This window comes from Tiliqua scincoides, chromosome 3, assembly GCF_035046505.1.
Source record: "Tiliqua scincoides isolate rTilSci1 chromosome 3, rTilSci1.hap2, whole genome shotgun sequence".
In the NCBI taxonomy this organism is placed as follows: Eukaryota; Metazoa; Chordata; class Lepidosauria; order Squamata; family Scincidae; genus Tiliqua; species Tiliqua scincoides.
The window spans coordinates 147,910,342-148,054,520 of NC_089823.1; the positions used below are offsets into that span (position 1 = coordinate 147,910,342).

At 43.6% G+C, this 144,179-nt stretch overlaps 1 protein-coding gene and 2 pseudogenes across 1 annotated transcript; all 3 read left to right on the forward strand.

Moving 5' to 3' along the window:
* The first annotated feature begins 34,418 nt into the window (after positions 1-34,418).
* Positions 34,419-34,535, forward strand: LOC136646629 (5S ribosomal RNA; annotated as a pseudogene).
* A 78-nt stretch (positions 34,536-34,613) lies between these two features.
* On the forward strand, positions 34,614-104,159 carry CABCOCO1 (ciliary associated calcium binding coiled-coil 1). The gene is made up of 8 exons (XM_066621395.1): positions 34,614-34,670; positions 39,159-39,268; positions 40,400-40,569; positions 41,825-41,969; positions 49,402-49,474; positions 96,964-97,086; positions 100,005-100,139; positions 104,085-104,159. Exons 1-8 carry the CDS (start codon positions 34,614-34,616, stop codon positions 104,157-104,159), a joined length of 888 nt encoding a protein of 295 aa, XP_066477492.1.
* On the forward strand, positions 66,974-67,090 carry LOC136646306 (5S ribosomal RNA; annotated as a pseudogene).
* Positions 104,160-144,179: the final 40,020 nt, after the last annotated feature.

Sequence of the window (144,179 nt, forward strand, 5' to 3'; positions counted from 1 at the left end):
ATCCAGACACTTCTATAGTGTTACTTTATCACATTACCTGCTCTGGTCTCTTACTGCTCAATTCTTCACTGGTTATCCTGTAATCCCCTCCTTTGACCAGAGCTTGGTGGTGGTATTTAGGCTGAGTCTCTATGAGGCCAGGTTGAGCACTAGCCGAGGGCACATGCCTATGAGAGGGTCCACCCATCCAGGCTGACCCCTGCATCCTCACTATTCGTAGCAGTGGCCATGCCCTACGTGCCATCAGGAGGCAGTTAGGGGGGATCCATGGGAGAGCCAGTGCAGGCATTTGCCATTGGACCTCCAGCAAGCTGCCACTGGTGCTGCCTTGCTGTTATTCCTCAGGCCATAATTTCAGGTTTTACTGTGGGCTTGAGTTCTTTCGCACTCTGAAAAGGGTATTCATATTCCACAGAAAGAGGCAATAAGATAAGAAAATGGTATTTTGCTGGTGCAGGATATACCTGTATTACTAACCCAACATTTTCCACAAAGATTAATATTTTGATTCTGCACCCCTAGGAGGCAGTGGCCTTGTTACTACTAGATGCAATCCAAAATGCCATGGAGTTCCAGTGTAAGCAAAGGCAGCCTCATTCCAGTAAACAATGAATAATGCAATGCTTCAAGCATGCATCTTCATTGCACACTGTGAGTTTTCTCCACATTCTATTTTCTATTAATATTCTATTTAACATTGCTGTTTCTGTTTGCATGAAGAAACAGTATGTACACTCAAGCCTCTGCATCCTGATCAGATCTGCTGGATTGTGTTGAGTGAGTTCATTTTTAAGCCTCGGAGTTCAAATCCATGAGTATTCCTCCTCCCAAATATTCATTTGTTTATTACATAAAATCAGGGATTTTCATGTTTTCAATTATTTTTAATATAGTAACTCTTGCTAAAATAGCAGATACTACATCATTTTAACAATCCTAGCCTGGGACACTGTGTGGTTTTGTCTCTTATAGAAAAATTCAAACCAAAGAAATGCAATTCAATAAATGGAGCTGCAAAGCTATGGCTCTTGCTAAGTTTATGGCAAGAGAAAATTATGTCTTTTGTATAATACAAAATCCTCAAGCAATTCTGCTGCCAATTTTCTTTGATCCCAAAGATATTTTGTTCTGAAAAGTTTCAGAGCTTAGAGAAAAGGGGAAAATTGCTCCCTTTAAAAACTCAAAATCTAAATGGAGCATATGCTTCTCAACAGATTCATTTCTGTTCCTCTGTGGAAAACAGTGGGGTATTACTCATTTCAGGATATTGTGTATGAGTGAATCACACAGCAAAACAGCCGTTTCATAATACATTAAATTGTCATTATGGTGTAATATTTCTTGTCCAAATTTAAACAGAAATGATAGAAGAACTCCCCAAAGATCTGGAGAGTATAATTGCATGACCACTTCCTATCTGGAGCTTTCGATTTTGAAGGTTTTTATACATTTGCAAAATTGGGGGCTTACTTTTTGAACTGTTTCAAACCCAAGGCTGGGATATAGTGTATTACTGCACGTCCAGAAGCCTGGGCACACTCAGTGACTTTTGATCTTTGAATGATGGGCTCCCATGTTGCTTTGGAAATTCCCCTCAGGATGAAAAGTGCTTTGCCCTGCAGCATGGGGAACCTGGGCACAAATTTCAAGTCCCCTTTGGCCTGTGGAACGAGAAACATGGTTCTTTGGACCCTGGCTAATTACCAATGTTCTGACAGAGCTCTACGCATATAGTCCTAGCTTGATCAAGGGAGACACTGCATACATATGTATTTGCATGTAAAATTCCTCATTCAGCCAGGAATATCTGAGGAGAAATCTGACTTAGCTACATATTTTAAGGAGTATGTATGTGCCTATCTCTTCACTAAGGTCAGCTGGATGCCTTGCTTCACATTTCTTAATGAGCAGGGTCTTCTTTGTTGTGGCACACATTCTCTGGATCACCCAGCTTCCTCCTTAAACAAATTTCACATTGCCAAACAATTTGAAGAGGCAGGTCTGATAAGTATACTGGCTTCTATACTTTAGTTTGACTTTATTATAAGAGATTTTAGATTTTGGCCCAATCCTATTGCCTCATTGCGCTGGCAGAACACGCATTCCGTTGGCACATGCTGTCACAAAAGCACTGTAAAGCACTTTGTGACAGCACTTTTAACCAGCAGATCTCAGATCCCACTCTGCCAAAGATCTCCAGCAGTTCATGCATCGTTTTAGCAAGGCCTGCCAAGATTTTGGACTGACGATCAGCCTGAAGAAAACACAGGTCATGGTTCAGGATGTGGACTCACCTCCCTGCATTACAATCTCTGCGCATGAACTGGAGGTTGTCCATGACTTTGTGTACCTTGGCTCAACGATCTCCGACACTCTTTCTCTCGATACCGAGCTAAACAAACGCATCGGTAAAGCAGCTACCACGTTTTCCAGACTCACAAAGAGAGTCTGGTCCAACAAGAAGCTGACGGAACATACCAAGATCCAGGTCTAAAGAGCTTTCGTCCTGAGTACACTTCTGTACTGCAGCAAGTCATGGACTCTTCGCTCACAACAGGAGAGGAAACTGAACGCATTCCACATGCGCTGCCTCCGACGCATCACCTGGCAGGACAAAGTTCCAAACAACACAAGTCCTGGAACGAGCTGGAATCCCTAGCATGTATGCACTGCTGAAACAGAGATGCCTGCGTTGGCTCGGTCATGTTGTGAGAATGGATGATGGCTGGATCCCAAAGGATCTCCTCTATGGAGAACTCGTGCAAGGAAAGCGCCCTACAGGTAGACCACAGCTGCGATACAAGGACATCTGCGAGAGGGATCTGAAGGCCTTAGGAGTGGACCTCAACAGGTGGGAAACCCTGGCCTCTGAGCGGCCCGCTTGGAGGCAGGCTGTGCAGCATGGCCTTTCCCAGTTTGAAGAGACACTTGGCCAACAGTCTGAGGCAAAGAGGCAAAGAAGGAAGGCCCATAGCCAGAGAGACAGACAAGGGACACACTACACTTGCTCCCAGTGTGGAAGGGATTGTCACTCCCGAATTGGCCTTTTCAGCCACACTAGACGCTGTGCCAGAACCACCATCCAGAGCGCGATACCATAGTCTTTCGAGACTGAAGGTTGCCAACATAGGTTTAACCAGCATGCCAGTGGGAAGGCCAAAGCCTTCTCACACACGCTGGCAGGTTGCAGGGATGCCTGCTAGATCAGGTAAGTCTGGTGCAGTGGTAGTGGGAGGATATGGAGGGGAGGAACTGGGCCAGGGAGAGGGCAGCAACAGGGGCAGGGTGGGCGGATCAGGACCAGGAGGTTGCAAGATTGGTGGCACCAGTGTATACCAAATCCTATCCCCCTTCCCTGGTCCAAACTGCAATATTTGGAAAATCCAGTGCGGCTTGATTTAAGTCCAGAGTGATCAGATGTCATAACCGCAAAAGAGGACAAGACACCCCAAAATGTAGGACATCCCAAAAAATATAGGACATGACAAAATAAAAGCTAAGAGCACTCATCTATTGAGTTCATGTGGTTAATTTAAACACCATATTATTTATTATTACATTTAAAACTCTATTACATGTAATTTATTAAATATAATTTATTAATTCCAAGAAGGCTGTGCCTGCAGGGGCCCACTCACAAGGAAGAGGAGGACATTTAAGTTCTTTTCCAGGACAGGAGGCTAAAAAACACATCCTGGAAAAAAGGACGTCTGGTTACCCTACTCAAGTCAAGTCACTGAGTCACTGCCCCCTGCAACTCGACTTGAAAAAGAGTCCTAACGGGGCACTTTCCGAGTCTCCAAGTCACCCTTTAGTGACTCGAGTTGAGCTGCCCCCCCCCTTTAAAAAGCCCACCGTGGAAAAAATGGGGCTACTGCCAGGATCCATGTGTGTTTCGGAGCTCTCTTTGAACACTCCCGTGATGTCCCCACCCATCTATAAGGGCGGGAGGGGTGGGAGGGACTGTGAGAGAGCGGAGAAGGAAGCGGCAAGAGGGAGGACGGTCACAAGGAGCAGCTGAGAAGATTACCAAGACGACCCAATCCTTCAGCTCTACTCAGAAGTGGTCCCACTATAGCCAGTCATTCAATGAGGGTTGCTCCCCCAAGTAACAACAGAGTCAAGAAGCCATGAAGTTGGAAAGCAGAATCAAGCAAAAGAGTCTTCTCCTGCCTCCCTGGGCTTCTGCAGCCAATCGTAAAGCAAAAATCCCCTTGGGCTCTGCTTCCTATCCTCTCTCAGCCAATGAAAATATTAGAACTCCAGTCCTTTCTCCAATGATCTTTGGATCATTGTTCCAATGTTCCTTCCTTCCTATCAGAGATGGGGAAAAAGAGCTCACTCCTGCCTCCCCCCTCCAGCCTGATTCATTAACCCTTTCCTGCCTCCCAAGTGGAACTCCCTCCTGCTCGCTGGTCAGAATGCTGGCCCCATGGTTTTTATGCCATGAAAACAGTAAGCAAGCACCCCCAGACACAGGCAGACTCAAGTCAGCATGCATGGGAACAAGTGCCAAGTCAGGGGGGCCCTGACCCAAGTCTTTTTCAGAGTCTTCCACACGTGCCAAGTCGCTGAGTCACCAAAAAATGCACATTTTCACGAGTCCCAGTCACTTGACTCAAGTTCCCAACACGAGGTCCCAAGGTCCCAAGAAGACCTTCAGCAGCCAAAACTTCCCTGTGGGATGTAGTGTAGCCTGTGCCAGCATCACTGTGCAGGAATTTAGTTAGGATTGGTATGTTTGATTGTAGGTTATTATGAGTTGCTAGCCTGCTGGAAAAGTGACTGAAAAATAAAGAGCTGGATACAGTTCATAGGGGGCCTACTTTTGCACTGGCGCTGGCCCCCTTTGCTACTCTTTTTCTGGGGGGAAGACTATTGGGGAAGACTATTGGGTGTTCATTTGGCTAAAATTGGCTAAAATTGGGAGGGGGTTGTGAGGGGTCTTGTGGATTTTCACTTTCATCATGATAGAGAGCTTCCCTGTCATCCCTCCCATAATTCAAGCATTGCAACAGTGTTTAAAATGCACACCACATATTTGTTGCTTGCCCCATATAACATTTTAAAATAGATTTATGACACCAAATATGATCCTAGTGTTAATGTTTTTTTTATTCTGTGTACCGGTTAATCCTGAGGAGAGAGTAGTGGCATAGAAATGGGGGCACATTACATATTCAGTTGAGAATTATATTGCATTGAATGTGGTGTCTGATTCAGAATATATTAAAATCTACAGGAAGCAGGTAATGTGAGGGTGGGAGGACTGTGAGAATAAATCCTCTGCCAGCCTTTGCTTGCTATTCTCATAGCAAGTGTATCGTTCCCCTTCAGAAGCTTATATGGACATAAATATTTCACATTAATTTTTCAGAATTCATTGACTTTTGAATCGCATTGATGATTGAAAAGGACCATGTTCTGTTCGTAGCTGGAGTTGCATTTTAATCTCTGTGGCCTCCGTCCAGCATAGCCACACAAAGACCACTGGAATCAATTGCAATTTGGTGGGTTTATTAACTTACAATACAATTTTTAATATAACATTTTAAAAAGAGGTAATTAAACACTGATTTTTAATATCTTCCCTCATTTGCAGAAACAATTTATCATAATTAAACTTACTTCCATCAGCTTGTATACATGCTCCTCTTTCATCATGTCAAAACCCTTTTTAGTAGTCATTATGAAACATGATTGTTAAGCATGTTCCCGTATATTGGTTAGAACCCCATTATATAATCTTGATGAGCATGATTTGGAGTCTGCTGCTTGATTCCAAAGAAATTTATTATTATTACCATTTGTAAAGCACAAACACATGATCTGCTGCATAGATCTTGCCCTTCCAAATATGCACGCCACTATTGTTCCTCCTACAAACTGGGAGGAAGTGGGAAATCAGGCTGTCAGCCCAATCCTAACCAGCTTTCCACCACCAATGTAGCTGTGCCAGTGGGGTGCACAATGAATGCTGCTGTAGGGGATCAATCAAAGAGGCTTCCCTTACAAGGATTCCCTTACCTCAGGACTACACTGTGGCTGCATCAGTGCTGGAAAGTTGGCTAGGAGCTCTGCTCCTGGACTCCATGTTGGACCTTCCAGCCTGACATGGAGTTTCTCAAGTCTGCGCAGGCGAAGTAGCTGGTGCAGACTTGAGAAGCCCCATTGCAGGGCTTGGGGCTTTCCCCTGAGGAGACTTCCAGCAGCTTCCATGGTGCCACAGGATGCAGCAGCAGTAGCCCTTTGGCACTGCTGCACCCGGCAGCAGTGCCACGTTTACGACTGGCCTGCGTGTGGGGGATTTGAGGAAACCTCAGCTGCCCTGAAAACCTCAGCTGATCAGAATATTCTTACTGTTTGGGAAAACAGAAAGTGGAAATCAGTCTCTTTCAGTAAATATACAATAAAGATGTTAAACAGTAGATTTAATATTATAGTATAAAAACACTTGTAGTAAGGGCTCCATCAGTTTCCCCCCATTATTTTTCCTTTTATTATGTAAATAGTTTCGGTGTTAAACTTAGATCAAGTTGTAAAACTGTTGAAATAGTGTTACACATGCAAGCATGAAATGGAAAACTCTGACCCATTAAATAGAGAATCTGCTGTTCAGAAAATATTTGGATCATTTAAAACTCGATGCCTGAATCATATTGGCAAGTTGAGGACATGTCATCCTAAAGTCACTAGAATGCTGCTGCATAGTTCCACGCAGAATCAACACACCTACAGGTAGTTCTAAAAGGAATGATATCCCTCTGTTATAGAAGGTAGACTATGAAATTGTTTTATTGAACTGTGCTCACAAATAAATGATGAAAGAGAAAAAGATTCCTTTAGGAAATACCTTGTTATGACTGAACAGTTTTCTGGTTATATTTGGGATAATTCATTCTGTACAGACCATACTTGCAAAAATACCTGTGAATACCAAAGAAGGATATATCATTCTCAACATATATATTTGTTCAACACTTTTTTTCTTATTATTCTATCAAGAAATAGGCAGATCTATATTACACTATTTAATGGTCTGGAAAGAGATTACAGTTGCATAGGAATGTTACCTCTGGCCACATAATTTTGAATTATTTGGGTTGAGGCTTTTGCTTTGCATACAATTGTGTTGTGTTGTGTTCCTGGTCTTGCTGCCAGGTGTCAGGTGTCCAGGGGTTCAATGAGTACGACTAGACACCACCTCAAGTACAACTGGTGGTACCCGCACCACTGATTGAGAAACACTGGTGTAGACACTTGCCACATGGTACTGCAGACTCAAGTGGGCAATGGATTCAAATATGCCTGGGAACACATGAAGCCCCAACTCCACAGAAGCACTTTTAATCATTATTCAGTGTGAAGCGTGTAAGGGCATTAAGGGTTTAAAGCGCATTTGTAAAGTAAATGTTCATGGAAATGTGACTTCCATCCAGTTAAGTATCTGAATGACATTACTGATGTTTAGTGTTTAAAAAAAAAAAAAAACCAAGCTGTTCACTTCATTAGAACTTACTATGTGTCAGAAGCTAGGAGAGATGCTTGAAGTAATGGCCCTGATCACGAAAATGGCTTGCTTTGCTTCAATGATGGACAGTTTGCCTTAGAGACACAGTAATTCACATTCAACAATAGCTGTATATTATATGATGGGCTGTCTGGTATTATCAAATAAATAATATTAATATGGCATTGGAAGTACAGCATTGTACTTACAGCAGTGATGACTCTGTCCAGGCAGCTCTTTCTGACAAACCTTCTCGAACCATTTTTGTCACACACAAGCTTCTTTGGCACAGAAATGATGTGTTCTAAAATAACCATGGAATATCTCAATTGGACTCAGTGTTCTTATCCTGGAAATGAATTTGATCCTATAGCAGCAGAATACTAAATCAGAAGCCACATGAGGCAGCTGACTGCGACAAGGAAAAGAACTTGAACTAATTGATAATGACATCATTCCACTCCAGATCAAAATTATTGCTTCTAGCTTCATTTTATAGCTGGTTTTCTTCCTCCTGCAGTCACTGTTGTTCCTTTATGAACTGTCTTCACTAATGCTCCATCAAGGAAAATTTCAATGAGAGCATCACATGGCTTTTCAGTTTGGCAAATGCTGTCATTTTCGTAAAACTCCACTTTTTGCAACTTTTTTTATTTTTCATGTTCATATTTTTTGTGTATTTGTTTAAGAGCCTTCGCCATTATTTTTCCTCTGGAAGTAGATGTGTGCTTATTAACATCATATGCCACTTTTCAGTCAATAAGTTGAGTCATAGTTAAAAAAGGAAAAACAGCAGTAAACTATAGGCCATCTCAATATGCAAACAAGCACTTGACACCCTGTAGTGGAGGTGACTTTAGTCCCCTTCCCCCAGATAAGGCGAGTAGCCCCACAATGGGGCTACTCGATTCTATGACTGAGGCACGGTGACCCTTGACCCTAGACCAGGGGTGTCCAAAGTTTTTGGCAGGAGGGCCACATCATCTCTCTGACACTGTGTCAGGGGCCATGGGAAAAAAATAATTAATTTACATTTAAAATTTGAATAAATTTACATAAGTTTAGATAAATGAATATAATAAAGATGAACTTATATGAATGAATGAAGGTCTTGCAATAGCTCAAGGTCTATAAAAGGCCTTGCACAAAGCAAGGCTGGCCTTTCCTTTGCTGCCGCTACTGCATCACAGATGTGAAACAACAAGCAGTGGAGGGAGCCCTCATCCCACAGCTCATGAGAGAGGTCAAACAGTCACCTTCACACTGAGAGCAGTTGCGTTGGGCCAGTGTGGGCTCCAACAAATCTCCAGAGGGCCAGAGGCTCATTGGAGACTGGGGGTTCCCTGAGGGCCGCATTGAGAGGCCTCAAGGGCCGCATGTGGCCCCAGGGCCAGAGTTTGGGCGCCCCTGCCCTAGACTGTAAATTCACTGGATAGCCCAGTATAAGCAAAGAAAGAATCATTTTAAAAGTCTGACTAAAGCATGGAAACACACAGAATGGTAAAGAGCTGCTTGATTTTAAAGATGCTTGGGCCTCAGAGTCTGGAATGTAACTCAAATAAGCAAATACCAGTTTCGGGCAGACGACCTTGGCAGAGATAGAGATGTCTTGGCAAAAAACATTCACTCACTAATTAAATGCCTGTATCCCTGTAGCTTTTACTGTAATGCTTTAGGAGCAAAAGTATACATATGGAGACCAAGTGACCCTTGATACCAAACCAAAGTACGTACCCAAACTAAAAGATCACAATAGTTATATAGAATTAAGATATAGTAGTCATTAGAAGTAGGTCTTAAGGAAACAAAGGGTTGCTTGATTTTAGAAAAGTCTTAAGAAAAGACAAAGAAGCTTTAGTTTTGCAGAGAGGCTTCACAGGTGTTTAATGTTTGGATTAACACAGAAGAAAGGTAAAATAAGAGGACTGTATCAAGATGCACTAACGAGATGGGCGTGAAGTCCTGCCAAGAAACGGGTCTGAAGATCTGCCAAATGTTGGTCTTCATACCTGTCTTTGAGCATTGTGTCATCTCTTTTAATGAGGGTAGTCTAAACCTTGTCAAAACCATTTTTAATTGAAATGATGGATGTGAAAAAGGGTCAACAATAGGTCAACACTGGATAGATGATGTTATAGCACACTCTACTGGTTTTTGAAAACTTTGTAATTCAATATGTTTAATTGTTTAATTTTACCTTTTATGGAAACCTATCAGCTGTCTCTAAAGTTATCTACAGCCTATTAGGAGTTTGCCCCATCTATGATGTTAAACTTCAGCCAATGGGAAATTCAGATTTTCAAACAAAGGACCCAGAATGGTATAAAAGCTCCAGTTAATATTGAGAAATTGTTCTCAATGCTTTGGACATGAGTCCCTTGAGATGCCCATTGCTTGCAATGAAATAAAGTTTGCAAACTTTCACTCCTGAGTACTGAGATTTCTTGAGTTGCCTTCCTTCTACCCTGCAACATGACGGCCCAAAGGTCGGTGTAGAAGTAGGAACCTCTGTGTCAGGCAAGCGGCCCAACACAGAGGCTCAGGATATGGTGGAGTGAAGCTTCACCGGTCCTGCCTCCCTTCTGCCCAGTTCCCTCCCCCATCACACCTCCTCCCCACCCTCTCCCCCATCCCTCTGTCTCCCCTGCCCCAGGGAGACACTTCCTCCCTGCCTCCTCCCACGCCTCCACCTACCTCTCCACTGCCCAGCAGTCTGCGCAACCGCTGAGCGGCAGAGCTCCAGTGCTCCACTGGTGTTAGGGCCTGCAAACGTGCTTTACGGCACATTTGTGAGTGTGCGCCGGCGGTAAGCCAGCGTGCACTCTTTAGGATCGGGCCCTCAGTCTTCACATTTCTCAGTCCTTCAAATGATGGTTTGGAGGAGAATCAAGAATGAGCAAAGGGTTCAAGTGCTCCTTTCTCCCATATTGTACGTGACAACAGAATATTTCCTGGTTTCCTCAAACTGCAGTCTTCCATACCTGAACCAGCAAACTTATCAGTAGAGCTGTCCCTCCAACTCAAGAATTGCAAACTAGGGTAAACCATGTTGCTACTAAGTCCCAGCCTGACTGTATGTGTAAGCATAGCAGCTTAGGTAGGCATTCTCCCCTGGCCCTATGCCTTCCTTTCAGAGCCTCCTCACCTCTTTCTACAGAGCTGGTGCAGGTCTGAGGAGACCCACTGTGGAGCAGGAGGCTTACAAAGGGGTAGAAGGAAATAATTTCCCTTTCCTCTCCAAAGCTCTCCCATCTGTGCTCCAGTCCCCAAATACAGAATGCTCCTTTTTGGCATGATTGCAATGAAATAAAGCCTGCAAACTTTCACTCCTGAGTACCGAGATTTCTTGAGTTGCCTTCTTTCTACCCTAGAGTGGATAGGGAGATGCTCTTTACACTCTCACATAACACCAGAACCAGGGGACATCCGCTAAAATTGAGTGTTGGGAGAGTTAGAACAGACAAAAGAAAATATTTCTTTACTCGGCGTGTGGTTGGTCTGTGGAACTCCTTGCCACAGGATGTGGTGATGGCGACTGGCCTGGACGCCTTTAAAAGGGGATTGGACGCCTTTAAAAGGGGAAGTTTCTGGAGGAAAAATCCATTACAGGGTACAAGCCATGATGTGTATGCGCAACCTCCTGATTTTAGAAATGGGCTATGTCAGAATGCCAGATGCAAGGGAGGGCACCAGGATGAGGTCTCTTGTTATCTGGTGTGCTCCCTGGGGCATTTGGTGGGCCGCTGTGAGATGCAGGAAGCTGGACTAGATGGGCCTATGGCCTGATCCAGTGGGGCTGTTCTTATGTTCTTAACTACAATTCCCAGGATGCCTTGCACGTCCCTTGTTATCTGGTGTGCTCCCTGGGGCATTTGGTGGGCTGCTGTGAGATACAGGAAGCTGGACTAGATGGGCCTATGGCCTGATCCAGTGGGGCTGTTCTTATGTTCTTATGCAACACTGGAGGGAGGGAAGGGTAGGATTGGGCTCAAAGGTTCCTACATGAGCCTGGTGCTTGGGAACCTCTTCAGCACTGCTTCTTCCCATGCCACTGAGATAAAACGAGAAGCCCAGGACCATGTGGAAGAAGCCCATGCAGAAATACGTTCTCCCCTCAGCATCACCCCCCCCCCCCCCCCAAAAAAAAAGCTGGCAATGCTGTGATGGGAAACACCCATGACCATGGAGGCACAGGAAGGAACAGCCACGGTAGCAACCTGAGTGGTGACAAGATAACATGAGTACTGGGCTTAAAGTGTCATATCTTAGCACTGTATATGTGGGAAGAGTTGTATATGACATCTGTTAATAATAAGCACTGCCACGAAAACTTGGCTTCAAATTTGATTCTGAAAATATTAGAGCTACATCATGAAGAGCAAAGGCTGACAAGATTAATGTTGCGCAACAGCCAAACGTTGTCAGTGTAATATCGTATTACTAATATTTTCCGTTCCATTAGCATTACATGACGGCTCAGTTCAAGTTTGTTCAACCCAGCACAGAAAGAACCATGTGTCTTTTACTTTAAGAATACAACTGAAACAAAAAATGAGTTGGAAACTCCAAGAAATGTATGTGCGTGCAAAACTTGCCCATTGAGATCAACAGAACTAACAGTACAAGCCTAAATTCAGTGGGAATGAGCACAGTGGAACTTCCTTCCAGATTCATGGCTGCAATCCTTTGCAGACTTCTTATTTCAGCAAATTTCATAAGTTTTAACTGGAATTCCAGTAGCTGTGCGACTCTTAAAATTATGTCCATCTCAAATTGGTGAGAACTGCTGGTCTTTTAAAAATGTATGAGCTTACAATACCTGTTTATTGATTTGTGCCCTTTTGAAGAAATAAGGAAAGGAAATGAACTGATATTGGCAGCATGTGACCATTGTATCTGTGAGCACAATCCATTTATTTGTTTGTTTATTTATTCAACTAAGGGTACAATCCTACCCTGCGCTGGAACAGGAAAGCCAAGAGGCTTGTATTGAATCCAGCACAGGATAGGGCCCACAATTGGCTCAGGCAGAGGCAAGGGGAAGGAAACTTTTCCCCTTACCCCTGGGTAAGGCGCCCTGGCCCCAATGGGTCTCCTCAGACCTGCGCCACCTTCTGAGGTGGCACAAGTCTGAGGAGAGCAAAGTGGCTTGAAGCTGCTCCGACCTCCCCAAGAACAGGGATTGGGATCTGGCTAACTGCCGGGTCCCAGCCCCGCCTCCAACTCCCCACTCACCTGCTCCCAGGGCCGCCCACCACCTGCCCTCCCCCTGCTCAGGAATGCCTTCCTCCTGCCTCCTACCCGCCTCCTCCCTGCCCATCCCAGAGCCTTGCATCGGCCCAACTGGGCTGACGAAATGCTCAGTCCCTCCATCAGCATGGAGGCATGTGTCAGCCTCCATGGGCCAGGGCACCTCTGCGCACCAGTCTTGCCGACTCCCAAGGAGGTACAGATGTGCCTTACGGCACATTTGCGACCCTTCTAGGCCGGCACAAATCCCTTGCACTGGCCCAGGTGTGTCACAAACATGCTGTAAAGCATGACTGCGCCTCCTCATGTATCGGCTGGACCCGTACAGGGATGCGGGCCGGCCCACAGAGGCTGCATCCATGCTGATGTGAAGAGGTAAGGCTGCATCGGCTGAGCTCAGCCAACACAGGAGTCTGGGGAGGGCAGGGAGGAGACAGGAAGGAGGTGTTCTGGGGCAGGGGAGGGTGGGGGGAGGGCGTTCCAGGGGGCGGAGAGCAGGAGGCAGGGCTAGGATCCAGCAGTTATGCTGGATCCCAACCCCGTCCCCCAAGCAGCGTGGAGCAGCTCCAAGTTGCTCCGTTCTCCTTGGATTTCCATCACCTCCTGAGGTGGCACAGGTCTAAAAAGACCCATTGGGGCTGTGGTGGCATACCCGGGGGTAAGGGGAAGAGTTTTCCCTTGCCTCCGGCTGAGCTGATTCTGGCCCCAGTCTTGTTCTGGATACAGCGCAGGCCTCCTCGCCTGCCTGTTCCAGCACAAGATAGTATTGCGATGCACGTATCATATATCTGAAACAGTCTCTTACGTATTTCTTAAAAAAAACTTTCTTAAATTATTCTAAAAAAATTTTATTGCGCTCTTTATCAATTCTTTAATTTATTCTCAACAAAAGATTTTATCTCTGCATCAATTATCTACTCGTCAGAGCCATAATTCATTGCACCAATTTTCTCCTTCATGTACAGGAAGTCCATGAATGGTTTCCAATTATCCATAAAAGTCTTTACCGACTTCCCTATAAGAAAAATTGTAAGTTTATCCATTTCAGCTAAGTCCAAAATCTTTACCCACCATTCTTTACCCTTAGTTGGAGGGTACTTCTGGAACCTTTCAGTATTTAGCATACAATAACCTTGCTGCAGTTATCATGTGCAAAAATAAACTTTCAAAACCTTTCTGTATTGCATCATTGAGTATTCCCAACAAAAAAAGCTTCTGTTTTCACTTGCAGATTTACCTTGCGGATCAGTTGCATCTACTGGTGTATCAGAGTCCAATATTTTTCACTTTGGTACATGTTCACCACATATGAGAGAACGAACCTTCTTGTTTGTTTCATTTTCAGAGTCTATTAGGTATATTTTCGTACATTTTTGTTAATATAGTTGGTGTTGTATACCATCTATACAACATTTATAAAAAATTTCTTTAAGATTTACGTTTAATGTAAATTTCAGCCTTTTGGTCCACAAATTTTTCCATTGTTCCACTAAAATCACATGACCAACATATCTAGCCCATTGTATCATAAATTCCTTAATCTGTTCCGCTTCTGTCTCATATTTTAACAATAACCTATACATTTTTTTAAAGACATGCTCTTCTGAACAGAGTTGACTTTCTAATAAAGACGTTTGATCTTCAAAGCCATATATTTTATTATCCATTTTAAATCTTTCCAAAAGCTGTATATATTAAAACCTTTTGATTTCATCCTATATTCCCCTTGTGTAAAGATTATTAAATTACTATTCTGAAGATGCGCTTGGGGCCTGGGAGTGTCACAAACATGCTGTAAAGCAAGATCACAACTACTCCAGAGTCAGAGAGGCTGGCACAAGGATAGAGAGGCACAAGTCAGAGAGGCTGGCCCAGCAGGGGACGATTGGCACAGGGAGTTGGAGAAGGTGGTGAGAGGGAGGATCAGGGCATTTTTGGGTGGGGAGTGTTTGGGGGGCGTGGGACCGGGCTTGGTGACTTAGGCTGGACCCTCCCAGCCATCCCGGCATTATACCATGTGTTATGTATGCAAGTTATGCAGGATCGAAATCCTGCATAACTGATTGGCTCAGACTTATTGCTGGCCAATCGGGTGAGGGATCGAAATCCTACCATCCAATTGGCCCTCTAATGTTAATGTTTCAACTGCACCAATCATGGGAAGTCTGGGTGGAGCTAAAGGGTACAAAAGCCAGGGGTGTTTGCCTTGTGTCAGCTTCATTCAGATTCATTGCCAGGTCCTGTTCTGAAGATGGAATAAACCTATTGAGCTGTTATCTCTATGCCTTCCTTTATTCGCATGGAACCACTATATAACACCATGCTGCTTAGATTTTTGCCAGCGATTCGCTGGCACTGATCCAAGAAGCCCCGTAGGAGTGGTTGGGGCATTATTCAGGATAAGGATATAAGAATAAGATTGCAATTCTGAGAGTGCCTGTTGCTAGTGTGAAAGTGCCATAAAACATTTTTGTGCCACCTTCGGAGGAGGGAGGTCGGCGCACATCTGATGCCAGCCCAAACCCTGTTGGCAGAGGAAGTAAGCCCAGCAGAGGAGTCAGGCCGGCGCAGGAATATGGGGTGGCATGGGAAGGGCATGCAGGAGGAATTTCAGGGCGGGGAGAGGGCAGGTGGCAGATGATGAGGGCGGGGCAAGGCAGCCCTGGTTCCAGGCAGCTCAGGGCAGCTCTGATCTGTGTCACCTCTTTAGGTGACTCAGATTTGAGTAGCACCTTTGAGGCTGCTGCAGCTTTACCCAGGGTAAGGGGAAGGAATTCCCCTTGCCCTGGACTGAGCCGCTTTCAGTCCCAACCCAGCGTTGGATATGGGGCAAGCCAGCTGGCCTCCCCGTTCCAGCAGAGATTAGGATTGGGCTGCCCAGAGCATTACTCAGCATATCCCCTTACTCTGAGTTGTGTGGCAGCCGCCTCCTACCCTGTGCTGGATACAGTGCAAACCAACTGGACTCAAATTTTAAGGGGAAAAAATAGACAAAAGAAAATATTTCTTTTCCCCATGTGCAATTCAACTGTAGTCCTCCTTGCCACAGAATGTGGTGATGGCACCTGGCCTAGATTCCTTTAAAAGAGGATTGGACAGATTTACGAGGAAGAATCCATCACAGGTTATGTCATGATGACTGTATGCAGTCTTAGAGTTTTAGATATAGCCTATCTCTAAATACCACGTGCAAAGGAATGGCCACAAGCTATAGGCATTTGATTGTCTTAAGTGCTTCTGGAGCATCTGGTGAGCCACTGTGAGAAACAGGAAGCTGGACTAGATCGGCCCTTGGCCTGATTTAGCAAGGCACTTTGTCCTTATATTGGAACTTTGTTGTTACGCAAGACAGTAACTGCAAATGTTGAAAAATATTTTTATTGATTGATTAATAGTGCAATTCTATGCACATTTATTTGGGAATAAGTCTAATTGAATATGATGGAATTTACAATGATACAATAGATTGTATTAGAAAAACATATTTGCCTCACCTTCCAATTTATACAAATACTTCCAACGTGACTTAGACTTAAAACATAAACAATGTTAAAGCAATTTTTTTTAAAATATAGAACAATGCTGAACCAGCTGTACAGATTCAGAGTAATAAAATCGGTGAATAGCAGCAACAGAATAAATTATTAATTATGCAATCCCAAGTGCATGTACCAGGAAGTAAGTCCCATTGAGTTCAATGGAATCTTACTTCTGAGGAAACATGATTACGCTTGCCCTGTTAGATATTCTTAAAAGGTTTTTAAAAGATTTGGGTAAAAACAAAAGTTTTGTCCAGCACCATTAATCCATCAATAAAAATGGCACCTTGACAAAATGTGTTCTTTTTCAAAATTTTCAGTTATCGTCTATAGTTTTGTATAACAATAAAGCCTTCTGCATGCTGGATAAGATCTATTAGTAGAGGTGTTTTAAAACAGTGTTATTTACCTCACTCAGAAGTAAGCCCATCGTGTTCATTAAGGCTTTGGCTGTAATCCTATCTTATTCACCGGAAACAAACACTTCTATCTATTGGGATCTTTGAGACTCTTTTAGTAGTTGCAGTTATTTCTGATTCTAAACTGTTGGTCGTATCCTGAAGGCTATCAGCAGAGGCTCTTTCCAGGGCAAAATTCTCAGGACTAGGTGCAGTCCACAATTTAGGCCACAACAAATGAGCAAAAGTCATTACCTTTCCAGTGAAGGCTGTGATTTATGGTTTGAGAATTGCTGGATGCGCGTTGTATCATAGCTTTAGTGGCTCCAGAGCCTCTTTGACCTCCCTACATACATATCCACCAATCAGATTTGCCAAAAAAGAAGTTGCCTGCCAGAACAGGAGAGAGGGTACTAGATCCTGTGGTGTTTTGTAGAATTAGTCACAGCATTTTGGAGAACTGTTTAGATTGCGCAGATGAAACCCCATGAATTTCTATATAAATTTCCTGCAATGCTTTGCAGCTGACACTGGCATCGCTGCAGTTACTTCCTCCACAACTAAATACATATATATTATTGTCAATTAAAGATACTATTTTGAGCCACAGACACAGCTTGCTGTAAGGCTGAAGAAAAATGTGGAGAATTAAGTGTGACTGTTGGGAGGATCTTCCAATGTTATCTGAATTTTTTTTTCCCCAGCTAAATATACAGTATGAGTATGATCAAGCATCTCAGATGCAAGTTTGTTGATGGTGTCCTATGAGCATATATTTGAGATTATTTATGCAGATAAATGGTCCTGAAAGCATTTCAGCTACCCTTTCATGAAATCAGGCTGCTTATATGTAAAAGATAACAACCAAAGATTATAATTATTCTGAATTAATTAGTAATCACAAAGGATGATAGTTATTCTAGGTTAATTAAAAGAGTGTGATTGTGTGGACATTATGAATATTAGGTTGATGCGCCTTGGAGAAAGGCATTCACCATTTAGCCACCCTGACAGTTACATTCAGGATGCCTACCAGTGTAAGATGGTTTATCTTTTCCTTTTCAATCTATGCTTGTGGTGAGCATGGTTAATCAATGGTAGTGTCCTTCAACCTTGAGGATGGGACCCTAACGGGGTCGTGAAACCTCAGTTGTGGAGTCGCAGCAAGTTACAGAAATGAAAAGGGGTGAAGACTGCTGGACTAGAGCACCACCAGGTAAAAGGGGAGGTATCATTGCGTGGTTGGCAATGTTCAGTCTTGAAAGACTATGGTATAAGCCTACAGCACCTGGTATTCCCAGGCGATCTCCCATCCAAGTACTAACCAGGTCTCACCCTACTTAGCTTCCAAAATCAGAGAAGATCAGGCATGTGCAGGGTAACAGCTGCTACCCCTTTAGGTACCAGGAGACTGTTTCCCAGTCCTGTTCAGATTCTTAGCAATTGTGCTCAAATAGCTGTTGCTGGTACCAGGCTTCATGGTAACTTTTCTGCTCTAATAAGAATATCTGGTTGCAGTGAACAGTGCTGGGGGGGGGGGAGAGCAGGGAGTGGGGAGTGATGGGAGTGGGTGGAAAGGGTCCTGGGAGGAGACAGGATTGACAGTGGTTCCCCAGTCTCATACTTTGTTTGTTTATTTGGGCCATGGCATGAAAAAGGTTAAAGACCACTGATCTATGGCAATGACTGTGTGTATAGACTAGGGGTTATTTTCATCCACAACAGGGGTGTGCTTTATGTGCTACCACATCCCAGATCAGCAATTTTCAACCTTTTTCATCTCATGGCAAACTGACAAGACACTAAAATTGTCAAGGCACACCATCAGGTTTTGGACAATTGACAAGGCACACTGCACTGCTGGTGGGGAGCCTCACATAACCCAGTGACCCTACTAAAAAGGTGCTCCTCCAAATTCCTGCCACACACCTGGAGACCATTTGTGGCACACCAATGTGTCACTGCACACTGGTTGAAAATCAATGCCCTACAGGGGCAGAGTTATTGAATTTAGGGCGCAATCCTAACCAACTTTCCAGCACTGTCATAACTGTGCCAATGTGGCGTGCACTGCATCCTGCAGTGGGGAGGCAGTCAAGGGGGCCTCCTCAAGGTAAGGGCATGTTTTTTTTACCTTACCATGGGGCTGCATTGCGGCTAGGCCAGTGCTGGAAAGTTGGTTACGATTGTGCCCTGGCAGCCCAATCCAAGGCATGTCTACTCAGAAGTAAGTCCCACTAAAGTCAATGGGGCTTACTATCCAGGAAAGTGTGGACAGCATTGGACTGTTAGAATGCTATATAAGAGCAAGGAATCAAGATCCCCTTGTGGTGTGTGTAGCTGCCACAGGGCAAACCTGACAGACTGTGGGTTTTCTTTCCTGATTCGATTCACATCCCCTCTTTCTTCCATCATGGAACTCAGAGCCTCATGTAGGATCTCCAAGCGCTGGCTAGACCTAGACCTTCAGCCAAAGGGCTGAAGCTTCACTCCTCAGCCTCTGCCCTGAGGCACAGGTGTGAGCGTACACCTGGATTCTCAAGATTCATGCCCAACAAGCAAAAAGGCAATGTTGTGGCTGGGAAGGGCAGCCAGCTTTGCAATGCGTCACACTCAGAGTCTTACACCTGCCAACGTCACAGGTGGCAACTGTGACGTCACAGTAGGAGAACACCTTTATTGGGAGACACCAAGGAAGCGGCGCCTCTTGGAGAGGGCTGCCCCAAGTAGAGCAAAGTTCCCAAAGGCTGAAGGCGCGCGTAGCTCTGCCTGGGAGGGGGCTTCAGTGAGGTCCAGCTGTGCCCAGTCCAAGGCAGCGCTGACGGGCAGCTGCTATCAGGAGCAGGGAAGCCCAAGCCCAGCTGCCTCGCCCCGGGCTCCCACTTCTTCTCAGGGGACGCTCCTGCTCGCCCTCCCGCTCCAAGCCTGGGCAGCTCTGCTCAGGGACAAGCAGCGCGCCGCCAGCCTGGGCTCCCTCGCCCTCCTTCCTCCCCCCGCAGCTTGACTGGGCTCTGGCCCCGCCCAGGCTGCTGCTTCCCTAGGCAACGGCAGGACGCTCAGGCCGGCCGCCTGCATGGCGACGAAGTGGAAGGAGAAGGAGAAAGAGCGGGAGAGAGAGCGAGAAAGGCGGGAGAGTGCAGCCCTGCAGGTAGGAGGCGCGCCTGCGTCCTGGGCGCGCACAGGCACCCAGCGTGGGGAGCAGTACTGGGGTGCTGCTGGAACTGGCCCCCTGGCACTCACTCCTCCTCCTGTGCCCAGGCTTGGCTTCAGGGCCTCTTGCTGCATGCCCAGTGCCCAGCTCCCTTCCATTGGCTCAACAAACCCTCTGTCTTTCCAAACGTTGTCTTTGCATTATCTTGTCATGCTTATATTCCTATGAAGCAGGGACATGTGGTGGGTGGGGAGGCAGGTGAGGCAGAGCCTCCCCACTGGAGTCCTTCGAGTGCTTGGGTGGCTCCCACGGTGGCAGTGCTTTTCGAAGGACTCCAGTGTGGAGGCTCTGCCTCACCTGCCTCCCCACCCACCACATGTCCCTGGTTGAGAGTGCTTGGGTGCCTCCCACGGCGGCAGTGCTTTTCAAAGAACTCCGTTGGGGAGGCTCTGCCTCACCTGCCTCCCCACCCACCACATGTCCCTGCTACAAAGTGCATCAATATCCAGCGCTTGGTTAGAAGGGGACCTGCCCCCCATACCTTTACCAATTTTTTTCAAGAGTGGAGATTTTGTCCAAACTTGGGTGGGGGTAAGAGTAAACACACAGGATTTGTGGGGATTAGTGTCCTCCCTGCCTTTCACCAGGTCCTTCAAGCACTGCAGTTATCACTGTATTCTAAGGGCCTCATTCTATGAAACTTTCCAGCATAGATGCAGCTGCAATGCGGCCGTTAGATAAGGAAACAAATGTTCCCTTACCTTGAGGAGCCCTTTATGACTGCCTCCCCACCACAGTATGCAGTGCATGTGTCATTGGCATGGTTGCACTGGTGCTGGAAAATTGGATAGAATTTGACCTTCAGTCCCCAGGTTACATACTTGTTTGGTTCTGAAGGTTTGTCTGGAAGTTGAAATGTGTGTAGGTCAAAAAAAACCCAGCTCTTGCTAGTTCAGCGCTATCTTGTCTATCCAAAAACACTACAGTGGACAGTCTGGGCCTGTGTGAAAGTGTCAACACAGCAGTCTGTAACTTGGGGACCCAGTGATAATGTGAATGTGATAACAGTGAGAGAGAGTGACTTGTCTAATGCCACCATCCACCGCAGAGACAGAATCTGCCTTTCAGGCTTGGTGCTGTGTAGCTTACAGCAGGAGCCTAAACATATTTACACTGAAATCAGTTGCCCTGAGTTTCTTTGGATCAAGAGCCCAATCCTATGCATGTCTATTCAGAAGAAAATCCCTTTATAGTCAATGGTGCTTACTCCCAGGTAAGTGTGGATAGGATTGTCGCTTCACAGCCCTATCCAACTTTCCAGCTCCAGTGCAACCGCAATGCAGCCCCGGGGTAAGGGAACATATGTTCCCATACCTTAAGGAGGCCTCTGTGACTGCAGCCCCAACATAGGAAGCAAGGCATACCCCATAGGCACAGCAGCACTGGCACTGGAAAATTGGATAGGATTGGGCCCTCACTCTCCGGTGAGTACTTAAGGATAGTATCAGCTTGGTCATTATGTCTGGAATACACCAAGAACATTTAACAAAAGCTAGTTATCTCCTTTGTTTAAATCAATATTTTATTATATCAAATTAGTCAAAAACAATAACACAAACATAGCTTCAAAAAAATTCTGTTCCCTTATAATTACAGTATGCTAAGAAATATGGATCTATTTGCAAAGGTTAGAGTAAAGGTTTCTTTTCCCACCTCTCTTTTCAGTGCATTTTCATGGGTGAATTGGGAATTTCAACCCTCAGAATGGATTGTGAGTATGTAACAACAGGGTTTCTTTACTCTGCAGTAATTAACTCTGGCTACAATAGCATAGGTCTTAACCGTACAACAGACAGACATGCGCCAGATACAGGTGCGACCTCAGTATCCACTGATTTGGCATCCACTGTTTTAACTCAAAACTGATACAGAAGTCCACCTTTAAAGGCCTTGTAACAAGGAAGAAAGCACCACAATCCAATTTTCTACCTTTGTTCTGTTAAATAATAATTTCTTTTCATTAGATTCCATTATTCGCACCATCTAGTGGCTGAAAGCGGTATATTGTCTATACCCGAGGTTTTCAGACTGGGGCATCACAACACCCCAACCTAAGGGCCCTGGCCTCTTTGCCCTTAAGGCCCGGGGGCAGCCAGGAGGCAGGGAGGAGACAGCGGCGCGATCCCCAGGATCGCACCGCTCAGGGGGCTGCAGGGGCTTGGCTGAACTTACCACAGCCTCCTGCAGCCTCCTGGGGATGCAGGGAGCCCTGTGCGAGCGTCTGCAGGGCTCCCCAAGGCTTCCAAAGTGAAAGTGAGGTGATCACGCCCTGCCTCCACTAAACCGGAAGCGGAGTGTGATTGCTCCACTTTCACTTCTGACGGGGCTGCAGGGACTGGGGTGCATCCACTAGTCCCTGCAGCAGCTGCGCAAGCCTCTGCAGGGCTCCCCAGGTCAGCAGCAGTGAAAGTGGAGTGCTAACGCTCCACTTCCGGTTTTGCGGAAGCAGAGCGCGATCGCTCACTTTCACTGCTGCTGACCTGGGGAGCCCTGCAGAGGTTTGTGTAGTGCACCCCGCACTCAGGGACGGCTACTGCAGGGACTGGTGAGTGCATCCTAGTCCCTGCAGCCCTCTTGAGCAGCGCAATCCTGGGGATCACGTTGCTGCCTTCCCCTGCCCCCACTGCCTCCCCCCTTGCCCCTGCAAGGACTTACTGCAGGTTTCAAACTCCAGGAGAGTTTGAAAATTGCAGGTCTATATCAATGCATTCTGGGGTGACAACAGAGGAGCAAGAAACCTGGAAATGGATCTTTAAAGCTGTTTTTCCACTGATTGGTATCCACTGATTTTTTTTAATCCACTGGATGTTCTGGAACAGAACCATTGTGGATAATGAGGCATGACGTTTATAGTTTTCCCATCACTTATTTGCTTTAATAACTTCATAATAGTGAGTTAAGGTTTGCGCATCATTTAACTTCAATGATGGGAAAAGCTTCAGCTGTAGATTTTCAGTGTTGTGAAGCTATTATCCTGTCCATATAATTATAGTACAAAATATGAATACTAGGTTGCATTTTTCTTTCCAGCAGGGCTCCTGTGCCATAGCTCCATAACAAATAGGAATTCAACAAGTGACTCCTCATTATGAGAGGAAATTATACTGCATTATGGTGTCAAATGAAACTGCCATCCCTTTGCTAGCAAGGCTCCTGGGCTTTTAACTGTTGCATGTGTATATGGCATGTGCCCCTAACCTAAAAGGAAATTAATGCCTCCTCTGTATTACAACCATAAAAACCTTTGCAGGGCTGTAAAAGAGATGTTGGAGTCCCAAGTGCCACAAAATGTAGACTTGTTTCAAGCATGCTAGGAGTTGCTGGGGCTGCAGCACCAGTGGTAGGGCAGCCTAGTATTGGTCTTTGAGTATCTTCTGGTGTTACATAGTCCTTAAAGCTACAATCCTATAAACAACTTCCTAGGAGCGCAGTGGAACTTACTTCTGAGTAGACATGCATAGGACTGTGCTGAAACACATATTTGTTTAGCCAAGATTTTCCCAATTCACCCTCCTTTATATTGACTTTCCTTTTCTCTATAATTGGTTTTGTGTTTAAGAGCATATGCTTTTTGTACAGCGCCTAGTGATTTTATTTATTATTTATTTAAAAGATTTATATCCTACTTTCCTAAAAGATCAAAGCAGCTTATAATTATTAAAAATACATAAAACATAGCATAAAAATATCAGTTACAAGCACAATGATAACTAATAGCAGCAGCTAACACAGTTAATATAGTCAAAATTCATTATAAAAGCAGAACATACAGCTTAGTTAAAAAGTACCGCACATTAAGCAGAAGTAAATGGCAGCAACACCGTAACAACACAGCCCAAACTACCCCCACAGGTCTCCAAAAGCAAGTCAAGAAATAAAAAATGTCTTATGGTAAGTCCTTGCCGGAACCAAGAACGGCATAATGCTAAAGAGAGGGATTTTATGTGCTTTATAAATAAATATTTAAATAACTAATGTTAAAATCACAACTGTTTAACTTCATCTAAAATCCTATGCACTTGAGAGTGTGCCCCACTGAAGTCTCTCAAACTTACTTCCCACTGAACATGTACAGCATTCAGCCATCAGCTTTATAAATCATTACAGTAGAACCTCCAAAGTTGACCACCTCTCTATATTTACCACCTCCTTAAGTTGACCTAATTTTCACAGTATGGACAGACTCTGCATATACACTATGGGAGACCAACCTCTCTATATTGACCACCTCCGTAAGTTGTATCTTGACCACTTTGACCATTGCACAGAGTATTAATTTACCCTCCATAAGTTGCCCACTGAACACTAACAAGGAAGCAAGACCACAGTTAGCAACATCAAAAAACATAAAGATGAGTACTTTGAGAGATACAGTAAGGAAAACAGAGGCCTACAGTGGAAAAGAAAAAAACTTTGCTTGATGAAGTAAATGAAGCTACTTTATGCTTGTTCAAACAAATGAGGGCAGTGAACACCAGAATCTCAGGGCCAATGGTCCAAGAAATTGCTAAGAAGTTTGCGCAGGAATTGGGGGTAGAAGATTTCCAAGCATCAAGGTTTGAAAAATTTAAACTGCAACACGAGATCTCCCAGAAGGTCTTGTGTGGTGAGTCAAATGAAGTTCCGGCAGAAGTTGTTGAAGAATTCATTACTAAGTTCTTTGACTTTGCAAGAGGCTTCAAAGATTATGACATTTTTTATGCTGATGAGTGCGGACTCTTTTTCAAAGCAATGCCTGATAGAAGCCTCATCATGAAAGATGACAAATGTAAGAACGGAACCTGCAATGAACCTGATCCGGAAACATTCCAAGCAATATTGTCCGAAGTACAGCCCAGCAGAGAAGTGAAGGATGCACCCAGGGAAGAAGAAAGTGAGGACGACATGGACGCAGAGATTCCAAAGGAAGGGGATGTTGGGCATCTGATAAAAGAGTTGGTCGTATGCCGTGAATAAATGTCCAGGCATGTTGAATGGGATAGCCAGCATTGATAGTGCATTCTCTTCTTATCTTGACACAAAAAAGAAGCAAACCAGGACTGATTGACTCTTTTTAAAAGAAAAGAATAATAATTAACACACAGTGTATGTACTGTATGTATGTAATTCTGAATGCATTTTTTCTATATCTTCACTGTATATATTTAGGTATGATATCTGTAATAAAGACTTTAAAAATATTATAAGTACAGTACAGTACTATACTACATATTTTTCCGTATGTTGACCATCTCCCTATGTTGACCAATTCCTCCAGTCCCTTGGGTGGTCAACTTAAATAGGTTCTACTGTGTTTCTAAATCACTGAGCAAAAAGACATGATTCAAATCATTGATTTTGATCAGGTCATTAGTACATCAGGGTTATGTTTTTTTAAAACAAAAATATCGTCCTAAAACCACTAAAACATGTTGATTTACAGCTCTACGTTATTTTACATTTTATTGTACATTCTTTCAACAACTGCAGCAATGCTCTATAATTTATCTTAATTCCTTTGAGCAATTACATCTTACTTTCAAGAGTTTGCTCCAAATTGTACACATTTTCCTCATTCCACATGTACTGCTTAAAGAACTTTTCAGCTGTTCTTGGTCTGCATTTATGTAAGACAGAAATGCAGTTTTAAATGTGGTTGTATCTGATTTTTAAATCTACTGATGGTCATGAAGATGGATTTTCATTCATTTCTTTGTTGTCTCTAAACAGATTTGTCCGAGTTGAAGTGCTTTTGTAGTTCTTCACCCATAATTTTTTTCTTTTCTTTCATATATTTGTGAATGGGTTTTCCACATTTTTAAAAATATGTTTATTCTCCTACCCATATGGGCATGTGTCTGTAGTCAGTAGGCACAGCATGGCTACTTTTCCTGATTCCTATGCTTCTCCACTGTTGACCATGAGCCTCTGCTGCAAGACCATCTCCTTCACCTTCCCAACTGATATTCAGTACATTTGGGTGAAATTGACAAGACTTTCTCTCAACTATAGCAGTCTTATCAAATATCAGAATGATGGGATGATGTTAAGATATGACTGTGGAGCAGCCTGGAGGGGAGTTATACACTAATAACAACCTGGGCAACCTGAGTACAGATTTGGCTAGCATCTGAAGTAGTCTCTCACTAGCTGAAGGAGTATGGTATCATTTAAATCAGGGATAGTATAACTGGTGAATGAAGTAGAACACATTAACTCAGCCAGGGGAAGATATCCATGTGATTTGTAAAGCACTGAAAATTCATGTATGATTTCAGTCTGTGCAAATTTGAGGGGGGAAAATGATAACTTGCTTAATAGATTTGTGCTACCATGAATCAAAATGCTTGGTGAGAAGGATAGGATGGTTGTTTCCACACACGCAGCTTCTGAGAGCACAATCCTAACCCCTTGTCAGTACTTTCCAGCTCTGGTATAGTGGTGTCAATGGGACGTGTGCTGCATCCTGCGGTTGGGTGTCACTCAGTGCTGGAAAGCACTGACATAAGGGGTTAGGATTGTGCCCTTAGAATGTTAGGACCAGGCAACAAAATGATCTATAATGGTGTTCCTCTTCCAGGTCATATGCTGGAATTAACAGAGAAGTCTCTAGCATAGTTGTCGACATAGCTTCTCTGCTAGGAATCTCTACAGGTCTGCCACAGATTCCCTGGTGATTACAGAGGATTGTTGTGTATTCTAGGGCCTGCGTTCATTTGGTGCAGGGTGCTGGTCGGGCCACTTGGGCCTGACCATTGCCCCAAGCAAGCTGAAGCTGCAATTCTATACATACTTTTCTGGGAGTAAGTCTCATTGAACACAATAGGGGTTACTTCTGAGTAGACATGCATAGGATTGTGCTGTATTTGTGTCTTCTCAAATGCACTCAACTGTCCTCCTCAGTTATGCATTACAAGAGAAAATTGGTTGTAGTGGAAAAGTAGCCTTTCAGGGAGTCTTATCTATTCATCTTATCAGTGAGGAGCTCCTGATAAACTTCTGAGGAACATCTGAGTTCCTAAGAAAAGTTTAAGAAATACTGTTTTAGCAAAACTAAAAATACATTTATGGCTTCCGTTAGCAAAAGTTAGGAAACCTGTTTTTTTTTTGTTTTTGTTTTTTAAAGATACTTGAAAATTCAAGCAGGAAGTTATGCAAGTATGTAGTTTTAAAGCATAGACAATCTTGGGAAGCTCTAAGGCAGTGCTTCTGAAACTGGTGGGTGATGACCCACCAGCTCGTGTAAAGTTCCCCCAGTCCCTATAAGGGGGCTAACAGCAGTGGAAAGGGGGTGCTTTTACTTATAGATGGTGCTTTCACTTGCAGAATGTTGCAGGAGGAGCAGGGAGCCCCACGCAGCCTTTCTCAGGGCTCCCTGAGTCTTAGAACGTTGAAAAAACGTGAGCGCAAACTACTTCCTCGTTGCAAACATAAGTAGAAGAAGTGCTTTGTGCTTGTGTTTTTTTCCATATTCTAAGACTTAGGGAGCCCTGTGGAGGGCTACGCGGGGCTCCCTGCTTCTCCTACAACATCCTGCACTCATCTGTAAGTAAATCCCTGGGAGATCACATTGTTGCCCTCACCCCCCTCCCTTGCAAAGTCTTACGCTGGGAATAAAGCTCCCAGGAAGTTTGAAAATGAATACTTAAATGGGTATATTGTACACAAAGAGTTCCAAACACACTAAACAATACTTGCTAAATGGAGCCAGGAAAGTAAGTTACATCAAAATTCTGAAGGTAGAAAGCCAGGTGTGGAGTGGGGGCTTTCCACTTTGTTGCACATTTGTTGAGGATTGTATGTATGACATACAATCCTCATGGGCATAAGTTGTGGGTGTGTGCTCAGTGCAAAGAGCTCCAGGCTTTCAGGTAATTGGTTTACTCCCTTGTCTAGGGAGCTCCAGGCTCTCAGGTAATTGGTTTGCTCCCTTAGTCTAGGAATCCCAGGTAGCTTCCTAGACTAAGTAGCTTCAAGACAGAGAGGGATTTCACTTCCAGGGACATGAAAGCATTTGCTCACCCTCAGGATGATAGCTCTTTAGCTGCCAGGGAAGGAAGTCTCCAGGAAGGAGGACATCATTTTGGAGAAGAGGGAAACAATCTCCCAGTGGGGCCTCTTCTTCAAGGGATGTACCCAAATCCATTTATACTAAGGATATTCCTTGGAGGAGGAGGGGGTTGGGGGCTCCTTGTGGTGGGTGATTCTATAGTCAGGAACATAGAGAATGTTTCCAAACTTATTGATAAATTGAATATTAACAAAGCTCCTGGCCCAGATGGCATTCAGCCAAGAGTTCTTAGGGAATTCAAGTGTGAAATTACTGATCTTCTGACTAAGATATGTAACTTTTCTCTTGGAATGGCCACTGTGTCAGAGATTGGAGGACAGATAATGTCATTGCAATTTTTTTAAAAAGGAGGTAAAGGGGACTTGGGAAACTACAGGCCAGTGAGCCTAACATATGTTCCAAGTAAGGTGGTGAAAAGCCTAATTAAGGATAAAATCTTGGAACATATAGAAGAACATGCTTTGCTGTGGGAGAATAAGGATGGCTTCTGTACAGGTAAGTCTTGCCTCCCAAATCGTTCTTTGAAAAGGACAACAGGCTTGTGGATGTGGGCAAACCCATTAATATTCTATATCTTGACTTTAAGGAAGCATGTGACACAGTCCCTCACCAGAGACTTCTGAAAACAGTCAAGGAATAAAAGGTCACATCTTATGGATTTGAAACTGGCTGAAGGACAAGAAATGGAGAGTTCGTGTAAATGGGCAAATTTTCATGATGGAGAGAAGGGAAAAGCAGTGTGCCCCAAGGATCAATCTTGGGACTGGTGCTTTTCAACTTGTTCATAAATGATCTCAAGGGAGGAATAAGTAGTGAAGTGACCAAGTTTGCAGACGACACCAAACCTTTCCAGCTGGTGAAGTCTAGAATGGATTTTGAAGAGCTTCAGAAGGTTCTCTCCAAACTGGGGAAATGGGCAGCAAAATTACATACGTGTTTCAGTATAAGTAAATGTAAAGTGATGCACATAGGGGCAAGAAATCAAAATTTTACGTATATGCTGATGAGTTCTCAGCATATGGGTCTTGGAGTGGTGGTGGACAGTTCAATGAAAGTGTTGACCTGGTGTGTGGCACCTGTAAATGAGGCTAATTCCATGCTTGGAATCATTTAAAAAGGGATTGAGAATAAAATGATTAATAGCATTATGCCATTGTACAAATCAATGGTAGGGTCACATCTGAAATAGTGTGTCCAGTTCTGGATGCCACATCTCAGAAAGAATATAGTGGAACTGGAAAAGATGCAGAAGTGAGTGACAAAACGATTAGTGGGAAGTGGCACCTCCCGTAAGAGGAAAGGCTACAGCAGCATTTTTCAACCGCTGTGCCACGGCACACTAGTGTGCCACGAGGCAGCCTAAGGTGTGCCGCGGGGTTAGAGGAGGCAGGCAGCAGCTGTGGGCGAAGAAGCAGCTGCTTTGACCCTCACCCGGCAGGCGAAAAAGGAGCAGCCACGGCTGAGCAAAAGGAAGGCTGCAATCCTATCCTCATTTACCTGGGAGTAAGCCCTGTTGACTATTATGGGGCTTACTTCTGAGTAGACCTGCCTAGGATTGGGTATCAAGTCCATTGTTTGCCCTGTGTGCTGATTGGGCAGTGAGAGAAGCCTGGAGGAGGTCTGAGCGAAGTGAGTGAGTGAGAACAAGGGAGCCAGGGACAGGCAAGCAGGTATGAAGCAGCCTAAGGCTGAGGCCAGCAGCCTAAGAATGGGCTGGCTGAGGGTCCACAAAAGTCCCTTTTCCTTTCCACAGTTAACTGCAGCTCCCCAAAGCAACCCTCCCTGCCTTGCCTTTGCCTTTCAGAGGAAGAGCACTGGGCCACAATCCTATCCACACTTTACTGGGAGTAAGCCCCATTGACTATAATGGGACTTACTTCTGAGTAGACATGCACAGAATTGGGCTTTTGGTGACACTTTTTTCTGAAATACAGGAGCAGGCAATGGGGGGGAGAATGTGAGGTAAGTGATTCTGGACCTTTGGAAAGTGCAGACAAGTGAGGGGAGGGACAGTAGGAGGTGCTAACTGCAATTATGAGATGGGGGAATGTGCCAGTGGGGTGGGGTGGGGTGGGGGAGAGGAGGAGAGAGAAGTGCCAATTGCCTGCTTGTGTGTTGGAGAAAAAAGAGTGCAACCAAAAGCCCAATCCTAGGCATGTCTACTCAGAAGTAAGTCCCACAGGCACATTCCCCCCAATGCCCCCCAGTCTTTGGCTGCAATCCTAACCACACTTTCATGAGAGTAAGCCCCATTGAACAAAATAGGACTTACTTCTGAGTAGACCTGGTTAGGATTGTGCCCTTTGTCATGTAATGATTTAATTGTATTAGTTATATTAATTAAAAATTAATTGCAATGTAGTAATTTAATGTACAGTAAGTAAAAAACTGGAAGTGTGCCTTGACAATTTTAGTGCCTTGACAGTGTGCCATGAGCTGAAAAGGGTTGAAAATGGCTGGGCTACAGTGTTTCAATCTAGACAGAAGGCACCTGAAGTGGGACGTGACTGAGATACATACAATTATGCATGGGATAGAATGTGAAGGAGGATGTTCTTTTCTCTCTTGCACATTATGATAACCAGGAATCATCCACTAGAACTGAGTTGCAGGAGAGTTAGAACAGACAAAATCTGTTCTCAGATTACAAGTAACCTGTTCTCAGGTTACAAGTCATGATGACTGTATGAAGCCGTCCAGTGTCAGGTAGCCTATTTCTGAATGCCATACACAAGGGAATGGCAATAGGGTACAGGTACAGAATGTTCTTGTCTTGTGCGTTCTCAGAGGCATTTGTTGAACCATTGTGAGATTCAGAAAGCTGGACTAGATGGGCCCTAGAAGATCCAGCAGGGCTCTTATGATGTTCAGGCGTTCTAACACTGATTTATAATCTAGCCATAGTTACCAACATAGAAATTAGGATCATATATGTTTATAAAATAAAAACACTGTAGAGCAAACACAGGGTATGAGAGGTTAATGGTTGTCCTCTGATAAAGCGCATTACTTCAGATTATTTAAAGGATCAATAGTGTATTTATTTGGTTATTGTTAAATACAGATAGTGCATGTTATATAACATTCATTTTTATTTTTTATTTATTTATTTATTTTATTAACACACACACAAACATATAACATACATTTAGGAGTGCTAAATACCATATACCATTACTAATTAATCATACTATATCTCCTAATCTACTTACTCATCTATTTCTACCTCTTATTGATTTATCCATCTACGTATTTATATAATATACAATAAATTTTGCCCTAATGCCCTATACTATGTTTTCTAAATATTCACTTTCTACCAAGCGTAAACTAACTTCAATTGCTCATTAATATTAAAACAAAATAATCTAATTACCAAAATTATCACCTCAGCTATTTCAACTCCAATCTAATTCTCCAATCTAATTACACCTTTTTTCTTTAACATAATAACCACATATAAAACAATTCTTCCACACGTTTACATTTCCAGCTATATTTTATTTAATACATTCTAATTCATATTTATCAATTTCATACGTATTCTTTTTTTTTCTTCAAATAAATTTGGGCTATTGTTATTAGTTGAATAAATCCTCCAATTTTCTTTAACCCTCAGATTACCCCTAAGGGTTCTTTTTCTTTCTTTCTTTCTTTCCATTTTTTCTCCTGTAATATGTTTAATAATTTATCTCTATAACAGAATCTAATAGATCCACACTTTCTTATATAGGGTGTGTTCATTCTTCCAGTTAACTGGGATATATTTTCTCCTTGTTCCAACCAATTTTGTGATTTGTGCACTCCTGTTACTCTGTCCATCTTATCTTTCTTGATCTCCATCAGCGCCTCTTCTTCGTCCTGTTGACCATCCTGTATATTTTCCTCCTTGTCTGCTTTTTCACCCCCTTGTTTATCTTCTGCTTGTTTCTTCACATCTTCCAATTGTTCCTTACAGACATCTGTCTGTTGGGAAAGAGTCTCCAGACTGGCTTGAATCTGCCAGGACCAATTCAGCTGTTGTCGCTCCATAACAAGCAATCTCTCCGTATTAATCAAGATTTTCTGTATCCACATTTCTGGAACAGAGTCCATTTTGCAATTTCTCTCTAGTCCACTAGATGTCCACAACATATTATTCTCCTCACTTCCACCACGTCATTACTACTCTGCCATTCGCATTCCTTACATACCTCTTGCAGATAACAGTCCAGTGCAGTTAACGGAGAGAGAAAAAAATGAAAGAAAACAGTCTCACTGTCTCTGGTAGAGAGAAAACAAAGCTCTTTCAAATCTAATGAGAATTATATTTATATCCAATTATGTCCAAGAATAATTCTGGATTTTAGTTCACACCCACGTTATAGTTGTAATTATAATCCACCACCAATTTATTCCACAACAGAGAAAAAGAGCACTTTCAACCTCCTTAAAAAGTCTCTCGTTAACATCTCCAATATATCCAGGGCTTTTAGCCAAATCAGTCAGTCAGAGAGCCAGGGACAATATTAACACTTGCTTATCTTAAATTTCCAGCTTAAACTTTACACTTCACGTTTTTCCCCCCCTCCATATGGCATCTCAGCACAGAGCCAGCAGCTTGACTGCAGATCACTGCACCTCCCCCTGTACTGTCACAAACGGTTAGATTCCTCTGAGAAGAAAGCTCCCCCTCCCCCCAGTCAGGCTTTCAGTTTCCCAGGTACCTGCACCAATGAAAATCTTGTCTCTCCTAACAAAGATCTTCATGTCCTCTTCAGACCTGCAGTATTTGGGGGAAAACAAACTGTCTCCCAGGAGCTCCTGGGGACATGTCTGTTTGTCCACTGTTGGCTCCTCCTCCCCCATGTTGTATAACATTCTTAAGTGCATTTTGCATTTTCTTGTATTCAAGTACTATGTTTTGTCAAATATGTGAGAGGTCAATGCTGTGACCCAATTTTTCATCAGGTTTTGGAACACTGATTTGAAAAGGGCAACTTGCATTTATAGTACAAAGCCTTGTTCAGTTCTTAGAAGAGATCTGCGCTTTGAAAACTTGGGCAAAATCTTGCTAATAAAAGTTGCTCTACGAATGAATTCACATTATTATTTTCTGTGAACTGCAGGACATTTTCTCAAATGGTGACTGCAGAAAATTACACTGAAGAGGAAAGCAGTATGTTGAATCTATCTTAAAGGCATGTCTCCAATAGCTATTTTTTCCAAGATTCCTTCTTCCTAGATTCTAAGGGTCAAAACAGATGCAATACTAAATTCATTGTTGGATCCTCTGGTGTTTTTTATTCATCTAAAGTTGAATAACAGGGTGATCAGAGCAAAAGGAAGGAGAGGTATTTAATCTTTCCATGCTGAAGTCTGACAAAGAATGCCCCCCTCCAAATTTGCTAGTACTGTAGTCTTGGGACAGAGACTCCTACAGGAGGTAATGATAGGCATGTCATGACAGGCACCGAATCTATACTGTAGTCTCTTTTAGCACTATGCAATTCAGTCACCTCATCTTGGCTAGGAGGATTCTAGTATTAGCATATCTGTACATCATACCTCTCTCATAAATGGCTTTTCATGTACAATTTTTTTTAAACGATCTGTTGGGTTCTTTCAACAACTCTTATTTTGTTCTCTAAGCTCATTGTCAAGTTCTCTCCCCTCTTTGATGACTTGAAATATTTACACTGTCTTCCATAAGGGATGAATCATCTCATATGGAATAGTCTTCAGCCTCCTGTCAGCAGTCCCCTAGAAATCAGTTTAAAATGTGATCTGTAGCTTTTTTTATATTAAGTACTAATACCCTGTTTAAGGAACAAAATCAGAGAAAGTATGAAAAACTGAAGGTTTCTTTTAAGAAGCGAATCCCTTGCGCAAACAAGGGAAATGCAAAAGTGTATAAAATTGCAAATTAAATAGAAGTTGATCATAAGGTACATGAAACAAACAATATGAGAAGCCTGTTGCCAAAAATACCAAGAAAACAGTAAAACAATATTTAAATACATTAAAAACAGGTGTGAAAGGCTTACTGAAGGGGAACTGCAAGGAGATAAATGCATTATTTGTATCAACTGCGGAAGATGTTAGGCAGATGCCCATACCTGAGCTACTTTTTTTGGGAAGAGCATTTGAGATGCTCCATCAAATTGAGGTTGAAATTTTAGAGCTAATTGACAAATTAAAAATTAACAAGTAAGTGAATCTGAATGACATACGCTTCATGACAAATGTGAAATTGTTAAAATTAAAAGATACAATTTATCTCTAAAATTAGCCTCCTTTCTGGGGAATTGGAAAATAGACATTGTAATAGAAAATGATAGTAAGGGATGTGGGGAGAACCTGGAAATTATAGGCCCAATTGCTTAATGCTTGTCTTGGGTAAATTGATGGAAAGCATTACTAAAGCTGGAATTATTAAATATGTAGAATATATATATTGTGGAAGAAGAATCAGCATGGTCTCTGCAACTGTTACCCTGTACATGCCCGATCTTGTCTGATCTTAGAAGCTAAGCAGGGTCAGGCCTGGGTAGTACTTGGATGGGAGACCGCCTGGGAATACCGGGTGCTGTAGGCTTGTACCATAGTCTTTCGAGACTGAAGGTTACCAACCTGCAGACCTTGCCATCCTTTTAGATTCTTTGGGAATGTCAGCATGGGTGTACGTAGGGGCGATCTGGAGGACTATACTTGTACTTACAAACAGCTTTTGGTAAAGTTGCTTACCAAAGGCTCCCAAGACATCAGCAGATATGGGACACATGGAGTGGCAAACGATGAAAGAGTGGGAAGTAGAAGATAATGATGTACAGACTGTTCTCACAATAGAGCAGGGGTGCCCAAACCCCGGCCCGGGGGCCACTTGCGGCCCTCGCGGCCTCTCAATGCGGCCCTCAGGGAGTCCCCAGTCTCCAATGAGCCTCTGGCCCTCCGGAGATTTGTTGGAGCCAGCACTGGCCCAATGCAACTACTCTCAGCGTGAGGGCAACTGTTTGACCTCTCGTGTGAGCTGTGGGATGAGAGCTCCCTCCACTGCTTGCTCTTTCACATCTGTGATACAGCAGCGGCAGCAAAGGAAAGGCCAGCCTTGCTTTGAGCAAGGCCTTTTATAGGCCTTGAGCTATTGCAAGACCTTCATTCGTTCATATAAGTTCATCTTTAATATATTCATTTATGAAAACTTATGTAAATTTATTCAAATTTTCAATGTAAATCAATTCTTTTTTTTCCCTGGCTCCCGACTCGGTGTCAGAGAGCTGATGTGGCCCTCCTGCCAAAAACTTTGGACACCCCTGCAATAGAGGGAAGTAAGTAGGGTAGGGCTCCCAAGAGTCTGTGTTGGGACTGATGCTGTTTAATTTACAGCCCAATCCTATCCACACTTCCTGGGAGGAAGCCCCACTGATTCTAATGGGACTTACTTTCTGAATAGACACGCATAGGCATGGGCTGCTGTTCATAAATGATCTGGCACACATGTGGTGGAGGTGAGCAATAGGGTGTGTCTTTTCCTGTAATGGTTGACATACACAGGTTGCTATTATTCACTCAAAACAACATCCAATGCATGACAAATGGTTATCCTAATCCAGCAACTGTTTATGTACATGAATGATTTCTTTCATTGAAATGAGTACAAATCTGTGTGTGTGCAAGAGACCAGTGTGAATGTTTGGGTGTACAGTTCATAGACCTGAGGACTGGGGTAATTGGTCCTGTAGGGCTGCTCTAGACATAGTAATTTCTGGATGTACAGTCAGTGCTCCCAAATGAGGTGTTTCACTTGGTTTTGTTAATCAAATGTGCATTAGTAATGTTGTTCATTCACCAGCTTAGTTTCTAGTTTTTGGAATATGCACAATTCATAAATGGTTAATTTCTGCACAGCCGGGATAGAAAATGAATGGAAAGGCCACGTGGGTGCCGCCTGGCACTGGTGGGGAATCTGCAGCAAAGCTCCGCAGCAGCTTCCAGAGGAAAGCTGCAACCCGCCCCTGTCACCAGATTACCCTCCCCAGCCCCTCTGGCCTGCCAGGCTGGACCCTCATTGCCTCAATGCTGTCGCTCCCGCTGCTCCTTCCACTGCTGCCGAGGAACAAAGAGGCTGGGCAAGGCTGGGCGCCACCCTTTAAACTACGCCCCAGCTTGCCCCCTCCCCCGACCAATAGCTGCTCACCAGTCATGCAGGCAGGGAACCGGACAAGTTTCCCTCCACCTGCATTCCCAGCTGGAGGGCTTTTTCTATATTTCTGTGGAGTGCTTTACAATCCAAGTTTACTTTTTCATTTCTTTTTAAATTCTTTGTCATTCTAAGCACTCGGGGGTGGGGTGGCCTCTTTGTACTGACTTTGTCTTCTAGGACATGACTTCTATTCTGAGCTGAACTGTAAATCAACACGGCTATTTTTGGTGCACTTCCTTGTTTGAGAAGAACAGCTCAAAAATAGATACTATTGAATTTTGGCAACCTGGTGATAGCATGGATAATTTTGAGGTTTTTCTAAAATTAGTATGTTTAGAAAGAGTGTATCTGTTTGCTGTTATACCATTTCAGTAATGTGTAGGATAAATTTTTGAACCAGATATACTTGAAAGCTTTTCTTACAGTGAAAGTTGTGCAAAATAATAAAGTAAAATGAAGTGTGTAAGCAACATGGCCATTAAAGAGTTAAACCTTAGAACCTTATATTATGGGATGGAGCTAGACTTTTTTTCTTGTTCCTTTTCACTTCTAGTTTAGTTGTGTTCTTTGCCACAATAAAGAAGCATGCTTGTTTGATAGTCATAAGCAATGAGTAAGAGCTTCCCCCACCACTGGTGCAGCCGCGCCAAACAGAAGTATGTTGTACCCAGTGGGGGGGGGGGGTGGATCAGGAGGCTTTGGGGGAAGGGGATTTAACTCCCCTAACCCCTCCCTAAACTTCCCTCTCCTCAATGGGTCTCCTTGGGCCTATGTCAGCTATATAGTTTGCTCAAGTCTGAGAAGAAAGGGACAGGGAGGCTACATAAAAGGAGGACAGGATCTGGTGTGTGCCGTCACCACCAGATCCACCCCTCCTGCAGCCTCCTCGCCCCAATTCATATCCTGGCACTGTTTTGGCCCCCCACCCTGTTTCACCCCTCCCCCCTCCCCTTACAGCCTTACCTGCTCCAGCAACTGTGAACAGGACTGGCGACAGATGGGGAGTGTTGTCATCTCTTGCAGCAATGATCCCCAAATTGGCACTGACAGAGTGCTCTGCATGCTATCGGCAACCATTTTGTGACAGTGGACATGATTTCAACTGTTGCAAAGAGCTGCAGCTGGCAGCCATAAGAGTTATTTCTTCTGGAACATGGCACCCTATTAAAAAACATGGAATGTAGTACATAAAGATTGTCTAGCTACAATGATACCTTGGGTATCATTAGCAGGGTACCCCTGGTAATTGGGTAATTGGGTAACCCCTGCTAATTGGGCAAGAGGCACTTTTTCAAGTGGGTGCTCTTCTTTTTAGCAGGGGGAGAGTAACTGGCCCACCTCACCCCAGCACTGTCTGTTCTAGTGGCTGTCTGCTGGTATTCATTTGCATCTTTTTAGATTGTGAGCCCCTTTTGGGACAGGGAGCCATTTAATTATTTGATTTTTCTCTGAAAACCGCTTTGTGAACTTTTAGTTGAAAAGCGGTATATAAATACTGTTGATTGATTGATTGATTGATTGATTGATTGATTGATTGATTGATTGATTGATACCTTTGCCCAAAAGTATGTTACTCTCTTTTGAAAGAAGAGGAAGATCCTTTTGGGTGTTGCCTGACTTACCTTAGAATAATTTGATGGATCTGCATATTTAAAACACTCTCTAGTAGGTCCATGATATTAAGTCCTCTCTGAATGAACTGTAAAGTTTAAAACATTTTCTGAGTTCACTATGTCTGTTACTGAAGGCATTGGCAAAATTATTTTCATTATTTGTAATAAAGAGGTTTTTTAAAAAATTAAATATATAATGTATACATATTCTTTATTGTAGGGCTTGGCTGATGTATTTTGATATATTAGGCAAATATTTCAGTTGTTCCTCCATTAGGAGAAAGAAAGATAGCAAGGGGAGACTGTGTGTAGGTTTTGGGTGGGCTATTACAGGCAGCTTTCAATTTACATGGGGGTTAAGTTTTTAGAAAATGGTGCGTATCTTTAAAATGCGTAAATTAAAACAGCTTTCTGAATAGGAAACAATGGGATTGGTATGAGTTAGGGGAAAAGTCAGCAATCACCCATGTTAACAACTGGTGATTATGGAAGCTGCTAGGAGTGGGACTGTGAGGCTGCTGATGTCAATGGCAGAAGTAATACTTTGTCAGGGAAAAGTTAGGGAACACTCATGCTGACTACCTGTTGAGTTCTGCTTACCCAAGATGGCATGGGGGAGGGTTGAGGAGGAAGGCTACTGAGAGTGGGAGTGGCTACTGATGCTGATGGCTGAGAAAGCAACAATGAAACAGAGAAGCAGGTGAGGGAACTGAGAAAAAAGTAAGGGGCAGCTCTGTGAAAGCATTTTCTTTAACTCTTTCTTATTTTATGGGTTTAGAGGAGACCCCCACCTCCCACAGGCCAGTGTCTGGGGCTGCAATTCTAACCACACTTTCCTTAGAGTCAGCCCCATTGAACAAAATAGGACTTACTTCTGAGTAGACCTAGTTAGGATTGTGCCCCAACAGGGTTACTTGTTGGCAACAAATTAGCAGCTAATTTGACCACTGTTTTTCAAAAATGTCAGCATAACATAGGGTGGGAATTTGAAGTTTCTGGTTCTTCGGTCTTGTCCTTTATTTTCATTGGGGTTCTAAGGATCTGCTAGCAAGTGCAGTAAAGTGCAAGTGCAACAGCTGTTGTTGTTAATACTGTTGTAGTTTGTTGTTTTGTTGTTAAAGATCTCTGATGATCCCTAAATCCTTACTTTAAGAAACACCTAGTTTACAACTTGGTTATTATCTAACATAGTGTAGCCTAGAATCTCTGCATCGCACAGAAGCGCTTCATTTGCAAGTGTAAAACAAATTAATGTCTGATCTACCTATTATCCTTCCTGTCCCATGTCAACCAATGTCAATGTTGCCAGAGCCATCCTTTCTCTTTACACACTGATAGAAAAAGATCCTTCAGATGAAATATGTCATACTTGTCAATGCTACTCTAATGTAATGATGTTGTCCAGGTACAGGAAGAAGAAAACATTACTAAAGAGGAAGATGCAATGGCTTGGAAGTTTCTATCCCTTCCCCAAATTACCAGTCTCTTGGAACAAGATGTTGCAGGAGTTCAAAAGTAAGTCTGCTGAATTTCTCCTAAATATAGATAGATATTGCTGTTGTTATTATCCACAGTTTCGATGATTATTTGTGTGGTTTACAAGTCGTACTTTGTTCTCCACTGGCGTTCCGTTCCAGAACCCCCAGTGGATTAAAAAATCAGTGGATACCAAGTCAGTAGAAAAATAGCTTTAAAGGCCAAGGTTTCTTGCTCCTCCATTGTCACCCCAGAATGCATTGGTATAGAAGCTTTACCACATTCAGCCAGTAGATGAGGTAAATAATGGAATCAAATGGAATGAAATCTTTCCATTAGATTCCATTATTCACCCCATCTAGCAACTGAACACTGTATAGCGTCTATACCAATGTATTCTGGGCAACATGAAACCTGGAAATGCATCTTCAAAACTATCTTTAACCCTTGCAACCAGTGCGGTTTAACAGGGTGAAAGTAGGAAATTGGATTTTGGTGCTTCCCCCCCCCCCCCTTGTTACAAAGTTTTTAAAGGTGGACCCCAGTATCAGTGCTGAGTCTAATCAGTGGATACCAAGGACCCACCTGTATATCAGTTTTGGCCAAATTCTTTTGAAAGTCCACACCAGCAGAATTCTGTTGTTGTTTAGGACCATCTGACCAGAAGTCATTCCTGGGCTCTCATCTTCTTGTGCTTAATAAGAGACTTTAGTTGGTATTAGTTCCCTTGTGGGCTTAAGAGGTCTGTACAAACATCAACATTAATTTTCTTGACTTAAATCTGTCCTTCCTAAGCTCAGGGAAGCTAACAGAAAAATGTTACAATAATTATAATTAGTAACACTATCTTATGCTTGCATACCTGGAAGTAAGCTCTGCTGAACACAGTGGGACTTTGTAGTAAACATGCATATGGTTGCACTGTAAAGCTTGCTTCTGTGAAATTGGGCCTGAGCCTGTGGTGCAGCACTTACATTACCGTGTTCAGTGGAATCACATGGTAGTGCATTCTCAGGTATAGCAGGACTTACACAGATTACATCATCTGTCTGATTAACCTTTTCTTTTAAAAGTATTAGAGGGTGAAAGAGGCTGGATTGTCTTAGTTCCATTGTCTAACTTAGTTTAATGTTCTTTTTTTTTGGGTAATCACAATTTTTTTAACCGCAGAAGTTTGGAAGTATTTCTGAATTTGAAAGAACATAAAACAATTTTGAAGGAAGCTGTGTTGTTGGATTATTATGTGTCAGGATTTTGTTGGGCTAAAGCGTTGGGCTTCACACCTGTGCAACTTGGAGGATTCTTGACTCTCTTAAATTTGCTGTTGGAAAACCTTGACTGTAAGTTTTGTTGCATCTTGTTTAATTTAAGTTTTCCATTTGAGCATTTTCATAAAGTAATTAATGTTTTGTTGGAAGTGTTTGCTTTTCAGATCTGTTTTTATTTCTTAGCACCCCGAGCCTCAGCAGGTTGTACATTTCATTTCTGTTAGAATTCACTCGTGCAATTAAACATTTTTAGAGAAGATTATATTATAGCTCAGGGGATTAAAGAACAACCAGAGAGTCAGCAGTTTCAGTGTTCATATGTTCAACAGCTTATTGCAGCCATTTTCAACCACTGTGCCGTGGCACACTGGTGTGCCACGAGTGGTCCACAGGTGTGCCACAAGAATTTGAGGGAAGGTCATTTATTAGTAGGGCCAATAGGGATGTGAGGCCCCCTCTGGCAGCATGGTGTGCCTTGGCAATTATCAAAAACCTGATGGTGTGCCTTGACAATTTTAGTGCCTTGTCAGTGTGCCATGAGTTGAAAAAGGTTGAAAATCGCTGGCATATTGCATAGACTTGAGCATGGCTTCTTGCTGTTTAAAGGAGCAAGCTAGATGTGTGCCTAAATGCACGATGTAGTCTGATGGGGGAGGGGCACATTTTCTTTAGAAATAGCATGCTGGGAGGCAGTCAAACTAGGGGTAGAGCTGGTAGATTTTAGAATCTTGCCCCACTGCAGTTTTGAACTTGATTGCAGTCTTCCCACCCCACACACAATTTAGTTAGTTTTTAAAAACATCAATTGACTTTCAGTGGAAAATAGTCCACAGAGAAAACATGATTGGGATTAAAATCACAGTGGCAACCAAGTACTAAAAACCCCCTACCCACCGCCATGGTTTGACCACACTGTTCTCCCCTGTGCATAATCATTTTAAAAAAAAATCACCTCCCCCCCCACACATTAATTGCACATTTAGGAGCACATCAAGTTTTGCTCTGGTGCCAAACTACATGTTCTAGGAAGCACATGATTTTCACCCTTGCATGTTTGTTCTTTTTGCCCTTAATAACAGTTGAAGCGGGTGTGTATGACCTAGATCAAGATTGCAGTGCAGACTGTAAGGACCCAGAGATCAGAGACTGTAAGGAAGTTCTCTAGCTAAACTAGCTCCCTACTTTGCGTGTAAAACATTTGTGACCCTTGCTTTTTCAGCCAGTAGCAATTGCTTAAATTATAGGGAGGATTCCCATCTGTGGTTTAAAATCTGAATGTCAGTACAAAATGTGGTAAGTTTTTTCATTTTTCTGGTTTGCATTGCAGCCCAACAAATGATGCTAGAAGAGAACATCCAAGAACTTGGAAGCGCAGTGGCTGGCATTGGACAGTGTAATACAGAGCAAAGTGGTGGGTTTGAGTTCTTCACTGTAGACCAAGCCAAGGCTATAATCAACTATTTGAAGATCAGGTATTTACCTCGTATCTACATTCTTAAGAAGCACTCTGATAAATATGCTGATAAGTGGGCCATTAAGTGCTTACAGGTTAACGTACTTGCCATCTTTTTCAGCAGACAAAAACATATGCAGGATTGCCAACATACTTTTCATGTTTAAGGACTCCAGGGTGGAGGACAAGGACAACAACAACAAAAGCAGAGATAGTGGTGGTTTTCCTTAGGGTTTTGTTTTGTTTTGACAAATTTTATTGTTGTAAACCTCCATGAATCTCCAGAGCTAAAGGAAAAATTCATTTTTGGGCTATCGGACCACAAGCACACAAAAAGGCTAAAAAAAAATTTTCCAGTGTGGTGCCCCTACTATGTGGGGGGGGGGACCTTCTCAAGGGAGTAGAAAAAACTGTGCTGCCACCTAAAAGCTCAAAATCTCTCTCTCTCTCTCTCTCTCTCTCCCTCCCCTACCTGATAGTCTAAAACTGAACAGGTACCCTAACTTTCAGAGCCTCTGTGGGGTTCACAGATAGAAGGTGAAGACCATTTGCCTTGGGCATGGGCAGCCCAAGCCTAAACTGTTCCCACTGTTCTGCCCTCCCCAGTCCACTCAGAAACATCAGCTCCTTGCCACCCTGCCCATGGTCCTGCACCAGTTGGTGCATGCTTACCTGCTCCAGCCAGCACTGCTCTTGGGTGCAGCACCAGTAGGCCAGCACAGGCCTACAGCTGGAGCTGCCAGCTCACAAGTAGTCACAAGTATTCTTTACAGGAGATTTGCTACACTGTGAGCCAGCGCAGAGAGGGCTGCACCGGCCTGTGGTGATGTTAGGATTGAACTCTAGTTCTCATAATACAGGAGTCCTGTGCAAACGTGACTCTAAATGTATAGAGCTGGGGTCGGCAACCTGTGTTTTCAGAGCTGCATGCGGCTCTTTCAGTCCTCTGATGCGGCTCCCCAGTGGGGGTTGGAAGCGGGGCGCCTTCCCCTTGGCCTCCGCCCAGCCAGCCCAGCCCCGAGGGCTCCTCACTCCGCAATGTGCTGCGGGTGCTGGCTGCTGGTGAGTGCGGGGCGCCACTCCTCCCTGCAATGCTGCAGCTCCTTCCCTGCAGCTCCTTCCCTGCAAAGCGCCCCCCCCCCGTGCGCACAGCAGCTCCTTCCTTGTCAGGCAGGCAGGGGCAGCAGCGCTCTCCTGGACCTGCTCTCCGCGCCCCACTGCAAGCAGGTGCGGGGGGGGGGGGACGACAGCCGGGCATCTCTTCCCTGCGCTCTTCCTTCCTTCACCCTGCAGCGGGCAGGGGGCTGAACGGAAGAGGCGAGGCTGGTTGGAGAAGCGCGGGAGACGCAGTGCTGCTGAGGCGATGGGCAGGAAGGAGCGAGGTGAGCTGCATTCCTGTCCACACTTCCCTGGGAGGAAGCCCGTTCACTCTGCTGGGGCTGACTTCTGAGTAAACAGGGTGAGGAGCCTGTCCACACTTCCCTGGGAGGAAACCCCGTTCACTCTACTGGGGCTGACTTCTGAGGAGACAGGCAGAGGAGCCTGTCCACACTTCTCTGGGAGGAAGCCCCGTTCACTCTACTGGGGCTAACTTCTGAGGAGACAGGCAGAGGATGTCCCCTGGTTCTGGTGTTATGTGAGAGTGTAAAGAGCATCTCTCTATCCACTCTGTCCATCCCCTGCATAATTTTGTATGTCTCAGTCATATCCCCCCTCAGGCGCCTCTTTTCTAGGCTGAAGAGGCCCAAATGTCTTAGCCTTTCCTCATAAGAAAGGTGCCCCAGCACCTACAAGGGAGCTACAAGAAGGGGCTACATTATAAAAATGGGACCTGTAAGAGGGGAGCACATTATAAAAGTTGCATATACAAGAGGTGAGTGCATTATAAATTGGGACATACAAGGGGGCGTAATAACTATAAATCTCTTTATTGTATTGAAAAATACTAGTCATTAGATTTTGTATTTCATTGTTCCTCTTTTACATTACTGTGGAAAAAACACAAAGATGACTATTTACTGTTGGTCAGGATTTTCTGCTAGGGAGGGCACCAGTCCAAGTCTTGCCTATAGCACCAAATTGGCTAGGGCAGGCCCTGGGAAAATAAATTAGTATTTAATTTAAATGTATTTTATTTTAGCTTTTTCGTTTTTTTATATGTAATTCTAAATTTAAGGTTATGGTGATCTTGTAACATTAAAATATGTTACATATTGTTTTCTCTGTAGCAGTTCATTTCAAAAATGCAACATACTATAGTTTTTTTATACATAGCATAAAGGTAAAAAAAACTATATATGCAGTGTTATCTTCATTTTAGATGTCAAAAGGGTTTTGTGGCTCCCGAGGTTTTCTTTTCTCCAGAAAACAGGTCCAAATGGCTCTTTGAATGTTTAAGGTTGCTGACCCCTGGTATAGAGCATAGGGATGGCATTTGGTAAAAGAAATCTTCATCAGTTAATCCTCAATTTTCCCCAGTTAAGTAGTTGATTAAGAACCCAATCCTGAGCTTCCTGTCAGCACGCACTGCCGCAAACGTACCACAAGGCACATTTGTGAGGCTTCACCCGGGGCCAGCACTAGCCCAGCACTAGCTAGCCACGACACGGTAAGCGGGGAAGGGGAGGAGGAGTTCTGGGAAGAGGGGAGGCAGGCGGAGGGCGGAGAGAGGGCTGGGAGGAGGCGTGAAGGGGAGGCAGGAAGTGGGGAGAGGGCGGGCGGGAGGCGTGACAGGAGGAGGCAGAGAGGCGGGTCCATTGGAGCTCCACTCCACTGGATCCTGTCAGTTCGTGTCGGGCTTGGCGCCCTACATGAAGGCCTTTACCTTACCGCTGACCTTTTGGTCGGTGGAAAAGTGAGTAGCCCCATTGCGGGGCTACTTCCCTTACCCAGGAGAAGGGGACGAAAGCCCCCTTCTCCCGAGGTGCCACCCGCGGTAGCCTGAGGTGCGCAGGATCTGGTGGCAGCCATTTTCGGTGCTGCCGAAGCTGCACGCTCTGGGCAGCTCAGGATTGGGCTGTAAATTTGCAGACGCAGGAAATTTATGAGTTGTTTCTAAACAACTGCATTAGTTCCACACACCCAAGGAAGAATTGGACGTGTTTCTTGATCAGCAGCCTTCCGTGCTGTACAGTGAACCTCATCTGAAGTGGAGGAAAGTTCAAAAAGCAGTTTTTGATATTGCATGAAGATGTACCTTTGGAAAGGAAAAAGTTCTGGGTATATTTAAACCCTTGGGAATTAAGCCTGTATTTCTGATCTTTTCACATTTGAACCCAAGCCTTTCTAATTGGAGCATCCAGATTACTCCATACTGGGTGCCTTGAGGGGGCAGATCTAGAGAGCATGTCAACACTGGGTGCAAGGCACACTTGCACACTCTTGTACCCTTGTAACCTTGGACAGTGTCTATGGTTACAAAAACCTGTGAACTCCAGAGTATCAGTAAAGTCAGTAAAATATAATATCAATAAAGTATAATTGGGCCAGTCAGTACGTACTTGTCTCTTTATGAACTGCAAGTAGTTGTCTGTTTTTCAGCTATGTATGAGGCAAGCCAGCTGCACTCTGTTTTTTTCCGTGCATTTGGACTGAATCTTTAATATTCCTTAAAGAATAAACAGTGCAATTGGATGGGTGTGTTGGAGGGGAATGTTGAGTCTATAGGAAAAATCAGATGGACTTTCTTCCTCACTTGCACGTCAACCATCTCTCTATATTTTTCTATGAGATTTGAGGTATTTATTGTCCTCAAAGTATTTCATGTTTTAGTTCTTATGACCACCTTTAGTGGAGGAATTTGATTTATAAACCCCTGAGAACTATAATACAAAAGAGGACAAATTCCTCAATACAGGGAATAAACCATACAGCAGCTCTGATTATGCTTTCAAGCCAGGCAAATTATGACAGGTTCTGCTTCTCCCCCCCCACTTCATCTTGTCTCCTGGGGCATGCAGTCATCATCGTATTGCTTGACATTTTCTTTCAGGAAACAGTTAAGCTTGAAAAATATGTCGGCATTAATCACTTCCAGATACTTGCAAGGTGTCATAAAAAGCCCTACCCTTAACTTGGTTCATATCTGTAATCATTTGTCATGCCAAAAATCTATCAGTAACAACAGAAAGAAATGTCAGGCATATTCTACTGTGTCCTAAAACAAGAAAACCTGTACTATTTTGGAGGGGAAATACACGTGTTGCACAAGCTACATAGTTTGATAGAAATGTGACCAGATTAAGGTCAGTGGGAACCAAGGTAGTAGTTACTTTGCATACTGTCTCCACCTGTGATATGGCCTAAATCCAGATGCTCTATCCAACTACACAAGGAAAACAGGGCTTCTGTCTGCCAGAAATGGCCAGTGTTGTTATTTATTTAAAGCATTTGTGCCCCACTTTTCAGCCAACAAGGCTCCCAGTGTGGCTTACATAAAATCAATCAATGAGAAATCATTCTTACAGCGATGTCAAGCCATTTCCGTTGTGTTGCATTTTTTAACTGTTGGGCTGCCGAACCAGTGGAACACTTATTCTGACAGCACCCGCTTCTGAAAAGCAGCCATAAAGTGCTGGATGCCAGTACAAGCTGCTAGCATGCCGGCAGGAAGGCCGGAGTCTTCCCACATGCACTGGTGGACCTCAGAAGGCCTGCTGGAGCAGATAAACCCAGAACAGGGGGTAGAACGGTGGATGGAACTGGAAGGAGCTGTGATAGGGGATGGGCGAGTTGAGCCTAGGAGAGGGAAGGTTCCACACTGGCACACACCCAGTCCAAACCCGCTTCCTGGGCCTGATCTGTCTACTCAGATCAACTCGGACTTGTATCAGAGATTGAGCTGGCGCAGGTCTGAGTTGATCCATAGCAGCTGCTGGGACTTACCCTGGGCAAATGTCCCATTACCCTGAGGAAACCTCCCCAAACTCACCTGTAGGATACGGTAGAGTCTGCACCACCACTGCTCCATCACCACATGCGGATATTCCACAGAGCTCAGCACATTTTGCTTAATTCCTTCACAGAATAGGCACCACTCTGCTAAGGTGAGATACCCACAAAAAAAAGTTTTTTTACACTTTAAAGCAGCCATTTTCAGCCACTGTGTCGTGGCACACTGGTGTGCCACGAGTGGTCCACAGGTGTGCTACTGGAATTTGGGGGAAGGTCATTTATTAGTAGGGCCAATGGGGATGTGAGCCCCCCACTGGCAGCATGGTGTGCCTTGTCAATTGTAAAAAACCTGATGGTGTGCCTTGACAATTTTAGTGGCCTTGTTAGTGTGCCATGAGATGAAAAAGGTTGAAAATCGCTGCTTTAAAATATTGGGTTCATTTCAACAAGCTGTTTTCTAATACCTGATGAGATCTTTTCTCTTGTTCCTTTTCCTCTATATCTCTCTATTTTCCTTCTTACTTGTGAGCACTGGCAAACCATTAGAAAATCTCTTTAATAACAAGCATCAATCACCGCAGTGCATGCTGCCTTTACTGTATCCCAGGGGCATCCAAGCATTTTGGCAGGAGGGCCACATCATCTCTCTGACACTATGTCGGCGGCCAGGGAAAAAATTAATTTACATTTAAAATTTGAATAAATTTACATAAATGAATATATCAGAGATGGAACTTATATGAATGAATGAAGGTCTTGCAGTAGCTCAAGGCCTATAAAAGGCCTTGCACAAAGCAAGGCTAGCTTTTCCTTTGCTGCCACTACTGCATCACAGATGTGAAACAGCAAGTAGTGGAGGGAGCCCTCATCTCACAGCTCAGGAGAGAAGTTGAACAGTCGTCCTCACACTGAGAACAGTTGCATCGGGCCATCACGGGCTCCAGCAAGTCTCCGGAGTGCCAGAGGCTCATTGGATACTGGGGGCTTCCCACGGGCCAGATTGGGAGCCCCTGAGGGCCGCAAGTGGCCCCCGGGCCAGGGTTTGGGCACCCCTGCTGTATCCTGTTCTGAAGCATGACTTATGGAGAAGTCTTTGGATAAGTTGTGTCCAGCAGGCTATGTTGGCATCCAAAATATTTGCACTCTCTTTGTAGAAGACTAGACACTGAGAAAAAAATGTAGATGTTTTCTAGCTACTGCTGATTACTTATCTTGTAAGTAAAGGTGTAGCAAAGTAAAGGCTATTGTAGCAAAGGTGGCATTTTCTTTCTGACAGTGAAGTAGGCAGTTTGATTGCAAGGTTTATTTTGTTATTGGCCAGTAGTATGGATAAAAATTCAAAGGTTCACTGTGACTACCACATTGCTTCCATCTGTACTTCCAAGTGAGATAATTGTTCTCTCATTGGTCTTGCTCCAGCTGCAACTACCTATATACTCTCTGATGTCATAACATTTTCATGTTGCTATGGACATGACTGTGTAACATTCTTCAACAGATGAAATATGGTAGAAAGGAATGATCACTGGGAAAAGTAACAAGGACAATTACTTGAAAAATCTGTGAAAGTAAGGTATATTTATTAGAAGTATTTCAGATTACGTAAGTTCATAGGTAATATTATGGAAACTCTAGTGCACTGATCCCTTCTAGATTTTGAAGAATACATCCTTGGATTAGCTACTTGTGTTAGGATTTGCATAGACACTGGTAGAGAGAGGTCCGTCCGTCCCCCATACTCTCTGGATATTGGATTCAGGGATCATCCAGTGAGACTGACTAGGAAAAGGAAGAATTTTTTCACATAGCTGATCTCTGAAACAGATCACTGATCTCTGAAAGATCACTGATCTTTGAAACAGATCAGCAACTGCTTGGGAAGGTTAGGAGGGTTCTTCTTTATTTTTAATAAATTTTTAAACTTATACTTATTGTAAACTTTTAATTATTTACCTACTTGATTTGATTTTGTCATATGGGGGATGTTAAATTTTCCTGCTTGATGATGTCATTTCTGGCTATGACATCACTTCCAGGTTAATGGCATCACTTCCAGTGGGTCCTAACAGATCATAATTCTAAAAAGTGCATCCCAGTGAGAAAAAGTTTCAAAACCATTGGACTAGACAATGGGGGACAAGTCTGTCAATTTCCATTAGCCATTATGGCTATAGGCTACCACCAGGTTTGGAGATGGTATACATCTAAATACCACAGGGGAGCAACCATGGAAGAGTATTATTGTTTTCTCTCCCGCTTCCCAATGCCGAACTAGACCGCTTCCCAATGCCGAACTAGACCGGCATTTGACCAGATCCAGCAGGGCTTTTCATATACAGGTTGTGCCTAGCAAGGTTTTCATTTGACATCTAAAATATAATGGGGGCCTGTTGCATCTCTCTGGGCAGAGTATTCCAATGTTGAGAAGTTCATGCTTCTGGTAGCTGCCCGCTGAGTTTCAGTTTTTCCAAGTACCCAGGTACCCCTACCAAGTACCCTTCAGAGTGCTCTTAACTTATATTTTCTAAAGGGATTTTTTTTTCCCTTGTGTCTTTCAGCTTATTCCAGCATTATGCATTATACCAGTATCTTTTCCATAGTCCCAGGGAAGAACTCGTGCTAGGAGCTGAGGTAAGTAATTTATATGACTGGAACTGATTAAGTGGAATATTTTAATGCATGTTCTCTGGCATCTGTTTTCTATTGCTCAAAGCAACTTTGTGTCAAAATTGTTCAAGTGTTAACAGCATAGAATAGTGGATGAAAGAGAAATACAGTAATGCCTGTCTCCTCAGGAATTTGAAATTTAGAAGAATAAATGTGCCATTATTGATGAGACTGCTAGCGTACTGTCAAGACTATCTCCACTGACATCATTTATAAGGGTCACGTATGGAATTTGAGGCATTAATAGGTATAATCTATGGCTAAAGGGGCTATGTGGAGGTTGTAAGCAACTATATATGCCGCTTGTGACTCTTCTGTTTAATTTTGTTCCTGGTGCAATGTCTAAAGCAGGGGCAGAGGGCCAAATTCCCCACCCAGTAGATGTCCAAGATGCGTATAACTTTTAACTGATAAATCATCAAGGGGGTGTCTGTAGAAGGATAGCAATTGAATTCTAAAAGTATCTCTCATCATCCCAATTCAATGTACTTTCCACATCTGGTAAAATACCTTTAGCAACATGACTGCTGTCTTCAGCTGCCCACTCGCTATCCTTTGGCCTAAGCAGGACTTCCTTGCAGTTCCAATGCCCCTCCCTATATGATACCGATTGATCTCCAGATACTTTGCACAGGCCAAATCTGTTGCCTCATGCTCCTGCCAGCCATCCCTGCCATCTAAGGGCCCAATCCTATTCAACTTTCCAGCACCAATGCAGTTGCAATGCAGCCCCGAAGTAAGGGAGCAAGTATTCCCTTAAGGAGACCTCTGTGACTGCCCCCTTGCTACAGGATGAGTGCACACCCTGTTTGCAGGACTGCATCAGAGGAGGCAAGTTGGATAGCATTGGGTCCTAAGTCTCTTCCCCCACTCAGCATCCCATTCCACAAGTATATGTACTGTACACTGGATAGAAGTACAACATTCCTTATGAGAGACTTTTAAAACGATCTTGTCATAAAAGTTCATATCTGAATGACTCAGAAATTTATTAGGCAACAAGAAAGCAGCTTTATATTGAGGAAACAATGAAAGAAATGTCACAACTACCCTGCTGACAGTTAGTCCTCATAAATCAGTTGGTCAGATAAGAATAAAGTCATTGCAAAAAATGACTGCCAGACATGAATGTCAGGCTCTTTGGAGAGGACACACCTTGGCATTTATCTAGCAATGGGACACATTTGTTCAATAACGTTGCTACTTAATGCTCATTTCAGATGTAAAGCTTTATGGGTATGAATGCCACTTTTCAAAGAATCCCCTTTGCAGGCACCACAGCTCACACCTCAGATGACAATGTGCATAAATGGGAAATTTGCCCCATAGTTCTTGCAGTGAGGAAGATTTTTATACCTGTTTATAACTTCTAAAATTAGTATATTATTTTTATTTATAATAAAAATAAATTCAGATTTCAAAATTGAATCAAATTGTTACAGTGGCTTTTGTCTAGCTGCCTTTTTGTTTTTCCTGGAATAATGACAGTAGCATTTTTTCAAGGATGATGCTGGATTAATGTATTTAGGGGAGGGAAGAATTGCACAGAATGTGCTGAGGGAGCAAACATTTTCCTAAACATCTCTCTCTCTCTCTCTCTCTCTCTCTCTCTCTCTCTCTCTCTCTCTCTCTCTCTCTCTCTGTGTGTGTGTTTTAAGGGAAGAAAGATATAGGTGGGGCGAGAGTTAAAGTTTGTGGAGAATAAATTGTTAGTTAGGCTTGGACTAAGCAATTTTAACTTGGCAGCAAAGCAGAATATTGTATACTGTACAGCAATGTTTCTCAAACTGTGGGTCAGGACCCACTAGGTGGGTTGTGAGCTTGATGCTCCCATGGCCTGTGACTGCACTTGGGGAAATGCTACAGACCTGTACTTTGAACAAGCTACTATGTATATGCTTTTAACAATGATAGTAAATGGGACTTACTCCTGGGGTAAGTGTGGGTAGGATTGCAGCCTAGAATTGATATAAGTTGTCCTGCTGGATGATGTCACTTCCAGCCATGACATCACTTCCAGTAGACCCTGACAGATTCTCATTCTAAAAAGTGGGTCCTGGTGCTAAATGTGTGAGAATCACTGCTGAACAGAACTAAGGTGACCTGACTCAGAAATGGTTTATATGATCTCAGGGACCTATATGAACCTACCAGTACACTCAGATCACTCACAGAGGTTCATCTCCATGTTTCCTCAAGTTCTAGTTTTTCAGGAGCTGGCATTTGACAACCTTATAAAACACTGGAGCAGTTTGTCAAAAAATATTCATCTTCACACTTTATGGGATTACTATCTTAGCATTTGAGGGCCCAATCCTATCCAACTTCCCAGCACTGATGCAGCTATGCCAGCAGGGTGTGCATTGCATCCTGCAGTGGGGGGAGGCAGTCACAGAGGCATCCTCAAGGTAAGGGAATGTTTTTTCCCTTTCCTCAGGGCTCTGTTACCAATGCATCAGTGCTGGAAAGTTGGATAGGACTAGGTCCACAGGCACACAAATACAAAAGGCCTCAGGCCTTTTTGTTTTTCCTGGAATAATGACTATAGCATTTATTCAAGGATGATGCTGGATTAATCCACGCACCTGGATTGTAAATTTAGTTGACAGTGTCTACTGCAGGATTTTATCAACCTCAGGAGGCTTTTGCTTAAAGCACTGGTGTTGAGTTTTTTGCCTCAGGTACAGATGTGCTGATACTATAAAAGCCCAACCTACGCATTTAGAGAGTGTGAATGGAGGGCATGCTAAATTCAGGAACTCAGCGGAGCAATTTCCATTAACACATGTCAGAGCTCATAACAAATGTTTAAATTACTGAGACATTAATTGCACAGAAGCTTTTACTATTTTCTATTTTGTGGGCTCAGCTAATTTATTTTCCTTAGAATGATATATTACTGTATGTCTTTTAGGAAGCTTTGGTAACACAAATGCAGCCTTGGTGGTTACATGTTCATGCTGTTCTTGAATGGGAGGGAACAAGCTAAAATCTTTCAGAATTATGTTTGAAGCATTTCCTAATTAATGTGGCTGGTAAATGTAGTTTTATCCATTCTACCTTCAATCAGTGTGATGAAATAATCTGCCTTTTGTGAACCATTTGAGTGGATGAGCTTTAATTTTTTTCTGAAGGAATTCCATCGATGAACACAGTCCACAAGAACCTTTGTGCTTCACATTCCATTGCATACGCTCCAATTTGAGTAGGGAAAGTTTCCAGAGCGTTATGTCCAAGGTTTAGAAATTTTACTGCAAACCACATTGCAGTTTTTAAAGAAGATTATAATAGTAAATATGATCTGCCATTAAATTTATAGATGCCCGATATCATCTGCTGGAGTTAACCTTGTGAAACAGCAACTGCTTACATGAACGTATTGCTCTCCTAAGCATTCCCATACTTGGACGCTCTCCAAATCTGACTTTATTTCATTTGGACTGCATCACTTGTTCATTTGAATTCGTAACAAGAAAAGTTATTGTTCTTTTCCCTTCTGCTGGCTGATTTGTATTAAGACAGAATTACTGAGAAAGAATTAGTGTGGAAAATTAGGAGAGTGGAGTCAGGATGTGGTATTGTTTCCATCTGAGCCACTAATATAGTGATACAGTTCAGACAATCTAACAAATTTATCCTTCCCGTGCATGTGTGTGTGTGAGTGTGTATTCTTCCACACTCAGCATGTGGTTGGTCTGTGGAACTCCTTGCCGCAGGATGTGGTGACGGCACCTGGCCTGGATGCCTTCAAAAGGGGATTGGACAAGTTTTTGGAGGAAAAATCCATTATGGGTTTACAAGCCATGATGTGTATGTGCAACCTCCTGATTTTAGAAATGGGCTATGTCAGATGCAAGGGAGGGCACCAGGATGAGGTCTCTTGTTATCAGGTATGCTCCCTGGGGCATTTGGTGGGGCGCTGTGAGATACAGGAAGCTGGACTAGATGGGCCTATGGCCTGATCCAGTGGGGCATGTTCTTAACTTTGGCTTTTTGGATCAGGAACATAAGACAGAGTAACAAAATTGAGAATTACCAGTTCTGATACTGAAGTCTGCAGCCTGAGCCCTATTCAGCACAACTGAGAGTGCAATCCTACCCTGTGCTGGAACAGGCAAGCCCAGGATAGGGGCCCAAAGCGGCTCAGTCAGAGGCAAGGGGAGACTTTTCCCCTTACCTCCAGGTAAGGCATTTTGCCCCAATGGGTCTCCTTGAACTTGTTGGGATCCAACAAGTGCTGGTTCCCAGCCCTGCCTCCTGTTCCCTCCGCTCGCCCCTGGGGCCACCCATTGCCTGCCCTCCCCCACCCAGAAACACCTCCTTCCCCGCCCACCGCAGAGGCCCAGCTGGGCCAACACAAGCCTTACCGAGGAAGCCAACATGGAGGCTTGTGTCAAGCTCCACAGGTCGGCGCACCTCTGAGTGCCGACCTGGCTTCCTCCTGAGGAGGCGCAAACATGCCTTATAGCATGGGCGTTCTGGAGTTATATTACACAGCAAAGTCAAAGTATTAAGCAGAACAGGGCTGGCCAACTGAAACAGGTACCTACCTCAGGTAGCAGATTGTTGTGGGGCTCCCATCTGTGTTTGTTTACTTGCCTACACTGTTCCTCCTGCCACTCCCTGGGTTGAAAAAGGGATGGAGAGGAAAGAGAAAATGTGGAAGAGGGGAGAAGGCTGAGCCAAAACATTGGAGAGTGAGAGGAGTAAGCACATTATTGGGTAAGGGGGCAGCATTTAGCACGCTGCCTCAGGCATCTGGTGATCTTGGGCTGACTATGAGGTGGTGAACGCATTCGAGATGAGGCTGTGATGTGATGAAGTTTGGGTCAGTGGCGTCACTAGGCTTTACGTCACTTGGTGCAGGAGGCCAGTGCATCACCCGCATGATGGACCTCCTCCCATGCAGTCAGCGGGGCAAAAACCCAGGTGATGGGCGTGGTGATGTGCCATCGCCCTGCTCCCACACGTTTTTTGGCCTTAGCTTTTGACAGAATAGAGCTATTTCAAAGTTGTTTTTTTATTGCATTCTGCTGTAAATTACACATCAAATGTGTATAATATGTATATAGTATGATGTATTATTCCTGCAAAGAGTGGAGATACCACGTGATACACTGTTTAAGGTGATGTAGGGCAAGCCTCAGAAAGCGGTGTATTTTCAACCTTTTCCCAGAAGTCCTTTGGGAATCCTAGGACTGGCTCCATATTCAGCAGGCTGCTGATTCAGATGTAACAGGAAGATTTCCCCCCATCTCACAAGCACAGTTAGCACCTCTCTTACTGTCCCTCCCCACCTTCCAAAGGTCCAGAATCACTTGCCTCACATTCGCTCCCCCCCCCCGCCAATTGCCTGCTCATGTATTAAAGAAAAAAAGGAAAAGGGACTTTCAAGGACCCTTAGCCAGCCCATTCTTAGGCTGGTGGCCTCAGCAGACTTGCTCCTTTCCTGCTTGCCTGTTCCTGGCTCCCTCCTTCTTACTCACCCTGCCCGGACCTCCTCCAGGCTCCTCTGGTTGCCCAGCCAGCACACAGGGTAGTTGACATTGGACTTGATACCCAATCCCAGGCATCTCTACTCAGAAGTAAGCCCCATAATAGTCAACAGGGCTTACTTCCAGGTAAATGAGGATTGGGTTGCAGCCTTCCTCTTGCTAAGCAGCCATGGCTTCTCCTGCATGTGTATGGGGCTGCTGCCTGTTTCCTCTGGCCCTGCGGCACACCTGAGGCAACCCGGCGGCACACTGTTTGAAAACCGCTGCTTTAATGGGCTACAAACTGGTTGTATGTAAAGGAACTTTTCATTGGTTTCAGGAAGCTTCATCTTGACTAACTGATTTATTTCACTGATAGATTCACCAAACAAAATGTTAACTTAAGGCCCAAATCCTAACCAACTTTCCAGCACTGGCATAGCTGTGCCAGTGGGACCTGTGCTGCATCCTGCAGTTGGGTGGCACTCACAGAGGCCTCCTCAGAGTAAGAGAATGTTTGTTCCCGTAGTTTGGGCTGCATTGCCGTTATGTCAGTACTGGAAAGTGGGTTAGGATTGTGCCCTAACATGTTAACTGATTAACTGATAAGGACAGGCCTATTTTTGCAGCTATTTAGTTCTAATGTATTACTGTGATAAGGAGTGGCAGTTTTTGTTTATTAAACTGTAAGCTATTTCACACTTCCTCAGACTCCTCTAAGAGCTTTTTGTAATATGCAAATTTTAAATTAAATCAATTGATCAGTTTTAAAATAGATAATTAATCAAAAATTATTCAGTCACTTGATAGCCTATCAGTTGTTAAGTATCGATACTTTTAAGAGTCAATGCAGGATACTAACTAATGGCAGTGTCAAGTATATGAATATGTTAAATATTGACAAACATTGATCAGATATCCTTTTCAACAATCAATAGTGCAACATTTCGAGGAGGATCAATGGAACCAACATTTGACTCTAAATTGACAACATTAGTTCACCATCCAGCATTTGCTGAATTCAAATAGCTTAATTAGTTTTACGTTACTCTGGGAAGCCGCTAGTACAGAAGTAATGAATATGTGAAGCTGGAAAATGTCTTCCATAGTTTCTTGCTTCTTTCAGCCTTTTTGAAATATTACCTTCAAGAAGATACGTTGTCTTACAGTCTAAGAAAACACATTTAAGGGTTTTTTAAATGTCACAAATCTCAAAATTGTTCTTATACAGTCACATTTTTATCATACTTACAAGATGTGGGAGAAACCAGAGCAAAATAGCTGGTATTATGCTGCCCAATTATGCACTCTTAATGGATATTTCCAGTATTAAATAGAAAATGATTGTGCCAGCAACCAGTGCATTTAATGTAAAAATTGAGGTTGTATCTACTAAATAGCTACAGCTGGGGAGTAAGAGAATGCATTGCTATTTAAATTGCTACCATATGGCTTACCCTGTAATGTATATGTATATTTATGAAACTTTACCTAAGGAATTATTTGTATGTCATTAAAAAGAGATAAGATACTTTCAATGAGAACATAAGCTATTAATGTAAGCTTTTAAAAGAAAGAAGTCTTCCGAGTGAAATGTTTGTAGCTTGTTAATCCAGGGTTGTTTGGCACTGTGTTTGAGCTGGCTGAATTATCAAAACATAAGACAATGGAAATATTTAGCAATGCTAGCAGGAGGAATGGCATGCAGAGACCTGACAAGTTTTAAACCCACATTGAACATGTTTAAGAGTTGCTCCAAGGCTCAGAACTGAAACTCTCCTCTGCTTTGTCTAATTAAGGAAATGAACTTTTATAGGAAGGTTAGTGAGTTCAAAATTAGGGAAGACTCTTCCAGTACTTGTAGTTGACACATAGATTCTTGGCAGAAATAAGAGTACAAAATGTTGCTAGTGTCTTTGTGGTTTTTTTGTGTTTTTTTTTTGAGTTTGAAGTTATGCTGCTAATTCTAAAAAACATATCTCAAAATTGTTCTTACACAGTCACATTTCTAGCATACTTACAAAGATGTGATCGAAACAAAATAGCTGGTATTATACTGCCCAATTATGCACACTTAATAGATATTTCCAGTATTAGAAAACAATTGCGCCAGGAATTTCTATCCTATCACAGAGCAGTCTCCACTAGTGCATCACAGTGCAAATGGCAGTTTTCACAGTAAGCCTTCCACCCTGAAAAGGGAATTTATGACAGCTTTCCCCTCCCCATCGATCTGGAATGTGTCCTAAGGAAAACCTCTCCTTTTCTTCTGCTACTTACTGATGGCCCAATCCTATCCCGGTGCTGTATCCACTAGATCAGGGGTGCCCAAACCCCGGCCTGGGGGCCACTTGTGGCCCTTGGGAACTCCCAGTCCAGCCCGCGGGGAGCCCCAGTCTCCCAATCAGCCTTTGGCCCTCTGGAGACTTGCTGGAGCCCGTGCTGGCCTGATGCAACTGCTCTCAGCGTGAGGGTGACTGTTCAACCTCTCACGTGAGCTATGGGACAAGGGCTCCCTCCACTACCTGCTGTTTCATGTCTGTTGCAGCAGTGGCAGCGAGGGAAAGGCCAGCCTTGCTTTGTGCAAGGCCTGTTATAGGCCTTGAGCTGTTGCAAGACCTTCATTCATTCATTCATTCAAGTTCTATCTCTAACTCTGGTGTCGCTAGGGGGGTTCGGGCCACACCAGGTGACGCGCAAGGGGGGGTGACGTGCCCTGGGGGAGTATGTGCTAACATCGTGGGGTTAGGAGGTACCGCATCATGCCATACGCTGTCGGATGTGGAATGGCCAGCGGAGTGCAGTGCAAAAAACAATTGAAATTGCTCCTTTCCTTCAAAAGTTATGGCCAAAACACTGGAAAGAAAAAATGCATGGAGCCCTATGGAAAGTGAAAGTGGGCCGTATTGCGCGTTTACTCGTGAGTAGCCATATTCCTTTGGAAAGGGCAGACTGAGAGGAATCCAACAACACCTGAATGGTCCCAATCCAATGAATGCAGCCCAAAAAAAAACCTCCTCCCAGCTGCAAGTCTGAGCCCCAAGCGAAGCCATGTGGCCACGTTTACTCATGAGTAGGCAGGCTTGCCTTAGTCGAGGCAGGCTGAAAGGCTCCAAGGAAGTCAGAATGGTCCTCATCCAATGAGTGCAGCCCCCAAAAACACAGGAGAAGGAGGTTCCTCCCTCCAAGTCTGTGGAGCCCTATGGAAAGCAAAGCAACCTCACACTCCTGTTTACTCACGAGTAGGCAGACGTGCCTTGGCTGGTAGTCAGGCCAGGCAAAGGGGAATGTGAGGACACCAGAAGGGTCCTGATCCGATGGAGCTGGAGTGCAACAGAAGGCAGTTCCCCCCCCCCCTCTAAAAAGAACAAAAAAGAGACTTGAATGGTAAGGGGAAAGTTTTCTATTTTGCACTTGCAAAGCCAGGTGGGTCTTTATTCTGATGTGCCTGAAATAGAAGAACTTTAAACTGGGCACTGGGAAGCGCTGGAAATCTCACTTTTTGGGGGGGGGGGTTATTGCAGGCAGACTACAGAGTAAGCCCCACTGACCACTATGGGACTTACTTCAGAGTAGACATGCATAGGCTTGAGCTCACAGTTGCCAATCTTACCCCCACTTTTCTGAGAGTAAGCCCTATTGACCACTATGGGACTTACTTCAGAGTAGACACGCATAGGATTGGGTTCACAGGCTGCAATCCTACCCACACTTTCCAGACAGTAAGCCCCATTGACAATAATAGGACTTACTTCAGAGTAGATTCATTTGGTGGAATAGGACTGGCTCCCCCTTATTTAATTATTTCTTTTATTTTAATTTAATTATAATTATTTATTTTAATTTGCTTGATGATGTCACTTCTGGCCATGACATCACTTCCAATGGGTCCTGGACAGATTGTCATTCTAAAAAGTGGGTCCCAGCGCTAAAAGTTTGAGAACTGCTGCAATAAGTTGTTAGTAAGTTGACATGGGTGTGTGTGTGTGTGAGAGAGAGAGAGAGAGAGACTCTACAAGTTTTCAAAATCACTAAAATCAGAATTTGGAGGAATAATACCATCATGTTATATATCAATCAATGCATAATTTCATGCAGAATGCAATGAAACAAACCACATTGGAATATCTGTGTTCTAACAAAAGGTACAGCCAAAAAACCGGTGGGGGCAGGGCGATGGTACATCACCACGCCCACCTGGGGCATTGCCCCGCCCACTACATGGGGTCACACGCAGGCCTCCCACACCGGGTGACGTGAATCCTAGTGACGCCACTGATCTCTAATACATTCATTTATGTTAATTTATTTAAATTGAAAATGTAAATTAATTATTTTTCCCCAGGCCCCCAACACAGTGTCAGAGAGATGATGTGGTCCTCATGCCAAAAAGTTTGGACATCCCTGCACTAGATAGAAGGTTGGAGCGAGATGATTTAGAAGCCTACATAAGCCTCCTGCCCCACAATGGCAAGTCTGAGGAGAGAAGGGGTGGAGAGGCTGCCTCCTGCCAGAGGGGATAGGATCTGGCACATACCACTGCCACTGGATCCACCCCTTTCTGCAGCCTCCCTGCCCCCATTCCTCCCCCTTCCTGTTCAGTTTTGCCCCTTCGCTACCCTTCGTCTCTCCTCCTCCTGCTTCCCATGCTGGCTTACCTGCTCTGACGGGTGGCCAGCACTCTGATGACATGCACAGGAAGGCAGTGGAGTTCCCGCGAGCGCTCCAGCAATGTGCACTGCTGAAATGTGCCTTACAGCAGCCAGCACTGGCAAGATGCTAGTTCTGCTAGTCAGGCAGAGCTGCCCAATAATTAAGCAACAGTGTAAACAACTGTGGGCACAATCCTACCCTGTGCTGGAATAGGCAAACCAAGAGGCTTGCAATGTATCCAGTGCAGGATAGGGGCCCAAAGCAGCTCAGCCAGAGGCAAGGGGAAACTTTTCCCCTTACCCCTGGGTAAGGCACCCAGGCCCCAATGGGTCTCCTCAAACGTACGCCACCTCCTGAGGTGGCATAAGTCCAAGGAGAGCGGAGTGACTTGAAGCTGCTGCAATCTCCTCGGGAACGGGGGTTGGGATCTGGCATAACTGCCAAATCCCAGTCCCACCTCCCACTTCCCGCCCACCCCCCGGGGCCACCCACTTCCTGCCCTCCCCCTGCCCAAGAACACCTCCCTCCCGTCCACCCCAGCTGGACCAACTCAAGTCTCACGGAGTAAGCTGGATTCTGTCTCTGTGTGCCAGCACATCTCCGTGCACCTTTGCGGTTTATTCCCAAGGAGGCGCAAACGTTCTTTACAGCAGGTTTGCGACCCTCCTGGGCCAGTGCAAGGGACTTTTGCCAACCCATGGGCACCTCCAGGTTGCACCCTGTAAGGGTTAATCTTTTACTAACTGTCACCTTAGCTATGGAAAGACGTTCATCCTATTTTGTGGCAGCAGTACTGGTTTGCAGTTAGCTTCCAGGCCACATCATAGAGCATACCTTCAAAGCCTTTCAGTTCCTGGAACTCGTACACTCTATTGAGTCCTACCACTATTTATGTTCTGCAGGTCAGTCCTTGCTCCATCTATGCAATGGGAATATGCAGTGAGAATATCCTCTACAGGAGAGGTTGGCAGCCTTTTTCCACATAGGGGCCAGATATCAGGTCTGCCAGGCAGTGGGTTACCAGTCTCATTATTTATTGGGGGGGAGGGGAATTGTAGCACAAAAAAGGATGAAGAACACTGGCTTACACTGTAATTCTTACAGAGATAGAATGACAAACTTGAATTCTTTTTTAGGATCACTACAGGCCAGGTAGATATATCTTTTTGGGACTACGGGCTGGTTGTTTTTAGGTGGCAGACTGGATCTGACCAACAGGCCATAAGTTGCCTATTCCTGATCTATAGTAAGGAATGGGGCCTTCCATGAGTTGCTTTGGGACGTTGGAGAAACCTTCTGGAAGAGGTCTAGTTCAGAAGTATTCATTTCTGATTGCCTTCTGGAGATGGTGCAGAACCAATCAATTCTGGAAGGTTGAATCAGAAGATAATCTTATATTGCTGCTAATGAAATTTGCTCTGGCTTAATTTGTCCAAAGCCTTAAACCCTCCTCCTCAGCACAGAGTTGATGGTAGTATGTAAGTCCCCCTCCCAAAGGCCCAGTAGACTGCCAACAAGTCCTTTTTCCATTATTATTGTTCCTTCCTCTTGTTTTCTGTTTTGGTAGCACGGGGAGGGGCAGGTGGGTAATAGCTAGTACTCCTCAGGGGACTGGATTTGGTCCTCCAACTTCAAGTTGCCAATCCCAGTCTTCAGCAATATGAAGAAAGAATGCAGGTCCCCAATCATTACCTTTTAGTTAAAAGATAGACGTCAGTGGTGCAAAATATTATTTTTCCTACCCATACTTTCTCAAGGTCTTCCTCTTAATAAAAGGAGAGGGAGAATAGGTGAAGGGTCATTTATTAAAGTTCTTCAAATGCCTGTTTAACATTCTCGTGCAGTTTTCTTTAGGCCTCACTATATTTATGATGTCCATTTATCATAGTAATTTTTCTCTGTTCTCCATACAGTTCCCTTAATGGCCCTTCATTTGTTCAAATAAAGACTGCTTGTTAGCTTTGAATCTCTACAGGATTTCAGATTCTTATTTGAAGAGTTTGCAGTTAAAGAACAGACTAAATTAACTGTAATGATTATTCTTCAAAGAGAATGTTTAATGGAGTTATTCTTTTGCAGGCCCCTGTTACTGGAGCTCTGTATATGGATGCTGTTTTCCCTTTTTAATTTAAATTTACAGCACTGTAGAAATTGGTTACAAATATGATACTGCATAGAGGTTAGGTTGCTCTGCAAAAAGTCTTACCAGAGGGCACTGGAGTGCCCTCATGTGGGAGTCTCAGAAACATCTTTGTTCTAACTTTCTCCAAAAAGGCTTTTTTGTCAACAAGACTGCCAGATAACATATAACTCTGTATTATTTTCTGTTTAGATATTTATCTCTTGAAAAGATTTGTTTATAGGGACAGGAAGTTGAATCTAGGCCAGTGAGGATGAATTTGCATTTGCTTCGTGACATTGTTTCTAAGAACAGTTTCTTTTTCCAGCCCCCTTTGCGGGTGTGTGTTCAAATCAGGCTACCAGAACATATCTTGAAACAATAATTCTCCTTTCAAAGACACTCTGAAATAACTAATGCATAACAGAAATATTTAGACAGCCTCATCTCTGCATTTCCTAGCTACTATTTATTTAAATTTATGACCTTGAAATGACAGAAATAACTGATGACGTTTGATTGAACAGAGATTCTTTGTTTGGAATAGCTTCATTTAAACAGGCAGATAATAAGGGGGGTTAAAGAGAATAGAATTTTTTAGAAAACTATCAAGCCAATCTGGAAATGCTGGAGTTCCAAGGGAAGGTAGAAAAGATTTTAGTGTCATTGTTATAAGAACTATGGTATAAGTCCCAAGTCAGCTAAAATTATTTGGGACTCTGTGCATTGGTTTTTTTGGTGTGGTATTTTGAATAGATTGGTTATTAGCCACTCTGATGTTCCTTTAAATGGTATGGAAGATTGTGAAGAACATAAGAACAGACCCACTGGTTCAGGCCATAGGCCCATCTAGTCCAGCTTCCTGTATCTCACAGCGGCCCACCAAATGCCCCAGGGAGCACACTAGATAACAAGAGACCTCATTCTGGTGCCCTCCCTTGCATTGGCATTCTGACATAGCCCATTTCTAAAACCAGGAGGTTGCACATACACATCATGGCTTGTAACCCATAATGAATTTTTCCTCCAGAAACTTGTCCAATCCCCTTTTAAAGGCATCCAGGCCAGATGCCGTCACCACATCCTGCGGCAAGGAGTTCCACAGACCGACCACACGCTGAGTAAAGAAATGTTTTCTTTTGTCTGTTTTAAACCTCCCAACACTCAATTTTAGTGGATGTCCCCTGGTTCTGGAATTATGTGAGAGTGTAAAGAGCATCTCTCTATCCACTCTATCCTTCCCATGCATAATTTTGTATGTCTCAATCATGTCCCCCCTCAGGCGCCTCTTTTCTAGGCTGAAGAGGCCCAAACGCTGTAGCCTTTCCTGATAAGGAAGATGCCCCAGCCCAGTAATCATCTTAGTCGCTCTCTTTTGCACCTTTTCTATTTCCATTATGTCCTTTTGTGGGCAAAATATTTATTAATATTTTAAATTAATAAATGTTTGGGCCTGGGAGTAAGGTCCACTGAATGCACTGAGTCCATTGAATTCAGATTGGGGGAAAACAGCTTAAAAGCTCCAGAAGTTGATGGGTGCTCCTACATGCACCCCTCTCAGTTTTAGACATAGACCCCTACCCCTGTATTATAAATGAATAAAACAAGCATGTGTTTAATGAAAACAGATTTGCCCTTAATATCTAGTTTGGGCTTCAGTGTAGGCTTTGCACTGCCTATGCAACCATTTCGAGAGTGGCTGATAAAACAAAATATTAAGGCCCACCTACCTCCGCTGTTTGGTCTTGGTTTGCTCTCCTTCCCCACATGCTATGAATGGAAACCATTTATCTTTCATGACACCAGATTGCACATATAAGTGCATGTTTAGTTAGTACCAAAATTATCCTTGCCTAGAAGCATATCTGACATGGGTTATTCTGCTCACACTTAGTCTCTGCTCCAGATTATAATCTAGATTGTATTATTAATCTGCTGGTTCTGCTTTACAATTCCTTTCAGTCTTGTGATTCCATAATTCTAGCACACATGAACATATACAGTTCCTTATTGAGACAATTTGTCCATTTAGCTGTTGTCTTCTCTGACTGGCAGTGCTAGTATATTTTCCCAACATTGCTCCTTGAGAATTTATAACTAGAGAACGCGGGGACTGAACCTGGAACTTTTCTATGCAGAAAATAAGTTCCTCCAAGCTATGAATCCTCAATAGTTGCCTATATCTAAAGGATGAAGTGATAACTGGGAAGTCCCTATCCCCTCAGAAAGAGGGGATGGAAACATCATCATGATGTCATAAAAGGATGATCAACAAAGGTTTTATGATGTCAAAGGGAGCAGGCATGATGGTTAGCAACTGGGAAAGGAACATTAGGTCAAGATTCCTGAAAAGGGCCTCTGGGCCTGGATCAGGATGTTCTGTCACTAGATCATCTAATGACAAATAAGATTAGCACACTCTGTATATTTTTGCCAGACATCGTTCATTGAAACATTTGAGACTTCTAATATTTGTCTGAAGTAAGACACTGTTCTCACCGTAAGTAAAAGTAAATACAATGATACCTCAGACCGGATTCTTTTAGATAATTTGAATAAGATTGTCCTCATTTTATATGTGTACAAAGTGCTAACATAATCTCTTGTAGATTCTGAATACCTCCTATTACAAAATTTCAGTAAAGCTTTATTCATTAAATTAATACTATATGATTATCATCTTGAATCAGAACTTATAGTTGCATTTATATATTAAAGTAGAAATGATATTTGCAGGACATAATTTGAAGATTTAAACTGCTGCTATATGAGCATATTTCAGCCACAAAGAACAACCATTAAATATTGAGACTATTTACATCCCAGTCTTTTTTTTAAAGGCGAACAAAGGTGAACAAAGTGGCTTTTTTAAAGGTGAACAAAGTGGCTTGGGACAGCTGAGGTAAGCTTGTAATCTAGGTTGAGAATCACACTGCTATGTGTTAGGGCCCTACTTCCATTTCATTCAGACATACTACAGCTTTGCATGTGCAGATTTACTTTACACACATGCTGCAACAGCTGATTTTTTTCTGGCAACAACTGCTATTCCTGGTAACCTTGCTGTGCCATCCCAACAACCTGGTTTATCTTTTGACACACGTGTAACTCAGCAGGTTGCAAGATCCCACTGGCCCAAGGTTTTTGTCCGACCTTGGTTTTTGTCTAAGGTTTTGCATAGGTGTATGGTGTTTTTTTTCTTCTTCAAAGCTTTTACTCCCCTAGTCCTGGTTATTTAATTGGACTGGCTTTGAAGCAAAGTTAACTAGGGAGGCACAAGCAGTCCCTCTGCTGACCCTGGCAGGGGATGAGTATTTGTGCTTGTTTCAATCAGATGTGCACAAATCCCTGACAGATTTGGGAGCAAGTGACACAGATGCTCACAAAGTGCTCAGAGCCTCTGCCACATGCCCCAGAAACTTATTTTGGGGCAGGAAGAATGCAGAGGTTGTACGGGTAGTGTCTCAGAATAATGGCTTTACCCACCAGAATCTGGAGCCCTCTGCCTTGCTTGTGTGCAATTAGTTCATTGAGAGGAAGAATTCTGGGAGCTTTCTCCTCACTGGGAATTGCACTAAGTGGGAAGGAGTGCTTGGATCCCTTATGGAGCAGCTTTTCCTGCCAGGAACTGGACTGGAACTGCAAGTCTTAGCACCTATAGTGGGAAAAGCACCTATGGTGGCTTGCACCAGGGCCCAGAGATTATGCATATTAATGTCTGTGTTTGTGTTGTTGGATAGTTTTATTTCAGTGTTTTTATTTTATCGTATTCTGCTTTGAAGGATTTTCGTAGAAAAGCAGCATGTAAAATATAAACTAGGCCTGTTCATTCTTGACAGAACGTGTCACATAGGATAGCACACCACTCTTTAGCTGGGTTCAGATATACCACCAAACTGTGGTTCCAGCCATTATTTAGAACCATGGTTTGAGCTTCAAAACATGCAACAGGCAAGCCATGCTTAGAACTGTTTGTCTACTTCTGTTTCCCATCTGCTCAGATTTTGGCTTCCTATGTTCACTTCTGTTTCCTCCTGAGGCAAAGGAATGCAATTTGTCAATAGATTATGAATTCAGACATAATAGCAAATCATAGTTAGCAAAAACTGAGTTGGCAACGACTTGGGTTCAGACCTTGGACCTATGGGTAAATTGTTGCCTTTGTCTACCCCCTTGCCATGCTTAGGCCCCAGTTACGTGGAAACCAGATATCCTGTGAGTGTAGTACAAGCTTAGTACCAAGACCAGTCCAGAGTTTTTTCTTCTGAAAAAAGAATCCTTAGACATCACAGCAAATTCCTCATTGAATATCCTGCATTCTTCTGCATTATTCAGCTGCACTCATCTTTATTTAAAGGAACTTAAATTTAGATTGAAACTGCACTTATTCTTTATTTCTACAAAAACCATAATTTATAATAAATTAGCACAATTGCTGTTGGTACACATCAAGTCTTATTTTGCCGTTCTCACAGCTGAGTGTCTCACAAAGCTGTCACGTTTTCCGTAAACCCAGCCTTTATGCAGTAGATCTGCTTCTGATTAAATCTGACATTTTGTTAGTGCTCTGATGGTTGAGGTCATACTGTATGTTTAACAATTGCCATTACACTGGAGTGCCTTTAGCTTGAACTTCTTGCAAGTAATAAGTGTATTTCTAAATGCATCAGAGGAATAGGATATGAAACCCTTCTTGCAGTTAAAAAAAAAATTAGTTACAGCAATTAATTTTTAGGTAGTAAATCAAAATTAGTGTCTTATTTAAAGGACATCCCAGGAGGCCCCTCTTCTTTTTTCTATGAAAGTGAGTTGTACCAGCAGTCAGACCATTTCATTGAAATATTATCAAAATATGTCTGCAATTTTTTTCGAGGATGAACATCCAGGATGTGAATTAAAAGCTTAACCGAGATTGCAGACATAACTGGCTTAAGACAAGAGGATTTCTTCAGTTCTGCTTTATTGTCAGAGACTGCCCATCCATGAGGGTAACTGAAGCAGCTGCTACAAGCAAGGGTTGGTGGGGGCAACTGACTAGCACAGGTGCACTGCTTCCCTTGCCCACCTACTTGATATATCCCCCAAATCACTGCCTGACTGCTCCATCCATCCATTGGCCCACCCTCTTTTTCTGCACTCTCCTCAGGCTCTGCCAAAAACAATGATGGCAGATCTGGAGGAAGCCACCTCCAAAACTTCTTTTTCTCCACCACCACGTCTTGCAGCTGTTACCCTGCACATGCCCAATCTCGTCTGATCTTGGAAGCTAAGCAGGGTCAGGCCTGGTTAGTACTTGGATAGGAGACCGCCCAGGAATACTGGGTGCTGTAGGCTTATACCATAGTCTTTCGAGACTGAAGGTTGCCAACCATGTCTTGTAAACTGAATGGGTGCAAAGGGTGCTGGGAGCAGTCAGACTCTGTTTCCAGGATCCTCCCTGCCCATTCAGTTCACAAGGAGCAGCAGAGGAAACATACGCATGCTGGCAGACAGAAATTGCCACTTTTTCAGGCACCCAGTCAACTTAAGCCAGACTTGATTATTGATCTGACATTTTGATATCTTTTTTGTTCTGCTGTACAGGTTGAGACTAATTATTCGCGCGGCTTCAGTTCCAAGCACTCACGTGGATTAAAAAAAAACGAACTATAGCAAATCAATTTAAAAAAGAAAGTTTCTTTGCTCCAGTGATTGAAAAACAGCCTTGCTGACCTTTTTGACTCTAAGGTAAGAGTCATTACAAAGACAATCCATCAGCACTTCACTCAACCCTTCCCTTCACCAAAGCAAAATGATCACCTTTCTTTCACGTGCTGGGGGAAGGGAGGGGTCCGAAGGAGAGAGAAGGACTGATGGATTGTCAACCAGCTGCCCTCTCTCTCGCTCATTAAGGAGGCTGTTGTTAAAGGACTGTTCCGTTTTTAAAACTGATTTTAAAGGGATGTATTTTCCCCTTCTCCAGGGATCAGCACATTCTTTCTCATTTGCAGGGGCCATTCGTGTTGAGTCAAATCCGTGTATAAAAAATCAGTGTATAAATAGGCTGGACCTATATTTAAATTCTGGTACAAATTTTGAATTTTCAAGTACTGTTGCTGGATTTTGCACATGTTCTCTTACAATGGTTCAGTGGGAAGGAACCCACATTGCTAAAGGTAACATTGGAGAAAGCTCAATGACTTCACCCAGAATTGAATAGACTAGTGGTTCCCAAAGTGCTTGTGGGGGTGGGGAGAAGGCAGTGCCTTGATCATGCCAGTGCCAAGAACAAAAAGGTGTTTTTTTTGAACATAGCACTGGCAGTGCCAGCCTTCCAAGGGGTCCAGGGAGCCTGCAGACTTCTCTGCAGGTTTCCCCAAGCTTCAGAATAGCTAAACATAGCAATTGCTATTTCCATTTTGTGTTTGGAATAACCATTTCCAGTTTGCGAATGCTATTTTTAGCTATTCCGAGACTTGGGGAGTCCTGCAGATGAGTCCGCGGGCTCCCTGCAGAATGTAAAAAGGAAACCCCTTTCGTCCCTGGCAGTGGCATGCTCGTGTTGCTGCCTTCACCATTGCCCTCCCCTTTAAGGGGGCAGAGACAGGGTTTCCCTGACTTGGGGCATCATGGCACCCATGTTTGGGAACCTCCGGACTAGAGTTTATATTGCCTAAGCCTACTTCATTCAACTCTTATTTATCATGGAACATCAGTCCCCCTGGATGGATTCCCATGCTGCTAAAGAGTAAAGTATAAATGGGTCAAAAATTTTCCCAGCAGTGGTTTCTATCATTTTGTTCAGGCACAGGTCAATGGTATTTCAATGATGCCGTCATTGAACGACATCAATTCGTTATTAGCATAAGCATCTCCATCATGATTTCAAAATAGTCTAATGCCTTTCACAAAAATCTATAGTTATCTCTTGGGTCTTCTGAGCAAAACACTCATTTGGACATGTTTGAAGCTAAAATAGTGATGGCAACTAATGAAACACTGTGTTATTGGTGAGGGTTAGTGCACATTTCCTCTGAAATGTTTGGGCCAGATTGCTGTTTGAGACTGGATATTGGGTTAGATCAGGGGTGTCAAACATAAGGCCCATGGGCCGAACGTGGCCTCCATTGTAATTGGGATCTCCTAGCTTGATAATTGGGCTCTCTCATATCTTGAAAATATGAACAAGATTTGCACAAGATTTTCTCTTCTGTTATTGCAGCTTATGATTTTCTATGTGAGAACAAAGTGCTTATTTACAGCTATCGTCTGCTTAATAATGTCACTTCCTGCTTAATGTAATCACTTCAGAAGGCACCCTCTGTAACCCTCAGAAGGCATCATGAATGCTAACTTCAGCCCTCTGTATGAAACGAATTTGACATCCCTGGGTTAGATCAGTGTTTTGTCTTCTACTGTACCACTTCACATGGTCCACCTATTTGAAGTACCACTGGAAGTAACTGGCAATGACATCGTCTCCAATTACTTCTGGATTGGGAGACCAGATGCAACATGACAAACACCAGTAAAAGGCTCAGGGTGGATGGGAGGGATTTTTCTTGTGTGAAAAGTATGCATTTGAGTTTTGCCCACCAAGCTGAGCCTTCTACCACTGTTTGTATTGTTGAGTTCATGGCCTCGCTGCTGGGTGGCAGGTGTCCAGGGGTCCTGCGAGAACCTCCTCAAATACCACTGGTGATACCTGTATCACTGGTTGAGAAACACTGGGTTAGACAAACCTAATGAAAAAGTTCTTTGGAATAGCTGTTTGTGCTGAAGACGCCACATGCAACTGTTCTCTCTTCAATTTTGTTTAGTTGCTAGATTCCTGAATTACACATCCTGATTCATAAATGCTTTGCCTTTTCTTCAGTTTCGGCTGGCTGCCTAGATTTGTATGCAACATGCCTTGTGTACTCCATTCTGATAGCGTTTCATAAAAGGATCTTTCCTCCCCATGTAACTTTCATGACTTCCTCAGTTTCTGTGATAGCAAGAAGTGATAGCAAGGACAAGCAGATGTTCAGTTGAGGACGAGAATTATTATTTTGATCAGTAGTTTCTGTGTTAACCTGATACACTAATTGAATTATGAATTAGCCTACCCAAGTAGAAACATCACCAAGCTTTTCTTCCTCAAACAACTCATATACACTGAGCCAATGTATTGTAATACTATCCAAGGTTGAGACATCCTTGCTTGGAGATATTGCTTAGTGCTAGCTGCTATTTCTACAGCACCATCTGCCATGTCTGGAGTAAGCACGGCAGGGCTCAAAACAGTGTTGAAGACTTAACGCTGGAGCAAGGCAACCTCAGGAGACGTACCTAGCTCAGACTTAAAGCGTGTGAAGGAGCAGATTGGTCTCATCCCAAACAGAGACAGAGTGTTAAAGAGGGATCCCATGCCTGACATATCTGCCTTAGAGACCTCCACGTGTCCTACCTAACCCCAGAACTACTTTGACTATTGGCCTGCAGCTACCTGAAGTAACTCCACCCTCCTAAGCAATCAAGGCATATCAGTTAGCGCTCTGTGCCATTTGGTGGGAGAAATCAATATAATTAATAATACTTAATGGAAGGCCCATTTTAATTTGCAAGGCCTACCGTTCCTCCTACACCCACAAAAGTGTGATTGCCTTCTTAGAAATAAAGGCAGAGTAGAAAGCATAAGGAAAAATATAGTGAAAAACAGGAGAAAGGTGGTCTAGTGAGCCAACCCCATTGTTGGCACCTTTTAAAGTAGAAGTCTTCTTATATTTAGCAAGGGCACAGCAATTATCCCTCTTTTACCCAGCATGGCATCTTTTCCATTGGCTGTTGCTGGTGTCTCTTTTGTATTTTTTTTAATATTGTTAGCCCTTTGGGGACAGTGAACCATTTACTGATTTATTTAACTACGTAAACCACTTCATGAGCTACTCTTGTTGAAAAGTGGTACATAAGTATTATTAATAATAATAGGTTCTGTGCTTGATTGCAATGGTGTCTGACATTGGTAGAGGGAAAAAGCATTAGATTTCATATTTTATTAAAGGTCAAAATGTCCTGTTTGAACTCAGAGATTATTCCCTAAGATTACAGGAATGGATGCTGCTCTTTAATGGGTCTTACTTTTGCATAAAATAAGCCCCATTCACATTATGATTGATATAGTGCTTGAATTTGCTAAAACTGAAATGTCTGCAAGTTCCTCAAATCTGATAAATAACCTTGGCTCACTCTTGGTTAAAGCCATGCTTCAAAAACCCATAACATGAGCAAACATTTTTCTCCAGAACAATTCTGTTTGTCTTACATTCCTATTCCCTGTTTGAAAAGAAGAAAAGTCACATTCATTCAACATTCCTGCTAAATGCAGTTGATCACTAGATGGAGACAAAACGATTTACCTTTACACATTAGAAGATTTACAGATGGTAATCAAATCCACCAACTGCTGTGTCCTTTTTCTGGGCAATGTGCCAGTTTTGCTAGCTGTGTGTTGACTTGGAAGCTGGTAGTGGCACACTTTCATTGAGATCTTGTATGGTGATTTTTTGTTTTGTTGTAGTGTTGCTGTGTTTAAAAAAAAGTTAAAGGAGATCCAAGGTACATGTAATTATCAAGGCATGGTGCTCTTTCCTTATCAGAAGCATCTAATTTGTAGAAATCAAATTGCATGGAATGCTGTCCACAGAGTTTGGAGCTCTCACTCCTTCTTTGCTCTGTGATGTGTTATCACCTGGAAAATGGAAAGAAATCAGAGTGAAAGATGAGGTGGAGGGAGACAGTTGAACTCTTAAATTTAACAATTTAAATTATTGAGAGGTGGGATGCCGAGTTTGAGCACAAACTCAAATCACATGCTGTCTGCATTGCGGTTGGAACTGAGGGACAGGATAAGGTGGTGGTTTGGTATTTGTAGCTGAGCTCATGACAGGAAGGAACTCATGAATCGTTTTTCTAATACAGGGTAGAAGCAGAAGTTTCACTGGCCATTGTTTCTGGTAGTGAGCTCTACATCCAGAGCTGTTTGCAGATAATTAGCTGGAAGATTATACTTACAGGTGTAAGTAAGAAGATAATATTTACCTGATTCGTTTGGCATCAACAAAACAAAAAACAACAAAAAAAGTCAGATGTAGCTTATTTAGTTCTGCACAAACCACACATAAAGGGCCCTCCCCCCATAAATTTTGCAGCTGTTGGGGGACTCTGAGCTGAGCTCCTGTTTGTTTACATGAATGGTGGTCATATGGCATGTACTGGGGTTGTGCTCGTTAAGTTGCCTAAGGGTAGTGTTTACTGTTAGAGGTGATCAACACCAATTTCTAATCTGTTTTCTTAAAAAAAAAAAAGACCTAAAAAATAAAGCATGTGCACTTGCCTGTGGGGATAAGCCACATTGAATACAATGACGTACTTCTGCATAAACATGACTAGGATTGTGGTGTAAGAGTCCTGTTCTTCAGTGCTGGAGCGATAATGTAATGGTTTAAGTCAATGCTTCCCAAACTTACTGGGCCAGCGACACCCTCCTCCTGATTCCACTGGTTGCTGGACTGAGAAGTAAATGCCAATAACCCAATAGCATGCAACATCATGGCGTCATTGGCACTTACTTTCAGGTTTGCGCCTGGTAAAAAATTGGCACAAAACTGCCCAGAGAGGGCTGGTGGGTCCACACAGCAGCATGCGTGGCCCTCTGCTCTGCAATCGATAGCACTTGCACTGCCAAGCAGCTCGGCCAGCCCATGGCCAGCAACACCCCAGGAGACTAATCGCCGCACCCAGGGTGTCATGGTGCCTACTTTGGGAACCTCTGGTTTAAGTTATTGCCATTGAACGACAAAGTTGCAAATTCTAAGTTATTGCCACGGAACCATAAAGTTTCAAGTTCAAATTCTAAGCATTTTTTTCTTTCCTCCTTCTCCCCACTACTACCAAGTTTTACCCTTTCTACAATTTTTCACACAATTATTAACACAGGCCACAATTCTTTATACATACACACACCAGAGTCCCAGTTATCTGGTTATCCCTTTCATTTCACCATCTGATAATTTCAAAGTTGCTGATAGAGAGCATGCTGAACATAGAAGGAAGGGATAGCCGTGAAGACAAGAACCCCACTGGAGAATCTGCTAAAACATCAGATTTTTTTCATAAAGTGGTAGATGTGCACAACAACATACTGAATAAAGATCTCATAGTGGTTTATTGCACACAGGGTGCAATCCTAACCCCTTATGTCAGTGCTTTCCAGCACTGGTATAGCGTTGCCAATGGAACGTGTGCTGCATCCTGCAGTTGGGTGTCACTCACGGAGGCCTCCTCAAAGTAAGGGAATGTTTGTTCCCTTACCCCAGAGCTGCATTGCCCTTATATCAGTGCTGGAAAGCACTGACATAAAGGGTTAGGATTGCGCCCACAGTCACTCATGTGCCTTGTTTACTTAGTCAGAGAGGGGGTGCAATCCTAATCATTTGTCCTTGGAACAAAATCCTATTAAAATCAATGGCATCATTTATAAACAAGGTTAGACTGAAAGTTGGCCATTTTTCCAACCATGTTCCCTTTTTGACATATTTTTGACCTTGCTGCATTGGCAAAGCTTAAAAACAAATTTAAAAAAAACACACACACACACAAAGCAAAACAAAACAAAGTGCTGGCTGGTGTTAGCCAGGAGCAGCTTCCTGTTTGCTACATCATCATGAACAGTTGTGTGATGTCACTACTAGGGACTTTAAACATCATCCTGCTTATTTCACAGCTTCCTTAACAGAATTATTTTTTCTCAACCACATAATTTTTGAAGGATATTTTGTGACTGTCAATGTGGTGCCTCCACTTTGGCTGGCTGGAATCACAATTATAATTTTCTCTCAGAAAAATCACATCTCCTGCCTGAATGGCATCCATGCCTATGGTTGGTTGGATCTTAAATCTCCATGGCTTTTGATGTGGAGGCGAAACTTGAAACGTTAACACTTCAAAACAGTGTGTAACAGACCTGCGGAGATTAATCAAATTATGTGAACTTTGGGTCCAAACAGAATGTCAAACAGGAAAAATCTTTTAATTGACGTTCACTTAAGAAGAATGAAAGCAAAGCCACAAAACTGAGAAGGTTGAACACAGGCATTCAAATGCTCCCTTCTCCCAGCCATTCCCAATTGCATCTTAAGCGAGTACTGTTTTACCGCACAAAATCTCTTCTCATGAATCTCAGCTTGAGGTTAAATTCTTTGTGATTATAGAGATCTTGTTTAAACAAATGTCATCTCTTTGCTTTTAAGAAATGGAAATTAAATTACAGATGGCGAGGGATAAGGAGCAAAATGGCTGTGTTATGTAACAATTCACTTCAGGGGGAAACTATTTGGTTGAAAATGGTTATTGTTTCTTCCCACTCCTAGTTAAACACATTTTAAATACCCTGATTTAATAGCTTGATTTGTTGGCAGTTTTCAGAGCAACTCACAGTAGAAACTATTTCAAGCCCAACAGCACCGGGAAATAACACTTTCCCGTGCTGTCTAAGCCCAAATAAAAATAACACCTCAGCCTTCTGAATAATAACTTTGCATTTTTCCAGATTTGAAGTGTTGCTTGTTTGGGGAATGAATTTCAGAAATGTGCTGTTGTCTTGCCATGTTCAGCACCAGTCTAAGCTGGTTTTTATCCAACTTTTGCATTGATCTCATTTATTCTTAAATTGTTCATTATGGAACCTGCAGCTCATGTACTCATGTGTCTTTTGATATCCCAAATTTATTTGTTTTTTTGTTTATAAGATTTATATGCCACCTTTCCTATGCTCAAGATGGTGCACAGTGTAGGAATATAAATACAGCAGATAAAAACATAAGAATAAAAACCATTAAAATGATACAGGAGCTGATTAAAATTTGAAAACAGCATCAACCTGAAAGCAATAACATAAAAATAGCAGCAGCAGTAGCAGCAGATAAAAAGGATCCCTAAAAGTTTTCTCTTCCCCCCTCAAATGCCAAGCGAAATAAATTTTAATTACCGCCAGAAACCATATAAAGAGGTGGCTGTCCTCAGATGTTCTAGTAATTGATTCCAGAGATCTGGTGCCATAACAGAAAAGACCCTGTACCTTGCCTCCATCCCCTTGGTTTCACATGGAAACAGTACCCTAAGTTGGGCCCTATATTATGATGATAGGGGACATGCAGGATTATATGGGAAAAGGAAATCCTTGAGGTATCCTAGTCTTTATGCCATTTGATATAGCGATAAGGCTTGAAAGCATTCTGTTAGCAAGCTTGCAAGTTTTAAAAGTTCCTTTTCCCCAGGAAGACTTTGTATTCCCCTAGGTGGTGATGGTGGGGGGTGGTTTTTCTTGTTAATGGCCCTCTGCTTATTACCTGATTGCAAACAAACAGTCAAATAGGACATACAGACCTGACACAACAGGTCTGTCTGTCTGTCTGTCTGTCTGTCTGTCTCTCTCTCTCTCTCTCTCTCTCTCTCTCTCTGTGTGTGTGTGTGTGTGTGTGTGTGTGTGTGTGTGTGTGTGTGTGTGTGTTGGATTTTCAGGTTGCAAACTGGTGATCTTACTGAATTTAGAAGCAGATATTCTTATGCAGGAATTATGCATCATTAGTTGTGAAGATGAGATACTGAACAAGTTGGACAAGTACTTAACATTCTAAAAGTGTTTACTCTTGAAGATGTGTTCTGAGAATGGTGTTTGTTTGCATGTTTAGGGCCTGAACTAACTGTGATGTTTAGAAGGAATTTTTCCCCATGTCTGGCTTGCTGGGGGGACTCAAGTTTCTAAAAAAGACCCACAGATTATGCAACAATGCTGTTGAAGGGGGAAAACATTCAGAGACAGCAGCAGGTTGTGGGGCAAATTTATTTTATTTTCATATTTTTATACTGCCCTTCCTCCAAGGAGCTCGTGGTGTACATGGTTCCTTCCCCCGTTTTGCCCTCACAACAACCCTGTGAGGTAAGTGAGGCTAAGAGATAGTGACTGATCCAAGACCACCCAGGAAACTTTGTGGATGAATGGGGATTTGAACATGGATCTTCCAGGTCTAAGGCTACAATCCTATCCACACTTTCCTGGGAGTAAGCACCATTGACTATAATGGGACTTACTTCTGAGTAGACATGCATAGGATTGGACTCTTAGTCCAACACCAGGCCACTACACCAGTTGTTCTCAAACTGGGGTGTCACGACACCTCAGCCAGAGTGATCTTGTCTGTGTTTCTTAATGGGCGGGGAGGGGAGAAGGCAGCAACGTGATCTGCTGAATCACACTGCCTTGGAGGGGTGCAGGAGCTTGCTGCCACTTACCAGAGGCTGCAGCAGCCTCTTGGGTATGCAGGGAGCCCCCGCCCCAGCCTCCGCAGGGCTTCCCATGTTGCAGAGACCCTCAAAATCATGATCGTGACCACTTCTGGTTTTGCTTTTGCAAAACTCTGCAGCATAGAGAGCTCAACAGAAACTGGTGTGGGGGCTCCCTGCACCCCTGGGATGCTGCTGCAGCCTCTGGTAAGTGGCAGCAAGCTGCTGTTCCCCTCCAAAGTGGCATAATCCAGCAGATAGTGTCGCTGCCTTCTCCCTGCCCCAACACATGCTTACTAAGGCTCAAACTCTCCCTGAGAGTTTGAGAACCACTGCGCTACACCACCCTGGCTCTATATAGATGTCAGTTAATTTATAATCGTGAGCAAACAGTCTGCAGCGGATAGTGGGTTGCCAGCACCTGCACACCTCCACAAGGCTGAATGTTTGAAGCAAGAAAAGGACTTGGAGAGACAAGACCGCAACACAGAGGACAGGAACAGGATTACTCAGAGGGGAGAACATTACTAACAGACGAGACAGATAGTCCCTCTGCTGCTCATCCTGTTGTGCTAGCCATAACTAAAGGCCCAAGCTAAAACCATTTAGAAGAGCACCATTTCATTCCCCACATTCCAGAACTCAGAAACACACATTAATAACCTAGTTTTAATGATGCAAATAAGAAAAATAAAAGTCACTAGAATAATCTCAAGTCAATTTTCTGATAACATGAATTTTGTGTTTCCCCATTTGTGATTAAAGTGACCTACAGTATGAGTTTTATTTTTAAGTAGGTGTTAATTAAAAATATGGAAATAGGCTGAAACACGCTGCTGTTCACAGGCAAGGAATAATCACCACCAATTTGTTCACACAATCCTGCCTGTTTGGGGATATTTTTAAAAATGTCTGAATTCCCACTTACTTCTGTGCATAGTTGTTTCCATGGCAAAATATAATTCAAGTACTTTGATCTGTAGTCCAAAGAACAAATGGGTTGTTCGGACAGAAAGTTACACGCTCCTTGGAAAACTCGTATGTTGTATCTAGTGGCAGATTACATTACAGCCTGTATGCCTCCTTGTAACCCACACATTAAACTAACAACCCAGCCTATTGAGGATTGGGCTGTCGTGCACAGCCTTTGGTGACAGTAGACATGAGTTCCGCCATTGCAAAATGGCCACCAATGGATCCCACAGCACTCCACTGTCAGCTATTTTGGGAGAGTTGTCACACAATGCGGCAACACTCCCAGTCCACCAGCATTTTGCTGCTGTGGAGCAGGTAAGGCAGCGGTGAGGGCAAAACAGGACAGGGAGGGGGCATAACAGGGAGCAGCAGGGTTGCGTAAGGGGGTGGATCTGGCAGCGATGGCATGCGCTGGATCCTATCCCCCATTTCTGCGGTCTTGGACTTTCCTTGGACTTTCTTTCCTTGGACTTGCAACAGGACACCCATTGCTGAGCCGGAGGCTTACAGAAGTGTAAGGGGAGTTGAATCCCCTTTCGCCTCTGAAGTCTCCTGATCCACCACCACCCCGCTGAATACAACGCACCTGTCTTTTGACACAGCTGCCCCAGCGAGGGAGGGGATTGGATTCTATATGAACAATATTTATAAATGAAACCCTATAATTAGAGGTGTTTGAAAACTGCTGTTTAACTCAGAAGTAAGCCCATTGTGTTCAATAGGGGTGTAATCCTATCTTACTGGAAACAAATAGCTCTACATAGCAGGGGTTACACTAACTGGGTAAGAGGCACTCTTTCAAGTGGGTGCTCCTCTTTATAGCAGGGGGAGAGTAACTGGCCCACCTCACCCCAGCAGTGTCTTTTCTAGTGACTGTCTGCTGGTGTTCTTTTTGCATCTTTTTAGATTGTGAGCCCTTTTGGGACAGGGAGCCAGCCATTAGATATTTGATTTTCTCTGTAAACCACTTTGTGAACTTTTAGTTGAAAAGCGGTGTATATATATACTGTTAATAATATAATAATAATAATAGCTTTGTACAGTTTCATCCTGCTGTAGCTTTGTATAGTCCTGCCACCACTGGATTAAGATTCTGACAGCTCAATCCTATGCAGGTTTACTCAGAAATAAGTTCCATTGTGTCCAATCAGGCTTACTCCCAGCTGAGTGTGGATAGAAGTGTAGCCTTAAATATATTTTTAAATGCCAGCTCCTTTGGGAAAAAAATATATTGTACGTAAGCTGGAAATGAGTTCAATTCCGGCAGTTTCAGTATATGCCTACAAGGAATCTTGGATACAGATTGAATGGTCTCTGTATTGCTGGTGGTTGTGCAGTGTTTGGTCTCTGATGTGTGTGGCATTGTGTGACTGCTCTTCTATAAAAAGCGATGAGGTAAGGAAGGATGACTATTTGACAAGCTGGATGACAGGGCAAGACATTAAGGTTTTCTTAGAGCTGTGTAATCCTAGATTCTGTTTGAAACAACCCCCACCCTCATTGTTCCTAGGTTTGAATCTACTGCTCAGCAAATGTCGTCTAGCATCCTGACACTTCGAAGTAGTTGTCTTGACATCTGTAGACTTGGCAGAATATCAGAATGGAATTGCACATGCCAAAGAACTCACACCAAAAATGATCATGTCAAGTTTTATTTCCTCCTCCCCCCCCCTCAAAAAAAACACACACAAAAAAACAGAATACTTGGCACAACTTGCCCTGTGTCCTGGTGTCATTTCTGGGTAAGTTTCTCTGTCCCCACTAGGGGCAGGTGATTATGTAGAGTGGCAGCAAGGAAATGCAGACAACAGTGACCTTGGGAAGTGATGAATTACTTTGGAACATGAGTTGAATTAAATCTCATGGAGCAAGAGAAAGAAGCTCTTGGGTCTCTTTAGTAAGAGAGAAAAGTGGGATATAAATATTTTAAATCAATTAAATACATTCTATATGTTTTAGCAGCCATATCCTTTGTAATGTATACACCCTTAGTATTTCAAACCCTTGAGGAATGATGGTGGTTCATCCTTCAAAGGTTTCTTCTCTCCATAACCAAGATCCAACCAAGATCTGTTTCTTGACCAGTTCTGCAGACCTCCTACTAGCCTTATGCACTTGTGTATATGTGTGTTGGCTCGGTCATGTCGTGAGAATGGATGATGGCCGGATCCCAAAGGATCTCCTCTATGGAGAACTCGTGCAAGGAAAGCGCCCTACAGGTAGACCACAGCTGCGATACAAGGACATCTGCAAGAGGGATCTGAAGGCCTTAGGAGTGGACCTCAACAAGTGGGAAACCCTGGCCTCTGAGCGGCCCGCTTGGAGGCAGGCTGTGCAGCATAGTCTTTCCCAGTTTGAAGAAACACTTGGCCAACAGTCTGAGGCTAAGAGGCAAAGAAGGAAGGCCCATAGCCAGGGAGACAGACCAGGGACAGACTGCACTTGCTCCCGTTGTGGAAGGGATTGTCACTCCCAAATTGGTCTTTTCAGCCACACTAGACGATGTTCCAAAACCACCTTTCAGAGCGCGATACCATAGTCTTTCGAGACTGAAGGTTGCCAACAACAACTAATATGTGTGTATGCACATCACTGTTCTTTACCCCAGCTCTTCACCACAGCCTTGAACAGATCTTTATTAAAAGGCTAATTGAACAAACTAGTTGGAAGGGCATTGTGGGATAGTAATTAAAACTGTAAAATGCACTGGCCTAACTTACCCCACAGTTGTTATGTTTAAGTGATATTCTAAGCCCTGGAATGTCCTTCATAAGCTCATTCATTATATTTAGAGACTGAGTGGACCATATATCTGACTGAGGGCACAATCCTATCCTGTGCTGTAACAGGCAAGCCAAGAGGCTTACGCTGTATCTAGCGCAGTATAGGGGCCCAAAGCGGCTCAGCCGGAACGCTGGCCCCTTTGGGTCTCCTTAGACTTGAACCACCTTCTGAGGTTGCACAAGTCCGAGGAGTGCAGAGCAGCTTGAATCCACTCTGAGCTCCCCGGGAACGGGGGTTGGGATCCAGCACTTGTGCTGGATCCTAGCCCCGCCTCCCACTCTCCGCCTGCCTGCCCCCGGGGTGGCCCACCGCCCGCCCTCCCCCTACCCAGGAACACCTCCCTCCCACCTCCTCCCCACCCACCCTGGGCTGACGCAAGGCTTGAGGAAGCCAGCACGGAGGCTTGTGTCAGCCTCCGCGGACTGGCGCACTCTGTGTACTGGCCCAGCTTACTCCCGAGGAGGCACAAACATGCTTTACGGCACATGTAAGGGACTTGCACTGGCCCAACTCGTTTTCTGTATTGCGCCCTGAGAAATGTTGATCGTAAAAAGAGTCTTCTGTTGATTGGGTTCATATGTAAGAGCATGTTTTTCTAGTACCGTTGTTGGCTACCAGGGAAGAGCAGTACTGTGGAGAGTAACCCATGTCAGTCTGGTGATGTAAGAACCACCTTTACTCCATCAGCTTTACTATGGATGGTTTTAGAATTGCAGCCTTCTGCCATCAGTATGCTTGTCACAAGACTGAAGCCATCATATGGAACTTACATGTTTGATAATCCAATGTGGTCATCAGCATTCAGAAGTAGAGTAGATGCTGGAGATGCTGGAGAGTGGCAAAGCTTTAAAGTTGTACATCATTCAGAAGTGGCACCTGGGTTCCATAATGCCTCAGTGTTGACAATAATGAACATTATTTAGAAACACATACAGGACAGTTTCATTTATTTCAATGGTCTAAAAAAGAGCAGATTGGATAAGAGAGTAGTTCTTAAAATTTAGGGTGCACCCCTTTGGGCATGGGGCTCTTGGAGAGGGAGTGACTTTCTAGGAAGTGATAGGTTTCTGAGGCAGATGCAATCTCATTTCCTTCTTTTAGCTAAGATCTGGTTGGGTTGCATGTCACCTGGGCAAGGACCCTTGCTGAACTCTGTTGGATTTGTGGGGATCACTGCACCCTCTTTACTCAGTCATTCCAAAGTGATTTGGGAAGAGGGATGCTCGGAATGAGCTGTTTTCTTGTATTCTGCATGACTTTAGGAGGGAATCAGAGGAAATCCTGTGTATTCCTCTTTTAATGCCTGTAGTGGGATTAAATACTACTGTCTGCAAGTTTCTCCGTATGCTCATCTGTGAAGCAGATGGTTGGCACTGGGTTTGGCAAGGGGTCTAAAAGGCAGAGTAAATTTAGAAGGGGGGACAGAGTTAAAAAAAATGGCAAAACATTGAATTATGATAACTTTGGCAAGGGTCTCTATGGGGAGAGGGATGGTAGGTTGTGATGAATCAGGAGATTCTGTTAACTGAAGGTCAAATAATACAGGCCCCTTAGCAGGGCCCCTTGTATTGTTTTGGCTATAAACTGGCCTTACGTTTTTTAAAAACGGGGGTGTTAAAAATAGGAAGATATTGCTTGCTTTCTGCCAGGGGCACTCTTACTGGTCAACTAAGAACATAAATTGGCACTATTCATTGATGTCACAAGGCCACTCTCCCTGTTGGTCAGACAGAGCATTTAAACATGTTTTTGTAACTTCAAGGAAAAAATTTATTACTATGACAAATGTGTTTCCTTATAGTAATTTGTGGACTGAAATGTAGAAAAGGAAAAAGCAGAATCCATAAATAATTACGCCTTTGGTAAACATAACCAATGTTTTGTGTTACTGTTCATTAAACAGATTACTACATTTCACATGACTTGAGTGGCCTTGAGGCCAAGATGCCACTAACTGAAGCACAGCTTCCTGGATTGTCAGTATTACTCTGCCGTTAAAATATATAGGCAATATATATTTGGCTGCCAGAGAGTCACTTCACAGCTTTAGTAGTCTTTCTTTCTTTCTTTCTTTCTTTCTTTCTTTCTTTCTTTCTTTCTTTCTTTCTTTCTTTCTTTCTTTCTTTCAGTGCTGCAACCAATGTCCATATTTTGGAGGAAATCGGAAAGTATTGTTTCTGTCCAGAAAAGTATTGTGTATGTCCAGAAATAAAACACAGTTCTGGCCAAACAACATTTAGGCCTCGATCCAAAGAACTGCTGGGGCACATTCAAGTCCTTGAGCATGCCCACTAGAATCTTTTGATTCTTCCTTTTGAGCAGTAAATCCTCATTCTGTATTGCAAAATGCTTTTTGATGTTTCTGCAGAGAGTAGCCCATAGATTTATCTCTGTGTCCTAGAAATCTAATTTCCCCTTTTTAAAAAGTACTTCTAGCCCTCAGTATTTTCAAAAGGAGCTTGGCTGTGGTGCGTCTGGAAGGCTGTTTGTTCAATCCCAGCAAAGAAGTGCTATCTGGAGTATGTCCATGAGAGGCCAAAATTTGGACCTCAATTTAAGATACAGACAGTTCTGGAAGAAACATACTACCTGTCTATGGATCAAGAGAAAGTTTTAATATTACATAAAACTCCTTTATGAGATTAATCATAGCACTTTACTCGTCCGTCAAGCAAGCACAGGCGCATCTAATGTTTTTGGTTTTTATTCTCCCAGCTGAAATGCACAGCTCACAGTGAATATATTGGTTGAGCTTGGCAAATCCTCCCATAACTAGGCTAAGTGATTCAGTTTACAAGCTTGCATATGTCACTTTTTAGAAATGAATGTGTTTGGATATGCCTACAGTATGTGAGTGGATCATAGACAGTTGTGATATTTGTAGGCTGGCACGCAAGAAAAGGAAATGTATTTAGGGCCCAGTCCTATCCAAAATGGTGACTGCTGCATCCTATGGTGAGGAGGCAGTTGTACAGGTCTTCTCTAAGTAAGGAAACAATTGTTCCCTTACCAGGGTTAAACCTCCATGGCGCATATCCGTGTAGACCTGTGCCATGGGATCAGCTTCAGGAAGGGCTATAGGATTCAGCGTGTGCCATCAATCCGGGGCCCGATTCATGCACTCCCATTGCTGCCCCCACCCCATTTTCCCCCTCATCACCCCCCTTCCTAGGGGACATACTTGTGTTAATGATGGGGGGGGCCACCGGAAGGACATGGTGAGGGAGTAGATCACACACAACCAAAGATGTGGTGCATGTGGCATCATAGCAGGGGTGGAGCTGACAGGGTGTTAGCCTGTTGTCAATACCACCCTAATATCCCTGCAATCACATATTCCACAAATAATGTCTTCCTGTTATAGCCTTGGGGGTAAAGGAGACAACTTTCAGCCCAGTGTAATGATATTTTGGAAAATGAATGTTGTGCCCCAAATATCCTTTCTAAGACCAATCAAGTACTCATTAAGACAATAAATTTGAATGTTCTAAGCATCTTAGTAAAAATATTCAAACTGACCTTGTGCTCAATTTTCACTTCCTTCCAATTCCTGACTGATATACAGTAAACTTTCTTTATTCCTCATGTGAAAATACTGCAGGGGTTTCCTGTGGCCCAAATTAACTGTGTAAATAAATAGCTGGTTTTAATCTCCATAATATTTGGAGAGCAGACATTCTGTGCTATGGCTAATAAGTTATGGAGCCATTTGTATGGCATTAACTACTTCACTACTAAGAATTGGTTTCTTTAGTTGCTTTTCCTTCTATATGTATAGATAAACAGCACAATCATTTTCATTTAAAGTGAGCTTAAGTAGCATAACATCTGGGGGAAAGTGAAATATTATAATGGTAGATTGTGCAATCTTAATATTATAACTACCACATCTGCACAATTCATTTATCAGGAATTCTTAGCAATGTTTTTTCCTGCATTCTTCAGGAGCTTTGTTATGATTTACAGCAGTGTTTCTCAAACTGTGGGTCGGGACCCACTAGGTGGGTCGCGAATCAATTTTAGGTTAGTTCCCATTCATTTCAATATTTTATTTTTAATATATTAGACTTGATGCTACTATGGTATGTGACTGCATTTGGAGAAATGTTACAGACCTGTACTTTTAGCAAGCTACTATGTATATTCTTTTAACAATGATAGTGAACAGGACTTACTCCTGGGTAAGTGTGGGTAGGATTGCAACCTGGGATTGTTAAAAATTTTCCTGCTTGATGATGTCACTTCTGGTCATGACATCGCTTCCAGTGGGTCCTGACAGATTCTCATTCTTAAAAAGTGGTGCTAAATGTGTGAGAACCACTGATTTACACTATTTTAATGTTATTTTGCACTTTTTAAAGCAGCCAATCTGCTGCTTGTCAGCCACAAAGTATATAAGACAAACACAAGGAGGAAAGTAGATCTGTTGTACCGCTGTCCTGTTTTTTCCAATGAAAATTAAAAGCGTATTTGAAGCATATTTTAGGCCAGTGCTTCCCAAACCTTTTAGCACTGCAACTAATTTTATATGAAAAAATGCAGTCAGTCAGCCAAGTCATAAATCATGCCAAGTCATGACACCAAGTCAGCCAACAAACCTGAGCATGGTTTTCAAAGCTGTGTCAGCTGCATCAGTGGGGTAGTGCCCCAAAATGCCTTGTGGTGCCATAGCCACCATGCAGTTGGCTCGATCGGGTGCTGGTATGGCCATCATAGCCAATTTGGGTTTCCCGCTGCCTTGTGACCCACCAAAAATTGGCTCTCGACCCATTAGTGGGTCACAACTCACAGTTTGGGAACTGTTTAGGCTATGAAGCTGCAATCCAAAGAATCCCTTTAGACACATGCAAAGGTTCTTCTTTTCATTCTCAGGCAGCAGCAACTTGCACTACTTCGGAAGTTGCTTCGGAAGTTTCCTCAAACTTCAGGTGTGGGTGTCAGTTAGATGGGAAGGAAGGATGCATCTACAAAAGGTGGCTACTGAAACACTGTTGTACACAGAAGGCTCATCACAGGAGCTGAGTAAGCAACTTTTTCAGCAATGAAAGCATCTTGGAAGTATATTGTGAGCTGGAGGAGGGAATTGAAGCTGTTTTGCATAATCAGCTTCATTTAGCTGACAATTTGCATATAATTTTGTGACACTAGCAGATGTTAAACTGTGTTTGATAGACATGCTGTGCATAGGTATTTTACATCATTGTTGTTTAGAAAGGATTAGCCTCATTTGAAAAACGGATATAGGGAAGGTGTACTTGTGTGAGTTCAGTAGCATATAGCAATTAAACTGGGTGACGTTTTGCTGATCTCCTTGTTCCTAAACACTTTTGCCATCATAATTTGTGACTGCAGGTACAAGGACTAGAAATCTGCTTTAAAGAAGGAGGTTGAAGTGTTGAAAATTCTGAGGGATATCCATGAATAGCACAAAAGTTTTCCTTGGGTGAAGGGCAAAGGCCCTCAGGCAAGAAGTTTCCCAAGCTTGATTTCAATGAGACTGTAACTGGATTATAGAGCATCTTCTTTGCATTAATTAGGTCATAGTTTCAATTCCTAGTGTTACTGAATAGGCTAGAGCAGGGGTGTCCAAAGTTTTTGGCAGAAGGGCCACATCGTCTCTTTGACACAGGTAAAAAAAAGAATTAATTTACATTTAAAAATTTGAATAAATTTACATAAGTGAATATATTAAAGATGAACTTATATGAATGAATGAAGGTCTTGCAATAGCTCAAGGCCTATAAAAGGCCTTGTGAAAAGCAAGGCTAGCCTTTCCTTTGCTGCTGCCTCACAGATTTGAAACAGCAAGCAGTGAAGGGAGCCCTCATCCCACAGCTCACACAAGAGGTCAAACATTCACCCTCATGCTGAGAGCAGTTGTGTCGGGCCAATGCAGGCTCCAACAAATCTCCAGAGGGCCAGACGCTCATTGAAGACTGGGGGCTCCCTGAGGGCCGCATTGAGAGGCCTCGAGGGCCACAAGTGGCCCCAGGGCCGGGGTTTGGGCACCCCCTGGGCTAGAGGAAGAGCCCTGTCTATAACCCTGGTGAGCATAACCAGTCAGTGTGTAGACCAGGGGTAAGAACATAAGAACATAAGAACAGCCCCACTGGATCAGGCCATAGGCCCATCTAGTCCAGCTTCCTGTATCTCACAGCGGCCCACCAAATGCCCCAGGGAGCACACCAGATAACAAGAGACCTCGTCCTGGTGCTCTCCCCTACATCTGGCATTCTGACTTAACCCATTCCTAAAATCAGGAGGTTGCGCATACACGTCATGGCTTGTACCCCATAATGGATTTTTCCTCCAGAAACTCGTCCAATCCCCTTTTAAAGGCGTCTAGGCTAGACGCCAGCACCACATCCTGTGGCAAGGAGTTCCACAGACTGACCACGCGCTGAGTAAAGAAATATTTTCTTTTGTCTGTCCTAACCCGCCCAACACTCAATTTAGTGGATGTCCCCTGGTTCTGGTATTATGTGAGAGTGTAAAGAGCATCTCCCTATCCACTCTGTCCATCCCCTGCATAATTTTGTATGTCTCAATCATGTCCCCCCTCAAGCGTCTCTTTTCTAGGCTGAAGAGGCCCAAACGCCGTAGCCTTTCCTCATAAGGAAGGTGCCCCAGCCCCGTAATCAGCTTAGTCGCTCTCTTTTGCACCTTTTCCATTTCCACTATGTCTTTTTTGAGATGCGGCGACCAGAACTGGACACAATACTCCAGGTGTGGCCTTACCATCGATTTGTACAACGGCATTATAATATTAGCCGTTTTGTTCTCAATACCCTTCCTAATGATCCCAAGCATAGAATTGGCCTTCTTCACTGCCGCCGCCCATTGGGTCGACACATTCATCGACCTGTCCACCACCACCCCAAGATCTCTCTCCTGATCTGTCACAGACAGCTCAGAACCCATCAGCCTATATCTAAAGTTTTGATTTTTTGCCCCAATGTGCATGACTTTACACTTACTGACATTGAAGCGCATCTGCCATTTTGCTGCCCATTCTGCCAGTCTGGAGAGATCCTTCTGGAGCTCCTCACAATCACTTCTGGTCTTTACCACTCGGAAAAGTTTGGTGTCGTCTGCAAACTTAGCCACTTCACTGCTCAACCCTGTCTCTAGGTCATTTATGAAGAGGTTGAAAAGCACCGGTCCCAGGACAGATCCTTGGGGCACACCGCTTTTCACCTCTCTCCATTGTGAAAATTGCCCATTGACACCCACTCGCTGCTTCCTGGCCTCCAACCAGTTCTCAATCCAGGAGAGGACCTGTCCTCTAATTCCCTGACTGTGGAGTTTTTTCAGTAGCCTTTGGTGAGGGACCGTGTCAAATGCCTTCTGAAAGTCCAGATATATAATGTCCACGGGTTCTCCCGCATCCACATGCCTGTTGACCTTTTCAAAGAATTCTATAAGGTTTGTGAGGCAAGACTTACCCTTACAGAAGCCATGCTGACTCTCCCTCAAAGATAGGATGTTTTGAGATCCTATCTTTGATGAGGCATTCCACCATCTTACCCGGTATGGATGTTAGGCTGACCGGCCTATAGTTTCCCGGGTCCCCCCTCTTTCCCTTTTTAAAAATAGGCGTGACATTTGCTATCCTCCAATCTTCTGGTACCATGGCTGTTTTGAGGGACAAGTTGCATACCTTAGTCAAGAGATCTGCAACTTCATTCTTCAATTCCTTAATAACCCTTGGGTGTATGCCATCAGGGCCCGGTGACTTATTGATCTTTAATTTATCAATGAGGTCTGAAACATCTTCTCTTTTAACCTCTATCTGACTTAACTCCTCGGTTAGGAGGGGCCGTTCGGGCAGCGGTATCTGCCCGAGGTCTTCTGCCGTGAAGACAGATGCAAAGAACTCATTTAATTTCTCTGCCATCTCTAAGTCTCCTTTTATCTCCCCTTTCCCTCCCTCACCATCCAGAGGGCCAACCGCTTCTCTGGCGGGTTTCCTGCTTCTAACATATTTGAAGAAGCTTTTATTATTCCCCTTAATGTTGCTGGCCATGCGTTCCTCATAGTCTCGCTTGGCCTCCCCTATCACCTTCTTACATTTCTTTTGCCACAGTTTATGTTCCTTTTTATTCTCTTCATTAGGGCAAGACTTCCATTTACGGAAGGAAGCTTCCTTGCCCTTCACAGCCTCTCTAACTTGGCTGGTTAGCCATGCGGGCACTCTCCTGGATTTAGTGGAACCCTTCTTTCTTTGCGGTATACACCTCTGCTGGGCCTCTATTACTGTTGTTTTAAGCAGCCTCCATGCACTCTGGAGAGACTGGACTCTTTTTACCCTCCCTTTCAACCTCCTTCTAACCAGCCTCCTCATTTGAGGGAAGTCCGCCCGTCGGAAGTCAAGGGTTTTTGTTAGAGATTTGCCTGGTATTCTTCCCCCAACGTGCACATCAAAACGGATCGCAGCATGATCACTGTTCCCCAATGGCTCAGTAACGTTTACATCTCTAACCAGGTCCTGCGTACCGCACAAAATTAAATCCAGAGTCACCTGTCCTCTGGTGGGCTCCTTGACTAGCTGATCTAAGCCACAGTCATTTAGCACGTCAAGAAATCCGGTTTCCTTATCGTGACCAGAACACAAATTGACCCAGTCAATATGAGGATAATTGAAGTCCCCCATGATTACAACCCTGTCCTTCCTTGTCACCTCCCTGATCTGTTTCCTCATTTCAAGGTCCCCATCAGATTTCTGGTCTGGAGGACGATAGCACGCCCCCAGTATTACATTGCTGCACAAGCCTGGTAATTTAACCCACAGAGATTCTACGGTGGAGTCGGACCCACCTTCAATCTCTACTTTGCTGGATTCTATCCCTTCCTTAAGATAAAGGGCCACCCCACCTCCAACACGCCCCTGCCTGTCCCTCCTGTAGAGTTTATAGCCCGGGATTGCGGTATCCCACTGATTCTCCGCATTCCACCAGGTTTCCGTTATGCCCATTTCTCATCTGCAATGCCCATTCGTGTGGAGTCAAATCCGTGTATAAAATGGTGTCAAACCATTTCATTCAGAGGACCAAAGTTAGCATTCAGGGTGGTTGCTGAGGGCCGGAAGTGATGTCATTAAGCAGAAAGTGACATCATTAAGTAGCTGATGGCCAGAAATCAGCACCTTGTTCTCATATAGAAGTTCATTAACTGCAAATGACAGTAGAGAAAATACGCAAATCTTGATCATATTTCAAGATATGGGAAAGCCCAATTTTCATGTGGGCCGCTGTTTCAGTGGTAACACCTCAGCACTGCTCAGCAGCTGAGAGCCTGAGGTCCAGATAAAAGGCTTCTGGGGGCCTTATGTTTGACACCCCTGGTGTAGACAATGCTAACCTAAACCAACAGTTTAACTTACTAGTAAGCAGCTTCACATGTAAGCAGCCTCACTAGTAAGCAGAGTAAGCAGCTTCACATGTGCACCACCATAAATCTGAATGTATAATCCTAAACGCAGTTAGGCCTGGAGAGGAGGGGATCATATGATGGAATGCTCTTTTATACAACAATCCATAAACATCCACATAGAAAATTAGCATGTTAGAAGAGGGAGGGGCTGATTCTAGCCCAACAAATAGTTTTCAGTGTGCAGGGATTTTTTTACATATGGTTCTATCATGTGAGCCCCAATCTGCTCTCTGAAGTGGCACAACACAGACACAGTTTTAGTACCGCCAATGCAAATTTGTCCTGAAGATTCTTCATGAAAACCTTGTTTCACTAAAGCCACAACTCTGTCCACACTTACTTGGAAGTCATCCCCTTTGAACACAGTGAGAATGGCTTCTGAGTAGACATGCATAGTTTCAGGTTGTGCACACAGAATAAACTGGAATTACTTCCTAGTAAATAAATACTGCTAGGGTTATATTTAAACCATTTTTCTCCATGCCTAATTGTGGTGAACAACGATGCCTAAAAGACTCTTTCCTTATTTTTCATCACAACTTCTAAGATCAACCTAAAGTGCCTTTCTAGCACTACTTTCCGTGTTTCACCCTTAGACAACAAGGACAGTAAAGAAATATGTGGTTCCATTATGGAATTCCTCATTAGAGAGCTACTAGATTCCGAGGATCAATGTACAGGTCCAACCTTGTTATACACGGATTTTTTATACACGGATTTGACTCCACACGAATGGGCATTGCAGATGAGAAGGAATGCGCTGATCCGTGGAAAAGGGGAAAGAAAGTATCTTTAAGATCACAGTTTTAAAAAACTGCTTTTCTTACTGTTGTAGAGAGACAGTTATGCAAGTGATCATTCTATACTTCAGCTGAGCCAGGCAAAGGCAGGGGGTCCTTTGCATTTCTAATTGCTGACTGCCTCTCTACAACAGTAAAAAAAAAAAGCAGTTTTTAAACCACAATTGTAAAGGGACGCACTTTTTAATTTTTTAAACTTTAATTCAAACATTTTATGGTATCAGCAGGGAGTCCCAGAATCAAACCCCTGCAGATGCTGAAGCATAATCTTATTCCATTAGGAGCAATGGAGGCGCAAGAAACCTGGAAGTGGGTCTTTAAATCTATTTTTCCACCCATTTTTTTTATCCACTGATTTTTTTTTTATCCACTAGAGCAGCGGTCTCCAAACTTTTTGACCAGAGGGCCGCATCAAATATCTGGCGTGGTGTGGAGGGCCGGAAAAACAATTTAAATATAAAATTTAAATAAATAAATTAGAGATAGAACTTAGATGAGTGTATAAATGATTGAATTGGCTCATTCATTCAACCTCTCTGGCCCTCAGAACACCCTCCAGACACAATCAAAGCATAGTTCTGGTCCTGTTCAGTTGAGTGGGCCAGAGGCTTTCAGGAGACAAGAGGTTGGCTGCAGGCTGAAAAGAGACTTGCTGCGGGCTGCATCTGGCCCCTGGGCCGGGGTTTGGAGACCCCTGCGCTAGAGGTTCTGAAACAGAACCCTAGCAGATAAAGAGATACAACCTGTATATGTTTTGAGGTGACATATAGGTGTGGCAACTTTACATGGGGAGCCAGTTGTGTGACATACTCTCCACTTGTAAAGAAAATGAAGCTGTACCACGTTGTAGAAAACTAGCTTTTCTCAACTCACTTTGCAAGGTGGACATTGTACTATCAGCTCTAATAAGCAAGAACATATATATGGGGTTCCACAATTCTCTGAAACATAAGACCTGTTCATTCTCTGGTAATTCTGTTTACCTAGTCAAGAAGCTTCAGATAATACATTGTTACTGAGTGGGAAAAGCTATTTTCTATCTCTGTTTACATCTGTAATTGGTGGCAAGGAACACGTAGGCTCTTGACTTCCCTATTTTGCTGCTTAGGACTATACAAACAGTTAATATCTTGGGTATGTAGCTGTGAATGGAGTTCAAAATTCAGTGCAATCAGTAACCTATGTATGATCAAAGTTGAGTACAATACATGAGAGATATGGCTGAATGTAGTTGATTCCTCATCTCTGCACACAAGAGTTGTTTATTTAGGCTAACATCTATATATCCGGCAATATCATTTAGGCTTATGTAAAAAGTCAGAGCACTTTGGCATTGCAGCTGAATGACTGAAGTCCTGGCCGTTGTACTGCTCATGAGCCAAACTCAGTTGTTAAAAGGAATAGATTTGCATAAACATCTGATATTATGTGGTTCTGCTTTGTCTAGAGCATCTCCAAAAGGTACCTATCAAGCCTCTGCTTGAAGACCTCCAGCAAGGGAGAACCCTCCACTTCCCTCACGAATTGGCTCCATTATCAAACTGCTTTTACCATTAAGAATTTTTTCCTGATATCCAACCAAAATCTGCCCTCCTGAAGCTTAAGTCCATTAGATCTAGTTCTGTTCTTTGGGATAACAGAAACCAAATCTTTGCCCTCTTCCATGTGTCAATGCTTCTGGTATTTAAAGAGCACTATCATATTCCTACTCAGCATTCTCTTTTCCAGGTTAAATAGGGTTACCAGATACAAAGGGGACAGAGTGCCTCTACCTTTAACCATTGTATAGAAGGGGGAATTTTGGCAGGAGCAACTAAACATGGAAGGGTTTAAAAAGCTACACCTGCCAAAATTTCCCCCCTTTGTATCTGATAACCCAAAGGTTAAAACATACTGACTTTCCTCAACCTTTCCTTGTAGGACTTGTTTTCCAGACTCCTGAGCATCTTCATTGCCCTTCTCTAAGCCTGTTCAACTTTGGCTGCATCCTTCTTAAAATATGATGCTCAGAACTGGACACAGTACCCTAGATGAGGTCTGACCATCACGGAGTAAAATGAAACCACTATTTCCTGTTACTTGGATGCTACTGTTCTACAAATGCGGCTTAAGTCACATTCACCTTCTTTGCAGCTCCATCACACTGTTGACTCTCATTCAGCTTGCGATCCACTGCACCACCAATATCTCTTTCCCATGTTGTACTGCCGACCAGTACTGTCTTGTGAGTAGGAAAACTGAGGGCCCAATCCTAAGCTTTGCGCACTGGCTCACTGCCGGCACGCACTGTCACAAACTTGCCGTAAGGCACGTTTGCAGGCCCCTAGCACCAGTGCTGTGCTAGTGCTAGCCCAGCCCTCGCCAGCGCTGGGCTAGGGCCGGGTGAGTACCGGAGCTCTGTCATTCGGTGGTTGCGCAGATTGCCAAGCAGCGGAGAGGTAGGTGGAGGCATGGGGGGAGGCGGAGAGGAGGCGTTCCAGGGAGGGCGGAAGCAGAGGGAGGGCGGGGAGATGGTGGGGAGGAGGCATTCTGGGGGGAGGGAGCAGGGCTGGAGTGAGGCAGGATCGTTGGAGCTGTGCTGGAGGGAGGCGGGATTGTTGGAGCTGGCTGCCCGACACGGAGGCTCTTGATTCTACGCCAACCTTTGAGTCGCCATAGAATCAGGTAGCCCCATTGTGGGGCTACTCACTTTACCCGGGGGAAACCCACTCTCCCGAGGAGCTGCTGACGTCTGCCTGGAGTACGTGGGATGTGGCGGTAGCCATTTTCAGCACCATTGCAGTGCTGCACGCCAAGCAGCTCAGGACTGGGCTGTGAGGCAGCCAATTGGTTATGGGTCCAAGCTTTCATGACCAATTTATGGCCTGAATAGGAGTGTGGTTTAGTTGCACTGGGTCTGCACCATTCTAGGGACAGCCTGGCTGCCTAGTCAGGTATCATGCACCCTATACCTGTGCCTTGATTTTATTTCCCTAAGTGCAGTACCTTGCACTTGTCTTTGTTGAACTTTACTGATGCAGTCACAGCACTGAAGCAGCTGCTGCAATCCTACAGGGATGGCAGTCCCGGAAGTCTCCAGGTAAAGGAACATTTTGTTTCCTTGCACAGGCATAAACCTCAGCTACCCTGATGGGTGTACTTGCACTGGCGATTTTGTTGGGGAATAACAACACTGAGTAGTGGTTATTAGTTGAGTATCTGGTTCTTTAAAATTGAAATTCTATGTGGTCCCTTTTAATGGTCTTTTTAAACGGTGTGTCCCCTTGCTGATTCCTCCTTATGTTTATATAGCTTCTTGTTTGCTGACTTTAGTAGAATGGGAGAGTGTATTTTAATCTCTGTTTTTAACTATTGTTTTTTCATACTTGCATGCATCCAGGGGCAGCTTTTTAGGGCTCCTGGTCTTCTAGTTTTAAGAACCTTGATGTGAGAAATGTTTGTATAACTCTGCATCAGATTGTAAGTAAACTGCCTTTGGTCTTAACTTTTGGATCTGAGTTTTTGTGCCTTGGTTTGCAAGCAGCCTGGGTAGAAGACTTTAAGAGTTTTTGCCTGAACCAATAGATTTTACTGCTGCAAGTCCAAGTGGACCTGGGTAGGTGAATCTGGGAGGTCAGAAAGGGGGATAGGACATCAGCAGCACCAGGGTTTCTCAGGAGGCAGCTTGCAGCAGCAACCTGGCTGCATAAAATGGCATGTCACTTTTTGCAACAGCTGCAAAGCCCACTGCACCATCAGAACACGTGTCCATTCTATCAAGGTCCTCCTGAATGCTTATACTATCTTCTGTGGTATTAGCTGTTCCTCCCGGTTTTAGTGTCTTGTGCAAATTTGATAAAGATTTCTTTTATCCTTTTGTCTCAGAAATATGCATTTTTCTATGTAAATTTTGCATGATTTAAAAATTAGAAATTGCATAACATTTGGGGGGGGGGTCATTTTCAAGGCTAGCAGTAGAGATATGTGTGGGGACCTAATTGAAGCCTGCAGAAAGAAATTGCCAAATCTGTTCACAGTGCTTAAAAAAACTGTAAATTTCTCCTGGAAAAACTGTAACTTTAAAAACAGGATTATAATGCTGACCTTTCTCCTCTGTTTTTAAATAGACTTTACTACATAAGCATTGTAATGGTATACATGAGGTTTTGTTTAAAGGAAATACAAAGCCCTAATTGTACTTTTTAAAGGAAAGTATTGCATCAGAAGGATTCATTTAAATACATTTGGCTCTGGGCTCTCTTCACAATTCATTCATCCTGATTTTCCCCTGGACTTGTCGAGAATGCAAAATATAGGAAGGAACAAGTTAAATAGCCCTTTTTAGATCACTACATTCTGACTTCAAAGCATAGTTCTGCCCATAAACCTCTATTACTAAACAAAATACTTCATTTTAATTCTGTGTTGCAACTGCAGGCATTTTGTTTGAAATCTATTGGCTAAATGTTAGGGCTGTTGTGACTTATAAAGAAATTCGTTCTGCTGTAATGTAGTTATAACTGACTGTTAGAATGGGTCACAGTCATGGCAGTAGTAAAAAAAATACACAAAGAAGCTGTTTACAAGGAAAATAGTGAGTTCAGAACTGTATGTCTGTAGATATAGATGGCAGTGTGATGGAATGTGTTTGTTTGTGTGCATATATATTCTGAAATTTTAAGGCTGAATAATTTTATATATTTTACTGACATCTAGAGTCTGTTCCCAAACACACAGTTACTGACAAAAGGTTGTATCTATGAGAACATTGCAAAGCAGCATGACTTGTGAGAGGGTACAACTGGGCAAAAAAAATGGAACAATGTCTCTTGCTGTTAAAAAAGAAACCATCATTTTGTAGTTGAGATTCACATGAAAGCTTTTCTTGTGCAGTGTTCCACAATCATGAGGGTTGTGCCCCTTGGCTACCATCTGGTGCCCACCTCTGCCCTCTTGCTTCCCAATGCCCATAGAGCTCCAAATTGTATCACTGCATGTGAGATTGCTATTGAGGCCACAGTGCAAAGAGCTCAAGGCGAAGTTCAGCACACACAGTGTGATTGTTGTTCTTTCCTCCAGACAGTAAACATGCAGACACACACCATCCTAATACAAAAATTTCCTCTGAAGCAAACACACTGTAGCTTCAAAAACAACCTCTGCCACGGTGCAAATTGTCGAAGCTCTTCTGCACTCTTAAATGGCCTCTTTGAACTGTAGAGCTGGAGTATAAACACTGCCTGGGAGCTAAGTAAGGCATCATGTTATCTCAAGTACAATTAGTGTGTTGTCCTCGTTTAAATTAAAAAAAAAAAAAAACACCCTCTGCAAACCATTTATCCAGTCAGATGCATTCCTAGCCCATCATAAATGCATTCAGGAGCCCTACAAGTTTTGCAACTCACAGCAAAAAGACTTCTGGATTGGGAGGGCTGTTTATTTATTTAGTTACTTACTTATTTTTAAACATTTCTGCCCAACCTTTCCCCACCTGGGTGGAGGCATTCAAGGTGGCTTATAGGAACAATAAAAAATAATAACAGGTGTAAAATGCACCAATGCAAAACAATTAATATATAAAAGAAAAAGAATGAAATAGCTGACTGATCAGAGGTTAACAGAGAGGAGTCAATTGAAACTAGGGAAGGTGGAAAGAAAACGTTTTCCAAATGCAGTCACAGCACATGTAGAAAGGGAACCAACCTATTATCAGAAGGGAGCAAATTCCATATATGGGGCTCCACCACTTTGATGCCAACCAAACATCCAATAAGAGGGGCACCCATTGGAGGGCCTCTCCAGCTGACCTTAGGGGATGAACCACTTCCTACAAGGGGAGTGCTATCAGGTGTGCTCCCTGGGGCATTTGGTGGGGCCGCTGTGAGATACAGGAAGCTGGACTAGATGGGCCTCTGGCCTGATCCAGTGGGGATGTTCTTATGGAGGTGGTCCTTCCAAGATGGTGGGATTCAGAGAGGGCTTTCTGAAGAAAGAGCAGGCAACCTCCAATTTCAAGATAGCTGGTACCACACTCTCACTCAGAAATATATTCGTTACCTTACTAGCCCACTCAGCCAGTCCTCCCCCCACCCCGGTCCGGCAGATATTATTAGTTTTGATAGCCAAGAGTTAAGTGAGCATGTGGACATGTGGAACCTCACACTTCCAGGAATCCTACCCACAGGGTGTAGGCAGTCACCTGCCAGTCAGTTTCTTGTTGTATCGTATGAGGAGATTTTGAGGCTTTAAAAACCCATCCTACTGCTTCCTCCCGTGTGGGAATTGGAGCTAGTTTCTTGCGCTGGAGGAGGAAGAGAACTGAGTTTCCCATCCAAAAGAGTTGGCATCCTTACTGCAGAACGCAAGGAGTCACCCCCCCCCCCCCGCATAGGAATCAATTTACAGATCACAAAGTAAAAATCATTGTTGTTAAGCCATTTCTGCCCAACGTTGCATATACACAACAGGGATCAAATGTGTGCACCTATGGGCTGGGTAGAAATGGGTTTAAATTGAGAAAGGTACACATTGATGAGGAAGGTCCTTTTTCTCTCAATTTAAAAAAACAAAACACTTCTTTTCAGTGGTGGCACAACTCATTGTCAAAGATCGTTCAGGATTGTGTTATTCCATGCAAAGTCATTGTGTGAAGTAATTGAGGAACTCTGTTTCAGCACCCTATAAAGGAGCAAAATGCTTTTTCAGCTTTGAGGAGGACTCCTGGAAAAAACATATTACTCCAAATTAAAAGCAGATCCAGAAATGATGTCCAGAAGTTGTCCAATTCAGAGCGCTTGGAGAGTAACAAAAAGTGTTTGTTGTTTGTTGATAACTCCAGGCTTTTTTCCCCCCAAGAAAGAAGATAAATACCCATCAGCAAATTATGAGTGCTAATTACATCTCTGTTACATAAGTTTTGTTTGTTTTCCTGAACAGAATTTTGTAGAAGTTGTCAAGCCTGCAGATTCCCCTTTCCCTGCTCCCTTGGAAGAAGGTCTGCCTTATGATATTTATTCCAAGTTTATAGCATTAATCCCAGCTGCAGAGGATGCAACCAAGGTAAGGGGGTTTTTTCTTAAAAAACCATTTTGGTTCAGCATGTTAATTCCTGACCAAAAAGCACAAGCAGTCATTGCATATGTTTTAGTTTCTCCACAAAAGAGGTGTTCTGGAAGCACACACAGCCCCAACCAATGTGAATAAGCAAGGCACTTGTTCTGTGTTCTCAAACAATATGACAGCCTGCCTTCTGCTTGTGGAGATACTGGCCGTGGTGTCCCATTTGTGCTTGGCAGTTGTGTGCCACTTATGGCGGCACCGCACCATTTACAACAGCAGACACGTCCCCCTGTTGTAATTTCATAATAGGATTGGGCTGTTACTCTAGTGCAGTGTTTCTCAAACTGTGAGTCAGAACCCACTAAGTGGGTCACGATCCAATTTCAGGTGGGTCCCTATTCATTTCAATATTTAAGAACATAAGAACAACCCCACTGGATCAGGCCATAGGCTCATCTAGTCCAGCTTCCTGTATCTCACAGCGGCCCACCAAATGCCCCAGGGAGCACACCAGATAACAAGAGACCTCATCCTGGTGCCCTCCCTTGCATCTGGCATTCTGACATGCCTATTTCTTAAATCAGGAGGTTGCGCATACACATCATGGCTTGTACCCCGTAATGGATTTTTCCTCCAGAAACTTGTCCGATCCCCTTTTAAAGGCGTCCAGGCCAGATGCCGTCACCACATCCTGTGGCACAGAGTTCCATTTTATTTTACATTTTATCTAATACATTTTATTTTAATGTATTAGACTTGATACTATCATGGTATGTGACTGCATCTGGGAAAATGTTACAGACCTGTACTTTCAACTGGCTACTATGTATATGCTTTTAACAACAACTGTCAATGGGACTTACTCCTGGGTAAGTGTGGGTAGGATTGCAGTTTAGGATTGTTAAAAAATTTTCCTTCTTGATGATGTCACTTCCGGTCACGACATCACTTCCAATAGGTCCTGACAGATTCTCATTCTAAAAAGCAGGTCCCAGTGCTAAAAGTTTGAGAACCACTCCTCTAGTGGATGTCCTTTACTGGGAACTGGACAGGGGAAGTGCATTCAGTACTTCCCAATTCTGGGATAGGCCTAGGGCAGTGTTCTTCAACCTTGGGGTTGGGACCCCAGTAGGATTGTGAAACCTCAGTTGTGGGATCACAGCAAGTTATAGGAATGGAAAAGGTTGAAGACCACCCTGACTAGAGCACCACCAGGTAAAGGGGGAGGCATCTGGTGTACTCCTTCAGGTACCTGGAGATTGTGTCCCAATCCTGCTCAGGTTCTTAGCAATTGTACTAAAATAGCTTGTATTAGTACTAAGTTTCTTGGTAACATTTTCTGCTCTCTCTAATAAGAATAATTGGTAACAATTAACAGTGCTGGGAGGGCATTATGGGGGTGGGTAGTGGGCAGTGATGGAGTAAGCAGGGTTCTGGAAGGGTGTTGGATTGACAGTGTGGTACCCAGTCTCATACTTCATTCATTTATTTATATATGACCATGGCATGAAATATATATTGGGGCCACTGGCCTAGGGGATGTGGTTTTGCAGTGACCAGTTTTCCTGGAAGGTTGGTTCCAGAAGATGGTGCTGGGGGACTTCTGCTCAGTGACATGGGCTTTGGTGTCCTTCATGCTTATATTCTGTTCCTCATGTTTTTTTAACATCTACATGAACCAACTGGGAGAAGTCATCCAGGGATGACTTAGCATGACATGGCATCATCCAATGTTGGATAAGAGCTAACTAGTTGAAATTAGCTCTGGACAGAGGTTTTCCTAGTAAAGAGATGTGCTAGTCTGGCAGTGGAATGTCACCCTCTTTTGGGCAGGATACCACTCTCCTGAAGGATCAGGTGTACAGTCTCAGCCTTGCTCTTGGATAGTCAAATAGTGGCCATGGTCCAGGGTGCTTTTGCCAACTTTGGCTGGTGTGCCAGCTGCACCCATTTCTGTCTCAGTCGAACCTGACCACCGTAACACATTAATTACCTTGCTACCTTACTACAGTGCACTGAAAAGGAAACTGTCCATGAAAAAACTACAGAAACTTCAGCTGGTACAAATGCAGCTGCTTGGGTGGTATTGGGTGCCCATCAACATGACAATATAACACCACTACTGATGCAGCCATACAGGTTACCCTATCTTGTAAAATCTTTAAGGGCAGCCCTCTTGTGAATTCTGCCTCCTGCAAAGGTGCATTTGGCCACTCGCTCCTTGTGGAACTCCTTGCCCAGCAAGCCTCCTCTTTCAGCAGCCTTCTGATGCCCTTTTATGAGGCTCTCTATCGTTGATGGTGCTGCAGTTTTATGTTGCATTGAGAAATAAATGTTCATTTCTATTCATAAGCCTCCTTGAAGGTAGGGCACAATTTTTTGAAAGTGATTAATTAACCAAATAAATAAACCTTGCCTTTGATGCCCTGAATGGCTTAGGACCAGAATACCTCAAGGATGACCTCTTTCCATATCACCCTGCTTGGATTCTGAGATCACTTTGGAGGCCCCATTCCAGGTTCTTCTCCCATTGTCACTAGTAGACCTAAAAAGGGCCTTCTCAGCAGTAGCTTCCAACCTTTGAAATTTTCTCCCAGGGAGGCCGGCCTGTGCCAAATATGTTACATTTGTGACTCCAGGCTGCTTGCTCAGGCCTTCTAGATTTCTATTTGGTTTTATTTTTATGTATTGAGGTTTTTGTTATTTATGTCAGTTATTTTGTTATTTATGATTTTTTTTTTAAATCAGTTTTTTAAAACCTGAAAAGACAGGGTAGAAGAAACTCAATCAATGAATAAATAACTTGACCAGACCAAGAAACCTCCAAAGTTAACCTCATTTATTTCAGTACAGTACAGTTTGTGTATGCTGTGATCAGACAAACACATTTCATGTGGATTTTCCTTGTACTCTGTTAGAAAAGTGCTGAAGTTACTTCTTCAGAATTAGAACCTGAAGGAGAACCCACCGTGGATCCTTTGGAAGGCTGCACCATGGAGGATGTTAAATCAATACTGGATGAACTGACTGGTGATATGATCTGCAACCTTCAGGTATGGTCACTAGGAACATAATGATTTCTTTTAGCTCTAGCTAGCTCAAGCCTAAATGTAATGACTGTAAACTGATCCCCTGTTATGCTAACTAAATTCAGTGACTCATGCATGGCTACTTTCCTTGCATTCTATGACATGCAAGATGATATGTGTACAGTATGCAGACAAGACAAGATCACTTTTGGAGTTTGTTTATTCATTTTATTTTATATATTTATTTGATTTGTAATCCGCCTTGCTCCCCTGAGGGCACCCAAGTTTGTTCCTATCCATATTCTTCTGATGGAATCCTCTTCAGTGCCATCCTCCTTGCATAAATGGATATGAAATGCATTGTCCAGCACGGAGTCAATTGTAGACTCAGTACAATGCTTAGACATAAAAAAACACAAGTCTCTTTTGAGTTCTTAGAAAGGCAGGGTAAGAATCTATTTAAATTAAGAATCTTTTAAAAAAATGTTTGGTATTTGTGTACTGGCTTTATCTTGGTTTGGGCATATTAGTTCCTATCATATTGATCTTAAAATCTGCCTTTTGTATTCTAACCAATGCCTAGTAAACAAAATGTACAAGTGTACTGACTGAATGATATGACTAGCACAGAGAATGAGAGATGCATTTCATAGAGTGGAGTATAAATCAAATAGAATCAACCTCCAGTGTATAGAAAAGATTGGTGTAATCTAAGTGTGGTTTATAAAATTAGTTTATAAAATCATTAGTTTGATGGTGGGTGTGGAGGTGGAGGAGAGAAACTAGACCAGGTCTGCAAGCTTTATGGTCCATGAAGCTGAATGCAGTCTACTGCTCTGCATTCTGACCTTCCAGGTGCCAGACAATCCACCCACACCTGTTTTTGCAATCCCAAATTAGCATTAAAACCAAGAAATGTATCCAGTCATTTATAGCGAGCAGGCTTCATGACTGGCAGGCTCCATTCCGCACAGCACATTGCAAGTTGTGTCAGTCTTGGTTAGATGGAACATTGAACCACGCAGAGCAAGTTCCCACTCTTCCACAGTGGAAATAATGCTCCAGGCAGCTCACAGACATAGTAAAACAATAGCACAGTGACATGTTTGAACAACATGAAACAGCAGTTAATAAAATTTAAAACAGCAGAGACGAAAACTCAATTAGTAGGAGGCTGAAATCCACTGCAAGCCAAGACCAGGATCTGGGGAGCAGGCAAACAAGAGATCTCCTGAACCACCACCACCGCAGGGAGCACTGTGGGTAATTAGCTAGCCCATGGATGCACTTTCCAAAGCACACTGTTGGGGAGCCCTCACAGGACTTTTGCCCCAGGATTTCCCTAAAACTGGAACCACTACTGGACACATCAGACACTGGAACATTGGAACTGTTGTGGTGAATCATTCCCAGTGTCTCCAAGCCTCCCCCCACAAACCTGCCATCATAGATACCTTGCCAGTTACATGACCAGACAGCCTCAGCAGAGAGAATGGTAATATTTGGAAGATTTTACAGCTGCCCACTTCTGCTTTTGACTTTCCCCCAGATGAGTCTCCACCTCAGGCTTCCTGTATCCTTCTGCCATGCCCAGGAGAGCCAAAGCAGTATTTGCCAAGGCAGCACCAAGTTCAGCAAAGCACTTGGTGGCTATAACTACCTGGAGACGTGATCATTTGTAGCTTCTGGCCATGACTGGAGTCAAACATTCCTGCAACCAACTGGGTATCAGAGAAGCAGGGATAGGGTAACCCACCTGTGGAAACTAGGGATCTTTTCTCCCTTTAGAGTGCCAAGACAATGGATTTTCCACCTCTGCAGTAATTCAATTTTGCTTCAGCTGACTGCACAGTTTGGCTTGCTGTGCAGCCAGAGGACTACAAACATGGTTATAGCTGCCACAGGTTGGGTTGTTAGTGCCGCCACACGGTGAAATATTGTATGCATGGTCTCTCTTTCTTCTGTAATACCTTCCTGTATAAACGTCTAAAATAGATAAATATGCCATGATACCGCCACCTTTTTTTGCTATACATGCTGCCAGTTCACCATTCCCTGCTTTTTCCTCATCTACCTTCCTCCTTGATCAAGTCTTGTCTTCTCCCTTCACCTTTATCTCTGTGGCTTTTGGAAGTTATCTGAGCAAGGACATCTGTGCATTGTCTGTAACTAAAACCATGATGGTGCTGAAAATAAAATAGAAATAGTCGCAGGAATTTAACTAGTATCAAGTTAGGAACCCCTAACTTGGGCTAGGTTCAGGAGCTCTTGGCAGGGTGACCTCAGTCGATCTTCTGCCCCACTCCCCACATTCTGCTGTCCCCTCACCAGCGAGTGCTGTTGTGTACACCAGCACCCCACCCCTTTTGTGTCAGCACCAGGCAATACACATACAACATTCACCTCCATTTTGTTGTGTTTTGTTTATTGGCACATTAGTTAGGACATGCTGCTACTGGTTCCTTTTCTGGCTGGAACTCCCCTGCCTTGCCTGGAGGAGAGGAGGCAGCAGAGGCAACCTTCTCCCACCTTCTCCAGTTCTTAAGGCAGGAACACCCATCCACCTTTCCACTATTCCTTGTTATCTTTTTCCTCTATTTATAGCCTTCACTCTGCCACTTTGTCAGGCAGAATAGCAGAACAGACTGGAAGAAGGAAGTTGGGGAAAGCACTATTCCACTTCCAATAAAGGAAGCTTTCTCCTTTTTTGGAAGTGTGGTAGAGCTTCTCCTGGCTTCCTTTTTCTGACCTGCTGTGTTGCTCTATTTGAAAACAGCAGCTTTATGTTTGTCTTAAAACAGGGGTGGGGCACTCTTTCCTTATGATTGATATCTTCAGGACCTAACAGTTAAGGTTTAACTCATCTATATTAGATGTTTGCCTGTTCTTAAGTTTAAGAATGTAAGAAGCATTTTTTGAGATATAAATACACACAAGACCAGCAGGCGTTAAATGGTCCAACGATGGAACACGATGTACTTTCTGCCCACCCCTTCTTAAAAATCTAACCTACTGTTTATCTTTCATGAACTGCTTTAGAAGTTAAATGCCATACCAATGTCAGTTATGCCACTTTATCAAAATCACTGCTAAATCAAAAGGGAATTTGGCCCTAAATCTTCATAAGAAGTCAATATAATACATCTAAAGTTTGATGATCCATAGAAAATGTACAATCCTCATTGAAAAGGCTACATTTTTGTTGTGCTCCGTCCCTTTTGGGGCTGTTTTGTCAAACCACACCATCTGTTTCCACAAACGTACACATGTCCGCATACTGAAAAGGTTACATAAATTCCAAGGCTGCTGATATTCATGGAATTTGATCCAGTGTTTGTACAGTTCTTTAGACAACAGAGTTACAGAGACATATTATCACTGCAAGGGAATGTTTGTCACCACCCTCGTTCTTTTGTTGTGAGTACCGCAATGAAATCTAAGCACTGCATTATGATGCCCTTGTATTTGATGTTTATTGACAACTAGGATTCAGTTTAAAAAAGACAAGTAGCATCTTGTAACCTAGATCTGTTTTTCACTTTGTTTCATTACATTTTCCAGTAACTTGTTCTTAAGTGCAGTAGACCTTTTCTAAAGATGTGATGTCTGCAACAAAGAAAACAGGGCCAATAACTCAAACACTAGCAGATTTGTCCCCTACCACCAATTTGATATAGTTTGGTAAATTTTGTCTGAGAATGCAGGGTTATTTGGAAAAAAAAAAATGATTGTCACCATATCACTTCCTATTCATGGCAAACTTACAATACATTGAGCTATACACACAGTAATATGATAAGGTGTTATCATGCAAGTACAGATTGGGGCATCGTAGCATTTGCAAAACAGGAAAGTGTGTGAAGGATAATGTCTGTCTTTCCTATGTAAAAAACCATGAAGACAATGTGCAGCAGCTGATAGCTTCCATTACATTCCCTTCTTTTTTTGGAAAAAAAAATGTCTTTACAGATGGAGTTCAACGAAAAGCTACGAACACAGGAAGACGCCATCTCTGTAAGAATTGACAAGCTGAAGAAGGCCTGAAAAGCAAAAAAAAGTTCAGTGGTGGTGTCTTAACACATTGTCCAAAACAAGACAGCAATCCCTGTGATATGTTTTATATCCTAAAGTCAGCATAATTGGGTTTCATCCAGGAAATATTGCTCTATAATCTCACCTCTGTATGTAGTTCAGTCTTACTAAATATAAATACGGTTGAGTGTTGTATGAAAACTAAGTAGAGGAGAAAGAAAATTAAAACTAATTTTCATCAATTTGTGACGTTTCTCTGCATTAGTGTGTGAGAAGACATCTAAGTATCCAAAGTGTAACAAAGATTCTAACGTGGTAGTAATAGTAAACCAACACCTCCTTACCCTTGATAGTCGTGTTTCCTGTGGCGTCCCCAGTAGGTGGGTCAGCAATGAAGAAAGGAGTGAAGGGCTTGGCATAAAACAAAGGAGAGGGGGGGAAAGAGGATAGCGGTTGGGCCTAGTTCATTCCCCCTGGTCTCAGGGACCTCAGAAAGCTCATGGGGAGGGAGAATATGACATCCTGACTCCCCCTTCCATGAGACTCATCTGAGAAACTTCACTGGGGACATTTATCTTGCTTTGCCCTTTGGCTGAGGAGAGGGGCACATTTAGATCATCGTCAGCCCTTGCGTGTAGCCATTCTGTCAGCCTGATCCCATCACTGGATGGTGGTGGGACACATGCTCTGCCACTCTACCTGCAATTGTCTGTCGCACCCTTCCTTCTCCAAGAGGCTTGGATAGGGTGTCCTCATTGCTATGGCAACCAGAAGATCCAGGGCACATCAAGCATCCTGCTGGATAGGCGGTGGGGTTACCTTTTCCCACCAAGCTGTGCAGGATGGCTGGACACCAAAGTGGTTCATAACATCAGGGCAGTCCATCCCCTGACACCTCTTCCCCCATACCAGGGACATCTGTTCTTTTCACTTATTTGCTCAGAGTCCAGATATCCATAGCTATTATACATAAGGAATGGGAAGTATGCATGAAAGTCCAACTCATACCTATTTTCTGACCCTGCATTATGAGAAACACCTTTGAAGAAAGTCAAGAGAATATATCAGTTTGGGGTGTAAGGCTTGTCTCTGCCCCGTCCTTCTGCTCCTGTATCACTCCAACCCACAAACTTTTCACCCAACCCAAAGGTGTTTCCCATAACCTAGAACAGGGGTGTCCAAAGTTTTTGGCAGGAGGGCCACATCATCTCTCTGACACCGTGTCAGGGAACGAATTAATTTACATTTCAAATTTGAATAAATTTACATAAATAAATATATTAAAGATGAACTTTATTTCACACAGCACTCTATTTTCCAAACTGCTGTGTGAGCACTCTATTTCTTTCAACATCCACAGTGTTGAAAGAGGTATTTAAAGCATTATTAAATTGCCAAATGTTCTAGGAGAATGTGCAGAACACACTCATCCTACCCTTCTCCTGGGATAGGCCACCCATAAGGGTGATCAAGGCTAGTTTGGTGCCTACACTGAGGGCCAGACTAAAATGAATCCATATCATTAGTCCCTTTGAGAAGTATCTGGAATTGGCTGGCAGCCTACATTTAGCCAAAAAAAGGGCTACGTGTGACCTATCAATAGTTCCTACAAATCTCAGAGCCTGGAAAGGATGTCTTTAGGAGCAGCTTCACAACCACCTCTTTCAAGGTGCCTGGGTGCAGCCCTCCCACAAGAAGCCTTTAATTATGTCCTAGACCAGGGATGTCCAAACTTTTTGGCAGGAGGGCCACATCATCTCTCTGACACTGTGTTGGGGACCGGGATGAAAAAAAAGAATAAATTTACATTTCAAATTTGAATTAATTTGAATAAATGAATATATTAGAGATGAAACTTGTATGAATGAAGAAAGTCTTGCAATAGCTCAAGGCCTATAAAAGGCCTTGCACAAAGCAAGGCCAGCCTTTCTTTTGCTGCTGCTACTGCATCACAGACGTGAAACAACAAGCAGTGGAGGGAGCCCTCATCCCACAGCTCACTTGAGAGGCCAAACAGTTGCCCTCATGCTGAGAGCAGTTGCGTCGAGCCAGTGTGGGCTCCAACAAATCTCCGGAGGGCCAGAGGCTCATTGGAGACTAGGGGCTCCCTGAGGGCCGCATAGAGAGGCCTTGAGGGCCGCAAGTGGCCCCAGGGCCGGGGTTTGGGCACCCCTGACCTAGAATATTGTAATGTAAAGGCATAATGTGAAGCAGCATCGGCATGAAGCTGAGTAAGGAACTAGTTCCCCGCAGGCCAATTTCACAAAGATGCACAGGCGCTCAGCCCTCACATCCCCATAATATCAGGCCAATCATTGCTTCTCTCCAGAATGCCAAGTCAGGTGTTTGGAGCTTTGAACTGAGATAATTTGGTGCTTAGCTAAATGCCCTGCCTCACACATCCTCAAAACAGAATATCCTTTGACCCTTCCCTTTGTGCCAGGAAGGACAAATACCCCAATTGGCCAGTGTACTGCATGACAGCCCAATTGCATGTGGGCATTTCTGTTAGGTCTGCTGGGTATTCTCCAAATGTGTTTGCTGCTACTGCCTTTCTGAATGCAGGTACCCACTTTGTGTGCCTTCCTATCTCCCAAACCCCCCCCCTTTTCTCTTTCTTTTTGTGGCTCCAATTTCTTCCTTGCCTCCTGGTCAGTTCTCAGGCACCCAGATTTGTTCTTTATTTGCTTCTACCCTGTTGGTTCATCCAAGTACCAACTTCCTGCTTTTGACCATGTGGACTTTTCTTTTACACGCATGAATCTTGTGTTACCTTTTTAGTGGCAATTTTCTTATGCGCACATGCTCATTACCCCATGAAATTGAGAAGAATAGAGTGAACCTCCCCCAAAAGGTTGATGTGTTTGTTGTTGTTCTACTGCAGGGGTCTCCAAACTCCTGCCCGGGGACCAGATGTGGCCTGCGGTGAGCCTCTATCTGGCCCAAGGCCAGCTTCTGGACCACTGAGCACCTCTGGGCCACTTGACCAAACATGACAAGAGCGGTGTTCCAGTCGCTTCCACAGGATGTTCTGAGGGCCAGGGAGGCTGTGCCTTTTAAAGGCTTAAAAACATCACTTCCTGGTTGTAAAATGGAAGTAACTTTTTGTGCCCTCTGAAGACATTAGAAGGCTTTTTGAGGGTTGGAGAGGCCTCCCTGGCCCTCAGAACATGCTCTGGGTGTTTTCTGTGATTTGCTGGTTCTGAAATATTTACTCCTATATATTTAAGTAAAGTGGTTGTGGGGTGCGGGAATGAGAGTCTATTTGAATGTGTGCTTTATTTCTGTGGTGTGTGTTAGTGCTTGGAAAAATCCTGGAAATTTGAGCACATTTATTCATTCATCTAAGTTTCATCTTTAATGTAATTTAAATTTTATATTTAAATTTTTTTTCATGGCCTTGATATTGTGCTAGATTTTGATGCGGCCTTCTGGCCGAAAAGTTTGGAGACCTCGTTCTACTGCATCACAGCCTAATGCTGGACTGATTATATTCAGGCAATTCTAGTCAAGATCCTGGGAATTGCAGAGATATCACTATCAGATTCTTGCTGTTCCAAGCAAGATTTTCTGGAGCTGGGGGGTGTATTTTGCTCGATATCATGAATGTCGAGGTGTTTCTTCAGGGTTCTAGGCACTGCTCCAAGGGATCCAATGACAATTGGCACAATAATGTCTCTTCTCACAGAGACACCCAAGTTCTATTTGCAGGTCTTGATATCTTGTAATCTTCTTGTGTTCTTTATCTTCAGTTCTACTGTCATCTGGGGTTGCAATATCAATGAGCCAAACTTGATTTTTTGTCTGTCTGTCTGTCTGTCTGTCTGTCTGTCTGTCTGTTTGTTTGTTTGTTTGTTTGTTTGTTTGTTTGTTTGTTTGTTATACATCGCAGGTCTTGATATTTTGTGATCTCATGTTCTTTGTCTTCTGTTGCATTTTTTATTTTATTACAAATGTTTCTACCCCACTTTTCAAATATTTCCATATCATTTTCAACGAAAAATAAGCTCTCAGAGCAAAAATAAATACATAGTAAGATCAAGATTAGTCTCTCTCACACCCATACACAACACACCATCTTATGCTAGTGAATAACAGTCCAAGAATGAAAAAGACTTTAGTGGTACAGCTATACAGTTTCTTGGGGGGGGGGGGGGACGGCCCTCAAACATACCAAACACATGAAAATTTTAAAAAATGATAACCTTCAAAAACTTTATGTATTTATTTCAAAGTACAGGAACACTGGGTACTGTGAAATCTGAAAACCCAGATTTCAGGGGGGGGGGGGAGAGAGCAAGCAGGAAATAGAAGCTGTTCTTTGAAAGAAAACTCTAGCATAAAATTATCCCATTCCCTGCTCACACGTCAGCTACCATCAATTGCTGCTGCTGATGACCATCCAACCATGTGGCAAACATGGAAAACCCTTACTCCTTGGAGAAACCCCCTTTCTTTATCATACATTACATTACATGGCAGAGGAAAAAATCACACCACATTTGCATGAATGCAGACAAGCAAAAACCACATGGTAGAAGACTTCACCATGTTGTTGGTAAGTTGTCTGTATTTGCCCTTAGTTCAGCCCCATTTAATTCAATGCACATTATCCCTAGTTCTTGACAGCAAAGTCCACAAATGTTCATGGACTAATTTACAAGCATCACATCAGCCCTTTCTGCATCAAGACTTGCATCAGGTCTTTCTGGTCCAGCATTCCGTTTCCAGCAGTGGCTAGCCAAATGCCTCTAAGAAACTCACAAGCAGACCATCACGGCAAAAGCCTTGCACCCTCTCTGTCCCCAGCTTTTAAAGGCCAAATAAGACATTCAGGTCAGCCATAGTTTTGTTAAACACATGCCTACCCCATTCACCTAGAAAGTGGGATTCATATCTACTTTTTATATCGAAAGGAGCATGGCAAGGCAGGGAATGACACCCTGCACTTTCCCCACTTCACTGTGCCTGCCCAGCCACTTTAAGTAGTTCTCTCTCTGTCTAGCTCAATTTTGGTACCACCACCATAAAACACCTTGTTTAAAAGCAGCAGAGCATGATGAGGTAAAGGGGGAGAAGAGGTGGGTTTTGCTCCACCTCTCTACTCACTCCTTAAGATAGAAAAATAGACCCTGTTTTATAGGTGTATAATAAATAATAATACAGGTATTTATATACTGCCTTTCTTGGTCTTTATTCAAGACTTTATTCAAGGCGGTTTACATAGGCAGGCTTATTTAAATCCCCATAGGGATTTTTACAATTGAAAGAAGGCTCAATCTTTAAAGAGCCACAACAATTCAGATGTTTCGTTCTGATCTGGCCTCCATCCTCCCACGCTCAGAGCAGATGGAACAGCTCAGCTTCAGCTTTTCAGCTGCTTCAAGGTCGCACGGTGCCGGTGGCCTCGAACTGGCAACCTTGTGGATGTTATCTTCAGGCAAATGGAGGCTCTACTCTCTAGACCAGACCTCCTGCCCTGGTGAAGCAAGCATGTATTTTGCAAGTGCTTGGTTGCTCCCAAATATCTAGTTTGCAAAGACATTGTTAGTGCCTGTCATTAGTACAGCTAGTTGTCATGGCCTGTCCTCTATGAATTTGTCTAATGAAAAAGATATTGAAACTAATGCCTGCCACTAGATCTTGTGCAAATGAGTATCATAACCTAATAATTGGTGGCCATTTTCTGTACTTCGTGCTGTGGTATCTTTCTGAAGATAAAGCAATGAGAACTGGACACTGTATTCCCTATAGGCTCTGAGGATCAACCAATACTTCTCCCTGCACCAGCCCTGCCTTTATGAAGACTGTGGCAGATCTATAAAGCATTTGGAAGATGAAAAAGTGCTATATAAATCTGTGATGCTGTTGGTTTGTTACCATGTTGGCTTTGCATATATGCAGGACATCTGTGCACTTCTAATGATTTTAAAAGTGCCCAGATGTCCCACATACAACTTAATTCTATTGATTAAAATCAAGCACACTTACAACTTGATCAGGCTTTATCAGAAGTGACAAAAGATGGCTGGAAAAAAACAGGAAATTCCTTGAGAACCCGGGTGACTTGGTAGCTACCAGACTGAACAAGGCATCAGGATGTCCTTGCCTCAAATGTTGCCTCTGCTGTGAACTCACCAAGCCTTTGGCAACCCACTCAGCTCCTGTCTGCAATATGGTGAGGACAATATTAACTTCCTTTGCAGCCTTGTTGTAAGGATTATTTGTTTATGTTTTCTTTTGAAAATTACCCAGACTAGCTGCAGATGTGTGTTATAATATGATTCCCATTCTGAACACTTGATGATGATGATGATGTTGCAGCACCCCAAAAGTCTCTCTCTCTCTTTTTTTTTTTTTTTTTTTTGCTTCTCTGTGCACAGCGGGACTGTGGCCTTAAAGTTACTTCAAACTTTGTTACCCCAGCAAACAGTAGTCTGTTCTGTTTGTTTTTACATCAGGCTTGTTACTGGCACAGGAATCATTTGGGATTATATTAATATCTTGTTTTACCATCTTCATTCTTCATTGAAAGTAGCACAAGCATTGTGTATGCTGTATAAAAACCAGTTGTTAAAAACATGGAAAGGGAGTGCACCACTAGGATTCGCGTCACCCAGTGTGAGAGGCCTGTGTGTCACCCCATGTAGTGGGCGGGGCAACGCCCCGGTGGGCATTGTGATATACCATCACCCTGCCCCCACCGGTTTTTTGGCTGTACCTTTTGTTATAACACAGATATTTCAATGTGGTTTGTTTCATTGCATTCTGCATGAAATTATGCATTGATTGATATATAACATGATGGTCTTATTCCTCCAAACTCTGATTTTAGTGATTTTGAAAACTTGTAGAGTCACACACACACACACACACACACACACACACACACAAACCCCTGTGTCAACTTACTAACACCTTATTGCAGCAGTTCTCAAACTTTTAGCACTGGGACTCACTTTTTAGAATGACAATCTGTCCAGGACCCATTGGAAGTGATGTCATGGCCAAAAGTGACATCATCAAGCAAATTAAAATAAATAACTAAAAATAATTAAATTAAAATAAAATAATTAAATAAGGGGGAGTCAGTCCTGTTCCACCAAGTGAATCTACTCTGAAGTAAGTCCTATTGTGGTCAATGGGGCTTACTCTCAGGAAAGTGTGCATAGGATTGCAGCCTGTGAGCCCAATGCTATGCATGTCTACTCTGCAGTATGTCCCATAGTGGTCAATGGGGCTTACTCTCAGGAAAGTGTGCGTAGGATTGCAGCCTGTGGGCCCAGGCCTATGCATGTCTACTCTGAAGTAAGTCGCATAGTGGTCAATGGGCTTATTATCAGGAAAGTGTGGGTAGGATTGCAGCCTGTGAGCCCAATCCTATGCATGTCTACTCTGAAGTAAGTCCCATAGTGGTCAATGGGGCTTACTCTGTAGACTGCCTGCAATAACAACCCCCCAAAAAGAATCAGTGAGCTCTTCAGCCCTCCCAGTGCCCAGTTTAAAGTTCTTCTATTTCAGGCATATCAGAATAAAGACCCACCTGGCTCCACAAGTGCAAAATAGAAAACTTTCCCCTTACCATTCAAGCCTCTTTTTGGTTCTTTTTAGCTGCCTTCTGGAGCAGCTCCATAGAATCAAGACCTTTCTGGTGTCATCACGTTCCCTTTTGCCTGGCCTGACCACCAGCCAAGGCATGCCTGCCTACTCGTGAGTAAACGCGACTGTGAGGCTGCTTTGCTTTCCATAGGGCTCCATAGACTAGGAGGGAAGAACCTCCTCAGGTGTTTTTGGGGGCTGCACTCATTGGATGAGGACCATTCTGACGCCCTTGGAGCCTCTCAACCTGCCTGGACGAAGGCAAGTCTGCCTACTCGTGAGTAAACGCGGCCATGTGGCTTCATTTCTGGCTCAGAGTCACAGCTGGGAGGGGGGAGCTTCTTGGGTGTTTTTGGGGGGCTGCATTTATTGGATTGGGACCATTCTGGTGTTGTTGGATTCTTCTCCACCTGCCCTTTCTGAGGGACTATGGCAAGTACGCCTACTCGCGAGTAAACGTGTGATACGGCTCACTTTCACTTTTCTTAGGGCTCCATGCATTTTTTCCTTCCGTCTTTTTGGCCATAACTTTTGAAGGAAAGGAGTGATTTCAGTTCTGTTTTTTGCACTGCACTCCACTGGCCATTCCACATCTGACAGTGTAGGCATGATGCAGTAGCTCCTAACCCCGCGATGTTAGCACGCCCTCCCCCAGCGTGTCACCTGGTGCGGCCCGCACCCCCCTAGCGATGCTAGTGGAGTGCACCACAACATAATGAGGTTTTCGGTTTCCAAGGATATTTCAGAATAGCTCACTGTGTAGTTTTTTCATACATTTTTTTTAGGTGTGCCACCTTTTTGTTTTAAACCATGTACATGAAAAAGGAATATGTGAATGTAACACACACATGTTTGCATGTACATGCACTATACCGGTATACACCTTGAAGCACCAGGATCAGTTGCAGCTCCAAGGCATGTGCATTATTGGTTGCAGACCAGGAAAGCTGTGAGAAAGGATAAGGGTTTAAACACATAGTGGGAGAAGGAATTGAGAAGTCACAAATAATGTGCTTTTCCCAGGGTGCAAATTGTCTTTCTCAGCATCTACTCACTAACTGACAGCTTTCACTATTCCATCAGGATTACCCAATAGCGCCCTCTTCTTGTTATGACAGGTATTGCCAGGCCAGGCCAGGTCATGACAATTAGGGCTGGGAACTGACTGAAAGTAGCATGAAAGAGCCATCATTGTTCATTCCCCCCCCCCCCCGTCTCAATATCTTTTTACCAATGCCTTTTGGGAGTGCCTGAGCACTCCCTAAAATCAATATTTCTTTACACATAGAATCACAATGCAGTCCTGGAAATCATGATGCTTTGCCATGCACTGAAGTGGGCAGTTGACATGCCACTTCGGATGCCTTTACTGGAGCATGGCAACCTCCGTCTTTTGCTATCATTCTTTCCCTGGCTTATCTCTCACCTGCCTCTCTGGCCATGCTGTTCTCCTTTTCCCCTTCTCGTTCATCTTCTGTTGCTTTTCTTTTCTCAGTTTTGCAGTTTCTAGATAGACAGATTAAGAAGTGGTGGTATCAGAAAAAAATGAAGGGGACACAAGAGGCGCAAAGTGCATTTTGTGGTGTACTTTGTCCCACGTTAGATTTTTGAAAACAAATAATGGTATTTGTGAAGACAAATAATGGTATTCTTCATATTAGGGCTCCCATCCTACATATCAACAAAAGTGAGCCCGTGAGGAACTGGTTCCTCTTTCACTGTCAAGTCTCTTGACTTTCCAGCCCATTCAGGATTTTTGTTGTCCCCCTCCCCCCAGAGGTGTAACTAGAGTTGATCATGAGATAAACTTGCCCAGGGCGGGGGGGGGTGCATGACTGCCCCTTAGGCTTTGCCCTAATTTCAGGGGAGGTGCTGGCAGCTTTGTGCCCTCCTCCTTCAAAGGGAACCTCCACAGGAGAAGGAATGGGGGTGAAGCTACCATAGCAAACACTCCCTCTTGCAGGGAAAACCTGGAAGTGATGTCACAATGTCACATAATGTTGGGACGCCACTGCTCCGGGTGCTGGGGCAGTGCATTACACCTCTGCCCCCCCCGGCATTATGAAATCTTTCCTCCCTTCCCCAAAGCATCTCCAAAACATTATTTGAAACCATTGTAAGTTCTACCGTTTTATGTTTTCTTTCCACTATGTTTGGAGGGATGACAACCAAGATTGCTCTGATACCTCATTGCATCTGTTACATTTCATCTTTACAAATCAAATATAATCTGGATATTGTATAGCACTGTATTCCCTGAGTACCAAAGAACCAACAAAATTGCTTTGCTAGATCAGGCTGAATGTTAATCTAATCTAGCATTCTGTTTCCAGCAGTATGTTGGCAAGCACCCAAGAAGGACATAATGGCTACAGCTTTCCCATGTCAATTGCCCCCACGTCAGCAACTCAGAGGTATACTGCCATTTTATGTGGAAGTTCTATTCAGCAATCACAGCTGATAATAACTATTAATAGAGCTCATTCAGAAGGGACAGGCTGCTAAATCAATAAAATCAAAGTTGGAAAGAATGGAGTCATGGGAGAGCAAAGGCTTTGTATTTTATAACTGATTGTAAATGATGTATCTTTCTTTAGTAGTCCGCAAACAACACTGGAGCTCTTGTCATCTAATCCATCCCTTTCTTCTATCTAGTAGACATCAACTCCAAATGCCCCATTCTATCTCATGCTCAGATTCATAATCTCCCCCAGAGCATAATATTAAAGTTAATTAATCAGGCTACTCAAAGAGAAGAATTTTGTCCCTTGATTGCTTTCCAGGGAAATGTTTTCAATTCTCTCTCTTGCCAAATGCATGATGTGGATGGTGCTAACCATTTTTCCCAAGCCTTCTTGACCCCCTCCCCTCCTCACCATAATAAACGAATTTGCACTAATGGGGGGAATTTGGCAGCCATTCACAAATGAAGGGCCTACCACAAACTATGCTTCTGCATTGCAAAACCATCTTGTTTCTAGGAAGTAGTTGGTTATTTTTATAATTCAGGGAATACAGACAAAATACCATACAGTGCATTCCTCAATGTAAGACAATCCCAGCAGCATTGTTTGCAATACAGTATCTCCCTGGGCCCACTGGAGCGCCTTTGAGAGTTTAGCTAAACATATGGCACCCATTTCAAAACCTGGTATTTGCTGGTGAATCATACTGAACAGCTGGAGTGAATCTGCCTAGGATTTCAGTAGGATATTCGCTGCTCGTATGTGTCAGGAAGCACAGGTTCCTTACCCATAATTCTACTTCTTTGAGCTGGCAGACACACATCTGTGCAGACACACATAGCGGAGTTCTGCACATGTGCACCGTTGGCCATAGAAGCATCCAGAATTTTATTGAGCATTCTGCGCTTGCGCTTGAAGGTGAGAAGAATGTCCAGTCCCTCTGGTCCTTTGAGGATTGCCTCTGAAATTCAAAAAAAAGCATTTGCACATGTGCAGAACTCCACTATATGAGTATGACTGTATATAGGCCAGGAAGAAAAAGCAGGGTAGTAGCTGCTGAAGTATCAAACTATTTTATCATACAATGTGGGCAGATCTGTGAACACAGCAACAGCAACCACCACCACCACAACAACAACAACCACCGATCTGGCTTCACATTCTGGCCTCCATCCTCCCACGCTCAGAGCAGATGGAATAGCTCGGCTTCAGCTTGTCAGCTGCTTCAAGGTCGCACGGTGCCGGTGGCCTCGAACTGGCGACCTTGTGGATGTTATCTTCAGGCAGACGGAGGCTCTACCCTCTAGACCAGACCTCCTGCCCATATAGGTAGATATAAAGGTAGATATGGGATTTTAGGAGAAGGTAGAACATAAAGGTAGATATGGGATTTTAGGAGAAGTTATAGCAAGTTCTTCCTTGCCATTTGAAGCTGGTTCTGCAACTTGCATTATTGATCTATGTATCAGACCTCATTCTTGCCCAACCCCTCATGCAATTGGTAAGCTTTTCTTCACTTAAGTTGCCCTTGGGGTATGTTTACTACCCTAGAGGGATATTCCTTGTTAAAATGTGGAAGTTGGTCAGGCAGCAATTTTGCCTTTTTAGGACATAGCCACCATTTCTACCTACCTACCTACCTATAACCCAACGTTCCACTCTTCCAAGGGCTCAGTGCAGCTTATGTAATAAAATAAAGATAAAACAATAAACACAGTCTATTAAAAATACAATAAAAGCTGCCAGAATTTAGCCATATACCGTGTATACTTTATTTTCTGTGAATAAAAATATACCTGTGGTAGAATTTTTGCCTGTGTTACTGGCCATTACCTACTGTTGAAAAAAGAACCACAGCAATAATTTTAATTGAGCTGAATTTTTCTTTTTTTAGTTTTGCGCTTAAAGTGAGTCTGACAGGTGCTCGTTGTTGATTAGCCATTCTGATATCAAGGCCTAACTACAAGAGACTATAAGAGACTACAAGGTCTGCATTTCAGAAGACCTCATCTCAGGGCCATAGCTGGGGGGGCCAGGGGGGCTTTGCCCCCGCTGAGCCAGCAGTTTGCCCCCCCAGCATTTTTTCCAAACCTGTCCTCTATGGAATCTTTATCGAATGGGAGTGATTTGAAACCTTTTGCAACATTTTTTGTGCACAGGAAGGAAGACAGCTCAGTGCTTCTGGCAGGGGTTGGGGAGGAGAGAGAGAGTGCATGTGTGTAGAGTGAGTAGAACAGGGTCCTGGGGGGGCTCCTTGGAAGTTATGACCTCTGGTCACCCTGCCCCCATCCAGAGCACATGGAGAGCTGGGCTGGTCAAGAGCACCTATAAGAAGGATGGGAGAGATTTCGACTTGTACTTGCTGGGGGAAGGGAGGGTGCTATTTCTTCTACGGTGCGGCATGCTAATTACTATAATGGTACTGCTGTGGGGGGGCAGGGAGAAATGTTTCTGTTTGGAGAAATCGGGGGCAGGTTCTTGCCTTTCAGATATACTTTTAAAATTAATGACTGCCGCTTGGGAGCTGGGGAGACCCTTTTTCTGGTGGGAGAAAACATGGAAAGCATTTGAGGTAAAGAGAACCAAGAGCTTATGTGTGGGAAAGGTTCTAAGCAGGGGCGGATCCAGGGGAGGCTATGGGTGCATACCCCCCCAACTGTCCTACCAGCAGGGAAGGGCATCTGCCAGGATGGAGAGCAAAATCAGGTGTCAGGGGAACACCCACTGGGTGGGTGTCAAGGAGATTGGCTGGAATGGGAGCCCAGGTCTACCCACCCTACCCACAGAGACCCAAGGGGGGGCATGATTGAGACACATAAAATTATGCAAGGGATGGCTAGAGAGATGTTCTTTTCCCTCTCACATAACACCAGAACCAGGGAACAGCCACTAAAATTGAGTGTTGTGAGAGTTAGGACAGACAAAAGAAAATAGGCACTATATATATAGGTGTTAGAAAGGTGCTATATAGGTGTTAGGTGCTAGAGAGGCAGTATGTAGGTGCTAGACAGGTGTTAGATAGGTGTTAAATAGATGCTATATAGGTGTTAAATAGATGCTATATAGGTGTTAAATAGATGCTAGATAGGCGTTAAATAGCTGTTATGTAGTTGTTATGTAGGTATTAGATAGGGGCTAGATAGGTGCTATATAGGTGTTAGATAGGTGTTGTATAGGTGCTAGATAGGCAGATAAATGCTAGATAGGTGCCATATAGGTGTTAAATAGGCACTAGATAGACACTATATAGGTGTTAGATAGGTGCTAGATAGGCGCTATGTGGGTGCTAGATAGGTGTTACATAGCCACTACATAGGCATTATATAGGTGTCAGATAGGTGCTATATAGAAGTTAAATAGGCACTTTCAATACAAGTAAATACTACCTGCATCACAGTGATATGTTTTACTTTTGCAGGGTTGCAGGCCTGTGTATTGCACTGGTGTGTAAATGAAAGGATATGTTGCATGTTATTTCTATGTAGGCAATATATTTTACATGGCATGCAGAGATGCATTTATTCTCTGCCAATTATTGTTACATTGCTTTACAGATAATGAATCCATCTTTCAAAAAAAAAACACCAAATTATTTTCTCTTCATGAAATTTGGGGGAGTTACGGGTGTTTGATATTTCTCCATACTTATCCTTTCATTTTGCCCACCAGTATAGATACCTGACATCATTGCCCCCTTGAAAAAATAGTTGCCCCCCACCTCTAGAATCCTGGCTCATCTGCATTTCTAAGCCACTGGCCTTTGCAACATCATACAAGTGCTTAGGGGCATTTAGAAGGGGCAAATTCATTTTTTCCCCAGCTCTGCAAGCTAACAGAGTCTTGCAAATAGATGCAAGTGACATATTAAACAGAGGAAGGGCATGGAGAGCCTCGAACAAAGCCACTGCCCAGGGTAAAATAGGACTGTTTCAGGCAGAATTACTCTGTGCAGTTTTATGGGGCCAAATCTTGTCCACTTCACCAAGGAGTTTTTTCTTTTTGAGACTAGTGGTGAAAAGGTGAACTTTGGTGTTCATTTCAGAATGAACACACTGTCTCTGCATTAAAATGTTGCTTTGTGCTATTTGCAGGGGGGAGTCTGCCTAATACAGTGGTCTCTCCTTATCCATGGGTTCAGCAACTGTGGATTTAAGCATCTGCAGATGCTGAGTTCAAAGATCGGAGGGCCTCCCTGACATGACCGGAAGCCACTTCTAGTTTACATCTGTGACTTCCAGTCACATCCAGGAGGTGTTCTGAGGATGGGGAAGACCTGCAGCCCACTCCATGGGCGTTCCCTGGCCGAGAACACCTTCTGGACGCAACCGGAAGTCACGAATTTGAACAAAGTGGCTACCAGTCACTTCTAGGAGGCCTTCTGAAGAGACTGGGAGGCCGGCGCAACTTCTGGAGGCCACAGTACAGCCCCCAGGTGAGACCTTGTGATGGCATAACCTTGCCCCCTCCCTGGATTTCATTATCTGCAAATTTTGGGATCCGTGGGGAATCGTGGAACTGGTCCCCTGCAGATACCAATGGCCCACTGTACATACAAGGAAGAGATGACATTTAATTTTACATCTATTTTACATATTCGGATCTTCACTGGGGTAATCCCCTAACGAAAATTCCCAGTCTTGACTGTGGGGAGATTTTCTTATCCAGCTTTATATCAAAAAATCTTTGAGGTTACAAAAACACTCCATAGTCAGTTTTTCTTTTCAAAAGAGAGGCTAAAGTGTGAAGTGGCACATATACATTTATTCATATAAATACTCATGTCACATCATGCCAACTTCCCATTATTAAAAAAGGTTGAAAACCTGCTCCGAGGACTGGGGAGAAGACAGTGATGACACAAGTGTTAGCCCATAGGCATACATTGCAGCCATTTTCCCCCATTCATGCTTAAACATCTGAAAAAATGAGCTGACTCCATAACACCTGATGTGTTTTTCCAGAATATAATACTCTCTGTCTATAATACATGTCTATAATATATGTTTTTCCACTTATAATACAAAATGCACAGCTGTGGTGCTCTTAACCTTTATTTGTTAAAAAATAGTTATATTCTGCCTCTTGGTCCCAATAGGGGGCTCCCAAAATGGCTCACCACAAAATTTAAAAAACAGTATTCTAAAACAACAATAAAACCGAGACCACAGGCTTCAAATCCTATCAGCAATGGAGAGAGGATGGTATAGTGGTTCTGGTGTTGGACTTAGACCTGGAAGATCCATGTTCAAATCCCTGGTGTGCCATGAAACCTCCTTGGTGACCTTGAGCACTCTCTCTCTCTCGTAACCTGTGCTACTTCACAGAGTGGTTGTGAGGACAAAAGGAGGAAAGGAACCATATACCATCCTGAGCTCCTTGGAGGAAAGGCAATATAAAAATGTGAAATAAATCAATAAACTTTCAGAGCAGACAAAAAGCTTTTTATCTAGGAAATGTTTTGGCAGCCCAAATTGCCATTAACAAGGGGTGCCATGCGGGCAGCTGGAGGATGGTAGTTCCGCAATTTGGGGCGGTGGCCCTGTCCCATGTCTCACTGAAATGGGTCTCCAGCGGCACTCGTAAAAGTGCTCACTTCTGCCTGCACTCTGAGATGCTGCGTAGGACTGATTTCTTCTTTTCTTTTTGCTTTGGTATGGTGAATTTCGTGACACAATTATGTCATACTACAAAGTACAGATGGAGCTAAAGCTGGGACAAAGTAATAAATCTTGCCAGACACCCCAGTCATCTCTCCTCCCTTCCGCAAGCATTTCTACACTCACAAGGGGGAGGCAGCTTTTCTACTAATAAGTACTATTAAATAGTAAGATGTTTGTGTGATTTGGAAGGATTCTTCTACCTGCTTTCCACAAGCTTGGGTGACATTCAGACACTGAACTCTGATTGCTTATGGTTTATTCAATACCTTTAATAAAGCCTGAAAAGGGGTTCTTCTGTGAGAAAACGTCTCTTCTGGTTAATCAGTTGAACCTAATTTTTCCCCCCTCACAAGGTGAACACACTGGAAATTATACCCTTTTTGCCACCTGTTTACCGGTAGCTTCTTCTTAGAATGCAGCAGAACAAACGTGTACAAGAGTAAAAGAGGAGTGATTAAGAGTGTTAATAATAGGGTCATAAGCTTTAATTTATTTAATTGGTAGATTAATGAACTAAAGCTTTAAGGTGAAACTGTAGGGCACATTGGTTTGTTATTTTTTCCCAAAGCACTTTTCATTCTGCTACGTTACTATAATGCAGAATTAGAAAGTGGCTCCTTCAGTGTCCATATAAGATTTCCTCACATTGGGTTTTAACTGATATTTGATGTTGTTCCAAGAGGTCGGAATAAAAGAGAACTTACCAGAGACGCTGGAATCACAGCTGTTCTGAAGGCGAACAAAACTGGGGAGAGGTGTCAATTTGCTTTGTCCACACGATTACAATATTTTGCTTCTTATAAAGCCCTACTTTTATTATTCTAAAGGGTAGAGTAGGAGGTGGGGCTGGAACCCAGCATTTATGCTGAATACCAACCCCCTTTCCTGGGGAGTTCGTCAAGCTGCTCTGCTCTCCTCAGACTTGTGCCACCTCAGGGACAGTGAGTTTGCGCTGGCCGAGCTCTGCCGGTGCAGGGGTCTGAGGGGGGCATGGGGAGTGTGGGAGGGAGGTATTTCAGGGTGGGTGGAGGGTGGGAAGTGGGCATTCCTGGGGGCAGGTGGGAAGCGGGAGCTGCAGCCAGGATCCAGCAGTTATGTTAGGATTGGGCTGCCCAAGCCCCAGTGGTATCACGCGGGTGTGTGTGTGGCCTATACTGGGTGACGTGCACTGGGGGGGGGTGACACCACTAGTGACCAAAATCGCTAAAATTGCGGTTGTTAGGAATAATACCTTCATGTTATATACCATTCGACTTGTAATTTTTAGCAGCATTCAGTGAAAAAAACCAGAGTGAAATATCTTCATGATGTCAAAAGTTATGACCGAAAGACCAGGAAAAAATGTATGTATCAAAAAAGTACATTACCTTAATTCAAAATGGATCAATGAGACTGATTTTTTGAAGAGCCAATGAAATGTTATAATGACACAGCATGGAACCAATAGGGCACTAGTAAGTTGATACCCTTGGGGGGTACACTACTAGTGACCAAAAATCACTAAAATTGCCGTTTGTAGGAATAATGCCATCTTCTTATATACCATTTAATGCATCATTTACAGCAGAATGCAATGAAACAAACCGCTTGGAAATATCTCTATTCTATCAAAAAGTATGACCAAAAATCCAGCAGGGTGGGGTTCACCCACCATCCAAGTTGCTGCCCCACTTACTGCAAGGGAGGAGGTCCATCACAGGGGTGATACGCTGATGACAGGGGTGACATCACAGAGGTGACACGCAGCAGGCAACACAAACCCTAGCGATGCCACTGCAGAGCCCAATCCTATGCGTAAATAAGTCCCATTATAGTCAATAGGAATTGCTCCCAGGTAAATGTGGATAGGATTGCAGCCAGGCAGTCCAACCCTGAGCTGCCCGGGGTGCGCGGCTGCAGTGGCTCCGAGAACGGCTGCCACTGCATCCTGCGTGCCTCAACCTGCCGTGGGCGGCGCCTTGGGAGAAGGGGAGTTCCCTCCCCTTCCCCTGGGTAAGGGAAGCAGCCCCACAATGGGGCTACTCACTTTACCGCCCACCAAAAGCTTGGCGGTAAAGTAAAGGCATTCGTGTAGGGCACTGAGCCCTACATGAACAGACAGGATCCGGTGGAGCTGAGCTCCACTGGACCCGCCTCCTGCCTCCCCGCTTCCTCCTCCTGGCACGCCTCCCACCCGTCCTCTCTCTGCCCTCCCCATACCTCCCCCTCCCCAGAACGCCTCCTCCCCACCCCACTTACCGTGCCGCGGCTCAGGGGTCCGTGAGATCGACAAGCAGCGGAGGACGGGCACCCGCCTGGTGCTAGCCCAGCTCCAGCCAGCATTAGGCTGGCATGGGCACTGGCCTGGTGGTAAGCCTTGCAGACGTACCTTACGTCACGTTTGTGTCAATGCACTCCGGCGGAAAGCCAGAGCACCAAGTTCAAGATTGGGCTCTTAATATTTTCCAACTTTTTAGCAATGGTGCAGCCACAATGCAGCCCCGAGGTAAGGGAACAAATATCCCCTTACATTGAGGAGCCCACCATGACTATCCCCCACTGCAGGATGAAGTGCATGCCCTGGTGGCATGGATGCATTGGGACTGAAATGTTAGTTAGAATTGGTCTGTTAAGGACATGCTTAGCTCTCTCCCGTTGGCATCAATGGGATTTGAAAATGCTTTTTGGTGACACTCAGCATATCACCAGGCACTCTTTAACCCAATGAAATCAGTGCAGTGCAATCTTATGCCTGCATTCTCAGAAGTAAGCCCCACTGAGTTTAATGGAACTTACTCCCAAATTAGTGTTATACGGTTGCCAATTAATTTCCTCTAATTCTGTATTGGACTTCTTTTTTTGCCTGATCTGGGTACTTCTAGCTGTATCTTGTTTTCTAAAGCAGCTCTGAATGGGCTTTGTCACTTGAGTGCAGCTTAGTTATGTTAACAAGCCCACTCCTATCTAAATCCCTGCACGGTGATGATGCTGGCACAGCTACCCCTGTATCCCACAGGGGATTTTTGGCTGTTGGAGAGCTCCCCAGGATAAGCCACTATGGGTCAAGTTGGCAGAAAGTGCAAGTTCATCCATACAGGTGAATTGGACCCAGGAAGAGGGTTAAGATAAACTGGCACCACTGATCCCTTCCCCTCCAGACCTGATCTGCCCATCCTTGCTCCATCTCATCCTGGTTCCATCCCCTTCCACCCACCCCTGCGCTGAACTAACCTGCTCTGGCAGGTGTCCCAAAGACCACTGCCATGCATGGGAAGGCTCTGGCCCTGCAGGTGCACCAGCTGCTAGCGCTGTCACCAAGTGCTTTACAGCGATTTTGTGACTGTGTACGCCAGCAGAATGTGTGTTCTGCTGGCGCAACATTTAGATAGGATTGAGCTGTAAGTCCTATTACAATTTCTTAACTTTTTCAGTAAAGCCTGCAGCTCATTTATTAACCCTGTACCATACCATTGTAACATCACATAATGGCCTTTCTTCTGTTTGAATACTGAAGCTTTGTCAGAGTGACTTCACTGGAAAGTAGTTTACAAGATCCTCAGACAAATGGTTTTGACAAAGATCAAACTCTCCTTTTTTTAACATTGCCAGTTGAATTGAAAGATGGAATGGCCTAGATATAAGTCATGAATAATTTGAAAAGACTTTTTTTTTCACCAAAAGCGCCACTTTTTTCTTTCTCAAGGCATTTGAAAGCTGAGGATTCTAGAAAGAAAGACAGAGGTGAGAAAAGGCAGTTCAATGTTAAAGATGAGAGTGTGTTTTCAACTTGCAGCATTTTATTATAATTTCTTAAATTTACTTTTCACACACACACACACACACACACACACACACACACACACACATGAACATCCTGGTCTTCTTGCAAGGTGCACAGAAGGGTCTAATTATGGTTCTTAGTTGGGATCTCTCATCCAGGCAGTTTGCAAGCATTGCCTGGCTTAGCTGCAGCAATAAAACTGAGTCATGTGCCTTCAGACCATTCTCTGGGCTAGGGAAGGATATATGCATGTGGGTCAAGTCTATTGGAGAAGGAGAAGATGCTAAGGGTGCCTAAATTGGCTGGGGTGACAAAGAGATGCAGAAGGTACCTATACTGATCTCTATAGCTGCCGATGAATGTCCTGATTCTGTGAGATGATCTGGTGAATGAAATGCTACTCCCATTGCAATGAACAGTTAACATTTCCATAAGCTCTGAGCTGGATTTGGGGTCATTTGTGGGACCCGCTGTGTCTAGCAAAATGAAGGCCAGAGCAGGATTTGATTGCTTTTTTTCATATATTTTAGAAAGTAGGTACAATTGAAATAGGAAAGCATTTCAGATTTAAACACAGAATTCCACTTCCCATATCTGCAATCTGAAGTAGTAACATCCAGAAACACATTGCCTCGTGATTGGTTGCTTTGTGTAAGCATGCCCTTTAGTCATTACAATGTATTACATTATGATGTACATTACATTGTGAGTCATTATGATGTACATTACTATGTAAGTCTGGTTCAGAGTTTCCCAGACCTCCGCAAGCCTTTATGTGGTAGAGGTGCAGAAGTGTCCCCTCACCTTCACTGTGCATAAAACACGTAGGACATAGGCACTCCGAGTGGACATTCAAACATCTAGATCACTGTTCTTCAATCTGTGGGTCATGTCTCCAATGAGGTCACAAAGCCTCAATTGGGGGGAGGTCACAACAATCTTTCACAGCCTGTGCAAGAGAGGGCTTGGATCCAATCCAATAATGGTACTACCTTATCAAAACGGAGTTCTTCATATAATCTTGCACAGCCTCTTCTCAGTGTCTTGCCCCAGACCTCCTAAGGCTGGCCCTGTTGTGAAGACACAAGAGGTAGGACAACAATGGGGGTGGAGTGGGTGGATCGGAACTTGGGGAGGGGGTGGGATCAGCAGTGAGTCTCATTATCTATCTATCTATCTATCTATCTATCTATCTATCTATCTATCTATCTATCTATCTATCTATCTATCTATCTGGGTCATTGCATGAAAAAGCTTGAAGATCACTGATTTAGATCTAGAATTTGTGCAATTCTTCTCTCTCAAAAAAAGGGGAAATGGCACAAAGTAGATGTTTGTATTATTGGCCAACCATGCAGAGCCAGCCATATTATACTGACAGTATCTGAGTGGCGCAGAAGAAGGGGGATATCCATTCCACCACCACAACCATCCCCATGCAATGAGTGACCTTTGAGAATGTGTCCAGCCTTGTTTCACAATGATGCAAAACACCTTCCTTTCTTTTTACCAAGTCAATATTCACATGATCACATCCCAAACTGAACATATCCTGCTGATCCCATACACTAGTTCTGAATGAATTGAATCCTGCTATTTCTTCTAGCCAGCTTGTCTTCATCGCTTCCTTCTGAAAAGCACAGCATGAAGGCCATGCTCCCAAGCAGTAAATTCCATTGAACTCCATGGGGTTTACTTCTGAGTAAACATGCCTAGAAGTGTGCTACACATGTAGTAGTAGCAACTCTAGAGAGGCTCAAGCTCTTTTTATATGCCAGCTTTCACTGAATTGCGTATGGGCTTCCACCATTTCCCCAGGAAGACTACACCACATTGTAGTCCTTTCTGCAATGCACTTGTAATCTTGCAGCATAGTGTATACTATCACCAATAGCTGCAGAAGAGAAGAATTTGGCTTCTACTTCAGTAAGATGACCCACTTTCCAAGTGCTGATTATTCCATCGCAAAGTGCTTGAGTAATCTTTCAAGCAAGGCAAAAGGTGAAGGAGAAAGACGAACGGTTTCCTGGGCCAAGTACATCTTCATGCAGTGGTGTCTGCACGGCCACTTTTATACTGGTTTTTTGCTGGATGTGGCCCTGTTGCTGTAACATTTGCCTTTAATTAGTGGAAGGCTGGTTTTTAATTTATTGCCTAAAGATCCACCAGGTGTTTAGTGCTATTTTCCCAGGAATGTCTGAAAGAGATGAAGGGTCGACTCCTCTGACCAGAGCAGGGTCACCCACCATGAACACCTGACCCATCAGATGATCCTCCCCCATGTGCATGAGGTGGTTGCATAGCCCCTATATATGGAAAATCCAGCATGTGTGGGCCCAAACCTTGTGATAAGTTCCTAAATTCGACATCGGATATTGAATACGCCAGTTGGGCCTGTAGTCAATGGATATTGTGAGCACAGAGTTCCATGAAACTAAACACCCCATGCACAGATGTCCAGCAGGCCTGTGAGCGGAATAGGTGCTTGCAGAGGACGGCAGAGGCAATCCAATTCTGCACTATATGAAGATGGTAAGGATGTCCGAACTGGACCACTGAAGATGTCTCTGAAGTAGCAACGATGGCCAGGTCACAATGCAAAGAACCTCCCTGTCTCTTTCTTTAACCTGTTGGCAGGCGTTAATGCCTGAACAAGGAGAAAACCATGGGTAACAGGACCAAAATGGCAGAAGCTATCACTGCATCCGCATTCACAGCTGCAGGGCTGTGGCACTGAGATCAGCTGACAAAGCTCTTCTCCACATGCCTTTCTCTGAATTGGCTAATCTCAACCAATGCAAAGGACAGGTCTCAATGGTAGGCCTCTAGACCAGGGTTTCTCAAACTGTGGGTCGGGACCCACTAGGTGGGTCGCAAACCAATTTCAGGTGGGTCCTTTCAATCTTTTATTTTTAATGTATTAGATTTGATGCTACCCTGGTATGTGACTACATTTGGGGAAATGTTACAGACCCGTACTTTTAACAAGCTACTATGTATAATTTGGTAAAACCCATAGTAAATGGGACTTATTCCTGGGTAAGTGTTGGTAGGATTGCAGCCTAGGATTGTTAAAATTTTCTGGCTTGATGATGTCACTTCTGATCATGACATCACTTCCGGTGGGTCCTGACGGATTCTCATTCTAAAAAGTGGGTCCTGGTGCAAAATGTGTGAGAATCACTGCTCTAGACCATCTTGTCAAGGGAGATCTGCTTCACTTCTTCTCTTCTTTGTTTTTTTCATTCATTAAAAAACTCTTCACAAAGGTATTTGTGGGCTAGTGCTGGCTGGATTTCCTGAGCAATGCTGCGGCTGCTCTGTGTTTGCTCTGCTATTGCTATGTCAGTTTTATGCTGCTGTTTGTGTTTTATGATGTGGTTTTAAACGGTAAGTTGGGCATTGCTTTGGGTGGCCAAATTGTGCAGAAAATGTGGCTCATAAATGTGTCAGAGAAACGAAATAGCAACGCAGCTGGGATGGAGAGGGAAGCCCCAGGTTGCAATCTTGCAACCCCATTTTTGGGCAGGATCACCATTCAAAGACAACATATCTCCTACTCTCGTATTCAGTGCAGGAAATGAGACGCTGCTCCTTTTTCTTCTGGGCATGGGGCAAAGCAAGGAGACTCAACACTGTCATTTCACCCCACTGGAAGTGGTTGGGTAAACTACAGAGAAATGCCATGCCGTATCATGGAAATTCACATGGGAGTCAGCCACTGCTGTTTGAAAAGGTGAGGGCAAACCCACCCAGCTGTTTGTCTTCCCCCTAATTTGTACAGCTGAGGGCAGAATGCTGCTCTTGGTAATGTCGATCAATAGCATGTAACAAGTAGATATGTATTCCACTAAGTGTATAGATAAGATGTATAATAAAATGTCTCGTGGAGCCTTTATATAAACTGTAAGAATTTCAGGGGTAAAGTTTACCAGATCACACTATTTTATCAGGGCTTTCTAGAATCTACTTCCTGTTCTGCCCCCCTAACCTAAACAGTAATGACAATGGGAATCATCTGTCCATATACAAGGTTAGTTCGCTAAATATGCACCCTTTAATTCTTATTATAAGACTGGTGGAAAGCTTTTACGTTTGTCTGACAAGGTAACTCATCAACTTTCAGCAATGTTGGGAAATTGCCCGTGAACTCGAGAATTGCATTCCAACCAAATATGTGGCAAGAGCCAGGCATGAAGTAAAGCTGAGTCATTGACATGAGGCATACAAAGCTACACTGACAAGGATCTACTGCAAAATACTACAAGGCTCGCAGAAAATAATTTACTGTACAGGCAAGCGATCGGGCTTCATTTGAGTGCTCTCTCCACAAAACTCAGTGGTTTCGAATGCACTATTTACATTGCACCACTGAATATCAAGAAAAGGGAAAGAATGCCTTCCAACGACTGCTACCGATTTCTCACGCAGTATGGGATGCCCCTTATTTTCCCAACAGGGGACAAAGGAGTACCAAGGCTGCTGGTTCACCGATCTCCACTTGGAAAGATGGTTGTTGTCTACTATTGCAGCCAATGACTGGATCTGAAAGGAATTGATAGTAATTCTTTATGAAGTTCTTTCTCTGTCTTTCCCTTGCTGCCTGATTAAATGAGTATTATTTCTCCCTAATTGATTTTACAAGTCATTTATCATAGATTTATGAGAATCAACCCACTCTGGAAGGTATTAGAGAGCTTTAAAGTTTGGCATATCTTCATTTATCATTTACTACACTCTCCGTTTACACCAGACAATTGGTAATTTTCTGAATATTAGGTTTTATTGACAATACAGCATACAGAGAATTTTTTCTTATTATGGTTTAATAACTTAAGATGGATGGAACATTAGAACTAATAAAATGCAAATGCTCACTACAGAATGCGATCATAAGATACACCAGTAAGCTTTCTGCTACAAGGATATTTTCTTGAGTCACAGCTAAAACCAGTTTGAAAATAGTTTTAAACATGACAGCATCCTCACAATAAATCTGTGTACGTAGTTTTGTGAAGTTTCAGTTTCCCAGAACTACAGTTCTGAAGGGAAACAGATTTGAAATTATTTTCAGTGTGCAGAATAGGCAAAGGCTGAATGTGCAGGTTTTTCTACATTTTTGTCAATGCCGAATGGAAACCCGAAGCCTGTATTTTAGAATATGACAGGTAAATAAACTCAGTATTAAATTCCCATTGAGCTGGTCCTGAAAATGACAGCAGAACATTAAGCAGTTGCACTTTTTTCATGGTTTCTTAGTTTAGAATTCTTCATTTGAATTAAGGAAAAGAAAAAGGAAGATGTGAGATGAGGCTTTTCACACATAGGCATAGGAAGCATGTAGCACGAGGCTGGGGAAAGGCTAGCCATTAACACAATCCTACTATTAACACCAAAGATTTCTATGGAGTGTCCAGAACTGGAATATATGGTTGTGGCACGTTTAGGTAGTTTGGTATTTACTCAGATAAATTTAAGGCCTATCTGTATTCATGGCTAAGGATGGATTTTAATTCCATTGTAGAAGTTTAAGCTGCACATCAGTGTAGTCATTTTTCTTAATTGTATCCTATAATCAACAGCCTGTGTCTTAAGGTACAGCAATTCTTTTGTTATAAACAAAATTTCATGCAACAAAGGGGGGGGGGGCTAGTTTGAATTGGTGGCTTCTCGTGCTTCCCATCGAAGAATAGGGGACCCACAGCCCACTCCTGAGCTGCCTGGTGCCCAGGGCTGCAGCTGTGCTGAAATGGCTGCCGCAACATCCTGAGCGTGCCGGGCAGCCAGTGGCAGCTCCTCGGGGAAGAGGACATTTGTCCCCTTCCCCTGGGTAAGGGAAGCAGCCCTGCAATGGGGCTTTTCAACTCTGCATCGGCTAAATAGTTGGTGCAGAGAAAAGTAGTCGTTTGTCGGGCCAGGAGGCTCCGCTCCTTCCCCCAGCCATGCTTTCCCCCACCCTAGAACACCTCCCGCCACTCACCTCTCCACTGTCCAGCACTCGCCTGGAGCTCCGAGTGGAAGCCACCTGTCCTCCTCCTGGCACTGGCTCAGGCTTGCACTGAGCCACAGCCCACGGTGGCCCAATGGTAAGTGTCGCAGGCATTCTTTACAGCATTTTTACGACACTGTGCACCAGCACTAAGTTGGCATGCACCATTCTGGATTGGGTCCCCAAGCCACTGACCACTTGCGAAATGATGGTGATTGTTTTAATGTTGCAGATGAATCTTCCTTATCTTGAAATTCATAGATATTCTTTCTATTATAGGCACCAATGCCTAAATTCAGTTGCTCAGATACCAACGATATACTCAGCTCCATGTATTTATCACATCTTTTCCCAGGGTGGATTATCCCATTTAATCTTCACAACAACCCAACGGGTAGATTAGGCGGATTGATTCAAAGCTGAGCAGGGCTTTGAAATCAAGTCTCCTTCTTCTGAGTCCACAACACCACATTACCTGTCGCAGCTAGGTGCAGTAATCGATATGCAACCCTGTAGACTCCTGGTCTACAAATAAGCACATAAATTGGGATGGGAACGTCAGGGTAGAACATCAATATAAGCATGCTTGCCTTTTCTTAAACACTGTTTTTTGATGTAATCTGCACTTTGGAATTATCAAAATGTGACAGATTATAATTACCGAAGTGTGCCCTATTAGTTCTCTGTTCATCTATGATACAATGTAGTCCAAACAGTTCATTTTAATTACATGCTAGCATTCAGAACAAAGGGGGACAATGGCACTTTTTAGAAATATTGTGACAGACAATTAGCCACCAAAGCAAATATTAAACTCCCGGACATTATCCTCTAAGGAAAAAATACATTCAAGCATGGATCCAAAACAAAAACAGCAACCGTAATAACAAAATCTTAACAGAGAATCATTTATTAGCTCTTTGTAAGTGGCAATTTGCATGAAAGGATTTAATGCATTATTGAAGTGCTCCTTTTCATCACTTAGCTGGGTGGAGAGATGCACCACAATGGATCGTCTTTCCTCTCTCCCTTTTTTTATCTTGGCCAAAAGGCCAATCAACCAGAACAATAATTCTTAAAATGTATATTGTGTATTTCAAATGGTCAAATTAATGATGGGAGAGCTTCCACCTGCCCAAATCGGATGGGCGTGGAATAAGCCAAGCTATTTCCCCCCTAGAATATGAAGGTAACTGTTTATTTTCAAGGCAATCCAAACTGTGTGCAATCCAAATCCATACCACATCCAGCTACCCCCAAATCCCCATCCAGGAACACTTCAAACTCCACCCCTTTCCATCTTGCCCCTCTTAGCATGCTGCTACATAGTGCGCCAAACACTGGAGGAGGTCCTTCCCACCACTGGAGTGCTAGCAGTTTCTGAAAACAGACAGATGTCTTTTGGAGTGCAAGGGTGAAGTATGCTTCCATTTTTAAACTTGGAAAAAAGAAAACAATGCCCCAGATAGCAGAAAGACACAGCATTACAGTATCTCAGTAACTAGGCCACCATGTGTGAACATGGTTGGAAATGGAACTCTAAAACAAGCCTGTTCCAGAGTCAATGTGAGCCGGTGACCACTGACTTCTGTAGACCCACATCCACTTTTGATCTCTGCTTTCAGACCTGTTGCAATGGGAATACACTTCCCAGCAGCAACCCTATGACCTGCAAATCTGGCATGACTAGGGAGTCATGCCATATTTAACTAGGGAGTTAAATGGAAAAAGCAGGGTGGTTCTGAGAGTCAAGGGATATTTGGTGCACTCTTTCGCAGATAAATGTTTATAGGTTCCCCAGTACAGTCTATTGTTGGCATCCTTCAGTCTTGGAAGACTATGGTGTCACGCTCTGAATGGTGGTTCTGGAACAGAGTGTCCTCTCCAGTGCGTGAAGCCTGGGTAAAGTAGGTATGGAGGATAGGCTGTTACCCATGCAGCAAATCCCCCCTCTCCACATTGCTGAAATTGTCCAATGGAAAGGCAGAGGCCAGTACGGTTGGTTCCAGTGGCGTCGCAGGAGTTGCCAGAACGTGACTGTGTTCAGCCATGAACTGCCTCAGGGACTCCGGCTCCGGATTTTGCCTCGAGGTTGACTCCTGAAGCCTTTTCCATAACTGGATGTAGCCACAAGGCAGTGGAGGTTTGGGGTCAGAGTTTTCCTTCTCTCAGATGAGCTGCCTTCCCAGGCTGACGAGTCCCATCTACCCGGTGGCTGTTCAGTCGCCTCTTACGACAAGTACAGCGAAACTGAGGGCCTATTCTTATCCCCAGCCCCAGGGGACAGTCTATTACTATCTTCTTATTGACAGTGCTTGTTCTGTTGGATCAGAACCAGAATGTTATAGAATGTTTTTACCTTGCTTACTTTAGGATATGTGTTAAGGTGTAAACATGCACCCTAAAACAAAGACTTTTGACCATGGCACACCCTCCCCCCCTCAACATATTAGTGGAGAAAAAGAAGAGTCAGAATCCTAATGAAACTGAAACAAAAACACAATTTATTGAGGGGTTTATTTACAATAGCAGAGAAAGGTTGTATGTACTGTATTCTATGTATACTGAATGCTGGATTTCCTGGGACTCCAAGAGGGTTTGGAGAATAACAGGCACATGATATAACACATGATGGCACTTAGGGAGAAGGGCCCTGACTACTGGTGGTAAAAGGCCAAGAAACTTGAGGGTAGGGGGGGGAGGAGATAGGAAAAAAGGGCTACAAGGTCACACTGGTTAGTTGTAGGAAGGGGCATCTGGAATGCAGTCCAAGTGAGCGCTTATGAAGATGGAGGCTTAGGGAGGTTGGCACATTAACAGTAAGCACTGGGTAGGGATTTTAAAGAGGGTCTCTAAAGCTTCCAGGCTCTGTTGATTGAATTAAATACTGTAGCAGAGCTCCTTTTCTGCTGGATTCTCTGATGTACTGAGCTGGTGCAAGGAATTTGTGACTGATTTCACCAGGGTGTAACTTGAGCAGCCCAATCCAACCCCGCACAGACCTCTGGCTCAGAGTGTCTCCCTGACCCTACTCAAGAGCCGGCAGTACCAGCAAAAGACAAGCACCGACCTGCCAGCACCTGATTCATTCCCCATCCCGAGCTGCACAGGTAAGCTTGCACCAGGTGGCACAGAGGAAAGGAGTTTTGGAGGCAGGGAGGGGGCATTTTTGGGCAAGGAGGGGAGGATCAGTTTCAGGAGGATCAGCGGAGCAGGCCTCCATCATATCCTAACTCCCCTCCTGGCCGACCTGGCATTATACCAGTTTTCTCAGCCCATAGGGTAGGCTAGGGCTTTACTTGGGGTAAGGGGGAAAAATATCCCCTTACCCCAAGATGACCTCCAAGCACCTCCTAACATGCATTGGATACCGGTGCAGGTTAGGATTACACTGTTAATTTACTATGAAAAAAGAATTCCGCAGAAAGTTGTTGAACCTATTTTTAAAAGACTTTAAAATGGCAAGGGCTTTGCGGAGAAGAGAAGATGTTTAAACAGTAGATTCATAGCAAAAAATAATGAACTTTTCATTTAAAAAGGTTAATTGCTAAAATAGCAGTCTTTTAATGCCATCCCTATAGTAGCTATCACACATGAATCAGTAGTATGCTATTTCTAGCCATGCAGTGCCAATGGAGTTGATGAAATTGCTCTATTGCTGCTATTTATACAATGTCACATGCCTGAGCTTATTATTCTCTGCCCCTTCGCTTACCAGTCATGTCATACAGTTGTCATTTACATTGAACAAAGGACCATTTCACAACGGAACACACAAAACTTATGGGCGCAATCCAGTGTCACTCATAGTAGTCTCAGTTAGATCATTGACAATAGGGCCAATTAGGAAACTTGATTTCGTTCCCCCCCCATTCCCCTTCCCAAACAGTTGAGTGTCGCCTATAGTTGAGTTACTGAGGCAATGCATAAGTAGCCCTAGTAGCCCCTGGCTCAGACTAGGAATGGTGCACTCAGCACATGTTTGCATGTTCAATTCCTCTTCAAGCAAGGGATATATATACATGCACGAAAGCCTCTTGCTGGATCTTATTAATGGAGTGGCACAATAGTTGGTCTCCGTCCACTAGGAACATGCACATAGTGTAAACAGTAAATCAAGAGAAGCTACTTCCATGGGTTGTCATCTTTACCATTAGTGAATTCATGAGACCACCAGCGGCTTCCTCTGCCCCCTTCCTCTGGAAGGAACCTGGACTATGTCATCAACAGCCAGGGGTCAGAGAAAACTCTACCATACATCCTCACATGGATCCTTGCAATTGTCCCATTGTGCCTATTTTAATTGTAAATCACTTTGGTAGCTTAATCTTGACTGAGAAACAGGGTATAAAAATACACACCTACATACACATGTACACCAGCAAATACAACTTGCATTTTGCAAACATAAAGATGTTATTGGCTGCCCCTACAAATTCTTCCTCCCCAGCTGAAAGAATGTCACATATATTCTTCATTTTTACAATATGTTACACGTGTTGTGTGTATGGTTGTCTGCAGGGCAGGGAGAAGAATGTGTGCTTGCCCTCTTCTGGAAATCTATACATATTTACTGCAGGAGTGTTAATATATGGAAGTAGAGGCCTCTAGAACCCCTCACAAATCAGGAGGTCTAGAGCGATCTCTGAGACCATTCCTAGGGAAGAACAGTAGGCCAGCTGCCAGGGCTGGGCTCTTCGTAAGGTTCTGGAAGGGGTCTTGGCCTGCAGCTGTTGCTTGTTCTGCATAAATGATGATGCTTTTTAGTAGCTCCTGCAAGTCTCACAAAATGTGGACACAAAGATAATAGATGCATCCTTAGACATATATTTGCATAAATGTCCCTACGCCTGATCTACTATGTAGCTGAGTTTCTACTACATAGCTGGTTCTGTAATGGGTTTGCTTGTGTTTGCTAAGTGTAGGCTTCCCAGGCTCTGGTCAAAGGAACCCTTTTCCGCCAGCTGGGGCCCTGATGAAGGTCTTCTCCTCAGTCTGCTCTGACTCTGGTAGGCCTTCCTTTCTGAGAGGAGAGCCTGAGAGGAAGATGAGCACCACAGCCATTCATTTTCTCTCCAATTACAGCTCAGCCCAGGAACCAGGTACAGCATGGGATGGGGAGGGAAAGGGTTCTGGAGGTAAAGACTATGTTTAAGCTGGAAGGGGGTGTGTGTTTTGACAAGGGCATGGCAGGAGGTGAGGCCAGTGGACCTTATAGGCAGAGCAGGGGGTGAGGCTGGCTGAAAGCTTCGTAACTGCTATTCAGGTGGAATGGAAAGATGGAAGATGTGAGAAATGGTGGAAGAGGGGGCGGTGGGTTCTGGAAGCTCATCATAAGGCAGAGTGGGTAGATATGAATGATTTTTTAAAATTTAACTTTTATCTAGGATTTTTCAAATGTTATTTTTTGTCAGAAAGCATTTAAGTACTATGTTTTTATTTGAAACGTGTTAGGTAAAATGAAATGGGACTCAAGTGATAAGATGAGAGAAGTATTGCACACATTGAAGCTGTATTTCTGCTTAGAGCCTTTGCTATCTTTAAAGAGACAAAGTGTTTGTTACAAGCAAGTTCCAGAATGTATAATTCAGGAAAACACTTCTGCAGTCACACCTGGGGATACTATGGCTTTCATGGTGTTCCTTTAGCACCACACAATCGTGCAGGGGATGAGGACAGCTGCATTAAGACTATAGGCTAGTGGCCTGTTGTTACAAAGAGTAACAACTCCCCCCCCCCCATCATTTCTGTGGATGCCCGTGGTAGTATGACCCAGGCTTACATGCCAATCCCTCCTCCAGTTGTGGACCTGACCCCTGTGCTATCCTGGACATGAGACCGCACCACACCATCCCCTTCTGGGGATACTTACCCAGCTCCGTTTGGAGCTTTGTGCAACATTCCTGGATGTGCTGAGGCCTCCAGAGCACCATTAAAACAATTTCAGCCTCTTTTTTTCTATACACAACAGGGACCAAATGTATACACCTGTGGGCCGGGCAAAACAGTACTTCCAGTTTTCCAATGAAAATCAGAAGTACTGTTTAAGGGATGCCTGAGAAGGCTTTTGGAGTGCCCGCAAACGCAGTGAGGAGCTTTGCATGCCCTGGAATGGCTCTGAAGGACAGGCAGATGCAGCAGCGGCAGCATGGCAGGTGGAGATGGTGGCACAGTGGTGCCACCCCTACAGGGTTCACAGGCATGTCACCTGGGGTTTTCGCCCCCCTGATCCTTCCAGGACTGCCACTGCCCCCACTAAACAGGGGTGGGCAAACCCCAGCCCACAGGCCATTTGCAGCACTTGGGGACCCCCTGTCCAGCCCACAGGGATCCCCCAGTCTCTAATGAACCTCTGGCCCATCAGAGACTGTTGGAACCCGTGCTGGCCCGCAACTGCCAGACGGGAGCTGTGGGCTGAGATTGAGCAAGGACATTTATAGTCCATGTGTTTTCTGCTTTCCCCTGGGCATTATTTTAAACCCATGTATTTCTGGCTTGGTCTGTATGTTTTCACTGTGCAAGAGGTGTGTGGCAAACAGTTCGTAGTTCTCATTTGGTTCTACATGCATGTACTATAGTTCTCATGTGTACTATAAACAAGCTCAGTAAAATTCATTCATTCATATAAGTTCTGTCTCTTCGACAGAACTTGGACGAGGGGCATGTTTAGCTCCCACTTTGGTGGTGTCTCCGAGTGTGCCCCTTTTTTCCCTCCCACGTAAGGGAATGATTGCCTTTCATCCCTACTGCACAAAAGTAGATCACTGCTCTTGGGGGACACTATTGTGTTGAGGGTAAAATGTGCCCCTCATCCCTGACAGTAAATGGACCATCCCTCTATGCACTCCCCACCTGTCATAATGTTGAGCATGGGGTATGTCATAATGTTGTGCATTATCAACAATAATAATTAAGAAAGCAATCCTAACTACAGCTTAAGCTGGCACAAGTCCCCTACACCGGCCTACAAGTGTCGCAAACGTGCCATAAAGCACATTCATGGCAACTTGTGAGCTGGCTAGGTTGGCGCAAGGATGTGTGCTGGCCTCCCAGCACCAGATCCAGTGGCAGAGGGGGTAAGTAAGCTTCAGGCTAGGGAGGCCAGTGCGGGGCGTTGAAGAGAGTGGTAGGAGGGTGGAAGGGGGTTGTTTTTGGGTGGCAGGCCAGTGGGTGGACCAGGCCTAGGAGGGGATGCGACTGGTCTCGGCACCTTAGACTAGATTCTAACCCCCCTCCCAGACAGTCTGGCATTATACCTGGCTGCCTGGCTTTGTGCCACCGATTTTGCTGGTGCAGATCTGAGTAGCCCCACACAGGTGGCTGCTGTGTGACATGGGGTCAGGGAATTAATATCCCCATACTCTGAGTTATACCACAGCCACCTCCTAACCTGCGCTGGATACATTGCAGGCTAGTCAGCCTGCCTGTTCCAATGCAGGTTAAGGTTAGTCTGCCCATTATCTTTCTCCACCCCTGTTCTATCTGAGCAAAGTTGAAGACTTGAAGAGTAGAAAACAATGAGGCAGGACCAAAAATAAGGCATCCCCATGGAAAGCCTGGAAGGTAGAGCCATATATGGTTCGGGACCAGGTTATTTGAGGGACCGCCTAAGGCCATATACTCCTACCTGTCCTCTCAGGTCATCTGAGGGGGCCCTTCTGACTGTGCTGCCACCAGCAGCACCAGAGGTGAGGGTGGTGGTGGTTAGGAACAGGGCTTTCTTGGTGTTGGCACCCTTGTTTATGGAATTCCCTTCCCCTGGAATTCAGAACAGCTCCCTCTCTGGGGACCTTTGGGCAGAGCCTCCAGAACTTCTTATTCATGAAGGTTTTTAACTGATACTGGGGGCTGGTGCTTTTTAATGATTTTTATTTTAATTGTTCTGATCCAGGGTGTTTGTTTTACTATTTTAATTGTTTTTAATGTATGTCGTTGTTGTTGTTGTTGTTGTTGTTATTATTTCATATTCTTAGCCACCTTGAGTCCCCTTGGTGTGGGAGAAAGGCGGAATAAAAATATTATAAACAAACAATTAAATAAAGCTGCAATCCTATCCACATGTACTTGGGAGTAAACCCCATTGGCTATAATGGGACTAACTCATACGAACAGCCCTGCTGGATCAGGCCATAGGCCCATCTAGTCCAGCTTCCTGTATCTCACAGTGGCCCACCAAATGCCCCAGGGAGCACACGAGACAACAAGAGACCTGCATCCTGGTTCCCTCCCCCACATCTGGCATTTTGACATAGCCCACTTCTAAAATCAGAAGGTTGCACATACACATCATGGCTTGTAACCCATGATGGATTTTTCCTCCAGAAATTTGTCCAATTCCCTTTTAAAAAGACAACTCCTGAGTAGGCATGCATAGAATTGGGTTGTAAGATAGATGGACAGGTAGGTAGGTAGATATATATACATCAATATAGCTCAAATGCAAGGATTCTGCCCCAGTATTTCCCCCTCTACTGTCATTTGATGTCTCTACTGCTGACTCTACTTCCATTTGATCATTGTGCAGTGCTTTTGTGTTTGGGGCATGTTGGGATTTTGTCCATTCAGAAATCATAACCTATTTCTAATTGAAGCTGGCTGGGCAAACACAAATCACTTTTTGCTTTTAAAAACTCTCAGTCAGAAAGGGCCCTCCCCACCCACCTCCGGGTATAAACATAAATTAATAGAATTAGCAACAGATGCTGAAGCAGCAAAAATGTAATGCCAGCTGACTTCCCCCCCCTTCTGTCTCTCTTTCTTTCTGTCCCTGAGACAATTTAGAAAACTAATCTGGATGCCAATTGGTATTTCGAGAAACATATGTATACAAGATGTCGCTGCCACAATCTGTTCCATTTTGGACTGACGCTCATATTTTCTTGCAAATACTTCGGCATGCTTTGATTAGCAGGCATGTTTTATGCCAGGTAAACTGTGTGCATACCATCTGGCCCCTGCAAAAGAAGCCTCACGCCTCTTTTGCTGGATCCTGGCAGCAGCTTCACAATGATGTGACTGTAGTTTGAGCATTGCTTTTGTGCATCAAAGGCATTGATGATGTGCCTTGCTCCTGGCATTCAGGAGCTTGGCTCAATCCCACCGATTTGGCAAGGCTTTGGGATGGTCCTGAGCTGGGTTTCTGGAGCTGCTGGGTGTTATCAAGCAGGTGGCAGTCTCCAGTATGCATGATCCATGCCGCTGTTCAGTGCTGCTATTGTTTTGTGGTGTCTGTACTGTGGCTTTAAAACTCAATGTGCTTTGCTTGGAAGTCTTGTGTTTGTAAACTGTGTTCAGCATATGGAGGAGCAAGATGGAATTGTTGTGGCTCAATCAAGAATATAGCCAAAGTTGAGCACTTCTAAGTCCCATTGATTCTGATGGGGGAATTAAGCACGTACAGCCAGCCTGGCCAAAGCCAGGCACTGAGTCTGCAGGGTTCAAGTGAGATTCTACCTTACCCACACCAATGTTTCCCTCTTTGTTTTTTCCCTTGGCTAGCTCTGCTGATGAGCCTCTAGAGTCCAGTGGGTTTTCCTCCCCCTGCCCCCCCCCCGTTTGTTTTTTCAAACTTTTTTCTGCCACCACTATCTCTTCTCTGGTGATGGCAGATTCGCTGCACCTGGTGCCACCATGTAACTCCTCCTCTCTCCTACTTGCAGGAACTGAGGGTGGGAAGAGTGGGGACCTGGACAGCTAGAGTGACCACTCTCCTCCTCCTGGTCCCAGTGTGCCCTTTAGCAGAGCAGGCAGCTGTTGGGGAGGAATAGGTGCACAAGCAGCTCTTGCTGCCACCAGGTCAATGTGAGACAGCTGGGGAGGTGTTGGCTAACTGGAAGCACAGTTTCTGACCCTATTGGGAGCCTCAGGGATGCTTCCATGGGGTGCTTCCATGGGGCTTCCATGGGGTGCTGAAGGTGCACGAGGCTCCACGCCCAGGGCATTTGCCCCATCAAGTAAATGGGAGGTCCGCCACTGGCCCGAGATCCCCAGGAAGCTTCATGGGTGAACAGGGATTTGATCCTGGTGAAATCATTTACCAAATGCCAACAATAGACTATGTGCCGTATAGAGCTTGGAGTATGTCCCTTACTAAACAGGTGGCTGATGCTATTAGCTTTGACCATAGCCCTCATCAGACATTCATGAGGGGCTTCTCATGAACATGTGCAGCAGCTCCATCCCCTGCCAGTTATACACCATTTAGCCCCACTCCTTGCCTCACCATGTTTAATGAGATTTTCAGGGTTTCAGTCATAGGCTTAAATTCTTCCCACATTGCCTCTGCAGACAAATGCTGAATACGAGGAAAACAGAGGCTGGCACTACCATATACATTCCTGAGAAACCCCCCACACAGGAGAGGGAATGACTGAAGACGGCTCATGTGTAAATCTGTTGGGGAATCACCACAGATAGGCAATTAGTACTGTGTACCCCTAAATGCAAGATACAGATTTTTTTACTATAGCGTAACATGCAGTAATACACATGGAGCCCAATCCAGAGGCCGATCTTTGTGCAGATTCTTACACAAATGGCCCTTGTTGTATCAGGACAATTTCTTAGTCCACACCTTCAATAGAACTGTGTTGTTCAGCACTGTTTGGCATATACCACTTCAGACTGCAATGGGGGGGGGGGGAGAATTGCATGTTTACAATCTGCTGAACTAACATATCAAGGAGAAAATCTAGTACTTTCTGTGGCATTCAACTTTTCTGCATGTATGGAGGGGTTCTTGCAGGAACATTGAAATATGCAACGCTTTTAGACCTGCAATCTCCTACTATAGGCCCCAGTGGGCTGTACCACATGATTCTGAATGTGCAGATCAGTTCTTATTTGCAGTTACAGTCCGTTAGCTCTGATGCAATGGCTGTACACATTTTAAAAGATGTGAGTGTACGTGTGTTCTTCCTGGGTACAAACAGAATCAAACAATCCAATTTTATCTGGCCTGTGAACCTCAAGGGACATAATAAAGACAGGCTCTTGTAGAAATGTATGCAAAAACACACCCTTATCATCTTTGTTTATATAACGATGCAATAATACATTGGAGAAGAGTAAGACACAAAAGGAATCTAGGGCTACCTAAACCTCTCCTTGCAAAGGGCCCTTCTTGAAAGCTTTAGCTCAGCCAAGTGGAGACACCTGCTGTTTGTTGCTGCAACTTCACTAACAAGGTTTCAGAGGTTGAAAAAGTTGAAATTAACTGCACCTTGATTCACACTGCCAGGAGTTCAAGAGTGACACATCAAATGACTCTCACTGCTCGGTTTAAACTCTTTCCTCAATTTAGAATGGGTTTTGGAGTCATGATGAGTCATCATTCAACTGCACTGACTTGAAATCTTTTCTACATACAAAAATACTATATGAAGGAAGGGATGTCCACGGATGAAATAATTTTTTTAGCTGAGAAATCAGCTGCTTTTTAACAGATGAATTCATCAGTTAAACTTAAATAAATGTATATATTGCCAAAAACCTCAAGAGTCCTTTTTGATATGCTGATGGAAGTGTAAGATGACCCCTCGCACTCAACTGAATCAATGGCAAAGTATGTGTAACTGCATATATATGTACACATTCATCTCTTGTTATCTTTACCTCTCCCTTCGATGTCGCCCACTCCGTCAAATTTGAGATTTTAAGGTCTTTGGGGTTAGGACGTTTCATTTAATTTTATTTTGATAGTGTACAGTACAGTGTACACAGATGGCACTCTAATAACTTACAGGTGAATAAACAAATGCCTCGTTCATGGTTAGAAGGCAGAGCCATTTGTAATATTTACATCTCTATTGCAGCAGTTTAAATGAGCCCAAATAGCTTTGAAAGCTTCAAACCCGTATCAATTTCTTTCCCAACTGATTGATCAGCCAAAGCTGATTAATCTACTGACTGGACCAATTCAATTTGCTACCTCAGCCTTGTCTGGATGATGCCTATCAGTTGAAAAAAAAAATGTCTCTTTTGGTTAAGCCAAAGTGCTAACTTTTGTGTAATAAAGTCTTTTGAAATATTTAATAAGTAGCTTGTGTAACACAGTTCTAAGGGGGAGTTTATATAAGGCCACAAGAATATTAAAGTTTCACTACAGAACAAAATACGGCAACTGCCAAGGCCTGATTAGTCATAAAACCCACAGCATTATCAAGATCCATCACTGCCTTCCTTTTAATGACTAATCTAATGAGAAAGACATCAAAAGATCTCTCTTTTAAAAAAAAATTAAAAGCTTGTGTAAATATGATATCCTGAACTATTTTCGATAAAACACTAAGCACACAAAGAACATCCTCGTTTTTGAAAATGCACATTTTGTTTTGCTCTAAAGCCCACAAAGTTGAGGGCCACACTCAATCATATTAGCCGCCTGGCTTTTCATGCATTCCTAAATTGCCATGTAATCTAAAACCTTGTTGTCAGCTGCTTGGGATTGGAAAGTCCCTTGAAACAATCATGATGATTATAGGCTAGGCCGGAGAACAAGACTTGTTTGTATTATTGAAAAAATATAATTCTAATCTATCATACCTCTTCTTCCCTTTTGCAAACAAAGGAAAAATCAATGCTGATTCATTTTAATTTATTCTCTCCCTTTCTTACCCCCACCTTCTTCCTTCAGATACTCTCTTGGACAAAGGATTTCATTGCAGGGCTTTTACAACAAGTTTAAAAAACATGAGAAGCCTCGGTGTGAAATTCTGTTGCTTTCCTTCCTGTAGGGACTTGACTGTAAATTGTTGAGCCAAAGTTATCTCACAGCGATTTCATTGTCGTATCTACTTACATCATTTTAATGTGATTTTATTTTACTTTGTCAAAGTCATATTAATGGAAATGTGTTCTTGATGGCAAACAGGCCTTCTTTTTTATGCAAAACAGAATTCAGCTGACTCTAATAAAAACAGCTTGCAATCCACTAAGCCATAACAGTAATGGGCTGAAGTGAATGTGTGTGTGTGTAATTTGTTTTGTTTCCCAAGTCAAGACTGTGTCAGAGAGCACTATACTGAGATTTCTCTCTTTCTCTCCACAATAATTGCTTGGGTGGGGTTACATTATGATCTCTTAATGAATAGTATCGCTTAGAACAAACACTTCTTGTATCTTTTATCTTCCCCCTGTGTACAGTACTAAGCTTTTCTTTTGAAAAATGCCAAAGCTGCTTTTCTAGATAAGTCATCAAAATGTTTCCAAAGTATTTTAACTGCCAGATTAAGTATATCTGGAAAACAAAGAAAGATTGCTTACATTCTTGAAGCAGAAAGCCTGCCAATGTGTAGCAACAAGCAACAAATGAATTTCTTTTGCAACCATTGCCCTGGCGGGAGGAGGAGGGCTCATGCAATGCTCAGAAAGGTACATTGAGATTTAAAGACAAAGTACTGTAGTATGTTGCTTGTTCCAAAGGGGGAGATTGTTTTCGAAGGGCAAATTTACTGCACCCTTTATGCACACATGCACAATATTCCTTAGGCCAGTGTTTCTCAAACTGTGGGTCAGGACCCAGTAAGTGGGTCGCAAGCCAATTTCAGGTGGGTCCCCGCTCATTTCAATATTTTATTTTTAATATATTAGACTTGATTCTACCATGGTATGTGACTGTGTTTCAGAAAGTGTTACAGAGCTATACTTTTAGCAGGCTGCTATGTATATGCTTTTAACAATGATAGTAAATGGGACTTACTCCTGGGTAAGTGTGGATAGGGTTGCAGCCTAAGATTGCTATAAGTTTTCCTGCTTGGTGACGTCACTTTCCGGTGGATCCTGACAGATTCTCATTCTAAAAAGTGGGTCCCCGTGCTAAACGTTTGAGAACAACTGCCTTAAGCGCTTCTGAGGTTTGTGTCTTTGTTTTTGGTGTATTTTCTGTGGTTTTCACACTGTGCTGCAAAACTCTGAGGGAAGGGCTCATAGTTCAATAGTGGAACATACACCTTGTGTGCAGAAAGTCCCAGATTCAATCCCTGGCATCTCCAGTTAGGTTTGGGAAGGATTCATGTCTGAAATCCTGGAGAGCCATTGCCAAGCAGTGTAGATGATGAAGCACTAGACCAGGGGTTCCTTAGGGCAGTGGTTTTCAAACTCTCAGGGAGAGTTTGAACCGCAGTAAGTCTTGGTGGGGGCAGGGGAAGGCAGAGACGTGAGGCTAATGGGGCTGCAGGGACTGGGATGCACTCACAGGGGAGTGTTGTGTTCTCGAGACCACACTCTGTTTACACAGAGCTACTTTGAGAGCCAGGAGGTTTTGATGGTGCCCTAAATGGAGATTGTGATTGAACAAGTCCCAGAATCCTTTGCACACTGCAGAATAATATTGTGACTCATGCAGCAGCCGATCAATTGGGAAAGAGTTCCTTGAGGTAGGATGTTTTGAAAAGTACTACCCTGAGGAATAAACAGATGATTAAATGTATTCGCTTAAAACATTTCCGCTCTGCTGGTATATTCAGTTAATTAAGGGTCTCAGTGACCTTGTGGCAATTTTTAAAAATCTAGGAATTCTATTTTTCCCCCTCCCTTCTAATTCTGTGCCCCCGCAGAGTC

What these genes read in the sequence shown, in the direction of transcription:
- CABCOCO1 (XM_066621395.1), top strand. Translation starts at nt 34,614, where the DNA reads ATGGGTGTACGTAGGGGCGATCTGGAGGACTATACTTGTACTTACAAA. An exon ending in GCTGTTGGAAAACCTTGACT is followed by an intron (nt 40,570 to 41,824) that starts GTAAGTTTTGTT and finishes TTTGCATTGCAG; the next exon opens with CCCAACAAATGATGCTAGAA. An exon ending in CTGCAGAGGATGCAACCAAG is followed by an intron (nt 97,087 to 100,004) that starts GTAAGGGGGTTT and finishes GTACTCTGTTAG; the next exon opens with AAAAGTGCTGAAGTTACTTC.